Source organism: Falco peregrinus, chromosome 9 (assembly GCF_023634155.1).
Source record: "Falco peregrinus isolate bFalPer1 chromosome 9, bFalPer1.pri, whole genome shotgun sequence".
NCBI lineage: Eukaryota > Metazoa > Chordata > Aves > Falconiformes > Falconidae > Falco > Falco peregrinus.
The window spans coordinates 22,297,440-22,426,155 of NC_073729.1; the positions used below are offsets into that span (position 1 = coordinate 22,297,440).

The 128,716-nt window shown below is 61.6% G+C and overlaps 18 protein-coding genes across 29 annotated transcripts; 7 read left to right on the forward strand and 11 right to left on the reverse strand.

Moving 5' to 3' along the window:
- Positions 1-8,154: 8,154 nt before the first annotated feature.
- Positions 8,155-9,553, reverse strand: LOC114012839 (uncharacterized). Its single transcript, XM_055814039.1, has 3 exons — positions 9,264-9,553; positions 8,498-8,691; positions 8,155-8,362 (listed from the first exon to the last, which is right to left on the reverse strand). Exons 1-3 carry the CDS (start codon positions 9,551-9,553, stop codon positions 8,226-8,228), a joined length of 621 nt encoding a protein of 206 aa, XP_055670014.1. The 3' UTR covers positions 8,155-8,225.
- A 1,565-nt stretch (positions 9,554-11,118) lies between these two features.
- ZNF335 (zinc finger protein 335) lies at positions 11,119-22,146 on the forward strand. Of its 6 annotated transcripts, none has more exons than XM_055814033.1 (28): positions 11,119-11,228; positions 11,610-11,841; positions 12,222-12,495; positions 12,925-13,002; positions 13,252-13,581; positions 13,729-13,863; positions 13,949-14,107; positions 14,225-14,483; positions 14,590-14,767; positions 14,851-14,963; positions 15,167-15,185; positions 15,397-15,513; positions 15,602-15,678; positions 15,797-15,957; positions 16,093-16,322; positions 16,400-16,508; positions 16,593-16,687; positions 16,826-17,112; positions 17,222-17,363; positions 17,436-17,825; positions 17,913-18,055; positions 19,011-19,150; positions 19,664-19,767; positions 19,901-19,978; positions 20,165-20,248; positions 20,427-20,492; positions 20,679-20,760; positions 21,339-22,146. In XM_055814033.1, the coding sequence occupies exons 2-28, from the start codon at positions 11,641-11,643 to the stop codon at positions 21,452-21,454; spliced, it is 4,167 nt and encodes a 1,388-aa protein (XP_055670008.1). In that variant the 5' UTR covers positions 11,119-11,228; positions 11,610-11,640; the 3' UTR covers positions 21,455-22,146. The 6 variants fall into 6 exon arrangements, 5 of the variants coding, with proteins under 5 accessions (XP_055670008.1, XP_055670009.1, XP_055670012.1 ...); XM_055814034.1 differs by having other exon boundaries at positions 17,225-17,363; XM_055814037.1 differs by having other exon boundaries at positions 14,225-14,468.
- A 111-nt stretch (positions 22,147-22,257) lies between these two features.
- On the forward strand, positions 22,258-25,672 carry LOC129785140 (iroquois-class homeodomain protein IRX-6-like). The gene is made up of 2 exons (XM_055814038.1): positions 22,258-24,686; positions 25,005-25,672. Exons 1-2 carry the CDS (start codon positions 24,510-24,512, stop codon positions 25,485-25,487), a joined length of 660 nt encoding a protein of 219 aa, XP_055670013.1. The 5' UTR covers positions 22,258-24,509; the 3' UTR covers positions 25,488-25,672.
- A 767-nt stretch (positions 25,673-26,439) lies between these two features.
- On the reverse strand, positions 26,440-28,625 carry LOC101912635 (E3 ubiquitin-protein ligase RNF182-like). Its single transcript, XM_027790215.2, has 2 exons — positions 28,477-28,625; positions 26,440-28,030 (listed from the first exon to the last, which is right to left on the reverse strand). The coding sequence occupies exon 2, from the start codon at positions 27,996-27,998 to the stop codon at positions 27,273-27,275; it is 726 nt and encodes a 241-aa protein (XP_027646016.1). The 5' UTR covers positions 27,999-28,030; positions 28,477-28,625; the 3' UTR covers positions 26,440-27,272.
- A 3,278-nt stretch (positions 28,626-31,903) lies between these two features.
- Positions 31,904-44,844, reverse strand: PCIF1 (phosphorylated CTD interacting factor 1). The gene is made up of 17 exons (XM_055813764.1): positions 44,688-44,844; positions 44,333-44,441; positions 41,331-41,469; positions 41,010-41,134; positions 40,427-40,564; positions 39,876-40,006; positions 39,487-39,641; positions 39,107-39,254; positions 38,811-38,894; positions 37,931-38,030; positions 37,557-37,719; positions 36,153-36,325; positions 35,570-35,656; positions 34,874-35,058; positions 34,265-34,358; positions 33,859-34,034; positions 31,904-33,028 (listed from the first exon to the last, which is right to left on the reverse strand). The coding sequence occupies exons 3-17, from the start codon at positions 41,452-41,454 to the stop codon at positions 32,758-32,760; spliced, it is 2,154 nt and encodes a 717-aa protein (XP_055669739.1). The 5' UTR covers positions 41,455-41,469; positions 44,333-44,441; positions 44,688-44,844; the 3' UTR covers positions 31,904-32,757.
- On the forward strand, positions 44,189-51,593 carry PLTP (phospholipid transfer protein). 2 transcript variants are annotated; one of them, XM_055813768.1, is made up of 16 exons: positions 44,189-44,320; positions 47,947-48,065; positions 48,273-48,372; positions 48,453-48,581; positions 48,733-48,888; positions 49,082-49,145; positions 49,280-49,343; positions 49,454-49,545; positions 49,681-49,857; positions 50,017-50,076; positions 50,178-50,339; positions 50,559-50,626; positions 50,709-50,751; positions 50,939-51,002; positions 51,083-51,159; positions 51,248-51,593. In XM_055813768.1, the coding sequence occupies exons 2-16, from the start codon at positions 47,954-47,956 to the stop codon at positions 51,386-51,388; spliced, it is 1,509 nt and encodes a 502-aa protein (XP_055669743.1). In that variant the 5' UTR covers positions 44,189-44,320; positions 47,947-47,953; the 3' UTR covers positions 51,389-51,593. The 2 variants fall into 2 exon arrangements, with proteins under 2 accessions (XP_055669743.1, XP_005239971.1); XM_005239914.4 differs by lacking the exon at positions 44,189-44,320 and adding an exon at positions 45,350-47,218.
- A 315-nt stretch (positions 51,594-51,908) lies between these two features.
- On the reverse strand, positions 51,909-59,451 carry CTSA (cathepsin A). 3 transcript variants are annotated; one of them, XM_055813765.1, is made up of 18 exons: positions 59,297-59,451; positions 58,820-59,015; positions 57,339-57,530; positions 57,152-57,227; positions 55,988-56,154; positions 55,781-55,892; positions 55,615-55,665; positions 55,257-55,343; positions 55,000-55,155; positions 54,560-54,651; positions 54,164-54,248; positions 53,934-54,025; positions 53,655-53,733; positions 53,361-53,509; positions 53,213-53,288; positions 53,014-53,103; positions 52,764-52,865; positions 51,909-52,610 (listed from the first exon to the last, which is right to left on the reverse strand). In XM_055813765.1, exons 3-18 carry the CDS (start codon positions 57,395-57,397, stop codon positions 52,527-52,529), a joined length of 1,557 nt encoding a protein of 518 aa, XP_055669740.1. In that variant the 5' UTR covers positions 57,398-57,530; positions 58,820-59,015; positions 59,297-59,451; the 3' UTR covers positions 51,909-52,526. The 3 variants fall into 3 exon arrangements, with proteins under 3 accessions (XP_055669740.1, XP_055669742.1, XP_055669741.1); XM_055813767.1 differs by lacking the exons at positions 57,152-57,227; positions 57,339-57,530; XM_055813766.1 differs by lacking the exons at positions 57,152-57,227; positions 57,339-57,530; positions 58,820-59,015; positions 59,297-59,451 and adding an exon at positions 56,243-56,391.
- Positions 59,452-62,334: 2,883 nt separating this feature from the next.
- ZSWIM1 (zinc finger SWIM-type containing 1) lies at positions 62,335-64,462 on the reverse strand. The gene has a single exon (XM_013301174.3). It carries the CDS (start codon positions 64,454-64,456, stop codon positions 62,771-62,773), a length of 1,686 nt encoding a protein of 561 aa, XP_013156628.2. The 5' UTR covers positions 64,457-64,462; the 3' UTR covers positions 62,335-62,770.
- Positions 64,463-64,752: 290 nt separating this feature from the next.
- On the reverse strand, positions 64,753-68,098 carry ZSWIM3 (zinc finger SWIM-type containing 3). Its single transcript, XM_055814194.1, has 2 exons — positions 67,878-68,098; positions 64,753-66,634 (listed from the first exon to the last, which is right to left on the reverse strand). Exons 1-2 carry the CDS (start codon positions 68,030-68,032, stop codon positions 64,753-64,755), a joined length of 2,037 nt encoding a protein of 678 aa, XP_055670169.1. The 5' UTR covers positions 68,033-68,098.
- A 170-nt stretch (positions 68,099-68,268) lies between these two features.
- Positions 68,269-70,893, forward strand: ACOT8 (acyl-CoA thioesterase 8). The gene is made up of 6 exons (XM_055814195.1): positions 68,269-68,442; positions 68,538-68,674; positions 69,147-69,372; positions 69,642-69,799; positions 70,176-70,367; positions 70,467-70,893. Exons 1-6 carry the CDS (start codon positions 68,312-68,314, stop codon positions 70,583-70,585), a joined length of 963 nt encoding a protein of 320 aa, XP_055670170.1. The 5' UTR covers positions 68,269-68,311; the 3' UTR covers positions 70,586-70,893.
- Positions 70,894-71,228: 335 nt separating this feature from the next.
- SNX21 (sorting nexin family member 21) lies at positions 71,229-73,772 on the reverse strand. Its single transcript, XM_027790216.2, has 3 exons — positions 72,922-73,772; positions 72,612-72,766; positions 71,229-72,307 (listed from the first exon to the last, which is right to left on the reverse strand). Exons 1-3 carry the CDS (start codon positions 73,187-73,189, stop codon positions 71,636-71,638), a joined length of 1,095 nt encoding a protein of 364 aa, XP_027646017.2. The 5' UTR covers positions 73,190-73,772; the 3' UTR covers positions 71,229-71,635.
- Positions 73,773-74,908: 1,136 nt separating this feature from the next.
- TNNC2 (troponin C2, fast skeletal type) lies at positions 74,909-76,756 on the forward strand. Its single transcript, XM_005239993.3, has 6 exons — positions 74,909-75,019; positions 75,723-75,774; positions 75,879-76,022; positions 76,100-76,214; positions 76,295-76,431; positions 76,511-76,756. The coding sequence occupies exons 1-6, from the start codon at positions 75,008-75,010 to the stop codon at positions 76,540-76,542; spliced, it is 492 nt and encodes a 163-aa protein (XP_005240050.1). The 5' UTR covers positions 74,909-75,007; the 3' UTR covers positions 76,543-76,756.
- A 632-nt stretch (positions 76,757-77,388) lies between these two features.
- On the forward strand, positions 77,389-78,529 carry LOC114012847 (regulator of G-protein signaling 9-binding protein-like). The gene is given in 2 exon segments (XM_055814456.1): positions 77,389-77,722; positions 77,835-78,529. Coding segments are annotated over 2 exon segments (888 nt in total). The 5' UTR covers positions 77,389-77,529.
- A 53-nt stretch (positions 78,530-78,582) lies between these two features.
- On the reverse strand, positions 78,583-80,088 carry UBE2C (ubiquitin conjugating enzyme E2 C). The gene is made up of 6 exons (XM_055814455.1): positions 79,715-80,088; positions 79,614-79,641; positions 79,447-79,533; positions 79,123-79,327; positions 78,932-78,991; positions 78,583-78,797 (listed from the first exon to the last, which is right to left on the reverse strand). Exons 1-6 carry the CDS (start codon positions 79,813-79,815, stop codon positions 78,739-78,741), a joined length of 540 nt encoding a protein of 179 aa, XP_055670430.1. The 5' UTR covers positions 79,816-80,088; the 3' UTR covers positions 78,583-78,738.
- A 257-nt stretch (positions 80,089-80,345) lies between these two features.
- On the reverse strand, positions 80,346-85,053 carry DNTTIP1 (deoxynucleotidyltransferase terminal interacting protein 1). Of its 4 annotated transcripts, none has more exons than XM_055814452.1 (13): positions 84,896-85,053; positions 84,739-84,809; positions 84,480-84,576; positions 84,182-84,280; positions 83,623-83,691; positions 83,227-83,283; positions 82,931-82,992; positions 82,448-82,493; positions 81,954-82,012; positions 81,709-81,769; positions 81,230-81,301; positions 80,833-80,888; positions 80,346-80,540 (listed from the first exon to the last, which is right to left on the reverse strand). In XM_055814452.1, the coding sequence occupies exons 1-13, from the start codon at positions 84,971-84,973 to the stop codon at positions 80,390-80,392; spliced, it is 978 nt and encodes a 325-aa protein (XP_055670427.1). In that variant the 5' UTR covers positions 84,974-85,053; the 3' UTR covers positions 80,346-80,389. The 4 variants fall into 4 exon arrangements, with proteins under 4 accessions (XP_055670427.1, XP_055670425.1, XP_055670429.1 ...); XM_055814450.1 differs by having other exon boundaries at positions 84,887-85,044; XM_055814454.1 differs by having other exon boundaries at positions 84,882-85,009.
- A 24,951-nt stretch (positions 85,054-110,004) lies between these two features.
- LOC101911230 (WAP four-disulfide core domain protein 3-like) lies at positions 110,005-111,538 on the reverse strand. The gene is made up of 5 exons (XM_055814205.1): positions 111,451-111,538; positions 111,157-111,300; positions 110,599-110,765; positions 110,196-110,382; positions 110,005-110,015 (listed from the first exon to the last, which is right to left on the reverse strand). Exons 1-5 carry the CDS (start codon positions 111,536-111,538, stop codon positions 110,005-110,007), a joined length of 597 nt encoding a protein of 198 aa, XP_055670180.1.
- Positions 111,539-113,315: 1,777 nt separating this feature from the next.
- LOC101911060 (WAP four-disulfide core domain protein 2-like) lies at positions 113,316-115,416 on the reverse strand. The gene is made up of 4 exons (XM_005239989.3): positions 115,225-115,416; positions 114,848-114,985; positions 113,621-113,773; positions 113,316-113,524 (listed from the first exon to the last, which is right to left on the reverse strand). Exons 1-3 carry the CDS (start codon positions 115,310-115,312, stop codon positions 113,622-113,624), a joined length of 378 nt encoding a protein of 125 aa, XP_005240046.1. The 5' UTR covers positions 115,313-115,416; the 3' UTR covers positions 113,316-113,524; position 113,621.
- Positions 115,417-121,485: 6,069 nt separating this feature from the next.
- LOC114012855 (papilin-like) lies at positions 121,486-123,877 on the forward strand. The gene is made up of 5 exons (XM_055814206.1): positions 121,486-121,656; positions 121,789-121,930; positions 122,264-122,404; positions 122,490-122,894; positions 123,757-123,877. Exons 1-5 carry the CDS (start codon positions 121,486-121,488, stop codon positions 123,771-123,773), a joined length of 876 nt encoding a protein of 291 aa, XP_055670181.1. The 3' UTR covers positions 123,774-123,877.
- Positions 123,878-128,716: the final 4,839 nt, after the last annotated feature.

Sequence of the window (128,716 nt, forward strand, 5' to 3'; positions counted from 1 at the left end):
CCAGGCCCAGACCTGTGGGGGCCTGGGTGGGTATTGGGGCTGGGTGGGCAGAGCTGGCAGGAGAGCCCCTGCCCAGAGCTGCAGTGCCTGCTCGGGAGCCAGACATCAGAGCTCAGACCCCCACTGGGACACAGCATCCATCCCCATGTACCCCACTGTGGCTACATCACCCTGGTGGAGCATAGCATTCCTGGCATAGGATTCTCTGTGACTCATCACACCATGGGTGCCTCTAAGCCCACTTGCCATCAGCCACCAGGCAGAGCCCATGGAACTGGGGCGGCACCTGACTGGGAGCAGCTCCATGCCTGGGGATGCTCCAGCCGGTGCCATGGGACACTGAGGTGCCCCATCCATACTGCTGGCTGTTCTGCAGGGCACTGCTGACTCAGGTTCCCACCCAGCACAGCACAAACCTCACCATGGGATGGTGTTTTCCTGATTCTCCCAAAGTGCCGACGGTTGTGGGAACAGGAGTGGTGAAGGGGAAAGCAAACAGGGATGAAGAGTGAGGGGAAAACAAATGGCTGAGCAGAGAGAAACACGCAGCGTCAGCAACGGTGGCGGGAGGGCCAGTGCAGCGCAATGATGCTGCCTGAGACACAGGTCCCAGGACAGGTCCCCCTTCCCCAGCTCTTGCTAATCCCGGGCTCACAGTGCCCTGCTGAGCCTCAGCCAGCTTCAGGAGGACGATCTTCCCAGGCCACCCCGTCCCTGTTGCTCCTGGCTCTCAAAGGCCCCAGTTGTGCCCCTGCAGCCACCCCTTCCCTGCATCACCCCAGCTCTGGCTGAGCTGAACACACAGCTCCCAGCCCAGGGGATGAACAGGTTATACTGGTGTCCCACAAGGCTCGGGGTGGTGAGAGGGGCCATACTTGAAGGAGTCCCATGCTTGAAGGAGGGCTCATCCCTGGCGGAGCATCACTCATGTGGGGCAGATGGGCTCACTGAGGGGGCTCACCCCAGGCACAGGCTCTGCCCCGGACCCCCTCCCTGCTCAGCCAGGGTCCCACAGCCCCACTCTGAATCTAGCCACGTGCAGAGAAGCCGCTGAGTGGCAGGGGCCCGGTGCCAGCAGGATGCAGCACCAGGGCTGTGGTCGGGGAGCTCACAGGCAGCACAAGCCCCACCGGGAGGAAGCGGCGCTGAGAAATCGCAGGGTTGCCTCACTGCCCGCCACAGCCCTGCAAGAGCAGCCCTGGTTCCCAGGCGGAGGAAGTTGCCCCACATGCAGCTGCTGTCCTGCGCTCCGGTGTGACAAACACATCCAGCTTGTGGTGCCTGTACCGAGCCCCCTCCCTGCCAGACGCAGGCCAGGGACCCCAACAGCCGGGTCACCCCCATCACCTCCCCACCTCGCAGGGTTCAGCCTGCTGCCACTCACCCCTGTACCTGGCCTAGCTCCTTGCAAGGCAGGAGGCAGCAGCTCCCCATGCTCCCTGCCTGGCTGGCAGCCGGGGCGAGGCCTGGGCAAGGCTGAGTTGCCCCGAGGCCCCCACCGCAGCTGGCGGCTCCTGGGGCATGCAGGGAGCAGGCACCGCTCCTCATCCTCTGCTTACCTGGGCACCAGGACCTCAGCCTGCAGCACAGAGCTGGTGCAGGAGCTGGATGCAAAAGCTCGCCTGGGAGGATGCACCCCCAGGAGAGCCCGGGCAAGGCGATGCCTGACACTGGCTCTGGGGTGCAGCCGGGAGGGCCAGATCTGGCTCTGGCCTCCCTGGCACTGTGGCAGAACCCTGGCCCTTTCCCATGCTATTCCTGCCCCTTTTTTATGCCTCATGCAGGAGCTGCAGCTCCCACAGCCTGGGCATGCCGCCACGGCACCGGCCGCACCGCACTGCACGGCCTGCACTGCACTGCACTACCGGCGAGACCCCTGAGGGCAAAGCCACAGCCCCGAGGAGCAGAGCAGTGCTGGCAGGGACCGGGCTTAGAAAGCGGGGCCTCGAAGCAAGCAATGGCAGGAGCTGAGAGCCAGGGCCCACATGCTGCACAGCCTGTCCCAGCAAGCCCATACTTGCCCGGTGCCATCCAGCTCTGGGGTGCGCCAGTGCTGGGGTGCTCAGGCCAGTGGCCCCGAACATCCTCAAGCTGGGCAGCTAGAGCCTCAGACGGGGGCTGCTGGCCACAGCTCTGCCCCCCAGCCTGGCCTCTCCCACTGACTCACGGCCCTGCTTGCCAGCTTCCTCCTGGCACCGGCCCGGGGGATTTTCTGGTGACTCTCTGGAGGCTCCACAGGGAGCAGCAGCAGGGCTGGGGCGGCAGGGAAACCCCCATGTCTGGCAGCACCCAAAGCCTCAGAGCTGGGCAGGGGAAGTCCGCAGGGATGGGCTCAACACCGCTGGCATGAGCCCCGTGGGCAGCCCTGGCCCCGTGCAGGGCAGCTGTGGCCAGCTCAGGTACCCCGGCAGGCTGGGCAGCTGGGGCAAGGCACGGGTCCCCGGCACAGGCACGTGCAGAGGGATGCTTGGGGCAGCTGCTGCTGCTGCTGGGAGAGGAGGGCAGTGGCACAGCAGGCAGGAGAGGGCTTTTAGCTGCCAGGGATCCCGAGAGCATCAGGGTGCTATGCCAGCCCTGCGCCCCCCGAGCACCACCGTTTACAACCAGAAGCCCTGTAAACACAAATGATATGGAAAAACCAACGCAGACATCCCCCATCCCAGCCGGCTGCCCGAGCCACGAGGCTGCCTGTCACCACCACCACTGCCAAAAGGGGAAGGAACAGCCACCACAGCCCATTCCCACGCCCTTACTCACGGCCACCTTCACACAAGCAGGCACCACGAGGAGGTGGGAAACCGGTTCAGGACCCCATCTGGAGCCGGAGGCCTGCCTGAATCCCTGTTGCCAGGTCCTGCCCAGGGCAGAGACTGACAGGACATGGCAGCACCCCTGCGAGGCTGCAGGTTTCCAGCCAGAAGGTGCTGGCCAGACCAGCAGTGAGGTGTGGGTGGACTGGATGAAGACAGGGACTCCCAGAGCTGGGCCCAGACCCTTCGCAGCTCCATTGCCCCAGTGCAGGCGAGCAGGTTGGGGGCCAGCCAGGGACGGAGCGCAGCACCAGCCAGCCAGGGGAGAGGTCTGACAGCTGCAGCCATGGGGTGCATCCGTGTGGCAAAGGTGGCAGGAGAGCTGAGGAGCAGGGGGGCAAGGGGACAACAGCGCCACAGCTGCTGCCTCACACCTGGGTGTCCAAAGCGCTAGGCAGGGACAGGGGGGATGCGGGCATGAAGGGCAGGCCCAGGAGTGTGGACAGCATCAGGCGCCCTCCTAGCACAAGGGGCCAGGCAGGAGCGTGGTAGCAAGGGGAAGCGGGGCGGGAGGGAGTCAGCATCTTGTGCGGGTGAGACAGCGCCGGGTGGAGGAGAGCACAGCCACACGGAAGCAGCAGTGCCACAGCCACCACAGCAGAGCCAGACTGTCTGGTGGGAAGGGCACTGGCACATGCCCCCAGCCAAGCCAGGCAGTCGCAGCTGCCGGCCCCACTGCCCCACGCCACAGTGCCCCAAGCCCAGCTCTGCTCCCATCCCATGGGCTCTGCAGCACCCTGTGCCCAGGGAGCAGAGCTGCCACCAATGTGCCAGCTGCCCTGGCCAGCACCAGCCTACTGTTTGGCACCGTGTCCCAGGCACGGGGATGCTTGGCACAGGAGCAGGATCAAAGGCACGGGGAACAGCTCTGCGTCAGAGGCTTGGAAGCCCCATCGCTCCTGCTCAAGGGCTCCAGACAGAAACAACATTCCTGCACATGCTTCCTGTATCTGCTGCCCCAACACCGGGCCCTGCGTGGGCTGGGATCACGTCCTCCAGCTGGGCCCAGGACCCTTCTTGGCAAACTGCACCACATACCACAGCCCCACAGCCTCCCGGCACTGCCGGACCCTGGTCCCTCATTCCCTTCCCTGCCTGCCTGAAGCTCTGCAGATGCACCTGCTCATCTCCCTGCCTGTCCCTGCCAGACCCTGCCCATCCCTTGCCTCACCTGGGGAACTCCCCACCCTCTCAACACCAGCTTCTTGTGAATCCTTCATCCCTCTTTGCCCAGGCAGGAGGTTGTGTCCTGCCTCCCAGCCCCGCTACCCCCCAGCCCCAGTGATGCTGCTCTCTGCCACCTGGGCAAGGATGATGAGGATGACGCAGCTGGTGTCAGCCAGGCGAATCACCTCCACCCTGCAGGCACTGAAACCATACTGCAGTTTCATCACTCAGCAGCACCGATCCCAACTGCAAACCATGCATGACGGATCCCTCCGTCTGCCACACCAGCTCCAGGCACACAGGTGGGTGGCACAGTCACCTCCCCACATCAGGCTGGGACAGCCCCTCTCTATGCCTTCCCTGGCCCCTTCACACCCCAGGAACTCCCTGTCTGTTCAGGTCCCACAGGAATGATGGAGCAGGAATCTCCCACCCAGTGCTCTGCTCTTCAGGACACCAGAGCCAGTGGCAGGCACAGTGGCACTGCCTGTGCTGAGGCAGCCAGACACAGCCGTGCCGATGCTGGGAGGGGACCCAGCGCCTTGCAGACCTCTGCACAGAGCCCTTGCCGCACAGTGCAACCCCTGCGCTCAATGGGATGAAAAGGAAACCACGCTTCCATCTGCTGGGAAGCTCTTGAGGTGGGAAACCCAGGAAGGGTTCACAGAATGGTCAGGGTTGGGAAGGGACCTCTGGGGATCATCTAGTCCAACCCCAAGAAGAAGGTTTGAAGCAGGGGTCCTCAAACTTTTTAACCAGGGGGCCGGCGCGCAGATGAAGTGGCAGGCAGTCATCTGCGGCTGCTTGGTTTCCCCCCCCCGCAACCCCCAGCAGGAGGGGGCGGGGGCGGTCTGTAAGTACCGGGGGCCGGATTGAGGACCCTGGGGGGCCGTATCCAGCCCGTGGGCCGTAGTTTGAGGACCCCTGGTTTGAAGAAACAAGTCAGCCTCTGGCAGAGGCATACAAAATCACCTTTGTATTCAACTGGAGGGAAAACAGCCCAGACTGTCCCATCTGCTGGAGAATAGGGGAAGAGCCCGGCAGCCCTGGGGCCATAGGAAATGGGTGCGAGAGCTCCAAGCGCCGCCGTTGTGTTTAGTGACTTGATTTGCCATAAACTCATTCCTATCCCTTGCGCCTTGTCACATCCCAGCTTTTGCCTCCAGCTCTGACCAACTTTTGTTCCACTAAACTTCCCACACCTTGCTGGAGCAGGAGCGCGGTACATTCAGGCACATGAGAGGGGTGCAGGGCCTGGGTCTGCCCTGGCTTCTGCAGGCTGCGCGAGGCAGCGCTGGGACTTTGTCACCTGCGGTGCCTTTGGGAAGGGGTGTCCACAGGCAGCCCCGCTGCTGTCATCCCCTCAGCCACCTGGGGCCATCCCCTCTGGGGTGAGCTGCTGGGTTCAGGCCCTTGGAGGCCGGTGCAGGGGAGTGGGGCAGGACAGGGCTGGGCAGCCGCAGGCTCCTGGGGGCACAGCTGCTGCTCTGGACTGTCAGCCAGCATGGCACGGCACGGGTGGGCAGTGCTTTGTTCCCTGGTGGTGAGACAGGCACGGCAGCTGCCTGCTAAAACGGGAAGAGCAGCAATTGTGACGATGACGGTGAACTTGCCTGTGCGGCACGCGAGGGGACAACACGGCGCCAGGAGCCCACCCCCTGTCAGCAACAAAGCCGCCCAGCAATAAGAAGCAGGACTTTGTAGAAGGTGAAATATGGGCAAAACTAGTTGTATTTAATTGTAAACTACAAGAAGCAGAAGGAAGAGTGGTAGATGCAACATGCTCGGATTTCAGTAAAACATTTGACAACTGTTCTAACACTTGCTGCCAAATTAATTCAGAGCAGCTCAGTTGTCAACACAGGCATATGGACAAAACCCAGGCAGCCCGGGAATGGCAAACGGCCTGGCCGCCAGCCGGGGAGCTGCTGGGGCTGCACGACCCTTGGGGCCTTTTAAAACCTTTTCTGCAGGCACCGCGGGAGGGGAGGAAGGCAGCAACCGGGCTGTGGGAGCACTGGGGATGGAGTGAGCTGCCGTGCTGCCAGGGGAGGAGAAGGGCTGGAGACCACCCAGGCGAGAGCCCTTTGGGAGCTGCTGTGTGCCATGCCGCATGCAGAGAGCAGCCCTGGAGCCTGCCCACTCAGCCCTGGGGTTCAGTGACACCCCCCGCACAGGGCAGGGGGTACCGGCCAGACTGACACCGCACCCCAGCTGCCACCCAGTGGGGCTCAGGGCCACCACCACGCGAGAACCACAGGGCCCCTCTGTCCCGCCTTGGGACCGACCATGGGCAGGGCTGTGGGGCTGGCACAGGCTGGAAGCTCCTGCAGTGGTGCCAGGGACTGAGCCCCCCAGATCCACAGCTGCTCAGCGTGGCAGAGCCCTGCGCCAGCGATGAGCACACAGGATGGCAGCAGCCCGACACAACATTGCATGCAAGGCCTCTGAGGCCCCGCTACACAGCCAGTTCTCCTGCCCACTTGTTTATTTTACTTATATTTCAGTAATTTGCTGATTACTCTTTTTTTAACCAACCAGCAGTGATGAATCAGCAGCACAGGAGAGGGTGGAAGCCGGTGGCCTTGGACCGTGGCTCCGAGGTCTCAGGTTCTGGGAAGGAAGCCACAGGATCCCTCCAGAAGGGAAAAACAACCAGCAGCAGCAGCACTTCTGGCAGGCGAGGAGGGGCCAGGCAGGGCCACAGCTGTGGCTGTTTGTGTTCAGCAGCTCCAAACACATCCTGGAAAGGCCACCGATGGTCCTGAAGCCCTGCAGAAATGGCAGCCATGGCTCTGACCGGGGCACAAGATGAGACACGCAGACAGGCAGCATGTGGGATGGCTCTGACTGCCATCACTCCACCCCATGTACAGGGTGGCAGGTGCCAACGGCAGCAGGACACAGGGAGGGCACTGTGGCCCCTCCGGCAGGCAGGAGCACACTGCACAGCAGTAGCGGGGACGCTGGCAGGGAGCTGGGCTGCATGCTCCATGTGGAGCTGGGCCAGCCGTGCAGCACTGCCTCGCCCCGGGGAGAGCCCCTCGGTGCCCACGGTGCAGCCTTTGGCAGCACCTCCCAGCCCAGCTGGGCTGGGCAGAGCAGAGGCCAGCGAGCCACCAGCGAGGATGTAAGTGGCCTTGCCATGGGCTTTTGTCGGCCTCTCTGAGCCCTTGGGGAGCAGCTGGGAGCGGCTCCTGCCTGTCTCAGGAACACCCTGCCTGATCCCAAGGGTGGCATTACAGCTGAGGCCATGGGTTCAACCACAGCCTCAGCAGCCACAAAAAACAGGCATTAGCCCACAGCACTCCCACTTGTGCCCTGGAAAGTGGAGATCCCAGCACTAACAGCCAGCCCTGGAGGAAGGCTGCTCCCCGGAGAAGCGCCGGTGGCCCAGCAAGCCCTAAGCATGAGGCAGAGCGGCCGAAGTGGTGCCCGACGGGAAGCTGTCCCGGCTCACTGCCATCCCAGCACGGAGCAATCCCCCGAGAGAGCCACAGGCGCCTTCTTCAGGAGCCGCTGTTGCTGGGAAGGAGCTGAGTGGTGAAGCAATCTGGTGTGAAGAAAAAACCATTTCCTGCAGCAAGGGCTGTTTTGCTCAACGTTTTACAAAATGTGCTGATGCAACTGTCCTTCCCAGGTGGGATGTAAGTACGAGCCTGGTTGATGTGGATTAATGCCCTGCAGCTACACAAACATTGCCAGCAGTGTTTTCTTTAAAAAGAAAAAAAGGCAACAAGGAGGAACAAACAGCATGTATGACAAAATCACTGACTGTGGAAGTCTGGGGGCTTGGGTTGCAGGGAGGCTGGAGGAGTGCTGCCCTCGGCACCGTGCTCAGCGCAGGCCACCACCTATTCTGCGACACTGATGGAAGCCATCAGCTCATGAAGAAGCTATTGTGGGAGCAGAACAAGCCCACAAGGCAGGTCAGCACGGCAAACAAACTGCTGCTGGGGACTGGGCAAAGCAGCGTGGCTGAGGGGCACCAGTGACAGCAGGACCCTGACCAGAGTTGCTCCGTCGGTATGCTCTCTCCCTGCCCTGAGCAGCAGCTTGTCTGGCTGTAGCTCCTTCCAAGCACCATATCCAGGCTGGAAAGCATGGAGCTGGGAAACCTTCCATCTCTTGGGACAGCTGATCAACCAGCCTGTTAAAAATCAGCTTTGTATCCCACTCAAGTCTTATAACTTTATTCTCCAGGCACAAGCATTTGTGTTGTCTTCTTAGCCCATTCCCAAAAGGCCTTTAACCTGGTGCTCCCCCTGCTAAGGTATTTGGACTCACATCCAATGCATGCCACATCCATTTTTGGATTCTCTTAAGCCTCTTGCTGAGATTCTTCTGTGTTTTCTTTGGCCCTGAAATGATTTCAGGCACAGGAGCTGCAATGGCAGAGCATTATCAGAGAGGAGCTGTGCCTTCAGAGCAGAGCACGGGAGCTGTGCTTTGCCAGGCTTGGAAATTCCTCACTCACCCCCGCTCGGGGGCATGCGGGATATTTAAAAATAGCAGGTTACCCATCTCAGCAAAGCTCCCGCTGGTACAATCCTTTGAGCAGAGGACATGGGGTATCTCTGCAGGGTAACTGGGAAGCTTTAAGCAACTTTCCATCAGTCGAGCCAGCATCAGGAGGCTCCCAGAGGTCAGGCTGCTTTGCCCTGGAACCATCATCCACCAGGAAAATCCTTCACTTGTCTCACACAGCAGCTGACTGAAGGCAAAAAGAGGGAAACCTGCTAGTCCAACACAAATCCATCCTGTTTCCTCTACCTGGGAGGCAGCTTTTGCCAGGGGTTTCTCTGACCCACCCTGCCCGACACAAACATGGAGCTTCCCCTAAGCCCACAGGCAGAGCCAACCCCATGGCCAGTCACAGACAGCATCACACTCCTCCAGTGTGAGCTACAGTAATATGGAGAGAGGCTATTGGAGAGGGGACATCAGCCACAGGAGCTCCACGCATCCTACCGGGCTCCACTTCCCCTGCAGCAACTGCAGAGTCACACAGGATTGCTTTAAACAGGAGTAACGGGGAAAAAAAAAAACCCAATGCCTTGGTGTCTCTTGGCTTCTGGTGTGATGGTGATCGCAGCAGCAGCCGGCTGCACACAGGGACTCGGCATCCAAGTCACTGGCAGGCAGCGCTGCTGCAGCACTCCCTTCTCAGCTCACGCCAGCCTGGGGATGGGTCTCACTGATGCTGTCTTCCTGTGATGGATGAGGGCATAAACCTTTCAAGGATGTATTTAATTAGCCTGATGAAGAGCCGGAAGGTGCACTCACATAGGCTGATGGTTCAGCAGCAGCTCTGCTGCCTCCTCTGTGCATGCGGCGCCACTGGGAAGTCTCACTGGGGCCAGGACGCGCACGAGGGACCTGCAGAACCCCACAGATGAGCCCTGGGCTGAGGGAGGCTGAATGCAGCCACTGCCCACCTTGCTCTGGACCAGAAGCACCACCACCAAATGACGCACAGAGCTGATCCAGCCCACCCAGTTTGTCCTACGCCTGCCTCCTCGCATTTCTGGCAGGCTAACTCTGCACTCACAGATCATGCCAGATGAGACATTCATTGTCTGTCCTTCCGCACCTGGCACCACGTCAGCACCAGCTCTGGCCCAGCCATTCTGGTCAGTGAGACAATGCAACTGCCCACCCAGACCTGCTCTGGACAGAGCCGCACTGCGGGCTGGCTCAGTTCTAGTGGCCTCGGGACCTGGGCAAGATGTGGAGCCTTAGCGCTGCCTCACTCAGTGAGCACGTCCCTCCCATGGGGACCAAGCAGCCAGGTTCAGCCCAAACATGTCTCAGCCTCAGAAGAACATGGGCACAACACAGCTGCCTTTTTTCCAGAGAAAACCTGGATAGAGACATCCTCAGTAGAGCACCGCAACATGAGAAAACATCAGTGAAAGCATGGAGCCACTAAAGCCAGGGGTTCATTACAGACAGCACGGAGCAGGGGCCAGGGGCCTTGGCCATAAGTGACCAAGCCCAGGCTCTCCCTCTACAGCTGAACTCAGCTGGAGGGAGACGGCACTGCTGCACCCGATGGTGCTGCTGGAGAGCTGGGGCAGCAAACGTACTGCAGCACCGCCATGGTGTCGTGAGGTGCCAGCAAAGCCCCACTGCTTTCGGCGTGCTGGGAGCCCCCAGCCAGCCCAGAGCCACTCCCAGCTTGGGCGTCTAAAGCACAGGCACTGGAGGTGCAGCCAGCACAGCCGGCCCAGGCCTGCCAAAACAGGCACCTGCTGCCATCTGCAATGGGGTGCAAACCCACCCGGACAACAGATCTTGGTTAGCAAGAGAACAGGGGAAGCCAGCTATTGCTCAGCTGCAGAACTGCCATCAAAAGAGGCAGGTTTGCCTTCTGTAAGGCAAAGCAAACCTACAGCAGGCGCCATTTCCACGCTGCAGAACGAGGGGGGAAAGTACTTGACAGTCTGAAACCACGCGGCCACCCGAGCTGAACACCGTAAGGCCCCGGGCCCGCGCGGCGAAAAGCACGGTAGAAGCCCCCGCGGCTCGGGCAGGGCCGCCCGAGGACGGGCAGCCCCAGCCGGGTCCGCGGAAACACCCAAGAACCGCGCCGGGCTCCACGCCCGGCTCCGTGCCCACCGCGGGCTACAGAACGGCAGCCAGAGCGCCGGGGCTGCACGGCACCGCTCGAGGTGCGGCCGGCCGGGGGGCAGCGCCGTAGGGCCAGGACCGGGCCGGGCGCGGACTGCCGTGCTGGTCGGTACCGCACAGCCCCCGCTCCGCCCACGGCGGGACGAGACCGCGTCCGCGGGCTGGCGGGCAGAGCCGGAGCGGCCAGTCCAGGAGCCCAGCCCCAGGCCGTGCCGCCGCTGCCGCTGCCGCTTCCGCCTCCTCATCACGTGACGGGCGCAACCCGGCGCGACGCCGACGCTCAGGGCCCGGGCGCCGCTTCGTGACGCCATGACGTACGGTTACGGTGTCTTTCCGTAATCCCTCCGCGGAGAAAGTAGTCCCTGGCGGCGCGCCGAGGCCTCCGCCAGCCCGCGGGCGGCGGGCAGCGCCGCCCGGTCCCGGGAGGCGGCGGCGGCGGCCGGAGCGAGGGGCGCGTCCCCGCGGTGGCGAGCGCCCTGGGCGGGGCGGGGGCCGGGGTAAGTAGTCCCGGCGAGGGGCCCGCGCGGCCGTACCGCTGCGCGGCGCGAGGGCGGGGGGGCATGGCGGCCGCCGTGATGCCGGCTCCGGCAGAGGCGCGGCGGGGCCGCGGCAGGCCGGGTGAGGGCGCGGGCCGGCGGGCGGGCGGTGGCGGCGGCGGGCCCCCTCGCCTCGCCGCGGCGGCGGCTCCCCCCACCCCGGCGCACCGGGGCCGCCCCGCCGTGTGCGCGCGCGCGGAGGCGGCGGGGGGGACCCCGCGGCAAGATGGCGGCCGGAGGCCGGGCAGGGCCGCGGGGCATGCCGGGACCGGGGGCGCCGGGAGGCGCCGGGCCCTCCCGGGAGGGCGGCCGGGAGCGGCGGGCATGGGGCCGCAGCGGCGCCGGCCCCTCCGCGGGCGCCCCGAGGGGCGTCCCGGGCCCCCGCGCCGGGCCAGGCGGGTTGCGCGGGGCCGGGGCGCGGGCGGCGGGCAGCGGCCCTGACGGCGGCGGTCTCCTCTCCCAGGTGGAGTCTAGGTGGCCCCGGCGGGACGGGCATGGAGGAGAATGCGGTGGAGAGCAGCAGCGACGCGGCTCCGCAGGCAGCGCGGGAGGAGCCCTCCGAGAGCGGCCTGGGCGTCGGGACCTCGGAGGCCGTGTCGGCAGACAGCAGCGACGCCGCCTCGGGCCCCGGCCCGCTTTCCGGGGTGGATGACTCGGGCGTGGGCCAGAGCTCCGACAGCAGCGGGGTCTCCCTGGTAGGCGTGAGTGGGGAAAATGGGGCGGCGGGCAGCGCGGGGAAGGGAGGGCGGCTGTGTTTCTGCTTCCTGTGGGTTTCTCTAGACGCTTGTGGCAAACTGAGCTTTGGGAGCCAGCTCAGCAGACTTGAGGGGTGCCGTTAGGCTGCCGGTCGGGTGTCTGCTTGCTGGTCAGAGGAGGGGAGCTCTGTTCAGTAGCCAGAGCAGCCAGGGCCCTTGGCAATACCAAAGGATTTGCTCTGATACCTTTTCTTGTGGTTCTGCCGTGATATACTGGTATTGTTTGCATACGCTGGCTCCCCAGGGGCCTGGCCTGGCAGAGGTTTCTCAGCTGAGCTCTCTTGGCCTTTCTTTTTTTTTTTTTTTCTTTTCCCTGCCAGGAAGAGGTGTCGGAGAGTAGCTCAAGCACAGATGCCATTCCCCGGATTTACCTGCCAGATTCATCTTCTGTTGCCCAGTCCACCTTGGTCTCCAGTGTCTCCACTGTGAGCCAGTCCATCATGGTGTCAGAGTCCCCACAAGTCCTGGTTCACTCCAGCGTCATCACTGATGGAGCCACAATTGTGTCGGACTCCACTGCGTCCACTTCCTCGGACCTAGGTTCTGCCATTGACAAAATCATTGAGTCCACAATTGGACCTGACATCATCCAGAGTGAGTGTGTGCTCCCAGCTGCTTGTGCATGTGGCAGACCTGCCTGCTGTCCCCCTAGTGGCCTGTGTGCAGATGGCTCAGGGGACTGGGGAAGGGAGCTGCTGCTGTGCCAGACCTTGGACGGTGAGAGGGAAATAAGTATGTGCATACATATGCACCGTGGTCAGCAGGGGTTTCTCTTGCCTCGCTACAGTAGCTGGAGGGTTTGGTGAGGAGCTTATGGCTGCTGTGGCTGCCGGACAGCCCTCCCTCTGCCCAGCTGTTCCTTCAGCCACGGTGCCAGCAGCCCAGGGCAGGCTCTGGCTGTGGAGCCAGACCTTCCTCAGCCCTTCCTGCTTGTGTTTGAACCTGGGAGAGCCCTAGTTAGCCCCAGTGCCTCTACAGCCCCTGTGCCTGGCAGTTATCACTCTGCTTTCCTCTTCCTCCTAGGCTGCATCGCTGTGACCAGTGCAGAGGATGGCGGGGCAGAGACTACGCAGTACCTCATTCTACAAGGCCCGGATGATGGTAAGGGCACACCCTGAGGCATCCGGCAGTGACTGTGTCTCTGCCTCTGAGCCTGTTCCACCAGAGCGGAGCCTGGGGTGGGTATCCCGGCTACATTGGCAGCAGTGCCTGCGCCAGAGTCCTTGTGTCACTGCTGACTGTCGGGACCTTGTTACTGAGCTCGTGTTCAGGCCTGTGCCCTAGGTGTGAGTGTAGCCTTGGATGCAGGTGAGGGTCTGCTCCTTGGCTGAGCTGGTTTTGGTGTTTCAGGTGCTCCCATGGTGTCCCAGATGGCCACTTCTGCTTTGGCCAATAGCTTGATGATAGAAGCTGTTGCTGATGGACCTACCTCCACGTGCCTTGACCAGCCCGGACCTTCAGACCCTTCTGAGCAGTTGGAAGTGCTGGAGCTACCCACACGGCCAGATCAGGCCCGAGAGGTGGATGGTGGGGAGGAGCTGGACCAGCCAGACATGGAAACCCTGGAAGAGATGATGGAGGTGGTTGTGGTGCAGCAGTTCAAGTGCAAGATGTGTCAGTACAAGAATGTCTCCAAGAAGACGCTAATTAACCACATGAAAGAGCGGCACTTCCAACCAGGTGTGCGCTAAGGGCTGAGGAAGAATTATCTTATTGCAGACGGGCTCTACTCTCTCCGGGGTAGAAACAAGGGGAGAAGTACAAGTGTAAGGACCTGTTCTGCCATGCAGTCTGGTAAAGAGTTTTTTGTTCTGTTCTCTGTGGCAGTGGGTTCAGCTCTGGCTTTGAAGAAAGGACGTCCACGGAAGGGGGGATCCGCTCCAAAGACTGCGGAGGAGGAGGTCCCAGAAGAAGAAGAAGATGACGATATCATGGATGCTGGTGCTATTGATGACCCTGAAGGTAGGTAGAACTCATCTTCACCGCATCTTGCATAGCTTAGTTTTTCCGCAGTCTCTGTCTGACGTTTTGGGCCACTTACCTTCAGAGGACAGTGACTATAACCCAGCTGAGGATGAGCCTCGTGGGCGACAGCCCAAGTACAGCCGCACTGTCCCCACATCCAGTGAGGAGAGGCCACGTCGACGCCCAGGGAGACCCCGCAAGTTTCCTCGTCTGGAGGACATGCCCCAGGATGTGCCTGAAGGTGGGGGAAGCGAGGGGCAGCAGGCCTGTGCTGGGCCAGAGCAGGGAGCAGTACACAAGCTCTCAGCAGCCTGCAGGGAGGGTGTGTGATGGAGGTGTGCTGCTTTCTGTTGAGCAGGAGGGGAGGTGGAGCCCTTAGTGACATCCCAAAGCACACCGAGCCGTGAGCTGCAGAACTCTGAAGCAGCCAGTTCCTCGTGCCTGGAGAACGGGACCAGTGAGAGCCTGGCAGAGCCCAGCATCAGCCAGTCTGACTCCAAGAACAAGGACTCTTCCTCTAACACCGGCCCCGAGGAGGCAGATGTCATCCCCAGGAGGCGAGGGCGGCCCTCCCGCCGCTTCCTGGGCAAGAAATACCGCAAGTACATGGGGCGCAGGTGAGGGGTGTGTGCTGAGCCGGTGCTGGGCCCTCTGGCCTGTGCCCAGGGCCGGTCCAGCCCCTGTTTGCCACCACAGCTCTGAGCCCTAGTCCCATTTCCACAGGTACTACTACAAGTCACCCAAGCCCCTGATGAGGCCCTACCTGTGTCGGATTTGTGGCTCACGTTTCCTCACGCATGATGATCTGCGTTTCCATGTCAACTCACACGAAGCCAATGACCCGCAGCTCTTCAAGTGTCTCCAGTGCAACTACCGCTCCCGGCGCTGGTCCTCCCTCAAGGTGAGCGCCGTCTGTCCTGCTCCTGTACACGTGAGCGTGGCTGGTAGGCCCAGGTCTCACGGCCCCTGCTCTCCTTCTTGCAGGAACATATGTTCAACCATGTGGGCAGCAAGCCCTACAAGTGTGAGGAGTGTAATTACACCAGTGTGTACAAGAAGGATGTCATCCGGCACTCCACAGTGCACAGCCGGGACAGGTGAGGGAAGTGCAGTCCTAGAGACTGTCCTGCAGCCTGACTGGATGGCACCAACACTGTTCCTCCTGCCCTGGGAGGGCAGCCATGGCTGCTTTTCCCCTGACCTCTGGCCCTTTCCAAAGTGGCTAGTTTTGGTGTCTTGGGTACAAGGGAGCTTGGACTTGGGATGTGGGTAACACAAGGGGGTTTTCTTTCTTTTTCAGGAAAAAGAGAGCTGATCCGGTGAGTTTATGTACCCTGTTGGCTTATCTCTCAGCACTGTTGTATGGGAAGAGGCATGTCTGGGTCTTCCACAAATTCTTGGTGCCTCGTTGAAGGCAGTGTTTCTGGATCCCCTGAGGAAAGTCAGCCCAGGTCCTGCAATGGGGAGAGGGTAAGGAAACTGGTGAGCCCCTCCCAGGTGAGCTTATCTTTGTGCGTGCTCTTCCTCCAGCCCCCAAAGCTGAACTCCTTCCCATGCCCTGTATGCAACCGTATCTACCCCATGCAGAAGAGGCTTACCCAGCACATGAAGACACACAGCACAGAGAAACCACACATGTGTGATAAGGTGAGGGTGGGGTACAGCCTGGGGAAGCGGCTGGCAGCGAGTGAGGCTGGATGGGAGGTAAGTGCTGCTTTACTTGGTTTTGCTGCAGTGTGGAAAGTCCTTTAAGAAGCGCTACACCTTCAAGATGCACCTGCTGACACACATCCAGGCCATTGCCAACCGCAGGTAGGAGCCTGGCAACAGCCTGCAGCATGCCCTGGTAGAGCCTGTGTCCCGGCTCCCCCTTAGAGGGGAGGACAGAAGGTCCCTGCTGCCCGTGTGACAGGTGGTTTTGTCCTGGCAGGTTCAAGTGCGAGTTCTGTGACTACATCTGTGAGGACAAGAAGGTCCTGCTGAACCACCAGCTGTCACACATGAACGACAAGCCCTACAAGTGTAGCTTCTGCAAGTACTCCACCTTCCGGGAGGACTTCCTGGTCTCACACATGGCTGTCAAGCACACGGGTGAGGGGAGCTGGCTGCCTGCCTTGCCCCATGCCCCAACATCCTACAGCCCCGTTTCTCCAGGAGGTGGTCAGAGCCTGTCTGCTCTCCCTGCCGTCCCTTGGGTGCCTCCTGCTTGACTCCTGTGTCCCGCAGGAGGGAAGCCATTTGCTTGTGAGTTCTGTCACTTCACCACCAAGCACAAGAAGAACCTGCGCCTCCACGTGCACTGCCGCCATGCCGACTCCTTTGAGGAGTGGGCACAGAGGCACCCTGAGGAGCCACCCTGCCGCCGCCGCCCCTTCTTCACACTGCAGCAGATTGAGGAGCTGAAGCAGCAGCACAGCCAGGTGCAGGCCTCGGCTGAGCCAGAGGCCACCCCACCGGTGAGTGCTGTAGCCCCTGCCCCAGCTCCTGGCACTTGATGGCCCCAGCCGTGCTGTCAGCTCTCTCTCTCACACAGGGGCATCTTGGCACTGTCACCTACCATGCGGTCCAGGCCGTCCTGGACACGGAGCCCCCCATCCTCTCGCAGGATTCCCTGGGAGGAGCCACCGTCATTTATGAACGAGGTGAGTGAGCTCCCAAGGAAAGATGTGGGGATGTGGAGGAGGTGGGTGAGTGCATGCCTGACCTTCCCCTTCTGACCCTGACAGGTGTGGCTGGATCAGCAGAACTGGCCACGCAGACTGCCCTGGATCTCCTGCTGAACATGAGCACTCAGAGAGAGCTGGCCGCAGGCTCACTGCAGGTGAGGAGGGTTGAGGGGCTGGCAGTGCCTGGCAGGGGGAGGCTGCCCAGCCCTCCACAGTGCCCAGCCCTGTTCCGCTTCAGGCGGAGTCTTGCAGAGCCTTGCCTTCCTCTGGCTGAGCCACTGTCCCTGCTGCAGGTGGCAGTGGTGAAGCCAGATGATTCAGGAGAGGTTCGGGGCACCTGTGAGCCGCAGGCACAGGAGGAGGGGGCAGAGATGGACTCTAAGGAGCAGCAGCAGCAGCAGAAATTGGTGACGCTGCACATGGCAGAGCCTGGGGAGACGCTGGTGCAGGAGGCTTACGAGGAGGCAACCCTGGGTGGCTCGGAGTTGCAGCAGATCACTATCCCCTTTGGCGGGACAACAGAGTACAGTATCATCACACCCATCAGTGAGGAGATTCAGGCTCCAGGCACGCTGTACAGGTCAGCCATGTGGAAGGAGTGGGGAGACGGAGGCACTTCCGATCTCAAATGAGGAGTCTTTAGTGATGAGGAGGACAAGACAGATCCTCTCTGATCCTGTCCTCTCCAGCAGTGAGGAGGAGAGTCCTGCGGAGGCTTCCCACACGGTTGTGCTGAATGAAGCTGTGATGACAGAAGTTGCTCCGAAAGACCAAAACAATCACTATGTCATGTCATCTGGCATTCCGGGGAGCCAGTTCCATCACATTGAGGTAAGGAGCTGAACTTTTTCCCCCGTCTCGGGCAGCAGTGTGAGCAGGTGTGACTGGGTGTTTCTCTCTCAGCCCCTCAGCGGGGATGCTGCCTTTCCCTTGCCTGCGGAAGGCCAGGAGGCACAGCCCACCGGCATCAAATGGCCCCTGGTGCAGTGTGTCACCAGGCAGCTCCAGAAGGACTCATCTTTATCCCCAGCCTCCGAGGGGCAGGAAATCTCATCCCCAAAGGTCAAGTGGCCTGTGCTCCAAGGCATGGCCAAGAAGCTCTCATGCAAGGTTTCCACAGCCAAGAAGCTCTCGTGCAAGATTTCCACAGCCAAAAAGTTTTCATGCAAGATTTGCACAGCCCTGTTCACAGGGAGAGCAGAAATGGAGCGTCACAAGAGAGCCCACATTGGGCCCAGCACCTTCAAGTGTCCCGACTGTCCATTCACTGCAGCCCTCTGGCCAGAGGTTCGGGTAGGTTTCCTGGCACAGAGAAGCCCGGGAAACGAGGTTTGGGGAAGTGGGGGCTTTTTGACCCTGTGCTTGTCCTTCTGTCCCCAGAGCCACATGGTCCAACATGCCAGCCTTCGGCCACACAAGTGCGCCCACTGCAGCTTTGCCTCCAAGAACAAGAAGGACTTGCGCAGGCACATGCTGACACACACCAATGAGAAGCCCTTTTCCTGCCCCATCTGTGGGCAGAGGTGAGTGAAGTCTGCTAGGTTGCTGCTGCTTTGAGAGATCCTGTAGAGGTCTCTGTCATGGTTTAGCCCCAGCCAGTAACTAAGTACCATGCAGCCACTTGCTCACTCCCCCCTCACCCAGACAGATGGGGAGGAGAATCAGAAAGGAATGTAAAACTTGAGGGTTGAGATAAGAACAATTTAATAATTGAAATAAAACAAAAAGAAAAATTAAAATAACTGTTATAATGAAAAGGAGGGAGAAGGGGAGAGGAGTGAAATCCAAAGGGAAGGGAGAAAAGAAAACCAGCAACGCACAATACAACTGCTCACCACCCACTGACCGATGCCCAGCCAGTCCCTGAGCAGTGACTGGCAGCCCCGTCCAACCATCCCACCCCCCGCGTTTATATACCGAGCGTGGCATCCCATGGTGCAGAATACCTCTGGCTAGTTCAGGTCAGCTGTCCTGGCTGTGTCCCCTCCCAATTTCTTGTGCCCTCCCCCAGCCCTCCCGCTGGGAGGGAAACTAAAAAGCCCTTGACTTAGTATAAACACTACCCAGCAACAATGAAAAACACCAGTGTGCTGTCAGCTTTTTTCTCACACCAAATCCAAAACACAGCACTGCACCGGCTACTAAGAAGAAAATTAACTGTCCCAGTGGAAACCAGGACACTCTCCAAGGCTCAAGAGGAGATAGGATACTGGCAAAGAGCTGGCTGCCCCAACCCTGCCCCTGGGAGTGGCCCTCTGTTAGAGGGAACCCTGCCCTTGAGAATGGTTCGTGCTGCAGGTGGACCCAGCTTTGTCCCCAGGGAACTTCTGCAGGAGGAGGTTCAGTACTTCGGTGCTGATGGAGACATCCTGGGAGCTGGGATAGGCTGTGCTGTAGGATGTATCTGTGGCATGGGTCTCTGCACAGAGACCCTCTGCTGCCCGCAGCAAACTACACCTCTTGCCCTTCCTCCCATAGGTTCAACCGTAATGGGCACCTCAAGTTCCACATGCAGCGTTTGCACAGCTCAGAGGGGAAGAGGCCAGGGGTGCCCGCGGCTGCTGCCCAGCAGACCATCATACTGAACAGCGACGAGGACACACTGGCCACCCTGCAGAGTAAGTTGTGTACCTGCGAGCAGGGCTGACCTGCAGGTTTTTTGTGGCCAGAGCCCCATGCAGGGTTTCACCCAGCCTGCGGGCCACGCAGGACTGAGAAGGGTCAAGGCCAGGAGGTTCCTGGTTAGGATTGCCAGCAGCAGCAGAGCTTGGTGGGTGCAGAGACAAGGGGGCTGGGCAAAAGAAGCATTCCTGGTGAGGCACTGACTTGTGGTTCTGTGCAGAACTAGGGAGCGGTCCCATGTTTCCACCAAGTAGCTCTCAATAGATCAGTGCATTGTGGGAGCAGTGGTGCTGTGAGCAGCTCATGGCTGAAACGGGAAGTGGAGTTCATGGTCTGATGTGGAGGTTGTGTTTTGCCTGCAGTGACCTCTAGTTTCCTTCATGTTGGGGGAGTTTGGTTTGGCTTCTGACCTTCTGTGAGCAGAGCTGAGACTGACCGGTGCTCCTCACTGTGGCAGGGGCTGGCCAGCAGCCCCAGCAGTGTCTGCACTGGCTTTTTCTGCATTCCAGCGGCTTTGCAGTCTGGCCAGGCGGTGCTGGCTCCCGAGCGGCTGCAGCAGGCTCTAGGGCAGGAACACATCATTGTCGCACAGGAGCAGAGCATCACGAGTCAGGTGAGTCAGGCCCATCGGTGTCATCCTCCCGCCCTGTGCGGCTGCTCCCCGTGAGCTATGTCGGTTCCCTCCTCGGAGGGCTTGCAGACAGGCATACCCCTGCTGATGGTTCTGGGCTTTTGCTGACCCGCAGGAAGAGGCTGCATACATCCAGGAGATCACAACTGCTGACGGACAGACAGTACAGCACTTGGTGACCTCTGACAACCAGGTGAGTGGGGGCACATCCCAGGAACTGAAAGATCCTGTGCAGCTGGAGCAGGGAGAGCTAGGAGCAGTGGGGAGGAACGCGGTGGAAACAGACACAGGAGACAGACAAGAACGAGCCCTGTTGTGATGTTGGAGGGCAGGGTGGGCAGTGGTAGCCTTTTTGGGGTCTGAATCCCTGTGTTTGCAGGTTCAGTACATTATTGCCCAGGATGGCGTGCAGCACTTGCTTCCCCACGAGTATGTTGTTGTCCCAGAGGGACATCACATCCAGGTGAGCTGCAGTCTGTCTGCCCCCCCTTTGCATGGTGGACGGGGCTCAGGAGGGTGCCGTGTGTGGAGCTGGGCCACATCCTGCTCCCTGTGGCTTACTGGGCTTGAGTCATAGCTTGCTTTGGGGACAGGGATGCCTGCTAGCCCTAACAGAGCCCCACTGTGGTTCTTGTCCCCAGGTACAGGATGGTCAGATCACGCACATCCAGTATGAGCAGGGCAGCCAGTTCCTCCAGGAACCGCAGGTAAGGGGGCAGGCAGGCATGGTGGTTGGAGCTGAGGGGTCTGCTCAGAGCCCGTATCGGAGCCAGAGAGGGAGGGATGTGAAATAGAAGGTGCCTCAGTGACTCGGTGCAGCAGCTGTGGCTGGAGCAGCGCTGCAGGAAGGGACCCTGCCCCTCCTGGACTCTCCTGTTCTCTCCCCCCTGCAGTTCCAGTACATGCCTGTCTCACCTGAGCAGCAGCTTGTCACCCAGGCGCAGCTGGAAGCAGCTGCACACTCGGCTGTCTCAGGTAGGACCAGTGTCCCGGGGCCGAGCGCTGGCGTAGCTCTGGCAGTCCCGTCTCCCTCGGGTGCTGGGTGCCGGTCCTGCCGGGCAGTTTGTGGTGCCTGTTGGCAGCCGCTGGACGCCGTGGTCTCGGCCCCGCTCTGCCTGCAGACGCTGATGGTTTGCTGCAGCTGGCTGAGGAGGGCAGGGAAGGCTGGAGGGGATGAGGCTGGATCGCTGCTTTGCTGCCTGCATCCCTGTAATTCTGGGAAGCAGCCTGCCGTGGTGGCCGAGGGGAGACCTTTACTAGTCCCAGTGTGTCAGTTCTGGAACAGCACCAGTTCCCTTCCCTTGGAGAGGAGGTGCTGTGCTGGGAGAACAGCAGCTTCCACAGGGTGGAGACACCCTGCTGCATGTTTGCAGAGCTAACCAGAGCCTGGCTCCCTGCTGGAGCCCTGCCTGAGTGTAGTGGCCCTTCACTCACCTTGCATGCTTGCCCCTTCCCTGGAGGCAGGTGGTGAATGCAGAGGGGGGGCCCTGGGCCACCACCGGCTGTCCCCTGCCCTTGGACAGGGGGAGGCACTGACCCCCTCTCCTCTGCAGCGGTGGCTGATGCTGCGATGGCCCAGGCGCAGGGTGTGTTCACCGCTGAGGCAACAGCTGAGATCGAGGAGCTGCAGGAGGGGATCCACTACGATGTCATCACGCTGACGGACTAGCACTGGGGCCAGGCCCGGCTAGCGCTGGGACACCCATGCTGAGCAGGACAGCTGCACCAGGCGGGAGCTTCCTCAGCCAGCAGTTGCCTTATTGCTTCACGGCGACAGGGGATGTGCCTGAGCATGCCGCGGCAGGGGCACACTGCTGCTCGCCCTGCGCTGCAGGGGTTCTGCACATCCTTCCCAGTACAGGCAGCTGTCTCCAGCGGAGACTGCTCTGCAGCCGAGGCAGGCTGCGCAGTGTCAGCGCTCTCGTGTGGACGCTATCTTTGCCTGTTGCACTTGATGATGGTCTAAAATCCCTTTTCCTGAATCATGTCTGTGTGGGCCAAACTCGGCTCGGTGTCTGCCTGGCACATGTGGATCCTGGGAGAGAGCCATGGGGCTGAGCCCAGCTGCGTGGTACGGTGTGAGGTGAGGTGTTTGCAGCTGCAGCTGCATGCTCGCTGCTCGGCAGGTGTGGGGAGTGAGGGCAGCGATCCCTCCCGTGGCTTCTTCAGCCTGCGGGCAGGCAGCACTAGGGCTTTGGACTGGAGAAACCCAGAGTAGGAAGAGGCACAGGTGGAAGATGCTCTATTTTTCTTCTGAAGAGGGATGGACTCTGGAGTTTGTTCGTAGGTGGTTGCGGGAGGGGTTCAATTCTGACATTCTCAAGCTTTGACTATGCTTATGAATAAAAAGGGATTGAAACCCGCGTGTGTGCCTGCCTGGAGGGTCGGGGGTCACCTGGCCTGTGGGGACAGTCAGGCCTGCCTTCCTCCTGCCGCCTCTGGCTTGTTCCTCCAGGGCTGGGGTGTGTGCATCCCCAAGCCTGGTGCTGGTGGCAGCTGCCCTGCACTATCCGCTTCTTCCTGCCCGAGTGACCTTGAGTCCTGGGAAGTGAGCTGGGCATCTGGTATAGCAGTGGGTTGGGCACGAAATTAATCGAGTGGTAAACAGCCTAAATCCCATGTAACTCTGTCCCAAACTACACACACTGCCCCTCCCTGAGCGGATTGTCTGGAAGTATTTACATGTGATTAGCTGTTATAATCTCAGAGTTTTAGTTCTATGCTTTTGCATTAAACTGATTATCTGCGGAGGGGAAAAAGGGCTGGAACCACCCAACCTGAGCAAGAGCTTCTGTGAGGTCAGAGCTCCGTGGCTGCAGGACTGCTGCGGTGTGATCACTGGGCGCTCGGCCGGGCTCGTGCAGGGGCCAGGGACGGTGCGGGGGCTTGCGCTGTGAGCGCAGAGCGGGTGCTATGAACACAAAGTGGGTGCTCTGCCCAAAGTGCTGGCGGCCCCCTCCTGCCACAGCTGCTGGGGGTGCCCGCGGCCCCTCCCCTGCCCCAGGGCAGCACCCTGCCTGCACGTTGGGCACCCAGGCTGGTGTGGGCTGGACCCTGTGCCCATCCTGCCCAGCCAGGGACGTAGCGTGCGGGTGGCCCTGCATTCCCCTGGGGGAGCAGCCACAGTTGATTGTGGCTCTGCCCTGGCTGTGGCTGTGTCCCATGGTCTTCACATCTGCCTGCTGCCTGGTCTGTGCTTAGCTGTGCCACTGTGTGGCTGTGCCTGTCTGGCCGTGGCTCGGTTGGTGTCCAGCTGTGTCCATCCGCGGTGCTGGTGGCTGGCTGTGGTCCTCCCTCTCCAGCTGTGCCGCGCAGGGTTAAGGTACACCACAGCAATCCGCAGGCGCTTTCCTAGATTACAGCTCCATTATCTAATAAAGCGGATCCTCGTTGGCAGCACCGATTAGGGCTGGAGGAGTCCTGTGGGGACAAGGTTACGGGGCTGCTGTGAGGCTGTGGCCAGGGCTGGTCCCAGCTGTCTGGCCCAGCCAGTGGCACAGGCATCCTGGTTGCCCTGTGAGTTCCATACCTGGGGCTGCCACGCGCACCATGTTCCACAGCACAGGACTGGAGCTCCTGTCTGCTGCATATGGGGAGCTCCAGGTGCTGCTGGGGCTCTGGCCATGGGGCACAGCAGGTCTCAGGTTCCCTCAGTACTGGCATCTGGTCCCTGGGTCTTTCTGCTGTTACCGGGGGCCTGCGGGGAGCCCAGGGATGCAGCAAGGGCTCATTAGCACCAGTGACCTTCTCCTTCCCGTCCCCGGCCAGCGCTAAGCGGGTTTGTTACATATTTAATATCCTGAGAGCGTTATTAGTCGGTATTTAATGACGGATACAACCTGTGGGATAATCCCAGTCTTAGTGGGGAGGCGCAGAGGCAGGAGCTGGCCGGCTTGGGGGGTCGCAGGCTCTTGGGGCCCCTTGTGCAACTGCCCACCGCTGCCCTGCTGGCCCACTGTCCCTGCTCCGTCAGCAGGCAGAACGCCCCAGTGCCTGCGGGGCTGAGTCCTCAGCCAGGCAAAGGGTTCTCGCCCATCCCTGGGGCTGTGGGGCCCCTTCCCCTGCGCCCCTCTGCAGACAGGACCCCAGCTGCAGGCATGGCAGCGCTGGGGCCAGGACCTGGCCAAGCTGGAGGAGGAGTGGGCTCCGGAGCAGCACCTTGCACCTCCCACGTCCTGCCAGGCCGTGCACAAGTTCTCCTGCAAGCCCCTGACCCTCCAGCCCACCCCACCACAGTGTGGGAGGCTCTGCCGACCCCTGGCCCTGAGCCAGGTCAGGGCTGGGGTCAAGGATGGGGACCGATGGCTCTTGGCACTGCAGTAAAGCCCTGGGTATGCTATGTCCCATGTGCATCCCTGTGTGGGCTGCATCCCTGGGGCTGTGGGCCTCCCCGTGGGCCCCATGCACCAGCCCCTGGTGCCACTGCACCCCATCACTGGGGGCTGCGCAGGCTGTGCTGGGGCCATGCAGGGTCGGGGGACTGGGGGGTGCCGGGGTCCTGGCGTGGGTCCTGGCCACGTCCCGGCTGGTGGTGGGCAGGCGGGAAGGATGCTCCCTGCCAGTCCCTGCCTGGCAATAGCCAGGAGAGGGGGAGGCAGCGGCTGCCCCAGATCCCTGCTGCCGCTTTCGTGGGTGCTAATACCCCCTAATCAGCTGTCAGTCACTGCGGACCCCGGCAGCTATAAAACGCCCGGGAGCAGCTCCCCAGCTCCTCTCCCTGCAGCATGGCAGCTCCTTGGGGTGAGGGGAGCCCAGGCCGAGAGCCAGGGGGCTGCGGGGGGCCGTGGGGAGCCCTGCGGGGACCCCCCCAAGCCTTACTGCCCTGGCCCTGCCCCTGCCCCTGCCCAGTGCTGGCTGGCTACAGCCTGCTGCCGCCCCCTCTAAGCCTCCTGGCGCCCTTGGTAAGTGCTGCGCTGCAACTCCTGGGGGATCGGGATGTGGGACCCCTCGCAGGACTGGGACAGGGCTGCGTGGGGTGATTGGGGTTGGGGAGCTACTGTCCCGGGTCCCCTGCGCCCCCCCCCCCCCCGTGTCCCCCCCCATCCCCCTGGCACTTTGGGGCGTGTGGTGCTGGGCATGGGAGAGGGAGAGGAGGGGCAGGACCCATTTCTGCCCCCTCCCATGAGCAAAGGGCCGAGCCCCCACATCCCCCAGACCCCTTTCTCCAGCCGCAGGTACCCCTGCCCTGTCCTGCCTTGACAGCTCTCTGCCCATTCCAGGTCGCGCCCGCCTACGAGGTGCCACTGGGGCTGCCCGTTGAGCCAGGGCGGGCGAAGGTGGCAGCGGCGCGGGAGAGCACCGGGGCGCTGAAGGCCTGGCTGGCACGGCACCCCCGGAACCCCTACCCCAGCAAGGGGGAGAAGGTGATGCTGGCTGTGGTCAGCCGGATGAGCCTCACCCAGGTCTCCACATGGTTCGCCAATGCCCGCCGGCGCCTCAAGAAGGAGAACAAGACGGGCTGGGCTCCACGCGACACCTCAGACTGCGAGGACAGCGAGGGCGAGGGGGCCCTATTGGGTGTTGCCCCCAGCGCCAGCCCTGTGCAGGATGGGTGTGGGAGCAGCTCCGAGGTGGGACCAGGCCCTGGGCAGGGCAAGCAGCCCCAGAAACCCAAGATCTGGAGCGTGGCGGCTATTTTGGCATCTCCCCACGGCGAAAGCGGGTGCCCCCCAGGGGTGCTGGCGGTGCTGGAGCAGGGCTAGGGCTGGGGCGGCCGTGCCCTTTACCCGAGGGCAGGTGGGGGCCAGGGCTGTGGCTGTGGGGAAGGGACAGCCCTGCGGCTGGGCAGGGAAGGACAGATGGCCATGGGACCAGGCAGCTGCCTGGCTGAGGAGAGTGGGCAGTATGGGCAGGGAGGGACACGAAGCGCTAATAAATGTCACTTTGTCTTGGGCCTTTGTCTGGTTTTGCCTGTCTGCAGTGGGCATGTTGCTGGGGATGCCAGCGGGGGTACGGGGGTGCCAGAAGGGATGCAGGAGTGCCACTGGGGATGCTGACAGGGATGCGGGGATGCCAGCGGGCTGCAGGCATTTCCACTGCCAGTGCTGCCCGCAGGAGCAGGGCAGGTCCTACCCCAAGCCCCTTGGGCTGCCCCTTGCCCACCCCCTCTGTCTGATGCCATATCCCCACACTGCCAAAAGTGGGACCCTCCTGGGCACCTGGTCAGGCTGCAGGGTGTTTTCCAGCCCCACCACTGGCTGGGGCTCCCAGCGGGGGCTCCCCCTGTTCAGCAGAGGATAAGCCACAGCGTTTCCAGGCAATTCCAGGCCTTCCTGATGCCTCCTCCCTCTCCCCCTCCCTGGAGGTCTGGGGTCACCTGTGGGGCACACACATGCATGGGGCGCAGGGCTGGGGTGGCCATCACAGCTGTCACAGCGCTGTGTCACATGGCAGCACAGGAAGGGACGTGCAGGGACATGGACATGCATGAAGCACCGCACATGGGGGACACAGGGGAGCGGCACTGCCCATCCACTCGCTGAGTGTGACACTGACTGCCAGGACCAGGCTCAGACCCACCGAGCCCCCCTGAACCCGGGGCTGGGCTCACAGCAGACAGCTCTATGCAACTCCAGGGGGACAAGCGGGGCCAGGGAAGCTGGCCAGGGAGGGTGGAGGGGACCAGGAGCCCTGGGAAGGCACGGACACGGGGCAGAGCTGTATGGCAGCTTTTAATGTTCCTAAGAACTAGGAAACAGAGATCAAAAAGAGACTTTGCTCTTCTTGATAAAAGTAATAAAATGGTTAGCGGTGTTAAATTAATCCTTACAAAACAAAACCCAAGGAGGTTAAATAAAGCCCAGAGGCTCCGCATAAAAACCACAACGACTACAAAACAGCTGCAAAGACGTCTTTACACACCAAAGAAACTCCTCTTCTCCGCTCCTCCCCTAAACGGTACACAGCGTCGGCAAACACGGGACTCACACATGTGGGAAAGGAACACGGATGCAATGGGAGCAGCCCTGCGGGGAGCACGGGCGCCACGGACAGAACTATTTACACTATGGACACGGAGCTGTGCTGGTGCCAGTCCGGCCGCAGGAGCCCCCGGGCTCTGCCCGTCCTTCTCCTGCCGGCGCCAGGCTATGGCCAGCTGCTGGGGCCCCTCCAGCTGCGGCGCTGGGTGCTGAGCACTCGCGCTTCCTTAGCTGGGATTAGTCTCCCAGTTCCTGCTTTGCTCTCGACCCAGCTCCCGCTCTTTGCTGTGGAGGAGGAAGATGAGGAAGATGAGGAGCTGAGGGTCCGGCTTGAATGCTTGAAGGCTGCAATGAGCTCCTGTAGCCGCTCCGGTGTGGTCTCCCGTTTGGCAAAGCCCGCACTGTTCTGCAAGGGAAGGCAACAGCTGCTGAGCATCTCCCCGTGGTCCAAGTAGACCTCCATGCTGTGGGTCAGCCATGGGTCAGGGTACACCCGTACCCCAAAGGACAACGCTCCAAGGCACCCAGAGCCTTCCCAGGGTGGGCATGGCGTTCAGCTGTGCAGGATCAGGAGTGGGGGAACCCAAAGACCTCCCGGCACAGACACTGGCAGAGGCTGTAGACGATGCAGAGGAGGAGGGTGGAGGGCACGAGGCTGACCAGAACGATGCCCAGGCTGTGGTGCTCGATGAGCAGGAGGTAGATGCCGAAGGGCAGGGAGCTGAAGTAGAGGAGGCAGAGGACACCCAGGATGAAGCGAGGGACGGCTCGCCATCCCCAGGAGTGGCACTTCTGCCCGGGGCCGTGGCAGGGCAGTGTGCCCAGGCTGGCAGGGCGGTACAGCCGCACCACCTCAAGCCTGCCCAGGCCCTCCGGCGGGGCCACATCCTCCGGCACCTCCAGGATGGTGACCACCAGGCAGTCAGGGCCGGGTGAGGGCTCTAGCACACTGGGGCAGAGGAGGACTTCAGGGGATCGGGTGGGACCCCGCTTCTTGGTCTTCTCATGGCCTGTCAGCAATGCCAGTGCCTCGCCGTCGTCCTGCAGCTGCTGCACGTCCCCACCGGGCACTGGGCTGTGCTGGCGGCAGAAGGGGCAGCGGAGCTGGCAGGGCGACGCATCCCCCAGTGGCACCATCTTGCAGAGGCACTTGGCACAGAGGCGGTGGCCGCAGTGGAGCAGTTTGGGTCGGTGGGCACGGGCATCGTAGCGGCTGTAGCAGATCTTGCACTCCAGTTCGGGGGCCACGAGAGCCATTGTCTGAGGCCCCTGCTTGCTGTCCTGCTGGGCCATGCTCCTGGAGGGCTGGCTGGTGGCTGTCCAGGCTGGGGGAGAGGGAAGCTGCCGTGAGCGAGGGCTTGGGGGCAGGTTCCTGGGCCCTGCTGCACCCCACGGGCAGAGTCCTGGCCAGCCCCGGGGGCTGGGTGGCAGAGCGGGGCCAGGGGAGCAGGAAACAGGCGGCAGCCCCCTCCCAGGGCCGGCACAGCCTGGCTGCGACCACCAGCTGGTGCCGCCACGCTGGGACTCGGCCCCATCGCGGCCGCCGTGTCCGGGTGGGAGGGAGACATCTTTCCCAGGGGATGGGCTGCGGGGTGGGGGCCCGTGTCCCGGGTGCAGCGTGTCCCTCCCCGTGCGGGCAGCTTCCCCAGGGCAGTGCCGGCTCTGGGCACCGGGCTCTGCTGGCTGCAGGGACCCTCTGCCCTGCAGCCCCCCGCCCCCCTTCCACCCACAGCAGCAGGGCGAGCAGCATCCTAGGCCGTGGCCCTGGTACCTGCAGTCCACGCCGGGGCTCCTGGGTGGGACGCAGCCGTGGGTCGGTCCCCAGCCTTGCAGCCCCGGTGGGCCGGGCTGCGGCCCTGTCCGTGAAGGCAGGCAGGGTGCCGGCGGCGGCTTGTGCCCCATGGAGAGGCGTGGGGCGCGCTGCCCGCCACGCTGCGGAGGCAGCCTTGGCGCAGGGGCTGCCAGCATCCTCCGCGGCGTTGGCCTGGCAACGCGGAGTGGGAGGCGGATGCTCAGCCAGCCGGTGCCGGTGCTGTGCAGAGCCCTGCTATGGCAGGTCAGGGTTCCCAGGGCTGCTGCCAAGCTGCAGCAGGTCGCTTCGGCTCCCTGCAGCCCCTTTGCTCACAGGCAGTCCTGAGGATGCTCTTTCCCTGCCCTGGGGGCTGCAGGCAGCGGCCCCTGGGGCCCTGCAGCCCCCAGCCTGGGGAAGAGCACGGCCGCAGAGCAGGGTCCTGGGGGGCCCATAGCACTTGGCAGACCCTCTGCCGTAGGAATGGGTGGCTTCTGCTCAGCCCTAGGGAGAGAAGATGCTCCAGGCATGAAATGCCTCACAGGGAGGGCCCTGCAACCTGTCCCGGAGCCCAGCACATCACCCACAGCATGGGGGATCAAGGGGCGCAGAGACGTGCTCGGCACCACCAGCATGTGCCCGGATACCTCGCCCCATTCCGGCACCCCAGGGAGCCAGGGCCAAGGGCACTTGGGGGCCGCAGCTCTTGGCAGATCCCAGCTGGGTGATGCCAAGCCCTCGGCACATCCCTCTCCACAGGTTGCACCTCCCCAGCCCATGCCAAATCCCCCACCCAGGCTGCAGCCCTCGCAGGGGTGTTTCCAGCAGCCCTGAGGGGCAGCAGCCAGCAGAGACACCACCACCACCCCCCCCCCCAGAGCTGCAGGCAGGTTGGCAGTGCTGATTCCTCCCCAGCACTGACAGGGTAAACCTCCCACCTGCTGCCAGGCAGGAGAGCAGCAGCCAGCCACCACAGGAGGCAGCACTTGTGGGGGCAACTGCAGGGACCCCAAGCATCAATGGCCGACCTGGGGACACACCTAAGTTCAGGCGCTGCCAGGGGTTTCCAGCCCCTCATCAGTGATGGGGTCACACCTTGCTGCCCTCAGTCCCTTTGGGGTGCAGGACAGGGTGTCTGCGCTGGTTAACAAGAAAATGATGTTGGGTTTTATTTTTCTCCACGCAGGACTTGCTGAGCTCCGTGAACTGCCCTGGTAATTATTGTCCGCACCCTGAGCGCGCAGTGCTGGGCAGCGGCCCCAGCCCGTGCTGCAGCAGCCACTTGTGCTGGAGCTGCCCAGAGCAGCGCTAGCGAGGGGCCTTTCAGTTCAAATTGTCAAGGTTTGGCAGAGTCTGAAAGAGCTTTTATTCTAGGGGACCAGGCAACATCTGGCTACCAGTGGGACCGCTGACCTCATCCCCCAGTCCTGCTCGTACCCCCGCCTCTTCCCCACTGCCTCCACCACTGCAGCCCCTCACAGAGCTTGACCCAGCCTTGGTCACTGCCCTTGGCTGCACCCTTGGTACAGCTTGGCTGGACAGCAAGCAGCCCCAGGCGCTGTGGGATGGCTGCCACAGCATCTCGGTGGGAAGCATCATGTCCCATCTCAGCACCAGGCTGACAGGGGTGGCTGTGCTGGCCCGTCTCGCTGCCTCTGCGATCTGGCAGCTCAGCCCTGTGAGCAGAACCTGCTCCTTGCCCCAGCCATGTGCCCCCATCCCCTCCAGCCTCACCGGGACCCTTCACCACCTGCCACTTTGTCCCTGAGCTCTTCTGGAGCTGAGCCCATGAACTGCTGCCGCCAGGGCTCAGCTCCCAGCTGTGGTCCTGGTGTCCTCCTCCTCAGGACCCATCCCCTTCACTTGTTCAAGAGAAGTGCTGGGGACAGGAGCACCCATGAAAGCCGCAGTGACCATCCTGATGCTCCCCTTCTATCCTCTCTTGCTTTGTCTGGATAAATGAGATGTTCTAGAGAGGAAGCCACACCACGGGGCTTCATGGCCACTGAGGTCATTTGCATCTCCACTGTAGCAATTAAATACTTCACAAGGTAATTGGTCATCACCTGAGGGAGCAAGGCAAAGTACTCAGTGAGGGCAGACTGACCAAAGACTTGTTGACACTTCCCAACATCAGTGTGTCTTTGGTCACTGGCACTTCAGGAGGTGTCTGCCTTGGCTCAAGACGTTAAGTAAAAGGCAAAAAAGGCTTTATAAAAACTGCTGCTCATTGCCAGAGTTCCCAGCTGTCCCAAGCGTCATTCAAAGGACATCAATGATCTCCTCGTCTCTGTTGCTGAAAGCATTCCTGGAGAGCTGCGGAGGTACCCGAAGCAGGCAGCCTGTGGGGCTGAGCTGATCCTGCCCAGCACAGAGCAGGACCGGCACTGCTGCAGCACAGATGCTGCCAGCTGCAGAGCAGCACGTGCACAACACGGACCCAGGGCTCGCAGCACTTTCTCATCTCCCGGCTTTTAATAAACCTCACAGCCCATTTTATCTGTGCCTGAAAATGCAGTCTTGCAAGGCTTCCAAGCAATGCTAACCTGCCCCAGAGCCATTTTCCTTTGGGACACTGGCTTCCATGCTGTCTGCCAGCCTGTCCGGAGGCAGAGGGGGTAAAGCTGGGAAATTCCCAAACTCCAGAAATGCGGGGTCAGAGAACTACCACGACTTTTAACCCCCAGAGCCATCCTCACCTCGTTAGGCCAGAGGAGACAGGTGGTATTGAATGATTCAATCCAGCAGCCAGGGACAGGGTGAGATCAACAGCGGGAAGTGGAAGCAAGACCAGACCAGCCGGGGAAGGTCTGTACTTCAAGCACACGGTGCATCAACCCCCAGGAAATCTGCCCCCTCACCACGGATATCCCCTCGGGCAGCGCTGTGGACTGACTGCAGGGAAGCCCAGCAAGCTCTCCCAGCAGTGCAGCAGTTGCTGCTCTACACTGAAGAGGCTGGGCCTGTAACACAGCTTGTCCTGCGCCTCCCCGATGCAGGAATGAGGGGCTACTGAAGGGCTACCGAAATGCTGAGAGCCCTGGAGCAGAGACCTCGCAAGAAGCAGCTCACTTGCCCTGCCCTCGAGAGGCTCTGGGCGAGGACAGCTGCCTGCACTTCTTGGAAGGCTGGTACAAGGAAGAGAAAGCCAAACTCTTCACTGCAGCTGCAGTCAACAAGCCATGAGGACTGTGGTCAGGTTGCTTTAGGGGGTCCAAGCTGGTCATTAAGAAAAAAAATTCACCAGCAGGGCACTGCAGCACAGAAAGGGTCAGATGCCAGAGGGTTCTGGCGAAAAAAAACCCAGCAAAAGAAAGAACGAGTATTTTTCTACCTTTCAGCCGGAGGCGAGAGCAGGCTGTGACCACAGGCCCCTAGCCAACAGAGAAGGAAAGGCACAGACACGGGGCAGAGCTGTATGCTGGTTTTTAATGTTCCTAAGAACTAGGAAACAGAAATCAAAAATAGACTTTGCTCTTCTTGATAAAAGTAATAAAATGGTTAGCGGTGTTAAATTAATCCTTACAAAACAAAACCCAAGGAGGTTAAATAAAGCCCAGAGGCTCCGCATAAAAACCACAACGACTACAAAACAGCTGCAAAGACGTCTTTACACACCAAAGAAACTCCTCTTCTCCGCTCCTCCCCTAAACGGTACACAGCGTCGGCAAACACGGGACTCACACATGTGGGAAAGGAACACGGATGCAATGGGAGCAGCCCTGCGGGGAGCACGGGCGCCACGGACAGAACTATTTACACTATGGACACGGAGCTGTGCTGGTGCCAGTCCGGCCGCAGGAGCCCCCGGGCTCTGCCCGTCCTTCTCCTGCCGGCGCCAGGCTGTGGCCAGCTGCTGGGGCCCCTCCAGCTGTGGCGCTGCGCGCCGAGCACTTGCACTTGCCATCCGTCCCTCCATCTGTCCTGCCGTCCTTTCGCCCATGCATGCATCCCAGCTCTGGCTGCCCCTTCCCTTGGCGCTCTGGCATCGAAGGGGCTGCCTGCTCCTCCTGCTGTACCACGCTGCGTTCCCTTGCCCTCCGGCGGGGGCCGCAGCTCAGCCTCCTCTCCCCACCGGCGGCCGGGTGCTCCCCAGCACTCCTGGGCCGGGGCAGTGTGCAGTTCACAGAGGAAAGCAGGTGCCGTGGAGCTGCTGTGCAAGAGTCCCCCAGGCCGGTGCTGCACAGCCAGCAGTCTCTCCACCGCCCCAGCAAGCCTCCTCAGGCCGCTGGCACCTCCCCTGCTGCCTCGCACCTCTGCACCTTAGTTGGGATTAGTCTCCCGGCTGCTGCTTTGCTCCCGGCCCAGCTCCCGCTCTTTGTCTGCTGTGGAGGAGGAGGAGGAAGAGGAGGAGGAGGAGGACGACGACGAGGAGGACGACGAGGAGGAGGAGCTGAGGGTCCGGCCTGAATGCTTGTAGGCTGCAACAAGCTCCTGCAGCCGCTCCGGCGTGGGCTCCCATTTGGCAAAGCCCGCACTGTTCTGCAGGAAGAGGACGGCTGTGTTGTGCACGGCCTTGTAGTACATCTCCTCTCTGCAAGGGAAGAGAACAGGCACTCAGCACCCACCCAGGAGTCACAGAACTGCCACCCAGACCCGATTCCTAGCACCCACCCCTCCTCTCAACTGCGTGTCATGTTTAGGACAAGCATTCATCTCCGTCCTTTTCTCTCATTCTGAGGAAAAAAGCAGGCAGAGTGCAGCATCAGGCATTTCTGAGTAAAGGCAAAGGCTTGTGAACTTTCAGAGAAGCACTGATGCTGCATAGCCACGTAGCGCTCTACAAGCATGTATGTGCACCGCGTCACCACTGTCCCAGAAGGAGACTCATCACAGCAAGGCATCAGTCTTAATCAGGTACAGAGAACTTAAGTGTTTAAGCACTGGCTGCTCAAACAAGTTGTTGCTTGAACTTGTTGCTTAAACAGCAAACCAATGGCCAGCTTGCTCTGCTGAGGACCAGGATCCTGCCTGACCCTTGTTTCTGCTTCCCCCCAAGTGACACCGAATTGCTGTGGCGTTTGGCAGCCCCAGAAGCACTGCTCAGCTGGATCACCAGATCAGAGGGCTGGCAGAGGAGCACAGATGATCACCGCAGCACCACATGTATGACCTATTCACACTGGACTTTACCCAAGGAATACGCCACTCACAAGCTTTTTGTTAGTGAAATAACCTGGTAGTCATTGGATGGCCATGAGATTCCCAACACTCTGTATGACTATCTTAAAAACCCAGAGCGATTATGCACTGCATTTGTCCTTGCCTGCTCCCTACTTCCTACTGATTTCAGCTCGGGACAGGATATTTCTGTCATACAGCTTCAGAAACGCATTCCCAGAAGGACCCGAGAAAAAGGCCTACTTTTTGCAGACATGCTGAGACCCGCTGCGGTATTCGTGATCAAAGGCTGGAAGGATGAGCTGGTGCCGCTTGAACTTGCTCTGCTCCATACGGGTCAGGGCTGGTGTAGGAGGGTCCCGCCACTCGGGGATGAAGACAATAAAGGAGAGAGGCTCACTGGAGTTCTCCAGCAGTTTCTAGTTCAACAAGAACATGAACAATCTCAGTGCCGGCTGAGCAATGACATGTCTAGTATGGACATTTCCATATTCCATGGAAACACTTCTGCTTCTAGAGTGGTGCCGCAGCAGTCGCCGTCCTCTGCCTTCTGCATTATAGCCCTGCTGTGAGGGTGCAGGAGCAGTGGGGAGGAGAGGACTGACTGCACAGCTCCATTCAGAAGAACCCCACTGGTGAGCGAACGTACCTCGAAGTGAGAGACCATGGCATCCATCAGCTCCTCACAGAATGGAGGATTTGCCTCAAAAGAGCCACTTACAGGAAAGAAATCCAGGCACGGGCTGGAAGAAAAAGGCAAAGATCCCTATCAGAGAGGCTAGCATTCTAACTCTCACACCTTAAAAAGCATCCATTTGCTAACAAGAAGCAGTCATACTCTCAGAAAGCCTGAATCCCCAGCGTGCAGGGCCTGCTGCATCCAACAGTGGGACCAGTCACTGGGGACACGCTCCACCTGTAGCCACTGAAGGTGACTGCTGATTCAAGCTGGCTGCTTGAGGGCCCAAGTCTCCCATTCTCCAGAACAAGAGGAAGCACTGGCAGACCTATAAACTGCATTACTTCAGGGACCAGAGCCCCACTACTGGACTAACGGCACAGCCCTGACAGTTTCACAGCCAGTCTGTGTCCACTCATTGCATTTAGGCAGGCCTGAAGTACACACCCTTCTGAGCAGACATCACACAACCAACCGGCCGCTGCCCTGAAGACACAGACACGTCAGCCTGTCTTGAGGCACTGCACATACATGCACCCACACAGATACACGGCAAGGGCACCGGAACGTAAGACTCACCCCCTGGATCCGAAATACCCGTCTGTATCCAAGAAGGCCGAACAGTACTGTTTAAAATAGCAATTCAGGGGCGAGGCAAAGCATTCAAAACTCACTCCAAAGAGCTTGTGGAGGGCTTCGAAGATGTGCACAGGAAGTGCCCCCTGCAGACCAGTTCCTTCGTACAGACCCACACCGAACATCATCTGAGGAGAGCAAACCCCGGTGAGCCGTGCCTGCACTTGCTGTTCCTGCTGCTCCCTCCACTGACCACGGACCCAGGGCCACACGTCCATGCACCTACTCCTCTAGGTATGCAGGGCCCCCTCGTCCTTTCTCAAATTCATGTAGGTCCCCTGCATGTACCCAAGAATGCTCTTTAGATATTTCATCCAACTCAGGCCCCACAAACCAACTGTCAATTTTCACATATAGCCCCCATGAACCTTCAGCTGGCCCTCACGGTCAAGAACTACTGAAGGTTTCTTTCATAAAAATTTATCTTTATCCCCACTGAGGTCTCCAGTCAAGATCACAACTGCTCCCCAGACCACAGCCCTATCTCAAAACACTGGGAGCAGACAACGGACCCAGTTTAAACCCTATTTTGCATCAGACTCCCAGAGCTGCGGACACCCCCCAGAGCAAAGACAAGTACTTCAGGTCCCCACTATTACTAAGGCTTTCTGATGTACAACAACTGTGATGAGACAGTACCTGATATCGACGGAGAAGGCACCAAACCCTGGGCAGAAATTTTTCAAAACCAGAGTCATCAATGCAACTGTACCGATAGAGAAGCCACTGGAAGAGAAAGCCCAGCCATTAACCACAAACAGATTCAACAAAGTTAAGACAGTACGCAGACATACCATGACGTGGAGAGGAACACTGAACAATGGGAGCAGGTGGGGCTCTGCATGGAGGCTTGTCAGCACATCTGCTTTTACCATGCGAGTGAACTGCAAGCTCTTTACCGGCGTGAATGAACGTACCACACCAGCAAGTGTCTCTCAGCAAGGGCTGCCTTGCTGGGAGTACAACTGTTCTTGCAGCACAGTACACATCCAAAGCACACGTGCAACACCTTGTAAATATTTTCAGCTGAAGCTTGACCCTGACTAAGGTGAAAGTAGCTGTCCTCACTTCTGCTGCTACTCGGGCAATGTTTGACAGCCTCTGCCTGGTCAGCACTCCCTGCCTCTGCACAGTCCCTCTTCTTGGAGGGCAAGAAAAAAGGAATCCTCCCACTAAAGAGCAGTCTGTGACCAGTCACACAGGACTGGCAGTCAGCCCTTACCAGCTTGCTGAAGTAGTTGCGGCTCACTTTCACCATCTCCCCCTTGTACCGCACACATGCCACATTGTTTTCCATGTGCATTTCCACGCTGGGGAGTGGTGGGGAGGGGATGGCCAGTCTCACTGGGTAACAGTATACGAGCCTGTCCTGGACTTCAGGAGCTTCTATCTCAGCTACAGAAAATAAAGAGAAAGGCAGCCCATTAGAATCCAAGGACACCTGGGACAGATCTTTCTTCCACCTCAAAACACGCAGCGATAGGAACAGGGCTAAAGGGCAGAGTGAAGCCCCCCAAAACACTGTGATAGTCCTTCACAGATCTCATAGGCAGCTCCCTAGGTTCAGAGCTGATTCCCCAAATTAATTCCATCACCCTCTGCCAAAGCATAGAGAGGGCTCACTTCACAGTGCTTCCCCACCTCTTAACACAGCAGACTCAAGAGACCGCACACAACCATCCCACATCTTCAGGCACATTCCAGGCAAGTAGAACACTCCCCTTGTTGCTACTGTTATTATTTCAGTTTGCCCCAAACTCATCCAAAGCACAATAAATATTCCCAGGCTGCCAACTGCAGGAGGCAAAGGAATCTTCCTGCCACCTTGTAGTTACCCACTGCGGGCAGCAGCTTAGCCTCAGCTTCAGTGGGAAAAAAGAGAGCTCACAGGGAAGATCAGTCAGAAGGAATCACGGATTAAATCCAGTGGGAAGACAAGCAGCAAAAACAAGCAGCAAAAGGCAGGCGCTGGGACCTGATGGGAGTCTGAGGAAAGCTAGGACCCGAAAAGGACTACAAAACGGTGTGATGAAGGAAGCAGGGACCATGGAAGAAGGAAAATTTGACTGGAGGCAGTACAGATACAAACTAGGAAGAAAGAACAGAGAAAAGATCAATGAACATGAACCCTCTGCCAGGAAAGGAAGAAGGGTGCATAGTGACGCGCTGGGAGGCAGAGGGGTGAAGAAGGTGCTCAGAACCCAAGAAACGTGGCAGAGGAGAAGGAGGAGAGGGCGCCAGGCATTAGGAAGGGGACTGCCAGCTGTCCTCAGGAATTCACGAAGAAGCAGAGCAAAAAAGCATGGTCCAGGGAAATGAACTAACATCCTGTTCAGTGTGGTCAGCTCCTAACAGGCTACTTAATCCTGACAAATCATATTTTTAGGATATTTTATATTACACCCAGTAACAGTACTGGAAAATACCTTCCCACTGCATAGGCGCTGTGTGACTGTCAGCTAAAACGTATACTGGGCTGGCTATTTCTGACTCTATTAAATTCAACTCCCCGGACTCAGAACAGCCCTCCCAACAAACAATGCTACTGGAATGGGGACAGGCCAGAGTGTGTTGCTTTTATGCTGCAGTGCTGTAGCCCTACAGCTCTTCAGAGCTGACTGCATACCAGATATATTGTTCTCTTTGAGTATGGCAAGATGCTTCTCCCGGATCCGCTTGACGTATTCAAGGGATATGTAGTAAATCTTACTGCAGATGCCTTCAACGGAGTCCTTTGCTGCAGCAGACACATGGGGCCCACACTGTTTGCGTAAGTGCTCCAGGCGGTCCTGCAGAACCAGAGAACCAGAGTTCCTCACACAACCTGCCACTGGACTCCCCAGAGGTGTGCAGAGTCTCCACGCCACTGTCACTCCCATTTCACAAAGCAAAGGAAAGCAATCGCAGCCTTCTCCAGAAGGACCTTTATCTGGCCCCAGCACTCCTTCCATCCTTGCCCAGGCTCCCTGCGCTCAGCTGCACAAGCAGAGGGATACTGACCATGTAGTCCTCCTTCGAGGCCGAATGGTCCCGTCGCAGCCAGCTGAAGGTGTCCTCCACATTCCACTTCACCACCTTCCTGCTGTCTGGTGAAGCACTCCTGCACAACACAGAGAAGCAAAATTTAAGCCACGGCTGCACAGCAACGTATTCCATCCCAGCACAAGGGTTTTGTCAGAGGGGGAACACAGCTGCTGACACTTCCTCAAGGCCCTACCCTGTCACTCCCCTCCTGGCCTTCTCCGGAAGGTGCTTCCAAATATTTCTATGACTAGGGACTGCCATACTCGCTCCAAAACACACTCTAGCTGTCTGCTGTCCGCTCTGCAATAGGAGAGGCAGATAAAGAATTTATCTACTACGGAAATGGTCCGTTTTGATCTTGCCTCTCACTTCCAAATACAGCCACTGCTAGGAGCTTGTGACTCTGAGAAAACTACCCTGTTAACAAGCTTTTTATTTTCCCCACAAGGCTATCTTCCTCAGTTCTGTCCTGTGGCAGAACTTGTCAGAAAAAATCATACATGGTATAATAAAACACCACGCTAAGCTTGTTGCTCTGTAAGAGCAGTGGGTGCCGAAACACTCATTCTCTTCTCAGGGATAAATGACAGAAGTCATTTCCATGTCCAGTATTTCACAGATTCTCACTTGTCTCTGCATACATTCAGCTTCTCAACAATAGATTTTACTGTAACATTACTATCAAAAGACATCTCTGGCACTATATTGTTTTTCTTCTGTATGTTCCTACCCCTGATTTTTCTCAGTAAGATTATGACCAATGCTGAATAAGGTGTGATGCAGCAGTCCCCTCTGAAAATCCTTATGACCTTTTCCTCTTTTCTGAACGTGACAGCACTGGAAGAGGAACTCCCACCTGGATTCTATCAGCCGTTTCGCAGCCTCAGCGTACTTGAAGAGTAGTCTCTTGGCTTCCTCCCGGAACTTGATTCTGGATAACCTGAAGTAAGTTCAAATTCACATGCATCAGTTCCACATCTGCCACGAAGGCAGGCACGGAGGCCAGATCCAGTTCCTGAGCTTTAGATCACCAGCACCCTATCACTTCATCAGTAAAAGTATAACACAAAAGCACAGAACCACAGCAGCTAAATCACTGGACCAGACCAATACAAAAACATCCCAGCAAGGTGCCCTGTCTTTGAACAGTACCTGATGGGAATGTCATTCATGATCTCTCTGAACATGGAAGGAGACACTACTGGCTCACAGTCACTCGGCAAAAGAGGATCTGTCCCTTTATCGACCACTTTCCTCTCCAACATCCAGCGATTAAAGGACTCCCTCGGGGGGTCAATCCCTGGAGAAGCACAGAAGAAGGGTCTAATCAATACCATAAAGAGATGCCCAGAAGCTCTGATAAGGATCACTACGTGGGAATTCTGCCTAATGAGTTCACAACCAACAATGTGACCGAGTACAGCTGTCACAAAAAGAGACCACACGGACAAGGCAGACATAAACCAAAAGGAAGAACACCACAGTACTGCGGGATTAAAAACGTGAATAAGGGGAGCGCAATAGAAACGCACCTTCTCGCTGCTGGCAGAGCTCTCGATAATGTTGCCGCAGCTTGAGAATGAGCTGGGATCGAAGCAGCTCCACCTCAGGGTGTGGAGAAAGCACTTCAGATGGTGCTCTCTGCTTAATCACTGCATTTGTCTGAATATCCAGGTCCCAATATACTCTATGGCAGAAACAAATGTCATCAGGATGGCCAGATCATTGGCTAATTATCAAATATTACTTCTAAAGATGCTTCCTTGGGCTCTTTCACCAGCCAGGAAATGGAACTATCTAGACTCCTTGCAAAGATATAGGGGAGTGTTACGTCCCCGAGATTCTTCAAAGACACCTGGAAAACCAGGTGTCTCTAATATACCACCGAGAAAAGAACTAAAGACAACCGGAGGCAACTCACTCAGTTGGTCGTAGAAGAGCTGCCTGCTGTTTATCTTCAGGTGAAACACACCATGCCTTCAAAACAGAGGTTCCTGGAATACTGGGAGAGCTGGGGACTGGCTGAGCAGCTGGGTTCCCTGGGACATCCGCCTAGGTGTGTAAAAGATTAATTACTGCTCCACAGAGACAGGTAAAGGGGAAGCAGTCCCATATATCTAACAATCCTGCACCTGCACACTATTCAGGATGTGCTCGAGCAATTGCTGGGGGTATCTGGCCTGCTGTTGGCATAAGTTAACACAGACATGCAAGCTACCACATTTCTGAGTCATCAACTGTTATCTCCCAACTCCCAAACTCCACCTCAGGCTGTAAGAGAGAAACGGCAACTTGGCAGGACCCGAGTCTGCTTCCACTTTTGTACTTTCGGAGTGTCAGTTGTCACAGCTTGAGTTATACTAGGGTGACTTGACCTTGCACAGTTAAAAAAAATAGGTCCAAGCTCCCAAGCCCCCCTAGGTTTCAGTGTGAACATCCTTAAGCCCTTTTGTTTCACAGCACCAGACCCACCTTGGGCTTTTTCACACTGTTGCCGCTCAGTGGAACCTCCTCAGAGAATCTCCTCTTCCTTTGCTTGCTCTCCACAGAGGTATCTATAATCCCACCTTCCAGTGGCATCGGAGCTGCATTCAATCCCAGAGGGTCTGACTATGAGTGTCCAAACAACAGCACACGTTAATTCATCAGCTGCTACCGCAGAGGCCCAAACAAAGGCAATAAGCCCTCTTCGCTCCCAAACAGATGGAAATAAGGACACCAATACTCACACCTGCAGAAAGCTAAAAAATTCTCTTCTAGACCTGTGTCTGTATGCTTTTTTTTTTTTTTTTAAGACTTAGATGAGAAAAATGCAGCACAGCTCCCCCAGGCTGAGTGTTCTTTGAGCAGTGTGCTACACCTGAAACAGCACTACCTGAGTGTGCACCTGAAGGAGGAACATTTCATCGGAACCAAGCCAGATGATGGACTTAGCAAGGAGTTGTGAAGGTAGAAAGACCCTCCCACATGTGCAATCTGAAGTCCACAAGACCACAGCACCACAGCATCTGCCCCTGCATATTGGCACAGCCCCTTGAGAAGAGTGCTTACTTACAATGACATCATGCTGTCCCAGAACTGGCATTTCCCACAAAGACTGGTTAGTGAAGCGATTGAAGTAGTAGGGGCGATTCTCCCGCTTGCTCCAGCACTTCTCCCAGCCAGCCTGCACCAGCTCATCTGAGAAGACAGTGAGAGAGTCAAAGAGCAGTCCTGAACAACAGCCCTGCCCTTCAGGTCCCCATTACTGTCACAGCGCATTCTGAAACCTGCATTGTTCCTAGCCTTCCTTAGTGGCCTCGCTTCACCTTCTCTCCCCTGCTAGCAGGGCCCTGCGGAACCCTGTGCTGGGCCTTCCCAAAAGCAGAGTCGGTACCTGGCAGGTCCTGTACCAGTCGCATAGGTTTGGGGGAGCTGGGCTGGTTCTGGTTGGAGGTGCCAGGTGAGTGACTCATGAGAGAGGCTTCCTCTGCAGGGCTTCTGTGATTCTCATTGGCCATTTCTCAGCAACCGCACTAGAAAACAAGAGAGCCATAAAATCCGTGTTAAGGCAGGAAAGATCCCAGATCCACTTGGCCCACTCAGCCGTAGCACTACAAGTTCATTCTGACAATAAAACAGGGTTTGAACCAGCACAAAACACACAAAACAGCTTCTAAACCCTGAAAAATACCTGTTACCCCAGATACAACTAGCTATGAGGAATGCTGAGCTTTAAATGGTGTCGCCAAAGAGTTCTTAAGGCCAGCATTCAAAATAATCACTTCTCAGCTAGATCTCTCCTAAAAGTACAGCATCTGGTCGCATACATCAGGACTGAGAACATAAAAAAATAAAATAACACTCTTCTGTGAACACGTACCACCTTCTGCTACACTAACACTAGTCGTATCTGATCTGCTATCCTCTGACACAGTTTACATCAACATTTACACACACATAACTACACACAATTTAAACAAAAAGACCTTTATTTAAAGACTTCTACGTAAACCAGCCCTACTGCTTCACTAGTAACAAATTCAGTGGTTCAGAGGACCACAGGCTAGGAGTTAGGAACTCCTGAACTACCTTCCTCAGTACATCCCAGGCCCAGACTAGCCGTAAGGCCTCAGCCAGGCTGCTTTAGCCTTTGGTACTTTTTCATTTGCATAATAACAGTTATGCAAAAGAAGGTCTGTTGAAACAATAACGCTACTCTTAATCATAATTTAATGTGGCCAGCTGGACAGAAACAGCCAGGCTTTTCCTCTCTTAGTCACCATTCTTTCCCCCTGGGGAAGTTTCTGAAACAGCACTGCAGATTGCTCCTCTCTGGCAGCCTTAAATACAAGGGCCATGAACTGGCAGGGAAACAAGGCATTTTAAATAACTACCGTCTACCTCAGTTATTTAACTCTAATCAGGCCTTCAGAGACGCCTTACACACCACCAAAATTAGGGCTGCACTAGCACAATCTTGTATACCAAAGTGTGTTTTTTAACTGAACGCTATGGTAGCCTCAGCAGTAGGCTCCCTTGTCTATCATCATCTCTTAAATAAAAAACTCTGGCTTGGTTTGCAGGCTAAGTAATTTGGATTTATTCACCTTTGTTCCCTTTCCTGTCCACTAAAAGTCTTGCTGACTATTTCAGAAGAGCAGAACAGCAGGAGAAAACGACAAAGAATTAGCAGGCACTAGCTCAGTTGTCTATATTATGGGTTGTGGAATCAGTGTGATGCATTGAGGAACTCGACCGTTTCAGCACCTTGGAAGATGCTTCCATCCTTCCAGTCGGGGCAAGCAAGGAAAAGTATGGGACACCGCAAAAGCCTGGAGTTTCAGTCTCGGCTCAGAACTAGGCAGACAATAACCAAGCCCACAGGCAAAAGTGTCTGCTACAGAGTGTACCAACGCAATCATGAATATTTAATTGCCTCAGCAGGTCAGCATTGTGCAATATTTGTTTATTCACGCGCTTCCTCCTGAACTCCAACCCCGCCGTGCCCTCTACAATCACTTCACTTCAGCTAGCTGCCAGAAAGGCAGTGAGGTTAGCCCAGCCAGCGGCAGCAGCTCAGCCTCGTGTTGGGGTTTCTCAGTGCAGGGAAGCACGCCGGAGCCCAAGGGGCCCCCAGGGCTGCAGGGCAGGAGCCCCATCGGGCAGCACTGCAGGTGCAGCAGCTTTTGACGGACATGCTTGGCCCCTCCTCCTTAGACCAACAACATATTTGCACATGCAGTTGCTGATGTGTCCTGCACATTACACAGACAACACACTGGTAATGAACGGATATGTACTGACAGGACCAGACCTCTCAAAGTGAGCCAAGGATGTATTTCAAGAAGTTAGGGAGAGCACTGGGTACTGCGATCTTCCTAGACTGGATAGCACACACCGGCTGCAGCGACTTGCCAGTGTTTTTCACCACCGACCGCTCAAAACAGCCGTCAAATACAGTTCACTGTTTTTGCCTTCTCTCATTTACGGATAAACTAGAACAGTGGAAGTAGACAAGAAGCTTTTTCACTTGATCAGTCTTGACAAGCATTAAATCCAAGTACCCTGAAAGTCTGGGAAAAGGAAAAAAGCAAACTAAAAGGAATCCTGACAGAAGCAACTCTACTTGTATGTAACTAGTATTGGGACTTACGACAGTGAAAGGGATCCAGAGTAAGCATTTTATGGTGATTACGGTATTGTTTTTATACACCGTGGCAATGCATACAGTACTTCACAGACATAGTAGAACGCTGTCCCTGCCCAGAGAGCTTACAACCTAGGAGCAGCAGCACAACCAGAGAGTCCACAGCAAGGTGGAAGAAGACACAAAGTAAAGAGGTACAGCAAACAGGATCATTATTCGTTTCCATTTCAGCAAGGCAACGATTTTATACAAGACAACAGCAAATGCGAACAAAGGAGAGCAGCGACAGACCCCTGGGACACAGCAAGGTTCTCCCTCATCCCAGAGCCACGGCTGCTTCAGGAGGCTGGAAACCAGGCCACCGCCTCCTTCCAGCGGTACTTCTGCCTGTCCCCAGAGCCAGCCCTTGCGCCCGGCCCGGTGGGACGGGGCCGAGGAGTGCACGGAGCTCCCGAGGCGGCACGCACAGGCGGCCAGCACGCTGGGGACCGAGGGGCCGTGTCTGCCGAGGGGACGCGTGCTGCCGGGCAGCGGGGCGACAACTCCCGGGGCTGCCCTCCCGGAGGCGCTGACGGGACGGAGCTCCTCGGCGCGGCGGGCCGGGACCGGCGGGCAGCCACGGGCCCAGCGAGTGCGGAGCGGAGGCGGCGGCGGCGGCAACTCTGCAGGCTGGACGGGAGGAGTCCGGGGCCGCGGTCTAAGCGGGGCGGAGGCCGGGCGGCCCCGCGCCCGGGCAGGCGAGTACTTACGGTGGCGGGCTGCCTGGCGGGACGCGTGGCCGTCGCTCCGTGCTCGCCGCTGGCGCGCAGGGGCCGCATCCTCATAGCGGGACGTCCCGCGCCTGGCCCGCGGGGGCCGCTGCGGAGACAGGAGGCCGTTACGGCGCGCCGCGGGGGAGGAGCCGCCGGGACGCGCGCAGGCGCGGCGCCGGGAGCGCGGCGCCCAGCGCAGCCCAGCCGGGGCAGGCGCAGCGGCGGCGGCGGCCGCGCTCTAAGATGGCGGCCGCGAGCCTGCGCCGCCTCCCCTCCGCCGGCCGCCCGCCCGCCGCCGCCGCACCCCTTCCCACGCCAGGGGAGGTCCCGGCCGCGCGGGTGCGCCGCTTACCTGGGCGTGAGGTCGGGGGCTGTAGGCACCGGGCACCGCTGCGTCTCCCGCCGCCGCCCCACCTCCGCCTCGCCCGCCCCACCGCCGCCATCTTGCGCCGGGACCGCGGGCCGCCGGTGCGCAGGCGCGGGGCCGCCCCGCCCTCTGCAGTGCGCAGGCGCCGCCGCCCGGCCCCGGGACCGCGCATGCGCGTTGTGCCCGCACCCCGGCCCGCCGACAGGGCGCCTGCGCGGAGCTCGGCCCGCGCTCGGGCGGGCGCATGCGCGGAGGGCGGCCCGCGGTCCCGCCCGCCATCTTTGTTGAGGCGCGGCCCGCCCAGCTGTGGGCACAGGCTGCCCGGCCGCCTGCGCTATTTCGGGCCGCGCAGCCTGTTATTGCGGCCCGCGGCGGCCGCTGCGGCGCGGCCCTGCCCCCCGCCGCGGGCGGTTCCTGCCAGAGGCTGGGCGCGGCCGCGACGCGGTCGCCACTAAAGGGCCTTTGAAGCGCGGCGGCGCCGGGGTGGGGCAGGCAGCTGGGCCCCGATGTGCGGCCGCGGCGGGCACCCGCAGTGGGGCCTCGAGTCGGGGCGGCCCTGGCAGCCGGTGCTTGCTGACGGGAATGCCCCGGGGGCGCCCCCCCGCCCCCTCCCCCCCTGCTCGCTAACGTTAACTTGGTCTGCGAGGTTCGGTTCTCAAACGGTGGCAGAGGCCGGCGGTGGCAGTGTGTGGCGGGTGACCCTGCGCACGTGTGCCTGGCCGTACCCTGCCCAGTGGAGCCGGGGCATGCAGCCAGGCGGCCGCGCTGCTCCTGGGGATCGCTCCCCTGCTCTGAGACCGGCAGGAGCTGCGGCGCGGCCGCCTCCCTCCATGGCCCGCGTGCCCAGCTGCGCTGCCCAGCGTGGCTGGGGCTCCGCCAGGTGAGCAGCGGGGCCCTTTGTGCCCAGCGGTTGTGTCCTGGAGCCCAGGCTGTGCGCTCGCTGGGGCACGTGTGTCACTGCTGCCCACAGCGCAGGAGCCCGGCCCCTGCCGGAGTGCGGTACTCGCAGCGTGACGGCAGCAGCCCGCATCCAGTGCGACGTGCTGGAGGACAACACAGGATGGGGAAGGGGGGCATGGCCCTTACTGAGTCCCATCGCCACCATGGGCACTGGCCATGGGGCCATCACCCCCAGCTGTGGGGCCCTTTCCTGCCCTTTGCCTCTGGAGTGTGTCCCCCTACCCAGCTTTCCAAGTGGCTTTCTGTCATGCTGGGAAGTGGTCTGACCTGCTCGCTCTTCCAGAAGTCCTGCCCTCTGCTCCGAGAGCACCGGGGTCAGTTTAATGAGTTAATGCTGGCAAAGCAGCTCTGGAGGGATAAGTGCTGTGTAAGCACCAAGTCTCCCTGCACTGGAGGTGTGAGCCCCTGCAGCCTGGCTCTGTTGCCCTACAGCACAGATAATTGCCCAGAGCGCAAAGTGCTGGCTCAGACCAAGCCCTTGTTGCAGTTGCACGGCCTGGGGGGGTAGAAGACTATGGAGGGACAGCATGAAACCTCGATCCTTGGAGTGAGGAGGGTCAAGCAGCCTCAAATGGGGGTGAGGGCAGGGGCAGCCCCTTGGCTGCACCCCTGCAGTCCGCTCAGGCAGGGGCCTTGGAGGGAAGCTGTAGCCTGGGGAGCTGCTCATCCCCTCATGACAGACGCTTACAGGGGCGGGATGAGCAGCATGGCAGTGCAGGCATTGCTGGGGCCGCTTTAGCAGCACCCCTTATGGTGCTGGACTGTTTTGGCAGCACCCGTCATGGTGCTATGTACCCCAGTGCCTGCCAGGCTGCTGGCAGCAAGCTGGGCAACTGCAGTCAGAGGGGCATGTCCCGCAGGCCCTGAGCTGCCCGGCTGCCCGTGGCAGGGGCCTGGGCAGCGCAGCGGGAGCAGTGCTGAGGATCTAGCAGCCTCAGCAGCTTCTCTGCCTGGGGCTCACATCACAGGTGGGCATGAACCAGCCCCCATCAGCACCCCTGGCCTGGTGCCACAGGTTCTACATTGGGCTCCAGCCCTGGTGCAGACCCTGCCAGGCAGGGCTGGAGCTGGCAGAGGGCAGCTGGGGTCTTGGCACCAGCAGAGGCTTTGTAAGGCAGACTAGTGGGGGCTGACATGACACGATGGACCCCTTGGACCTCATTTGTACATGTGTCCCTCGCAGGCTGAGCACTGCCTGGGTGCCGGGGAGGCCCAGGGACGTGGTGTGTGGCTGTGCGTGTGGGACATGTGGGGAGCAGCAGGGGAGGAAGGCTGTGTGCTCAGCCTGGAGCCTGGGTGTCTGAGCAACCCGCTGTCTTTCTGCCTGTGCTGGCAGGCAGCCGGGGCTCAGCATGCTAGAGACCTGCATCCTCCCAGTCCCGCTGTCTCCTCCCAGCTGTGGGCTCGCAAGGAGTGGCAGCTGGTGGGATATATAAAGGCAAGGGAACCTCAGCCAGCTCAAAAGAAACTCCTGGAGCTACTGGTGTTCTCCTTCCCTCCCTCCCTTCGCGTGATTCAGCTTCCCCACACCAGGGGAGCCGAGGACAAGCCTTACTGTAAGTACCCGAACCCAGCCAGCATTGTGTAGGCAAACCCCTGGGTCCATGCACGGCCCTGGGGAAGGATGGCGGCTCTGGGCCCTGGGCAGGAGGGTCCCTGTCCTCTCCCTTGCAGAGAACTGGGGGAAAATGCTGGTGGGGAGAAGCTCTGGACCATCCCCACAGTCTTGCAGGGAGCTCTGCCTGTTGCTGCTGGATGGACAGGCTCCAGCACACATCTCAGCCCAGCATGCAGGCAGGCAGCACATCTCCGGGGCGGGGGGGTGCTGTGCAGCTGTGGGTAGCCCCACAGGAGAGGGTTCCCTTCTCTGTGGGGTGCTGGGGTTCACCACAGCAGCACGTGCTGGACTCATGCCTCACTATGCAGTTTTGGGAGCTGGGTGTGTTCAGGGTGGGGGTGGGACGCTGCCGTTGTTGGCAGGAGCTGAGGGCAGCGAGTGTTCCCAGGGGACCTGAGACCCTGCAGGCCCCCCAGGGTCTGTGCTGGGGGCTTCAGCGCAGCACCCTGGGGTGGGAGCTGTGCCACTCATGGGCTGCTGGTCCATGGGAGTTCAGGTGATGGGGACCTCGGCAGCACTGAGGAGTTTTGGGGGGGCCAGCGGAGCCGCCCCCTGCCCCAGGGCTGTGCGCAGGTCAGGCAGCAGCCGCCTTTCTCCCAGGGTGGCCAGGTGTCCCCCATGTGCTGCTCCAGACCAGCCTATGCTGACCCTGCTCTCTGCCTCCAGGTGCGAGATGGCTGCCGGCAGCTGCCTCCTCCTCCTCCTCCTCCTGCCCTGGCTGGTCACAGCCTCACACAGCCCACCTGGCTGCAAGATCCGGATTACCTCCAAGGGGCTGGACCTGGGTAAGGGGCCAGCCAGGATCCTGATCCCAGGGCCTGGGTAGGAGGGAGGTTGGGATGCTGCTCCTGGGGTCTGCACCTGGGTAAGGCTCTGCCCACAGTGCCCACACATGCGGGTGAAGAGGAGCAGGGGGATGGGCTGGGGGGTGATGCTGCTGGGAGGGCAGCACAGCCTGGCTATGGCCAGCCCAGGCTTGCTTTGCTTTGTAGTGAAGGAGGAAGGGCTGCGTTTCGTGGAGCAGGAGCTGCAGAACATCACAATGTCAGACCTGCATGGGAAGGAGGGGCAGTTCCATTACAACATCAGCCAGTGAGTGCCACCCGCTTCCCGTGCATGTGGCTCCCCGCACCTATCTGTCCATCCGACCGTCTTTGTCCCCTCCCTTGCAGGGTCAAGGTGATGGACCTGCAGCTGGCACTTTCTGACCTGCACTTCCAGCCTCAGCAGTACCTTGTCTTCAGCATCAACAATGCCTCCATCAGCCTGCGCTTCCGGAGACAGCTGCTCTACTGGTTCTTGTGAGCTCCCTCCCCACCCTACAGCCTACCCTACAGGGAACTGCTTGGCTACTACTCGGCCATGCCTGCTGGATGCTGTGGCTGCCTTGCATCCCTGCCCTGCAGCTGGTAGGAGCCATGTGCTCCTCTCATCTGCTTTCCTGATTTCTAGCTATGATATTGGGTCCATCAATGCCTCTGCGGATGGCGTCAACATCCACACAGTGCTGCAGCTGGCCAAGGACAAGGCTGGGCGCCTGAAGATCTCTAACATCACCTGCAACGCCTCCATTGCCAGAATGCACGCAGGCTTCTCCGGCACACTCAGGTATGCCTGACCCCACTGCGGTGGGCCTGTCCCTTGGCCAGACCAGCTCTGCCTGTGCCCAGCTCCCCGACCCCGCTTTCTGCACCCTTGGGACTTCCCCACCCCTATCTGTGTGCCCACGTGGGGACGAAGGGACAGGGCTGGAGCCACAGGGGAAGGCAAGCAGCTGCAGAGCTGCTCTTGTGTCCTGCAGGAAGGTCTACGAGTTCCTGAGCACTTTCATTGTGACAGGGATGCGCTTCCTCCTCAGCCAGCAGGTACGGCTGAGCGCAGGCAGGCAGCGGAGCCTGGGGGAGCCTGGTTTTTCCAGGCCCCGCAGCAGGAGGAGGGTCCAGGTCCTCATCTGGACCTGGGAGTGATTCCCCTCTTAGCTCAGCCCCTTGCCTTTCAGATCTGCCCATCCCTGGAGCATGCCAGCCTGGTGCTGCTGAACTCCGTGCTGGACACAGTGCCAGGTGAGTGCTGCCCTGTGGTAAGGGCCCAGACCCTGCTCACTGTGGGGAGGACAAAGCAGGCCATGGGGCTGCCCATGGGCTTGGTCACAACGGCACATCTTCCCTGGCAGTGAGGAACTACGTGGATGAGCACATTGGGATTGACTACTCCCTCCTGCGGGATCCGGTTGTCTCCACAGACAGCCTGGACCTAGACTTCAAGGTGAATGCTGACCATGCCCTGCTGTCCCTCGCAGTCCCCGTGGGAGTGGCTGTGCCAGCATGCACACCGGGAATCACTGAGTGAGCATGGTGGGCTGTGCTATGACTGCAGAAATGTCTCCTGTTCTCGGCCCAGGGCATGTTCTTCCCCCGTGCAAGGGAGAATCAGGAGCTGGAGAACCACGCAGTGGAGCCAGTGATCAAGGAGACTGAGCGCATGGTCTACGTTGCCTTCTCCGAGTACTTTTTTGACTCAGCCATGCACGCATACTTCCAGGCGGGTGTCCTGGCCATAGAGCTCCAGGGGGAGAAGGTAAGCAGTGCTGGGACACCCAGCTCCATGCAGGCAGGGGCCTGCTGCCAGGCGGGAGGGAGGGCTGGGCTCGGCCTGCAGGGTGCTATCCAGGGAGCAGCTCTGCTGGGATCAACAGCAACTGCTTGCTTACCTGCCAGTGGTTTATCCTCCCTGCAGGTGCCCAAGGACCTGGAGGTTTTGCTGAGAGCCACCTTCTTTGGGACCATCTTCATGCTGGTGAGGGGAGCACCCGGCTGGGGTGGGAGGCACGGGGGAGCCCCTGGGGCAGAGCACAGCCCTGCCCAGCTCTGTGCCTCCAGCTCACCTGCTCTCCTCAGAGCCCCGCTGTGGATGCTCCCCTGCGGCTGGTGCTGCAGGTGTCAGCTCCCCCCCGCTGCGTCATCAAACCCTCCGGCACCTCGGTCTCAGTCTCTGCCTTCCTCAACATCTCGCTGGTGCCCCAGGGCCGCCCTGCTGTCCAACTCTCCAGCATGGCCATGGTGAGTAGGGGGCTGGCTGGGAGCAGTGTGCGTGGCTGGGGGTCCCTGTGCCCCCACATCAGCACACACAGGAAGAATGTTTCCCAGCCCACATAGGAAAGCTCTGGTGTCCCAAAGCAGGACAACTGGGCTCACAGAGGAGGAAGAGGAGCCAGCCTGACCAGCTGCCTGCCTGCACTGGGCACAGCAGGGCTGCGACTCAGCCTTCTCTCTCCCTAGGAAACAAAGCTGAGCGCCAAGGTGTTTCTGCAAGGGAAGGCGCTGCGCGTGCAGCTGGACCTGCGACGGTATGGCCCATGCTGGGGTCCCGTGGAGGTTGCGGGAAGGGTTCCCTTCATGCCCCGCTCATGGCTGCTTTCTCCCCTGCAGGTTTCGCATCTACTCCAAGCAGTCTGCGCTGGAGTCGCTAGCGGTGAGCAGACCTGTGCCAGCCCAGGGGTCTGGCCTCCCTTGCTAGCCCCCAGTCACAGCCTGGGGAAGGGCTGGGGCTGCACGTCAGAGGGCACCTCTTATGGCCCATCAGTGCTAAGGGCAGGCATGCCCTGCACCAGCAGGCAGGTCTGCTGCTGCTGCACTCACCCATGCTCCTCTCTCCCTAGCTGTTCTCACTGCAGGCACCACTGAAGACCCTGCTGCAGCTGACGATCATGCCCATCATTAACGGTAGGCACCACGGCTGCCGCGCACAGCTGGGCTGGGGGCACAGTGGTACTTGACTTCACTGCATCTCTCCCTCCCTGTAGAGAGGACTAAAAAGGGAGTGCAGATCCCACTGCCGGAAGGCATGGACTTCACCAAAGAGGTGGTCACCAACCACGCGGTATGTGGTGGGATGGGGACAGCCTGGGCCCTGCTGGGGCAGGGTGCAGTCACACGCAGCCTCATGCTAATGCTCTTCCCCTTTGCAGGGATTCCTCACAGTGGGAGCTGATCTCCACTTCTCCAAGGGGCTGCGGGAGGTGATTGAGAAATACCACCCAGCGCCTACCACCCCTGCCTACCCAAGCTCATGGCCCGCAGAGCCCAGCATGGACCCCCACCAGCTCTAGCTCTTCCCACTTGGTCCAGGGTGAAGGAGCAAGGGCAGATCCCGGGCTGGACCCGTAGACTGTAGGTAGGAAGCAGCTTCCCTGGTACCACTGGCACATCCTGCAGGGTGCCCGTGCCCCTGTGGGCAGCAGCAGGGTGGAGACAGCTGCTCTGGGAACCCCTGCTGCACCCCTTCTCTTTACACTAATAAACCACTCAACTCCAGCCTGTGCAGCCTCATTGCTTAGACCACACAGCCACCCAGCACATGGAGAGAGACAGGGGGAGGGGCAGACACAGCTTAGAACAGTGGCAGAGGGAACTCAGAGCAACTGCACTTGCCCTACTTCTGCAGGTGGCTTGTTTCCAGGCCTTGGTGACCCCCGGCAGAGCAGGGGGCACAGACCACAGGCCCTGGCTCCCCAGCACAGCGCATCAGCTGGATCCTCAGCACGTAGTGGTACTCCTCAGAGGGCAAAGGAAAGCAAAGCAGCGGGTAGCAGAATGGTGTGAGGAGCTGGGCAATGAGGAGCAGAACCACCTTGTTCGGAGAGTTTATTGCAAGTTCCCAGAAGCACTGCATACCCCAGGCAGTGAGCAGGTGGTGGGATTGTCTTCACAGTAAAGCCTCCTTCAGCAGGACGAGATGTGGGAACAGTTTGGAAGGGAGGAGAAGGCCCCAGCAGGAGCAGTGCCCAGCTGCCCCCAGCCACCATGTGAACTGTGCTTTCCTAGCAAGGGGCAGCTGGCTCAGAGCCTGCCCAGGGCTGTGTGCGTGCGGGGGCTGCGGGGTAGAGGGGAAGTGGTCCCTTCCCAGGAGGGAAGCAGCTGCATCTCCAGACAGGGAGGAGGCGAGACAGGAAGCCACAAGCAAGGAGGCGGCTGCAGCAGGGGCATAACTTCTCACCCAGCAAAGATAGCTTCTTCACCCCAACCCTGGGCCCCCCACACCCACTTGCAGGCAGCCCCATCATCCACCCTGTCCAGCTGGGCACCATCCTGCAGGGCTTGGGGCCGGGGGAGCCCCACCAGCTGCAGGAGTGAGTGGTTTCATGGTGCAGGGAGCCCAGGCACAGCGGAGCAGTAGTAAGGACGGGCTGTGCAGGAGCTGCCGGGTGGTGAGGGCAGCTGGGATGCCAGGCACTGCCTCCACAGCTCCTAGTAAGGCTCGTTCTTAATGAAGCGGCTGAACATGGTGAAGGCAGAGAGGGGCCGGTCTGTGGGCACCATGTGGCCAGCTCCCTGTGGGGAAACAGGCAGCAGCAGGTCAGTGCCAGCCGTGGAGCTGCTGCAGCCCTGCAAACACCTGCAGCACAGCCGACACCACCCAGTCTGACGGCAGCACTGGTGCGCCCAGGCGTGCCTACCTCTCTCCGCAGAGCCCCTCAGCCCTACCTTCACAGTGAGGAAGGCGATGTTGGTGAATTCCTTCACGAAGCCCCCAATCTGGTTCTCGCCTCCTTCAGTGTAGAGCCAGGGCCGGCGAGCCACCTGCACCTGGGACCAGTGGCAGCACCCTCAGTGCCTCGGCTACCCGTGGCAGGCAGGCACTGCTGCCCACCCCCTCACCAGCTGCAGCACACAGCCGGCTGCACAGTCCAGAGCTGGGGACCGGCCTGACCCCGGCCCTGCCCTGCCCATTTACCTTCTGGCACAGGGAGTCCACAAACCACTCATCCCCAAGGAAGTTGCAGGCCATATCGACATCCCCATTGTACACCAGGATCCGGTATTTCTGCAGAGCAGAAAGAGGGTGAGCATCTCACAGGGATGCAGCCCCAGCCAGGCACGAGGCCGGTTTGGCACAGCCAGTCCCAGGGTCCGGTAGGCTCCCCAGCACGCACCGTGGCTCCAAGCAGCTTCAGGTACTGGTCGTTCATCTGCATGTACAGGCGCTTGTAGCTGCGGTTCACCTCAAAGCTGTGGAGGCGTTGGCATCAGGTGGCTGCTCACACTCACAGCAGCCCCTCCCTACACCCAGAGCTTGCTCACCTGCACACCTGCCACTCCGGAGCATCGGGGGAGATGTGGAGAGCCTTCCTCACCTCTGGGGAGTTCAGATATGTGCTGAGGGCTGTGGAGTTGGTGCAGGGCGGGTCCATCCGGACCTTCTTTCGGGCTACTGGCATCCGGAACAGGTTCTGGGAAAGAGTTGAGAGTCCCTGCCACAGCAGCACCTGGTGCTGCCCCACAGGACCATCCGCTCTGTCCCCTCCTGCCCACAAGCACCACTGCCAGCTGGGCAGAAAACACTCACAGCCCAGTGGCACAGGTGCCCAGGCTCACCTGCCGCCAGGAGAACCTCATCGGCATCCGGATGAAGGAGTTGCCCAGGTCATGTGTGATGAGATAGCCACCCTCATACCTGCAGCCAGGACGAACACAGGGACAGGCTAGGAACAAGGGCTCACGGCCCTCCCTGAGTGAGCCCTCGATGGCAGCCAGACACAGTCCGCCTGTCCCCAGTGCCCAGCCCACTGCGTCCCTCTGCCAGCCGGGACCCACAAGCTGCAAACCAAAGCGAGCCAGTGCCCAGAGACCTGCCCTCCCTGGGGCCACCCTCACCTCATGCTCCCAGGGACACCGCCATCACACGGGGCGTAGAGGTTGTAGATGTTGAGGCCTGACTCCTCTACAATATGAATCATCTCCTCCATCTGCAACAAGCCGCAAGGAGAGTTTGGGGCTCAGCAGGACACTCAAGGGACTGTGGGCATATCCAGCGCCAGGTGGGTGGGTGCTGGGTCACAGACACTGGCACTGGGCATGTGCCTGGGGGCTCCAGTTCCCCTCACCTTGAGTGTGCAGTTCAAGTTGGAGTTGTCGTGGAAGTTGCACTTCCCTTGGGAGCAGCAGAAGGCCTGCAACTCTCTCCACAGCCTGTAGGCAGAGAGCAGGGGACTTGGACTGCACTGCCCACATAGCAACACTGACACAAAGCCAGCAGCCGTGGCTGCAGCTGCATGGCACACAGCTCTGCCCAGTGTCCTGTGCATCCCACAAACCAACGTGCCCAGGGGAGCTGCCCAGGATGAGGGGCCACCTCCACAGCCCAGCTGCTGGCCCGCATCAGGTGAGGAGCTTCCCTTGTCCCACACACCACTGACCCAGCCAGCCCTGTCCCTGGCCACGCGCCCATCCTTCTCGCACAGAGACAGTGCGCCTAGCAGTAGCACTCCCCCTCCTCTTACTCAGTCCCCAGCAGACCATGGTAATAGGCAAAGTAAACCAGGGAGTTGTCGTTAATCTCATAGGATGAGAGGCCATTTCCCACAGCGATTCCCTGCAAGGCAAGAAGAAAACAACTCTGTTGTGTTCCAGCTCCCCACAGGGCAGCTGCAGCGACAGCAGCATCAGACAGGAAGCAGATGTGGCACTGTTTACTCCGCAGAGGGAACAGGAAGGGTCAGGGGTGCCTGAGAATACTCCCCTCACCCCACCCAGCAGAGACGGACACGTCCACCAGCAGCCACTGCCAGCACCCCAGGAGATGAAAGGCTGTGGGGCCAGACCTACCCTATGCTCCTGACTCAGTCCCCACCCCGGTACCACTCAAGAGCCACAGTGAGGCCATACCAAGCCTTCTGCTCCCCAGCTCAGGCTGGGCCAGCGGCAGAGCCCAGCCGCTCACCTTCAGGTTGAGGCTGGGGTCCTGCATCACCCACTCCGCTAGTGTGGGGATGTAGACCCCACCATAGCTCTCCCCCGTGAGGAAGAGATCATTCTTGGAGTACTCTGGGAAGAGCCGGAGGAAATCCTTCAGCGCCAGGTAGTTGTTGCGAGCAACCTGCAGGTAGGAGGAGTGGGGTCAGGCAGCAAGGCAGGACCCCCGCGCCACAGCTGGGGCAGGCAGGAGGCAGGTCCCTCCCAGCAGCATGGGTCACTCGCCTCAGTGTCGTTCGTGGCATACTTCTTGTCCTCGGCATACGAGAAGCCGACGCCGGGGGGGGACTCCAGGTAGAGCATATTGGCAATCTGCAGGGACAGCAGAGGAGCTGGAGATTCGGGGGGGTGGCCTCACCCCAGCTAGCGAGGCAGCGGGCTACCGGCCTTGCCAGTGGCAGCACCCACGGGTGCCCGGCCTGCACTGGCAGGGCTGCATTCCTGCCCTGCTCCACAGCAGCTTTAGAGAAGGGTGTGTTCGATGAGGGGGCCGTGGCTCAGCTCCATGGAGAGGGCAGGAGGAACTGGCTCGGAGCCACCCTCTCCCCACAGCCCTGGAGTACTGCAGCGCCTGTGCCCATACCTTGTTCCAGGCATAGTCGTTATACTTCAGCGTGACCCCGTCGGGCTGGATCTGGGGAAGCAGAAGGCGCTGACCGATGGGCACAACCGGGCTGGCCCCAGCGGGACAGCTCGTGCCACACAGCCTGACAGCCCCCGGTGGCCCTGGGCTGGCCGTGTTTACTGACCAGGAAGGGGCCGTGCTCCTTCAGGAAGCCCTCCATGGAGCTGCAGCCGGGACCCCCGTTCAGCCACAGCACCAGGGGGCTGCTCTGGGGGTTGCTCTGGGCCTCCACAAACCTGAGGACACATGGCCGTCAGCATCCGGCCAGGCCCCCGCCCCCGCCGCTCGGGGGGGGGCAGCCCGGCCCCGGTACCGGCGGGCCCCCACGTACCAGTAGTGCAGATGCTGGCCTGGCCCGGCGCAGAGGTAGCCCGAGAAGTGCCGGAAGGAGGGCTGCTTGGCCAGCCCCGGCAGGAACGTCACCTCGTGGCCCCGGGGGGCGGCCCGGCTCAGCCCCAGCCCCAGCAGCAGCAGCACGGACAGCGGCACCGGCCCCATCTGCGGAGCGGGAGGGGAGGTCGAGGCGCTGCTGACCGGGAATGGCCTGGCCGCCCCGCCCCGCCCCGTCCCGTCCCCCCCCGCTAACCCCGGCCGCTCCCGGCGCAGCTCCCGGCGCCGACGGTCCCGGTGGGCACATGACACCCGCCCATATGACCTCCGCTGCTCACGTGATCGGGGCGGGGCCTCGCGGCGGCCAATCAACACCCAAGAGGGCGGCGGGGCCGCGCGCGCACGTGAGAGCCGCCCTGCCCCGCCCCGCCCCCCTCGGGGTCCCGCGGGACCCCCCACGGCGGGACCCCCCACGGCGGGACCCCCCACGTGGGAGCCCTCGGCCCTCGGCCCCCCGCGAGCACGACGGTGGCAGCTGGCACCAGGGGTCCGGTGTCCCGGTGGGCACAGCTGGGTGCCACCGCCCATCACCGGGTGCCACCGCCCATCACCGGGCACTGCTGGGCATCACTGGGTACAGCTGGGTGCCACTGGGCATCACTAGGTACAGCCGGGTGCTACCGACTACCGCCAGGCACTGCCAGGCATCACCAGGTACAGCTGAGTGCCACCAAGCATCACCGGGCACCACCGGGCACTGCTGGGCATCACTGGGTACAGCCAGGTGCTACCGAGTACTGCTGGGCATCACCGTGTACAACTGAGTGCCACCAAGCGGGTACTGCCGGGCACTGCCAGGTGTCACTGGTTACAGCTGGGTGCCACCAGGTACTGCCTGGCACTGCCGGGCAGGCATCGTGTGGAGTGCCTGTGGCCCGGGAAGGCGGTAGGGCCCGGCTGTGGGTCCCCCCCACGCTCCCCTGCGGCACTAGGACCCCTCCACGCCAAGCCGGCTGTCACTGCGTTGAAGGTCCGTCACTGCCTCACAGCAGCTGTGACAGGGACAGATAAAAATAGCGGTGGCGGCGATGGCTGCCCAGTGCCGCCTCGCTGTGTGCTTCCACCACGTCCATGGCACCAACGTCCGCCTGAATGCCTCACGCACGCGGGCCACGCGGGTGGAGAGCTTCGCCAACGGGCTCTGCTTCAGCCAGGAGCCACTGGCACCCGGGCAGATCTTCCTGGTGGAGATTGAGGAGAAGGAGCTGGGCTGGTGCGGGCACCTGCGTGTGGGGCTGACGGCCCACGACCCCCAAAGCCTGGAGGTTGTGCCCGAGTACTCGCTGCCAGACCTGGTCAACATGGGGGACACCTGGGTGTTTGCCATCACCCGGAGCCACAACCGCGTCATGGTGGATGGGGAGGAGGTGCGGGCACGGGGTCCCCCCTGGGAGCCCTTTCTGCTGATCGAGCAGGTGAGGATCCCCCGCGACACGCTGGTGGGCCGCAGCAGGCCTGGGCGTTACAGCCACATCCTGGATGACCTGTACAAGACGAATGCGTTGCCTGCGACCGCCCGGCGCAGCCGGATTGGTGTGCTGTATGCTCCGCAGCCCGATGGCACCGCCGACATGCACATCGTCATCAATGGAGAGGACATGGGGCCGAGCGCCAGGCACCTGCCCACCAGCCGCCCACTCTACGCCGTGGTTGACGTCTTTGCCTCCACCAAGAGCGTCCGGGTCATCCCAGTGGAATATGGCTGTAGGTACCTGCCCCCTCCCTGGGGCATGTCCTGGAGCCGGCGCGGGCAGGGGCTCAGGTGGGGTCACCCCATAGTCCCCAACAGTGGGAGCATCAGAGCATGCCACAGGGTAGAGGGACATGGGGCAGAGGCCACAGGAGAGCCCCCAGGCCCTGCAGAGCATGGGCAAGACCCCACACAGTCACTGGCAGGCAGCATCTGCCAAAAGCTCTGCCGCCTGCTGCTGTGCCGGGGCTGGGGGAGAGCGCCCACCAGCCCCCAGCAGCGACAGTCCGGGCAGAGTCCAGCCCTTCCTGAGCAGAGTGATGGGGGTCAGTGCCCTGCGCTGCCCCGGACCGGAGGCTGCGGGACTGCAGAGCCGCACTCCTGCAGCCCCGCACTCATCCCCAGCCAGACGCCCCTCACCGAAGCCCAGCGCTGGCACTCATGGGGCTGCTTCTCGGGGGGCTGGTGAGCCCCCACCATGCCCAGCCTCACCCCACGGGCACACAGCCACCTGGAGCCCAGTGACGACCTGCCTTGGCATCAAAACATGCGGCTGTGCCCTGCTGCCCCCCCCAGCACACATGCCATGCCCCCACATGTGCCACGTGCCCCGGCTGCGGGGTGTCCTGGGCAGGCAAGCTGTGATGCCATCGGAGGTTGGGCAATATCTGGCATCCCTCGGCTGGCTGGGGAGGGGCCGGGAAAGCCTGTGCTGGTTGCTGGCTCTTGTGAGGAGTCAGGTCAGTAAGTGCTAATTAGCACCATAATGGAAAAATCAGCCGAGGATCCAGTGAGATGAGAGCCAGGAGAGCTAGTGCCTGGGTGCTGGCCACCCACATCCACAGCTTCTCTTACTGGTGCAAAGTTCAGCTGCTTCTGTCTCAAGGCTGAAATCTGGGATTCTTCCTGCCAGCTGTGAGCTGGATTACCCGAACAGCGATGTTACACATGCCCGCCTACCCGGTCTCCCTGCCCCAGCAGCGTGCCAAGGGCAACCGGCCAGAGCCTGCTGCAGGAGGCTGCTGAGCTGCCTTGGGGGGCCTGTCTTCACCACTCACCAGGGACTCGCGCTGGAACACGTACCTCTGGGAAAGCTGCTCCCTCCCACCGCGGCCACCGTGGCCACGGGTCCCGCAAGCACTGCAGCTGGCACAGGCACCGCTGCAGAGATGCAGTCTGGCTTCCTCCCCTCGGCTAAGATTGCAGGAGCTCTGGTTTCTGCAACACTTCCGTAGGGTTTAAAAATCAGTCTCAGTGCGGCTCTGTCCCTGGCTGGGGTCTGGATAGCAAAGTGAAAAACAGAAGTAGCAGCTGAGCTGCTGGTGACGGGCAGCGCAGCAAAGGGGGCAGCGTGCAGGAAAGGCAAAGGGCATCTGCTGCCTGTCACCCAGCACTCGGCACAATGCAGCCCTGCGCGGCTCAGGCAGATAAGCACTCCAGCCAGCCAAAACTAGCCCCAAGGTCGGAGCAGGCTAGGCACGGTGTGGTCAGGCTTGAAAGAGCTCTGCCCTGCCCAGTGCCAGTGAGAGCCCCTGGACGGGTGAAACAGCTGGGCCCCACCTGTGGCTCCACTCTGGCCCAGCACGATGCCCTAGGGTGTTCTCTGGTTTGGCTCTTGGACAGCGATTGAACCAAGGCCCAGAGGCTGCACCTGAGTCACCTCTCATTTAAAATCTGAGAAAAGAACCAGCCGCAGCTAATTGCACCCACGCTGCTGAGCTACCGAGGGTTCCGGAAAGAGGAGTCCCATGGGGGCATGTGTCATAGGAGCAGGAACTGGGTAGGGCCCATGCAGGTGGCCATGGGAACGGCTCAGAAGATGATTGTTTCAAAGGCATTGCAGGAGCCTGGCACTGGCACCAGTAGAAGCAGACCAAGGGAATGGGATGAAAGGAGAGCTCAGTGTGGGCACGTGGGACCCTGGGGAGTCGCTCAACAGCCCCCAGATGGAAAACAATGCAAACCAGCCATGTTAACGCATAGCTTGGTCACATAACTGTCCTCCCAACCTTCCTCTGAGTTAATGGGAAAAGCTTCACCACCCAGGGCCCTCAAGCTCCTGCCCCAGCCTGAGCAGCCTGGCACCGGCTCTTCTACACAGCCACCTTGAGCTCAGGGCAAAGAAAGCTCACACACTGGCTGCCCTAAAACATGGTGCCTCCAGGCCCATCTCCTCCACACCCCTCTGCTCTCAGCCTTGCTAGCAACTCGGCCAGCTCAGTGGCTTCTTTCTGTTTTCTTCCAGTTCCCTCCCTGCAGACCCTCTGCCGGCTGGTCATCCAGAAGCACATTGTCCACCGCCTGGCCATCGACGGCCTGGACCTGCCCCCACCACTGAAGAGCTTCTGCAAACACGAGTGAGGTGTTGAGGGTGCTGCCCCAGGCCACCCCCAATACCAACAGCCCCACTGGGCTTCCCCAGGCAGGATCCACACCCTCAGCTGTCCCCTTGACCCCAGCACGTGCTGCTGCAGGGCTGACGTGAGAGCATGGGCAGTGTGTTGGAGGAACTTTCCTCCGTGCAGATGGGTGCAGTAGGGCCAGCGTGCAGCGCAGGTCAGCATGAGCAATAAAGTACTTCCAGCCAGAAAGAGAACACGCTGTGGGGGGTGCTGGCACACGGAGCAACACAGGGGAGCAAGGATGGCTGGGCAACCCGCAATGCGCATGCTGCCATCAGGGCTGTGCTAACTCCTGGCACTGCCCACAGCAGGTGCCAGTGGAACCATGGGGCCCACAGAGCCCCCACAGCCAGGACACCCAGCCCCACTGGCAGGATTGGCACCCCGAAACACAAGGCTTCAATACAAGCCTAGCACCAGGCCTGTCCTCAATGGGGCAAGGCCTGAACAGCTCTGGGGGCTAGTGTGCTGCTTGGCTCCTGTCTGGGGAAAAAAAGGCATGGCTTTGTGTTTTTTTTAGTCTCCAGCCAAGGGAATTTTCTTCCCCTTCTGTGTCAAGGTATTTTGTCTGGCTGCAGGGGGTTCTTCAGCGGAGCTGCCTTCCAGTAAGGTGGGAAGAGTCTTCTCAAAGGAGGGCTCAGGGAGCCAAGGCCCCCTGTGCTTCAGCAGCCACTCATGGGAGTAGTTCCCCCTCCAGCAAGGGACAATGCTGGGCTCACGAGCCTGTAAGCATGGCCCTCAACCCTGCTGGGCTCAGGACCCGTCTGTAGCCTGACAGTGAAGCTGGGATCACCCGGGTGGAGCAGAGCAAAGGCCAGGTGGAGTGTGGGAGGGCCCAGCATGACATTCACACAGAGGGTAAATTATAGCCATATGCTTGTCCCAGCCTGGCAGTTTTGCTCTTGGGAAAGATGTTTACCCCAAGACCAGGGATGAGTTATTTCCTGTGTTCCTAGTGGGGAGGGGGATGGGGCAGACTCCGCAGGGAAATGTGCAGCACCCAAGGAGCTGCGCTGGCAGCAGCCACTGCTCAGGCACATGCCTGTGGCTATGGAGCCGGTCATGGTGAGCCAGCGCGGGATCCAGCTATCCCACCTTGCTGGCTGAGGAAGAGGGCCCAGCATTCCCTAGCTCCACGAGCCAGCACCAGACTTTCCTCCAGACCCCTCATCCTCTGGCTGGTGGGGATGGCAGCTGGCGTTCCCACAGTGCCTGTGCCAGGCTGGGAGGGAAGGCAGGGTCAGAGCTGCACAGAGCAAGAGGCAGAGAGAAAAGCCCTCTGAAAATGAGAGGGGTGCCACCGGTGCCAGAATGAAAGATGGCAAGGAGTCTGGCAGGCAGAGCCTTCCAGGCCTCTTTGACAGCACAGCTGAGGGGTGAAACAAGCAGCTCCAAGTTTACAGAAAGGAGAAGGGTGTTTTAGGAAACATGATGCTACATTTAGTTAGATTTGATAGTATCAGATAATGTAACAAAACCGTAGATCAAGAGGAAATCCCCCAACCTTGCAACAGTCCTCCTCCTGCAACGGGCTGACTCTACCGAAACCAAAAATGTTAAGGAAGGAAGCACTGATCAGAGAAAACAGAGAAAACAAACCATTTGTGACTGAACCACAGCGATAGAGGTTGGTCTCCGACATGCACCTGCCATGTCCGCAGCCTGCCGTGTCCCAACACAATGGGCACTGGCATTGCTTTTGCTTGTGAGGGGTGACAAGGGGCTGACCCATCAGAGAGCACCTGAGGGCCAGGGCTTGTTTGCTCTTCCCCACATTTTTCCTCCCCCACCCCATTTGTTTAAAGCCTTTGCTCCCCACCTCATCACAGCTTTATTTGGCACTACTGTGACCCGCAGCATCCCTCCAGCCTCCCCCAGCACACAAGCTGTTGACAAGGGAGGGCGGGTTCCCCTTTCTGAGGAATGGAGAGCAGCTGCCGTGACCAGACAAACAACTCTGCTTCAGAGCATGAGCTGCGCTGCTGGCAGCAGAGATTGCCACCCCCCCGGACCTGCTGCCTCCCAACAAGCAGGCTCACTCCACTACCTGGAGGGTGCTACAGTAAGAAAAGACCACCAAGAAGCCCTGTTCAAAGCCCTGTCCAAAGCACCGCCTGGTCTCACAGTGTGAGCGAGCCCCACCGTCCTGTCCGCAGGGAGGAGCGGCTGCAGCTGGCACAGAAACAGACACAGCTCCCAAGCAATACAAGGCCAATTTATTGGCTTTGTTGCACAACACATCACAGCTGGATGCTGGAAGGACCTGCAGGCACTGGCCACGCATCAAGTAATTTTGTCACATGTTATACCATCACCTCCCACGCTGCACCACCCCTGGTTGGCTCCCAGCCACACCTCCTATTAGCCAGGTCAGCAGCTGGTCACATCCAGCATGATCAGGAGTTTGCAATCTGGTTTCTCAGCTGTCCCATGCAAAAGGCAACACTCATTTGGCAGATAAAGGACCCAAGCTGCCCCTTCTATGCCAACCCTCAAGGGAGTGATAGGCTAAGGGGAATAAAGGTGGAAGCCAAGACACTGGTGGAGTGATGAACATGCCTCCTGCACATCTGCTGCCCAGCTGCTCCCAAGGATCCGCACACGAAGCAGCCCGCTTGGGTCCCACTTGGTGTTAGAGCTTCACCTCGATGTAGGGCCCAATCCAGCTGTCAGCCAGCTCCCGGAGGATCCTGTACCTGTGCTCAAACTCCTCCCCGCTGCAGTGGGCGAGAACCCGGCTGATCTCTGCCGTGAGGAATGACACCACCAGGGATTTATCCAAAGACTCATTCCAGGAGCTCTTCAGGACCTCCAAGAGGCCATCAGCACCATATTGCTCAGCCTGATGGGCGTCACATCCCTTCTGCCACTGTCTGTTGAGCATCTCCGGCTGCAGGGTCTTCCTGTCCGAATCCAGCATGGCCAAGATGTGCCGGCAGGGCAGCTGGAAGACCTGGTTGAAATGGCAAGTGCAGCTGCTCAGGCCTTTCAGGTCCACCCTGTGGGCATCCTCCAGGACCTGTACGCTGAGAGCATCCTCCCCAGTGCCTATCAGCTGCACGGACTTCTGAACCACTGCAAACTCGCTCAGGCACAGCCTGGCAGCGGGCTCCGTGCAAATATCCCTCAATGACTGCTCAATGTGTTCTTCAGTCCTTCGGTTAATCTCGTCCTTGCTGTCACCCTCTGGGTTTTCCATTGCCTCCAGTTTAGCCACAGGAGATGAAGGACCTAATGAGAACTGAGGGCTTGCAGGCTTACCTTGGAAGAAGAGAGCCTGGGGGGTTTCAGGCTGATGATGAAGAGCTGCTGGTGGACTGTGAACAATCACAGGACTCTTAGCTGCTGTGAGAGACTCTGGCACCGGCCACTGCTGCTGAGCTGTTGCTGTGGTGGCAGAAGCCTGGACAGAGCTCCGAGACTGCTTACGCTGGCATGCTGGAGGGGCAAGAGGCAAACTCCTGGCAGGCAAACTTTGGGGAGCTGCCTGAGCAGCACAGTGATCAGGATGGGGAGCAGAGCAAATCACAGCATTAGGAGCACTCTTAGAAACACACTTTTGGTAGTACTGGGCTAAGGAGGTGATGCAGCTCTCCAAAGAGAGCCCACTGCTGAAAATCTGGCTCAGTCCCTGGGCGACAATCTCCAGGTCCTTAAAGTAGTTACTGCTCTGCCCCCAAGTCCTCTCCTTGTGCGTGGCCCAGATCTCATCATTGAGAAGCCAGTGAACATGGAGCTGAGACAGCAAGTCTGGTGTCATGAGGTCTCTCAGAAGGGCGTGCATCTTTCTGCGGCTGCTCTCGGTGGCTGCATGCATGGTGTCACCCAGGGCAGCCAGGATCAGGTGCTCGGTGCAGCCCTCCAAGGCCAGCCGCTGGATCTGGTGCTGCAGGTCCTTGCAGAGGTGGAAGATGGAGAGCTGCACCTCTGCTGCTGGGAAGGCCTGGGCAAGCACAGACGGCTGGGGCAGCCCAGGGCCCATCAGGAGGAGCTGGGTTTCAGCCCAGGCTGGATTGAAGGCCCTGAACGCCCCGTACATGCGCGCCAGGCCTCCCACCGACTCGTTCTGCGGGACAGCAAGATGCACCACCCTGGCCATGCCGCCGTGCAGCTCCGGGGCCGGCCCGGCCACCAGGAAGACATAGAGCGCGCGGCCCGCCGGCCCACCGGCCCGGTGCACCAGCAGTACCCGGGGGAAGCGGGCGAAGACGCTAGCCATGGCAGCGCTCTGGAAGCTGACGGAGGCCATGCGGCCGCCCGCCCCTGGCTCGTAGGCCACCAAGGAGCCGCGGTCCGGGCCCGGCGGGGCCTGTGCCATCGCCTGCCCTGCCGGGGCCGCGAACGCTGCGCCACCGCTACCGGGAGGGGGGGATATCCCGGCATGCCCCGCTCCGCCGCCGCCTCCGGGGAGCGCATCCCGGCGTGCCCCGCTCCCTGCCAGCAGCGCCACCAATCACCGTGGGGCGCGCCATGACGTCAGGCAGCGCGCCAGGCCCCCTGCCGGCCGGGCGCGGCCCGTCGCTGCCGGGCGGCGGCACCGGCGGCCTCGGGCGCTGCCGGGAGCGGCCGCCGCGGGCTCCCCTCCACCACCTCGCATTTCCTGGGCGGCCTCCGTTACCCAGAGCAGTGCGGGGGCACCGGCTTCTTCCCGGCCGCCTCCCCCGGCTCCGGTGACCGAGCCCAGGCCGCCAGGATAGCTGCCAGCGCGGAGCTGCGCTCCTCCAGCTCCCGCCCCTCGCTCTGCAGCAGCAGGTTGGCCAGCTCCAGGCTGAGGAACCGGGCTCTCTCCTCTCTGCCCAGCGGCCGGCCGCCTGCCGAGCCCCCACCGAAGCCCGGGAGGCTGGCCCCGGGGGCCAGGAGGTGCTGGTACCTCCTCTGCCAGCGCCTGCACACCATGCCTTCCTCCACACGGCCCCTGTGCACCTGCAGCACGGCCAGGACGTGCCTGCAGGGCAGCCGGTAGCGGCGCTGGAAGCAGCAGCTACAGCTCCGGCAGTCCCAGCTCACCCGGTGCGCGTCTTCCAGCAGCCAAACGCTGAGGCTGCCCGAGGCAGGGCTGAGCAGCTGCGTGGACGTCTGCACCACCTCCCACTCCTTCAGGCACAGCCAGTAGCCTAGCTCCCCACAGCTCTCCCAGAGTGCAGCCAGCATGCACCCCGTCCCCACCGCAGCAGCCTGCGCAGTGGGCTCAGGGCAATCAGCAAGAGCCGGAGAGCCAAAAATGGGGCCTGGTTCTGCTGCAGCACCAGCACATGCATCAGGTTTCTCCTGGAGGCTGCTCCAGCCATCCTCCCTGGTGCTCAAGAAACCCTGGTTCAGGCTCTCCGAGCCTCTGGAATCAAGGCAGTCTGCACACTCCAGAAAAGAAAGAATGCTTGCCTCCAAGGATGGCTGTTGGCCAAGGAGACCAGCTATTCGGTGCGTGATGAGGTCCAGGCTGTCCATGTGTGTGCTGCAGGAGTGCAGCCCTTTCTTTCCATGCATGTACCAGAGCAGCTCACAGGAGAACCAGTTGGCTCGCAGATAGTTGTATAGCTCTGGGCTGACCACACACTTCACGAGCGGCAACAGGGCATCCAGACTTGCAGCTGAAGGGGAAAACACAGCCTTCTGCAAGGCCAGCATCAAGTTCTGCTTGAAGGAAGAGGAGATTTCCGCTTCTTCTGCATTCTTCTCAAGCAGTCGGACAGTGTGATAGACAGAAAGGAACACCTGGGCAGAGGGAAAGAGCTCATGGAGGACAGCTTTGTGAAAGAAGGACACGTCCACAAAAACAGCCTGGACCTTTTGCCACTCAGGATTGAACTCCTTGAAGATGGTCAGCATTTCCCTGACGTTGTGTCCTGTGTCATCCTTCAGCAGTGACAAGTGCACCACCTTCCCTACTTGCTCCTTGCTCTCTACAAGGAAAGCATAGAGAACATGTCCCGCCTCACTCAGCACTCTGTGCAGCAGGAGGCTCTCGGGGAACCGCACGAACCAGCTCTTCATCTGCCTGGTCTGGAAGCTGAGTCTGTCCAGGCCATGGTCCCTGTCTGTGCTAACTGAGGCCAGGGAGCCCTTGTTCTCTCTCAGAAAGGTTTTCATTACCTCGGCAACCCTGACTAGTGCCGAGGCCGAAGCATTTTCCTTTGCTGCCTCAGGGAGCGCAGGAGCCCCGTACGGAGCAGGCGCCCCATCTACCGGTTGTCCCATGACTGCGTAGGAGTCCTCTGCTGCTGCAGCACCACTCTCAGTCCCGCCCGCCTGCTGTTGCTTTAGCGGTTTTGTTGCGGGGCTGTCGCGTTCCGTAGTGCTTGCCATCAGGGCAGCGGCTCTGGTCAGGGAAAAAACCGGGCCTGCATGGACGTGGTTGCTGTTCAGATCGCTGATCACAAGCTGGTCTATGTCTTCTTTATATTGCAACACAAAATAAGCTGGACACAAGCTGGGCTGCTGCTTTCTCTTCTTGTTGTATTTTTGGGCCCGGGCACAACCAAACTTAACCTCCATGAACCTGCAAACGTTGAGAAGGCATTAATGGGGCAAGCAATGGTGGCATGGGCTGCCAGCATTTAGTTTTGACTTTTCTTGCATGCTGACACTATATTCAATTAGCGAGCACACAAAAAACACATACGCCAGTCAGACGAGCTGGCTTTCCGCTCAGCAAAGCCTGGGGTAAGAAAGCTCAAATACAGGAAAAACAAATGAACTAAGAGTCGTAACTGCCACAACCAGACACCATAAAGCAGCCCCTGCTCTTGATCCCAGCAATGCCTGTTTCTGCTCTCCAGAAACAGCAAAGCCGTTAACAAAAACTTGATACCTGGGTGCATGTGTGCCTAACTCCCTTAAAGCACATATCATTTCTGCAACTCCTCTGCATCTGGAGGAGCAGGCTAGAACACAGCAAGAAAGGCTTCAAGGCACACGATTAAATTATATTTTAAGGCAGCAAGGGGAGCAGTTGTGTGAGTGGAGAATGACCTTGTAGCCTTTGTGCACACAAGTGGATCCACCAACTTGCACAGAAATGAGGCAGTATCGCTAGACCTGCTCAGGTAAGTGAAGGCTGTGGAATCCAGCACTGAGAGGGAAACCCGACAGCACCTTGCCATTGCAATGAGGTGAAAGCAGCTGGGGAATGCCAGCAGCCAGTACTTAAGTGTCTTGCTACTTGAGAAGAAAAAGGCAGGAGCTGTAGTTAGCCAGCAGTGTCCCATGAGGGTGACTTCAAACGCGAAAGGTACAGGTTTTGCTGCAAGAGGCAGCAAGAATTGTTGAGCCAAAAGGCAGGGTTTGAACAGAGCCAAGCAGGACAGCAGAGCGCTAGCTGGAGCATGAGGGGGAGCAACAGGGCTGGGACACAGCAACGGGGGGTAAGCAACACAGGAACAGTCGAGACTATGAAAACAGCAAGCGCCTGACATAACCAACAGCACTCTCCTCTGCAGGCCTGTTAGGCTAGCAGGATGAACCCTTCCGCAACCGCGGGCAGCCCCGGTTACAGTAGCACTCGGCCAGGTGCTGGCAGGAGCTGACACCCCGTGGAAGGGGCTGGGCTGGGGGCCAGAGCTGCTGACGCCGCTCCCTGCGGGCAGGGCGCTCCCGCATGGGCTCACTCCCCGGACCCGCGCGGGGAGCACCGAACCCCCTGGAGCCCAGCGCGGGGCGCAGGCCCTGCCCGGGGGTGCCGGGGCCAGGCACCGAGCCGAGCCGGCCCGGCCGGGCAGGGCTGCGCACCGCGGTGGCCTTACATGACATCCTCGCGGACGGCGGTGCCGTGCTGCCGGTTGTGGCAGCGGACAGAGACGCAGCTCCGCAGAGCGTAGCGGCAGCCCTGCGCCCTCTTGTAGGCGCGGAAGCGCTCCCTGAAGGCCTCGTAGCTCCTGAAGCAAGAGCCCAGCTCCATGGCAGACCTGACACCTGCAGCCTCCTCTCCAGCAGGAAGAAGCCATATTAAACCAGCTGGGGCACCGCCCACACTATGAGTCTGGCCAATTACAGGCGTACTCTCCGGACGGGCAGGAGGCCAGCCAACCATCCCAGAGCTTTCTGCCACGGCCCGGGTGACTGACAGCTCAGAGACCAATCAGCTGGCTGTCTTTGCCTCGCGGGTGGGCGGTACTTGCTGCTGCGCCGCGCAGCGGCCGGGTGTTGCCGCTGTCAGGGCTGCTGGGCCGCCTCGGAGATGGCAGCTCCGGGCGACGCCGGGGGAGCGGGCGCGGGGCCGGGACCGGGGCGGCCGCCGGCCGGAGACCTGCGGAGCGTGCTGATCACGAGCGTGCTGAACCTGGAGCGGCTGGAGCTCGACCTCTTCAGGTGCGCGGGGCCGCCGGGGCGCCGGGATCGGGCCGCCCTCCGCGCCGCCGCCCTCCGCGCCGCCGCCCTCACCGCCGCCGCCCTCTCCCCCGCAGGGGCCGGCACCACTGGGTGCCCGCCACGCAGCGGCTCTTCGGCGGGCAGATCGTGGGGCAGGCCCTGGTGGCGGCCGCCCGCGCCGTTAGCCGCGACGAGCAGGTCCACTCGCTGCACTGCTACTTCGTGCGGGCAGGTGGGCCGGGGCCGGGCGCGGGGGGAGCCGCGCTGCGGGGAGCGGGGCCGGGCGGGGAGCCCCGCGGCTGGGGCGCCGGAGTGGGAAGGGCGGGGGTGGGCAGGTCTGGGCCCGGGGGCAGGCCGGGCTGCTGGCCGGGGGGTGCCCGGAGCTGAGGGAGAGAGCTCAGTGGGGCAGAGGGGTGATTGTGGAGGGGGAGGATGGGGTGCAGGGGGTCGGGGAGGCTGGGGCTTATGGCGGGACCGGGACCAGGCAGTGACTCCAGTGGTTGAGGGGCTGGGGAAGCCGCGGCTGAGGCCCACATGGCTGGGCAGATGCTGCCATCCTGGCTCCAGCACAGCAGAGAGAGGGTGTTGATGGTTCAGGGCACAGTGGGCTCAGCCCGCCTGGCCCCAGTGCTCAGCATCTGTAGGTCAGGTCCCCTCTGTGGTGCGTGGTGGTCCGACAGCAGAACGTCCCTTTTCTGTCCCAGGGGACCCCAAGGTGCCAGTGCTGTACGAGGTGGAACGGACCCGTACAGGGAAGAGCTTCTCTGTTCGTTCTGTAAAGGCCATCCAGCATGGAAAGCCGATCTTCACCTGCCAGGCCTCCTTCCAGCTCTCCCAGTGCAGCCCGGTGCAGCACCAGTTCACCATGCCTGCCGTGCCACCCCCTGAGAAGCTGCTGACGCAGGAGGAGCTCATCCAGAAGTTCCTGCAGTGAGTGGGGCAGACAGGGCATGCCAGAGATGCCCTTCTCTGCAGCTGCAGCTTACGGAGGTGCAGGGGCAAAAGCAGGTGGGAGAGAATTGAGGCAACAGCCTGAGGAGTTCCCAAATACACCTGGGGAGCAGAGAAGCAGACAGAGCAGGAGCTGTGCCCCTGTTGCCTTTCTGTGTGGCCCTGGGTCCCTGGTCTGAAGCTGCTGCCAGCAGGATGTGCCTCTGGCCTGCCTGGCATTAACCTCACTTCTCTGTGTTGGTCTACAGGAATCCTAACTTGGCGGAGAGATACAGAAAGCACCTTAACAAGATTCAGGCCGAAGACGTGCCAATTGATATCAAACCCGTGAACCCGCCAGATATATTCTGCTCCGAGCCGCAGGAGCCAAAGCAGCTCTTCTGGGTGCGAGCACGAGGCTACATAGGTGGGTCCTGCCAGGAGGGCAGTCCAGCTGCCCCACAAGCCAAGGGCTCAGGCTCCAGCTTGCGCTTTAGAGCACGCTCGCAACGGAGTGGGCGGAGAGGGTTGTGATTCAGAGGCTGACTGTGCCCCTAGCCTGTGGGGAAGCCTGGAGATTTCAAGGCTGAAATACAGGTGGGGGTGCTGGAGCGTGAAGCGATGGCCGTGTGCCATGCTCAGCCACGGCCGGCTTTCCTTGGGAGGCACAGCAAGGAGAGCAGGTCTGAAAGAGCATCACAGCACTGTTTGGCCAGCAGCTGACCCCCAGGGAAGCAGAGCTCCTGGGGGAGCTGGGCACGTAGAGTGCACGCTGGAGACAGGCAGTGCCGGTCGCTTTGCAGGAGAGACTGACATGAAGGTGCACTGCTGTGTGGCTGCCTACATCTCTGACTATGCCTTCCTGGGCACGGCCCTGCTCCCACACCGGCAGTACCATATCAAGTTCATGGTGTCCCTTGACCATTCTATGTGGTTCCACGCGCCCTTCCGAGCGGACCACTGGATGCTGTACGAGTGTGAGAGCCCCTGGGCTGGTGAGTCCCCGCTGCATTCCCCAGGGACCCACATGGCAAAGGCCAGCCCTGCCTGTTGCAGGGACTGACAGTCTGCAGTCTGACAGGCTCTCTCTTCAGGTGGGTGCCGGGGACTGGTGCAGGGACGGCTGTGGCGCAGGGATGGGGTCCTGGCTGTCACCTGTGCACAGGAAGGAGTCATCAGGGTGGAGCAAATGCCAAACCAGAGCAAGCTCTAGCTGCGAAACCCCTGCGGGCTGGGGCTTGGGCACGCCGAGGGACGGACCAGGAGAGATGTGGGCCAGGTGGGACCTGGGCAGCAGCAGAAATGAGCCTTGAAGGGAGACTGGGCTGGATCCAGCACCGTGGGGAGAGCTGGTGCCAGAGGCCCTCCACGACAGATGGGGACCTGCAGAGGCGTCTGCTGCAACTGACTGCTTGCTGCACAGCACATAACCGTACAGTATGATCAGCTGCCCTTCACCTGCCTTAAATAAAGATGTCAGGTGAATGGCTGGGCTCCATTCCCTGGACTTTGTCGCCTTGAGCCCCATGATTATGCTTGCCTGAGGGACCCTCTCCTGAAAGGGAGAAGGTCGGCAGCACCAGGGCTGCCTCTGCCCCCACAGCACGAGGGGGAAAGTGCTACTGTGGCACATGTGGGTGCCCCTTCTCACTTCTGTCTTCCTTGTGCCATGATGCATCAGTCGCTGCTTCTGCTCACCCTTGAGGCTTGCGCCCAGCCACTGGGAGCTGGAAAAGGGGAAGCTGGGAGCTGGGAAAAGGGACGAGGCAGCTCCCCACCTCAGTATGGGGGACACGAGGCTTCCTGCTGATGGTGCCCTGGGGGAAGTGAAGCTGAACATACAGCAGGCGCCTCGCTCTTCTTCCTACTGAGACTTTATTCAATAAAGTCCTTTTTATTACATAAGTTTTATGGGAAGCTTCTGGCAAGAGCCACAGACCCTGCCAGAAGCCTTCCCGTTTCCTTATGCAGTGCTAGTACATCCCAGCTAAACTCCGTCCCATCCACACTAGAACCCCCCCCGCAGAGGGAGAGCCAGCTCCTGGCAGTGGGTGACAAGCACCCACGAGTGCCCGGCCCCACAGGACAGACTAACCACAAAGAAAGTGCATTTTTGAGACAGCTCCTGGGCCTGGGCTGTGCCATCCATAGACACGCAGTGCTGCCTCTGTGCTCCATCCCAGCGATGGCATCACCCTTGCTGCTCTAGCCACCCTGGGCCCCTTGCCCTCCTGTCACCGTGGGGGCACCGGTGGTGGGATGCTTACTCCAGAGGCTCCTTGATCAGGCATTCCTTCAGGGTGGGCTGCTGCTGCAGGGGTGGCCCAGCCTCCCGCAGGTCCTGCAGCCGAGCCTCTGAACGCCGCTTGTCCTTGCCCACTTTCCAGGCCAGGTGGACGTGAGCTTGCAGGAAGGGCCCCAGCAATGGGTGGCTGCCTTGGGCCTCCAGCAGCTGCAGCGCCTGCTCGCAGCAGCCATGGGCCTCACCAAGCTCATCCAGCTCCTGGTGGCAGACGGCCAGCCCAGCCAGTGTCAGGAGGAAGCGGCCGGAGCCGCACACCCCCAGCCGGTCCTGCAGCCGGTAGGCATTGGCCCAGGTGGCCAGGGCCTCGCGGTACATGCCAGTGCAGGTCAGGCGCTGTGCGGCTTGCAGGTCCTGCAGGAAGAAGAACTCAAGGAACTCGGGGGAGCGGCGGATCTCGGCAATGGAGTGCAGGTGGGACAGGAACTGCTCAAAGGCTCGGCTCCGCTTGGCAATGGTCTCAGCGGTGAAGTTCCGGCGCAGCCTCTTCCTGGGGAAGGTGATGCCAGCCATGTCACAGCCGAAGCGGCAGCGCAGGCGGCGGTTCAGCTGCTCAAAGTCCGAGTAGCGCCGGGCGATGGCGGCAGGGGCCTTGTCAAACCGGCCGGAGCGGATCAAGTAGATGGTGTAGAGCTGTGGGGGGAGCCGGGTGTCAGGGCGGTGCCGTGGGCAAGCGCTCCCATGGGGCCAGGCAGAACCAGGTGTACAGCCAAAGACAGGCCACAGGGGGGTTTGCCTGGGCAGGAGGGAGCAGGCTGGGCTGCCACAGCACCTCTTGGCAATACTTACCTGAGGCTCATCTGAGCCGCCAGCATCATCCGAGCAGCACAGGGAAAGACAGAGAGAAATAAGCGCCAGCCCCATGGGACCCCTGCCCCAGGAGGGAGCAGGATCTGTGCCCGCCCTGCGCCTACCCAGCCCCACCGGGCTCACTCACCACGTACTTGGAGGAGCGCTCGCTGACCACGCTGGCGCTGGTGACCTCGAAGAGCAGCCGCTGCGGAGCCAGGCTGCCCCGCGACTTCCTCCACAGCTCCTGCAGCTGCCGGGTCAGCAGGCTGCCGCCAGCACGCTCGGCTGCAGGGCCCCACTCTGCACCGGGAGAGGGGCGTCAGCCCAACCCTGCGCAGACGGGGCTCTCCCAGCACCCCAGCATCTCCAGGCTGCTGGCCCCCACCATCGCTTGGGTCCCCTCCACAAGGGTGCTGCCGCCTCGGCCCCCCCAGCACACCGACCCCAGCACCTGCCTCCATCCTCCGCACCGGCTGCCGCCCCCATGGCCTGCGGCGGCTCTCCCAGCTCCTCTCCAGCGCCTTCCTCCTCCTCCTCCTCCTCTTCCTCGTGGCTGGTGAAGCTCAGGGTGCCACTGAGGCGCGTTGACAGCCCCTCCGTGTCGTCCTCCAGCTCTGAGCTCTCCGGGAAGTCCTCGGCCTCGCAGCCACCGCGCACCCGCTCCTCCCGGCCACCTTCCCCGGCCAGTGCGTGCCGCAGGCGGTGCAGGATGCGGGCGGCCATCCCGCCTGGGCCGGGCAGCGCGTCAGGCCCGGCCGCCCCAAGGCGGCGGGATGGGCTGGGGGCCAAGGGCTGCCGCCCACCACGGCCCGGCCGGCGCCGGCCCCGCGACACCCCCTGGCCCCGCTCCCACGCCCCCTGCCCGGTGCAGCCGCGTTGGGTGCGGGACCGGCCCGTACCGTGCTGCCCCGAGACAGGCGGTGCCGAGCGATGGCCGCTCCGCCGCGGCTCGGCCCGGGATCCTCCCTGCACGGCTCCGCCTCCGCCGGGAACCCGGATCGCTGCGGCGGGGCCGGCACGGCACGGCACGGCTCAGGGCGGCTCTGGCCGCGGTCCCTGGCCCCCGCCGGTCACTGCTCCCCTTGTCCCCTGCCTGGGCAGCGCCCCGCGGCCCCCTGCCCGCAGCCACAGCAGTCCCTCACCGCGGCGCCTGGCACTGCGGGGTCCCCGTACCCCGGCACGCCCATACCCTGCACCCTGCACACCGGGTCCCGACCCTGCTTGTGCCACTGCCCCTGCGGGACATCCCCTGGGCTGCCCCAGCACCCCCTCGCCCCGGCCAGCCTTATTTAGTGCCGTGCCCACTGCTGCCTCGCCACTTTCTTGGGAATGTCTATTAATACCGAGGAACCCGCCCAGCTGCTGCCATCGCTCTGCCCTGCACACCCGCTGCGCCCTGCTCCAGCACCTTGGGTGGGGATCCCTGCGCTCTCGTGGGCGCAGGGGGGTCTGGGGGGCTTCTGCACTGAGAGCCTGGGGACCCCGACGCCTTGCCCTGTCCCTCCCTTCCCGGCTGCCAGGCAGGGTGGGATGCATGGGGGCCTGGGCTGGTGCTGACCCCCAGTGACCTTGCGGGAGAGGGTCTGACCCCGCCGCAGCTCCAAGCCCCCCGTCCAACCCCCCTGGGGCACGGGCCACTTGGCCAGCGTGTCCCCACCACCGGCAGCCCCAGCCAGGCCATGGCAAAGGTGGGTGGCTTGGGCTGCGGTGTGTGAGAGCAGAGCCTTCAAGGAGGTGCCGGGCAGATTTCCCACTGCCCTGGCAGCACAGAAAGATGGGGCCTTTTCCAGAGCTGGAGTCTCGGTGCCAAAAGTGCCAGGAATCCTGTACCGCAGGGGGGGCACGCTCTGCCCCCCCCCAGGGGCATCATACCCCAGGCCCCCCGCCGGGGACCCCTTCCTCACCTGGGCTGGGGTGCCGCAACCGGCCCACCCAAGCAGAAAAAGGGAGTGGAGGGAGGGGGTTGGAGGTGGCACGGCAAGGCTGGAGGCCCCGGGGTCTTGTGGGGATGAGGGAGGTGACCCTGGACTGGGGGAGCCCAGTCCCATGCTGGGAGCCTGCCCCAGGCACGGCTTCAGGTCTGGGGTTCAGCAGGGGAGCAGGTAATGGTCAGGGTGCTGGGGTAGACAGCTTGGTGCAGGGGGAGGCCCTGGCCCCCTTGTCTGGGCTATTTTTAACCCCCTCCTTGCTGAGCCGCCCTGGGCTGGAGGGTGCTGGGAGGGGGAGGGGGCAGAAGAGCCACCCTCCAGCCAAGGCTCCAGTGTCCCTCCCCGGAGGGCTTGAATTTCTATCCCAGCTTCAGACCCACGGTTAATCCCCAGCTCTTGGCCAATAACGTTTTGGCTAAATTAGGTAAAATGCGCCTGTTGCCAATGAGCGGGGCCTGATTGCCACCGGGGACCTGATAGGCTGCCGGGGCCACAGCTGGGGGCACGCCACGTGGCAGGGACGCTACAAATTGGGGTGCCAGGAGCACCAGGGAGCTTCTAGGGACTACTGCTGCAGGAGGTGGTGACTCCCTAGGGGAGGAAAGCAGCAAAGATGCCTTCAATGGTAAGAGCCCCCATGCTGCCGTGTGCTGTATGCCATGCGCTGTGTGCTGGGGCGAGACCCAGCAGGGCAGGAGGCGTTGGGCACTGCATGCACCCGGGGGGGTTTGCTGCTGAGATGTCTCCATGGACAGCAGTGGGAGGGGGTCCCCGGGGCTGGGCTAGCCATGGCGTGTGAGGGCAGGGAGGCATCAGGGCAGCACAGTGTCTGTGTTCTGGGGGGGCTGCATGGCTGCCTGAAGGGTGCGGGTGCCCTGGGGACACTGGCTCAGTCCTGGCCGGAGCACAGGGCTGTGCAGAGGTGGCAGTGGCAGAGGGTGGCTGAAAGCTGAGTGCTGGGTCATGCGACACAGCATCGTAGCCGGCTCAACAGCCAGCCCACGCCTCCAGGAGAAACTTGATCAGGGCCAACAGGTGCCCGTGGCTGTGGCCCCACTGATCCCTATAAGGGGAGCTGAGGAGACCCCAAAAATAGCGCTGCATACCTGAGATGCCAAGGCGGCACACACAGACAGCAGCTCCCCCGCCCTCGCAAATGTCCAGGCAGCACCAGAGCTGTGGGGATGGCTGGGGGCCGCAGCTTGCCCCGGCATGGCGTCACACGCCAGCTGGGCAGGGGCTCACCCCACACCCCTCTGCCTCACTGTGCTGGGGGCTCCTGGGCACGCTGCGGACGGCCACAGTGACCCCGTTGCCTTGCTTTGCAGACGGACCAGCAGGCTGAAGCTCGCGCCTTCCTCAGCGAGGAGATGATCGCAGGTGAGTGCAGGAGCAGTGGGGAGAGGGGCCAGACCCGGCGGGCTCTGTCCCACTGCCGTGGCCCTGTCCTGTGCACTGCCCAGCCCTGACCCCCTTCCCCACAGAGTTCAAGGCCGCCTTTGACATGTTTGATGCGGATGGCGGCGGGGACATCAGCACCAAGGAGCTGGGGACGGTGATGAGGATGCTGGGCCAGAACCCCACCAAGGAAGAGCTGGATGCCATCATAGAGGAGGTGGATGAGGATGGTGAGCAGCCTTTGGGGGGTGGTGGGCGATGGGTGCCAGGCTGGCACCCTGACCTGTGCTCAGTTTCTTTCCCACAGGCAGCGGCACCATTGACTTTGAGGAATTCTTGGTGATGATGGTGCGCCAGATGAAAGAGGATGCCAAGGGCAAGTCTGAGGAGGAGCTGGCCAACTGCTTCCGCATCTTTGACCGGTGAGTGGGGGGAGAGGGATGCCAGCCTGTCCTGCCTGCAGGGGCAAGCATGGCCGCGTCCTGCCGTCACCCTCCTACAGGAATGCGGATGGGTTCATTGACATTGAGGAACTGGGCGAGATCCTGAGGGCCACCGGGGAGCACGTCACTGAAGAGGACATAGAGGACCTGATGAAGGACTCAGACAAGAACAATGATGGCCGCATCGACTTTGATGGTGAGTGGCAGCTCTGGCTGAGCGCCTGTGCCACACACCCCAGGCAGGACCGTGGGCTGAGGGTGCCACTCTCTTGCAGAGTTCCTGAAGATGATGGAGGGTGTGCAGTAAGGGACCAGTCATTCCTCGGGCCGGCTGCTGCACCCTGCCCCGCTCCACCACCCCCAAGGGAGCAGCAGTTGCACAGCACCCGGCTGCCCTCCCCAGCTGGGGCCCTGCCCTGGGCCGGGGCCTTGGTCTTGCCCCGCTGCTGGCGGCCCAGCTTCTCCTCCAGCCTCTTGCACGTGGTTTCAGTCTGAGCCTCAATAAAAGGGGAAAGGCTTGAGACGCCGGTGCGAAACTTCACCGGGTTTGCATGGGGAGGGGGCCATGGCACTGTGCCCCCGCACTGCTCCCCCAGGGGGGGATGTGCCTGGGCAGGTGCCGCATGCCAGTCAGGCTCACCCAGCGCGGCCGTGCTGGGGGGCACGGGGGCAGCCTAGGGCCACGGTTCCCACGGGCTGCTGGGCGGGCGCCAGCGCTGACCTCAGTTTCCATGCGGAGCGGCTGGCTCACACACCAGCAGGCGAGGGAGCACGGCCCCGAGGGGTCCCCGCAGAGCTCTGGGAGCTGGTGGCACAGGAGGGAGGAGCTGCTCCTACCCTCTCTGGGGCAGGGTGGTGGGAACCACAAGGGGATCTGGGGGCCACTACTGCCTGCCCCACACCAGGACCTCTGCATCCCACCCAGAACGGCACAGAGGACCTGGCAATAAGGTGGTGGTGGGGACAGCAGCAGCCCCCTCCCTGTGGAGTCAAGGCAACGCTGGAGCCTGTGGGCCTGGACAGTCTGTGCCAGCCTGTCATGCATCACTGCTCCCTGGGGACACCGGGCCCTTGCAGCAGCTCTGCCACCACTCCAGCCAGGGAGCACAGCAGGAGGGGACGAGGCAGGGATGCTTCCTGGACCAGGGAGCGCCTGACACACGTGGGGCCAGTGGGACCAGCACCAGGCAGCTGGCAGGACGCAGCTCAAAGCCTGTCACATCCCCATGTGCTGAGCCCTGTGGGGAGGCAGGGGTGGCCCCAGAAGGTCCTGACCCTGCCCTCACTGGGTACGATGGTATGGGGAGGATGGGCCACATGCCGTACAGCAGGGACGGCAGGGATGTGTGCAGCAGCCCAGGCAGCCCTCTGCAAGGCCACAGCCAGGCACCGGCAGCTGGTGCTGCAGCTCGGAGGCAGTGCCGACAGCCTTTGGCTGCGGGAATAGCGGTGCAGGAGGAGTTTGGAGGCCAGTGAGCTCAGAAATGGTAAGGAGGGAGCTGCTGCACCGGGCAGCAACTGCAGTGCCCCCCCAGCACCTGCACCAGGGTAGGTGAGGGGTTCTGGGGCCAGCCCGGCTCAGTATCCCTCATCCTGCAGGTCTGCAGTGTGTGTTGCTGGCAGGGCTGCGGCAGGCACCAGTGAGCCCCAAGGAGCGACAGGAGCTGGAGAGGTTGTGGGTGCTATTCCTCTCTGCCCTGGAGCTCTTCCTAGAGGACCCGTGCCAAGCCCACCACCTCTGCCAGCTCTTCTCTGTGCTGGGGGGTAGCACTGCTCCAATGCACACCAGACTGGAGGGCTGGGAGCTGCCTAGCCACAAGAGGAACCGGTGTGGGGGGGATCCCACACAGCCCCCATCCATCCCACGCCTGGAGGAGGAGATCGAGCAGGTGAGGGCCATGCTAGTGGAGATGGAGAGTAGAGCCAACATCCCGCTGTGGATGGTGGAGGCCACACAGCCGGTGGGGCCAGGTGGCACTGCAGCACCCATGGCTCGGGTGGGGGGGCTCATGCTGGGCACTGTTGCAGGGTGCTCTGACCAGGGGACAGGAGAGGAGGCGGCAGGGCTGGCACTCCCTTGCAGTCAGGCATCGCAGAGTAGGGGATGGGGCCCTAGGTACCACCGCAGACCCCGTTCCCCTACCCTGGCAGGTGATGCTGGGGGCTGCCCTCACCCTGCAGAGGGAATGGGACCAGCTCCAGGCACCCCAATCGTTAATGAAGCCCGTGTTACCCCAGGGGGATCGGTGTCCCTCCCTTCATGCCCATGCCTGCAGAGGGGCCGAGCTGACTGAGAGTAGGTGCCTCTGGGCACTGACAGGGTGCCAAGCTGCAACAATACCCCCGGAAGAGTTATAAATGTGCATTTATTTATACATTAACCGTGGCTGGGACTGCAAAATTAATTTAAGAACAGCCTATGATACAGAAAGCCGCAGAGAGCAGCTGGACAGGGAGCAGACAGAGGCCTGGGTACAACAGGGAGCAGTGGCAGCAGCATCAGTCAGGTTTCCTGGCTCTTGGCCTGCTTAGAGTATGTCTCCCGCACGTACTTCTTGTAGGCTAAGGAAAGAGGGGGGGGGACAGGGCTGAGGGTCCCAGGGCAGCTGCAGAGCCAGGCACACAGCAGGACTGGGAGGCTGTGCTGCTGCCCGCCCCAAAGGGAGGGAGGGGTGTTTCTGCCCCGGGGCACTCACCAGCTTGGTTCTTCCAGAGCTCAGCAGCATGTGTGTTCAGGGGGCTCTCGATGTTTGGCTCTGGGCATGGGAGCTGTGTCAGCAGGTGGGGCGGCCTGGAACCCCGAGTCCCACCGCCCAGTGCTGTGCTGGGGGACACACACCCTGCCACCAGCCCCAGCCCCCCACCATAACCTGGCCATGGGACTCACCTGCCAGCAGGCTCTGGATGGAGAGCAGGATGGTGCGGACATCATAGAGGGCTGACCACTTGTCCTTGAGGATGTCGAGGCAGATGTTGCCCTGAGTATCAATGTTGGGGTGGTAGCAGGGCGTCAGGAATCGCACTGTGGGCGCTGTGTAGGGGTACCCGCTGGGGAACTCCAGCGACAGCTTGTACCGCAGCTCCTCGTAGGCCTGGGGGCAGGAGTCAGGGGCTGGGGGCACAGCCCTGGGGGAAAGGGGAGCCCCGGGGGGCGCAGGGAGGAGTGGGACCACCCTCCTCGGCCGGGGGGAGCAGGGTCCCAGCTGCTCACCGTGCCGGCGGCGCCATCGATGGTCCCGATCCACTTGAAGAGGTTGTCGGACTCGGGGAAGGCAGAGATGCCTTTGTCACCAGACATCTGCGGGGACAGCCCGTCAGAGCGGCCCGGGACCCCCTGGGACCGGCCCCGGGGACCCCCTCCCCCGGGACCCTACTCACCATGAGCGCCATCAGCTCCTGCTGCAGCCTGCGGGGGAAGCACACGTTACCGGGCCGGGCCGGCGGGGCAGCCCCCAGCGCCCGCCCCGGGCCCAGCTCACCTCTTCCCCACCGAGCCGCGGGCCGCCGTGGCCCCTGCCTCAGCCGCCTTGCGGGCGGCCACGCTGGGCACCGCGGCGGGGTCGGCGTTCTGTGAGGCCATGGCAGCTCCCGGGAACCCGAGCGGCGCACCCGCCTCCGGCCGCCGCTGCCCGCCCGTTGGCGGGCGTTGGACGCAGCTACCGCTCCCGGGCGGCGCCGCACCGGGCCCTGCTCCCTCCTTCCTTCCCTCCCTCCGCCCGCGACTGCACTCGGCGCGGGTCCCGGGCCCTCCTGCGGCTCTCCCGGTGCCGAACAGCGGCGGCGGGGCTCTGCCGTGCCAAGATCTGTTGCCGGTGCCCGGCTCGTCTCGTGTCGGCTCGGCTCGGCTCGTCTCGTCTCGCCGCTCCGCTCCGGTCTCGTCCCGCCTGGCCCCACCCCACCTGGTCCCGCCCAGCTCCCGCGCCCCGTTTGAATATTTCCAACGTCCGGCCCGTCCGCCAATCAACGCACAGCCTCGTTCGAGCCGACCAATCGTCGCTCGTCCGAGATGCGGGTGCTACGGTAACGGCGAGCGGCCGTTCATTGGCGGAACCGTTGGTCCCGGCGGACCCTTAAAGGGCCAGACACACCCTTCCACAGGAGGCGGCAGAGGCGAGTGCGAAGCGGCTTTATTGGGGCCCTCTGGGGCCAGGGCCTCAGGGCTCGGGGGGACCCTCAGGGGGACCCTCGGGGGCCAGCGCGTCCCCCTCGCGGCGAAGCATCTCCATGTGCCTCTGCATCTTCTCAGTCATCCATGTCGGTGGGATGAAGGGCTTCAGCTCCTCCAGCCGCAGGTCAACAGAGTCCCTGGGGAGAGGTGGGGCAAGATGGGAGGACCCTGACACCCGCCGTGGACCTCAGCACCCACCACAGACAACCAGCAGTGAGCCCAAACCCCTGGCACCCACCGTGGACCCCCCCATGAGGGCCCCTGGCACCCACCATGGACCGCAGCACCCACCACAGACCCCTGGCACCAAGCCCCCAACCAGCACAGGGCCCTCCTCCAGTGGAGCAGCAAGGGTGGGTGCAGTGTGGGCCCCCAAAGCAGCAGCCCCAGGCATAGCAGCACCCACAGCACCTCTGCTTTGGTCCTCACCTGTAATCGTCGCTGGCAGCCAAATCCCGAATGTCCTCTTCGATGAGGAGGTAGGCCTGCAGCACAAGGTGGGGGGGACACCTCAGGGCTGCCATGCACCCACTCTGGTGCCTGCGAGGGGCAGCAAGGGCAGTGCCGCATCCCATCCCCATCCAGTGCAGAGCTGCTGCTCCCCACAGCAGCTGGCTGTGCCTCCCAGACCACGCTGCTCGCCCACATCCCGAGGAGCAGCAGCCGGACCTCTGCAGCACGATGGGGAGCACCTCTGCCTCCACATGCCCTCCTGCCTAGCCTCCTGCCAAAGCCGGCACGCTGCTCCTCGGCCCATTCTGGCCCTGCGGTGGGTCTCTGCACGGTTCCTGCCGGCTGCAGGAGCCGCGAGCCCGGCCGTACTCACCATCTTTCCCCCAGTGGCCCTCATGTGCTGCTGCTCTGCCAGCCAGTGCTTATCTTGCGGGTCGGCTGCGTACTGCAATAAAGCAGCAAGGACCTAGCTGAACACAGGCAACAGACCTCGCGCTCTGACCACCCTCCTGCTGGGATGCTGTGCCCCGCTCCAGCGCTCCCTTGAGCATGTTGCCCCCCACGGTGCTGCCCACCGGGGGCTGCTGGGGCCAGGGGGGCTCAGCTCTGCCTGCTGTTTCTCCAACCTCAAGCCCTGGCTCCAGGCCAACCCACCACCTTGGAGGCTGCGCTAAGCCATTAACTTATGTTCCAGTGTGCTAGCCAGACTGTGTGTGTACGTGCTCTAAGGTAACAAACAAAGGCGTGGGGGAGGAAGAAAACAAGCGAGCTGAAGCACACGCTCCCGATTCCCATCGGAAACCATTTCCGAGCAAACCCTGAAGGAGGAAGCATCCTGCTGCGGCATCTGACCTTAAAGAGGTGGGGATGCTTGATGTAGAGTCGCCCTCTTGTTCCTCCCATCCCGAGAGCTCTGAAAGAGGAAGACGAGGGGGTGTTACACCTGTGCAGAGGGTGGCTGCAGTGGTACAGGGACACCTCCTCTCCTCCCCAAGCCCTTCCTACTGCTTTCGAGGCAGAGAAGCGAAGTGACGGGAGGAGTCTTACGGGCTCCTGCCTTGGAGACACCACCCTCCAGCAACAGGGCCATTCCTTACTTGTTTGCTCGAGATCCCAGCACAAAGGTTGTGGTTTCAGTCAGTCGGGATGGATCCCACTACAGAGCAATTGGAAAAGGGGCAACATTAGAAATGAAGCTGGTGCCAGCCCATGCTCCATGAGCCTCAGTTCTCTGACCGGGAACCTCGGAACCGCCCCCAGCCTGGGAGGGAGGGAGCTGGCCACAGACCTCTAGACTTCCACAGAGGAGGGAAGTTGTTCCGTTTGGGCTGACCTAAGCAGTTTCCCTTGTGGGAAACATGCGTGGGATCCTTATGGCTACTACTGCTCTCCCCAGGTCTCCTAACAGCGGCACCACACCGCAGAGCTACAGGCTACAGTGCCTCCTCTTCTTGCTTCTCTCCTGCACTGCAGGGGCCTGGTGGGCCAGAGCACAGCTTGGCGCTGTCCTCCACTCCTGCAGCAGTAGGGCTCTGCTGGCAGAAGCAAAGGGGAGGAGAGGTTGAGCCCAGCAGTGTTGGCCAGCCAATACCTTTGGTCCATCCCTTCTCACAGGCTCAGAGACTTTGAGCTTCCACCTGAGGGGAAGGAAAATGCAGTAAGAACCAGTCCCTGTGGCATCAGCAGCAGGCATTGAGCCCCAGCTCTTCCTTTGTTCACACTCTCCATTTCCCTGCAGTGCCCAGCTCCAGACCCTCAGCTTTGCTGCACATTCTCCTCTCTCTGGCTGCCAAGACGCCCCCACCATCATGTTTCACGCTGCTCACTCTGAATGGCCCAGCTGGACCTTTTCACTCCTTCAGGCCTATTTAAAACCGCTTCCTCAAAGGTCTTTGCCTCTTTGGGGGAACACCTCAACCTAAACACTTCCTGCCAGCCCTCTGGTACTCCCCTGCACCTCTCCCTTCTGTAGAAGGGGAAGGAGATGCAGGGTTTCTGTGCTCCCCCATCTGGGCAACCTCATTTCCCCTCCACACTCCCAAAACAGGGGCTCTAGCTCAGGACTTGTACTCACGCAGCCATGCCTGAGACCCCACGATCATTTGACAGGCTCTGTCCTGGAGGTCGCCCCTTTCTCTGCATGGAAGAAATCCTTCAGTGACTCAGCTGTGCAGGCTGAGAGAACCCTCTTGGTTTACCCACCCCCTCCTAGGGAAGCTGCTCTTTTTGTCTTGAGAAGTGCTAGCTGGCACTTCCGAGGCATCACAAAAGCTGCCTGTGCACCTCCACACACGCATACTACAGGAACGGCCAGGAACAAGGAACAAACTTCCCAAAACATAAAATCCCTTGCATGGAAAACCCTCCTACCTTTTTGGGAATGGGACTCCCTCGACGATTCAGCTCGTCATCCATCTGTCGGGCACGCTGAAAGAGGAGTGGCAGTGGGATGAGCAGGGCCCTTCTCCTGCCTAGTTGTGCGGGGCCCCACAAATCCAGCCAGCCACTCTCTCCTCTGTGGGGCAACACTGACTGCACCCTACCTTGATGGGACACACTGAACTGCAACAAGCAGCAACTGCACCTGGGATTTTCCTCGCCCTGTAGGTACACCTCCCTCCTAGTCTAACATCCCCTAGCTCTGCCTCCTCACTATTGTGCTGGTGGACAAGAAAAAGGCAGAGGACAAAGCAATTCCAAACCTCCTTATCCTCCTCCCAGCTCTTACAAGTCACTTAAGCCTCTGGGAACAGTAACAACTTTTACCTTTGGTACTGCCTGCTCATGGGGCAACCTGGGAACAACCTTTTTGCCATCAGAGAACAGCAGTTTTGCCTGCAGGAAGAAGAAGGATTATGATTCTGGGTCCACAGAAGGCCCTACCAGAAGCCTCCACTTCCATGCATCTGCCTGAGAGTCCTGTAACAGCTCTGCTTTTGCAGTGCCACCATGCAGTGCTTTCACAGATGGTGAGATGCAAAAGCACAATCTGAGCACGAGAAAGTCTGGGCAGCTGGCAAAACAGCAAGACATGAAAGAAAAAACATTTGCTTTGCGCCCCCAGGACTCTCTGATGGTTGCCAGAGGGTCGGTCTCTGTGTAAGCTCCAACTGCATGACACATTCCGACAGCAGTACTGAAATGCAGCAGCATGAGCTGCCCAGCGCTGGCTGCTCGCCACTTGCCAGTGAAAAGGAAGCCAAGCAGAGGAACTGCACAAGGGCTGTGGATGTCCCCCTCCCAGCTAATGCCAAAGCCGTGAAGAGGGATGTGTCCTAGGCCAGGCTACTCCGTCGAGGGAGTGGAGTCCCTCACTGGCACTCACCTGCTCCAGGCAGCTCCGACACGTCTCCTGGATGAGCTGCTCAGGGTCCACCTCCTCCCCGACATTATCACGCACGTTGATTGCTGCTTTCTGGAAAAACTGGAGAGGAGGTGGCAGGAGAGGGTTAGAGCCTGAGCAGCCAGGCAGTGTCGGGGCAGGCATGTGGGCCCAAGTCCCGCGCACAGTGGTGGCCACGAGACAGGCATGACAGCCCTGCGCGGCAGCTGGCAGCTGAGCTCTCTCCACGCAGACTGCGATGGGAGGGGGCGGCGGGGCCTGTTCCTGCTGCAGCTCTCACCTTCATATACTTGTTGAAGACACCCCGGATTTCCTCGTTGATGCTGGGCTGCAGAACAGCTCGCAGCAGGTCCATGGACACGGCCGGGTCCGTGAAGCTGCAGGTGGAGGAATCAGGTGGGGGGGCGCAGGGCCCCCCCACCCCAGTCTGGTCGAACTCCGACCCTCCCCGCCGGCCTGATGCCCAGCCCCGCCGGTCCGGCCTCCCCCACTTCCAGCCCAGCTCGGTCCCTCCGGCGGTGGCCGCAGCCCGCCCCTACCTGGTGGTCATCTGGGAGCGCCGGCCGCGCCGCTGCACCTGCCGGTGCTTGATCATGATGTTCCAGGGGCTCTGCGGGACATACGCGTCAGCCGCCGCCCGGCCGGCCCCGGTCCCGGTCCCGGCCCCGGCCCCGGCTCCCACCTCACCGTGCTCACCAGCTGCTCCTCGCCATCGTCCGGGCCCTCCTCGCCCGGCGGCCCCGGCTGCTGCTCCGCATCGCGGGCGGCGCCCATGACGGCCCCGGCCCCGGCACGCACCACCGGAAGCGTCAGGTCCCACGCGTCGTCAGCTCGCGACGCCTGGGCCGCGCACCGGAAGCGACGGTTGCCATGGCGCCAGCGGCGGCGGCGGCCCGGCCCGGGCGGGAGCGGCGCGGCTCGGGGCAGGGCAGCGGGGGACGGACAAGCCCCGGCGGGCACGGGGCGGGCGTTTGGGCACGGGGCGGCTTCCCAAGAGGCGGCCGCGGGGCGGGCGGCCCCGTCCTGCCGGCTCAGCCGCGGCCTGGCCCGGGGGACGCAGCCCCCTGGTGCCCCCGCCGCGGCGGGGCAGAGCAGCGACCGAACGCAAACAGCCCCAGGGGCGAGGCAGGCTGGCAGCGCCGCTGCGGCCTTAGCACACCCACCGGTGCTTCCTGCTGCGCCTCGGCCGTGGTATTTTCCTCATTGCTTACTTTAACCTCACCTCTTGGTTTGTGTAGTCCCTCTTGTACATGCACAGGTGCGAGGTCATGGAAGAACACACAGCAATGAAGAAATCTTTAGCTCTAAAGACGTGTGGCTTCATGGATGAATGCAGTGATGGATGGTCAGCTCTAAAATAGTCATATATCCCAAAGCCTTAAAGCCGCAGTGTCCTGCCCTTTTCCGCCCAGGAACAGGACCTGGCTCAGATGAAACCAGTCCCACAATGGCCCTGCCCATGAGACCCAAGTAACTGCAGTGGCAGAAATGTATTTGTCCTTCCATGATCCATGCATTCCTTTGTTGCCTTATTTTCTACATCCAAAACAGAAAAACCTCATTGCTGTTCCAATTGTAGCAGCTCTGTATCTTTTTCCTCAAGTCTCTCATCCTTCTGGAATCTCACTGTTTATCTGAGGAAACACTCCAAACCTGTGTGTCCTCATCTTGTCTAATGTGCACAAGAGTCAAAACCACTTCTCCATCATTTTCGAGGTCATCTTACACTGTGCCAGGGTTAACAAGAAGCTTTTCTGTTGGGTCAGCTTGATAACAACTTAAAAAACATTTGCTGTCGTGCTGGTAGTGTTTTCCCTTGTTACTTCCAAGATGACTGTAACACAAACCAAACAAATGAGATTTCCCAAAGCACGCGGTGTTGAGGCCGCTCAGGCCTTGTGTCCAGCGTGGCCGGGCTGAGGATGGTGCAGGACAGGCATGCCTGAGCCGCCCTTGCCAGCTCGCTGTCGTCGCGTTCTGTGTGCAAGTGGGGAAGCACTTCACCGTGCCGCAGCGAGGGAAAGTGGGCTCTCCTTCCCCACTGGCTTTGCCAGACACTCCAGCCCGATGTCTGGTGTGTGCACAGCAGTGGTGCCTCCAGAGGACGGTCTCTCAGTGTCTCTCAGCATTGTGTCTGCAGCCAGCAGATGTGTGACCAGCGTGGTTCTTCTGCCGTAGCTGTTGGCCCAGCAGTAACTGTGCTCAGCACCCATGGGAGAGCGGAGCTGGCGGCAGGAGGAGAGGCTGGTGACTCAGGGGCTCACACACTTGAGGCTCCTGCCTTGTCATCCCCTTCCTGCTGCTTTGGCCAGGGCTGTGTCAGCCTGGGATGAGACCAGGCTGTTACACAAACCTGACTTGTGGATGTGTGACCAGCTGAGTCATCATCAATGTTGCTATAACTTCATTATCATCAGCACTGGGCTTTTTGTGTACTTATTTTGGTTGCTCCAAATTGTTAGCCACAGAAACTGGACATTGTCCAGAGAAGAGGAGAAATAACTATGGTGGTAGAAACTCATAGAGAAAGGTGAAAAGAATGGTTCTGTTTAACCTGTGAAAGCTCGATGGAGAGAGGGCTCTGCTCTGTACATATGCTTCAGAGGAGACAGCAATCGGTTGCTCTCTGTAACCCACTGTCAGCAGATGAGAAGTCCTTGTGTTGGTTTGAATCAAATGAGACTTGGAAAAGTGCAAAAAACTTTCTAATTACAAGAAAACTTAAATACTGGAACAAATTCTCATCAAAGGAGTCCCTGTCTTTGCAGGGACAGGGATGTCTTTAAGAGCACATCAGAACAATGTCTGTCAGGGATCACCTAAATGTAACTGATACTTGTTTGGATCTCCTCCAGTCCCCAGTTTTTAATGGTAATTTTTCCGTGGATCTGTGCAGTAGGTGCATGTGACAGAACACACTGGCATGTGAAAGCCTGCCAGACCCAAACAGTCGTTTAACAGCTGAGGTTATCCGAGTTCTTTTTTGATTCACAGAGAGACTCTGGACAAGTCCCACCTGTCCCTCGGTGTCCCCAGTGTGAGCAGGCCTGCAGGGCAGGCAGGCTTTTGGCAGCAGCAGACAGCCCGTTGAGCCCGATCCCACATCCTGGTCTGGCAGCCGAGACTTGTGCAGGCAAAGCTTCGTTATCTGGCTGGATCCTTATGAGGGGGCTGGGTCTGCCCTTGCAGGTCACCTTGCAGTAAACTTAACCTGTGTAACACTACTTCTTAGCATTAAATGCTGTAAATATATATCAGCCTTCACAGAAAGTCTGCTAGCTGGACATAGAAGAGCCTGTGTTTCAGTGGGTTGGGGTGGGTAGGAAGGGGAACGGGAGACAGAAGGAAACCGAGCGGCTTGAATGTCAAGAGCCCCTTTCCTACCCATGCCTGTTAGCCTCAGGACGTTCCAGCAGGGTCTGAGGCCAGCTGCTGCCTCCCGGTGGAAGCGGCATTCGTCGATGCTGCAAGCTCTCCGTCAGTTCAGCGACGACCTGCCTTAGCCCCAGCCCAGCCGTCCCAGGAGGGTTCGGGTGCAGGAGCAGTGCTGCTCATCACCACAGGCGTTTGCTCTTTCTTCTGGCTTCTTTTGCAAATGACCACAGTGTTTGCAAGATTTCAGTGAGGGGCTGTACACACCTGCTGCATCCTGCTGCAGTAGCAGATGTTATTTTTTGTTTTACTTTTCTGTCTCACTCTCTGACCTCCCATGAGACTGGTGCTGCACTGCAGGTAGTCAATGAGAGTCATGAAACAGCTGATGAAGAGAGGGGAAACATCCAAAAAGTGAGACCCAAATAATGTTCCTGGTGGGCACACTAGTCACCTCTGAGAGTGAGCCAGAGGGCTCTGGTGCACATCCCACTCTCCATTGACCTGCGCTGCCATGTGCAATGGGTGTAGGTATGATCCTGCTCTGCGGGATCCGAATCGTGGAGCTGGAACAGGACCTGCAGGGTTCATCTTTCCTGTTTATTTCAGTAGAGAAATGTGCTTGTCAGACGTCCTCCTTCATTAGTTCCCTAAATGTTAACCAAGATTATGGTCTTCTAAAAGAGAAACATGCCAAAATGATGGCATTGCTCCCAAGAGGAGGAGCCACCGGGCAAGTGTGGGGGCAGAGGCAGAGATCTTTGCCATGGCAGTCCCAGGGTTGGAAGGAGCATTACAGTCCCTCAAGTTGTTCCAGATGGTTTGTTGGGTGCGTGGAAGGGAGTCAACGCTGCTGGTACTGGCAGGATGGCACAGGTTGCTCCGTAGGGTGTCCTGCTCGATCGTGATTAACAGCGACAGCAACGTGCGATAAGCACCGGGCCATCAGGTTGAGCCACAGAGCTGCGAGGTGTGGAACACTGGATCTTCAACAGACATGGGTGGTTTGCCTAGAAATTACATCTGAATTGAGTCATGGCCACAAGGAGAAGACTAAACCTGTACTTACAGCATATTTCTTGCAATGAGCCCTCTTCCCACACAGGTTTGGCAGCAGGGAGCCATGCACCTTCCCACTGCTGAGTCATGTCTCTTGCACTGCCCCTGCATTGCTTCAACGTGACTTTGATGGAAAGCTCTTTGAGCAGGAACTTTGCCCTTTCAGTGTTCATGTCAAGTGGCATGCACTTGCTCAGAATTGTAAAAATAATGTTGAGTTCAAACCAATTAATTTCACTCACCCCACAACTGCAGACTTAAACTTTGTCTTTTAATCCAACCCATTCTTGCCTGGTGCTGGTGTGTCCTGACCAGACTAGTCCTTAAGTTCTCCTATAATATTGATTGCACTTTGGTTTGTGTATAATTCAGGAAGAAATAATTAAATCGGGAAGGAAAAAACTGCAAAATCAGATTCTGACTAGCACTCCTGTGTGATTTGAGAATAACAGTTTAAATGGGTTAGCCCTCACATAACCAAAGGCACTACTTTATCTGTTATCTCAGACACATTAAATAAGTCTTTACCCTGAAGTCAGATGGACAGAAAAGGGAAGGAAATGTGTCAGTGCATTTAAGTTTTCTTTTAATGGGGATCTCTGCTGAAGGCCATCAGTTTGAACCTGGGGTTTGAAGGCCCATGGTCTCCTTGCCTTGAGTGAGCTCTCATCTTTGGAATCCTGAGACTTTTCCCTCCGTAGACCTCTATTTCATTGGAGCAGAATCCTTCCGCTGGATTCGCAGCGGGGGAAGCGGCCTGAGCTCCCATCCTTGGCTGCCGGGGGAAACTGTTTCTCTGCTCACGGTTCCTCAGCGACTGTGGGCACTCAGCCCGTAAGGGGCTGCTCAGCCTTGTCCTTAGGCTGGGGAGTCTTGGTTGTGGGCAAAATAGTATTAACTCAATAAATTTTTAAATTAATTTAATCTACTGTCAGTTAACACAAACTTCTGCTCGCTGTTTAGAGATAACAGCTGTGCCCAGCAGGTGCAGCTCCAGGCAGCCCGTGGCCTCCTCCCGCACAGGCACTGCTGCTAAACTAGGCAATTTGTGCCCAAAACAGCCCTCAAGAGTGAACAGAGAGTGTGCTTGTGCATGCACTGCTGGGTGCTGATGCTGCCTGTGGACGCTATGTGCTCCCCTGGGTCCCTGTGCTGTGCTGTTTGGGTGCTCCCATAGGAGCTGATTTGGCATTTGTGTATGTGATAACTACATGCTCCTGCTTGAACTCCTTTGGTGCTCATGCATGCAATTATTGAATGGTCATGTGTAAATTAATTAAGCACTGATGTGTGGACACTAAACCCTGCAATTTATGCTCAAGTTCCCAGAAAGCTGCTCTGAGGGCACCTTGATGGAGTCTCTGGTTGGGCTGATGAAGGATTGCACTGAGCTCTGCCGGCTCCTGGTACATGCCCAGGTCCACACAGGGCTTCCCCACAAAGACAGGGGATTAGGGAGGCCATAAAGGAGAAGGACCCCATGGGGAAAGGGGACAGTGTTAATTTGCTGAGGAGACTTTGAGCTTGCTCATTTGGATGCCAAAACCTGGGAATTTACATTAGTTTGAAACAGCTAGAGCGTGCTGCTCGTGAACAGAACAAAATAATGAAATGTTTGATTTAGAGACAGGTATTCAGATGAAGCCTTGATTATTGGGCCTGAAAAAATCTGAAAATAGTGTCTCATATTTGGGAACAAAGGGTACTTGCATGTGGAAGGAGGAAGCTCTGCGGCACTGCTGCCTGGGTGGGCGCTCAGCCCCTGTGTCTGTTTGCACTGGTGCTGTGGGGCAGGGATGGGCTCCTGCCTCTGTACGGAGCCTGGCACTGGGGCAGAGCCCAGCACTGCAGCAGTGCAGTGGCCGCTGCTGTTGGTAAAGCTCACTCAGAGTTGCCCAGACATCTTTCTGAGCAGCGGCGTGGCTGCTGCTGTCTGCCAGGAGATGCTCCGTCTCAGTCAAGAGCTCTCATATTTAAAACTGCACCAGGATTTGTGTGTAGGGGCTTCCCACCATACTGTCCCTCATGGATTTAACACAGCAGTGACACGAAGAAAAGAAACCGGTGGTGCTGCAGTACGAGGTGTGTTCTGTCTGCCAGGAGACAGTTTATTCCTACTGGTTTTTAAATACAGCAGTTCACCAAAGTGACGGTACAAGACCTGTGCAGCGAATTCTGTGCTGCCATGCGATGGTGGCAGATGTGCTGTTCCGGACGGGGCTGCCTCTGGGCTGGCGCTTGCCTTCCCTGCAGCGAACTCAAACTGTCTTTGCAAATCCCATTTAATAAAGTGATGGTGCTGGAGGCCCATTCCTTCACACACCTCGCAGAACGCTCTCGGGAAGTGGAAGACGCCCTGGCAGAGGCAGCGCTGGTGGCAGGACCAGCACTGTCTGAAGGATCCCAGACGCCAGGGTGTGGACCTGCCCACAGGGTCCAGCAGGAATGGAGCCATTGGGAGCACGTGTGGGCAGCCTTGCCTTTTCCCACCTGGCATCGCAGGGAGGCACTGGCAACATCCTGCATGCTGGGGCTCGGAGGGTTGGGGGGGGATACTTTGTCCCTGGGCAGTGCTGAGTGACAGTGGTGGAGGGGTCAGCCACAGCCTTCCACAAGGCAGTGGGGATTCCTGTCAAGAGCAGCAGTGGAAAATCCACCTCTGTGCAGCCACGGTTTCCCCTTCCCTGCTCCCAGTCCCTGTGCTGTCCTCCCCGCAGCATGCGGCTGATTCTGGATCCTGCTCCTGCCTTGGTTGTGGGTGGAGAGAGGCAGCTGGAGTGGCTCTTTAGAAAACAGAATTACAGTAAAACGGGGAGGTTCCTCCAAGTCACCTGTGAGCTGCTTCCTCCCATTCCCAGACCTGGGCTGCCTGGGAGGAACTTTAAATCGCCTCCTGGCTCAGTCCTGGCCACTGGTTCCGGCAGCATGACGGCAAGAGGCATCTTCCTGCTGGGGCTCCTCACCCTGTGGGCAGAGCTGCAGGCAGCACCCACCACAGGCAAGTACGGGCGTGCTGGAAACAACTGGCCTCTCTAGATTTTAAGAATATTTTCCATACTTTCATAGAATCATAGCATGGTTTGGGCCAGAAGGGGCCTTTAAAGGTCATCTAGTCCAACCCCCCGGCAATGAGCAGGGACGCCTTCCACTATGTCAGTGTTGGTGATGATATTCAGTGATGTGTGTTTAAATGTCTGTTTTAATCCTATTTATGAAAGCTTTCTGGGAAGAGTTTTAACCCTTGTGAGGTTTAGCCCTTGCTTAAATTTTTTAATCTTTGAGTTTGGCAAAACCCCTGGTGGGGACTGAGATGGCAGTGGTGCCAGCACACAGGCATAGGGATGCTTGGGAGGAGGTTTGTCAGTCAAACCAGTGACCAGGGCAGGGACCAGTGGAAATGCCAGCCCGGGCAGAGCCCCAGGGTGCGGCGGATGGGACCGAGACGGGCTGGACCAGACCCGGACTGGGCTGCCTGGGGTAGTCCTTCCTGGCTGGGGAGACTAGCCTCCATCCATGGGGCTGGGACCCCCCTGGGGTGAGCGGGGACCCCCAACCCTCATAGCCCTGCTCGGGCCATCTCTAGCCAAAATGAGAAGGTGCAGGTAGTTACAGCTGTGCTTCAGCTCTGCTGCCCACCTGCCTGTGCCTGCCTCGGGCCAGAGTGCAGCACACTCCTCGCCTGGGCTGGCAGCTGCCCCTGCACTTTGCTTCGTGACAGTTTCAGGGCATCTCCCTGCCATGAACCCTCCAAAAGCACCAGCCCCACTGGGGAGGAGCTGCTCTGGGAGGAGGGAAATTCTCAAAGAAGTATGTTTTTCCTTCTCATATTTTTTTTCTTGGGAAAAATTGCCAGATTCCAAAGAAGTGCAAATGGCATTTCTTTTGAATGAGCCATGAAGTGATTCTGAGAGCAGTGTTTACAGTTTCGTGGAACCGCTTCTTTCGGAATGCTCCTGCACCTGTTGCCAGCTGGTCTGTTTTATTCTAAAGCTCAGACTCCGAGGCAGCAATAGCTCCTGTGCAGCGGGAGCCAGGTTTGCCGTTTCTCTGTAATAAGACACTGGGGCCATCGCATGCTGATGAAAATACATCAGCAGAAATGTCATTGCTTTCCAAATGCTTTTCTCTCGAAACTTGAGTTTCTTTCAGTCTCAGTTTACAGGCTGATTTTAAGCTTTAGAGTATAACCTGCCTTTTGCCAACAAGCCAGCAGTGCTGGTGCCTCCATTGCTAACGCGTTGGTCCCCTTCCCTGTCTCAGAGCAATGTCAAGGGGCCAGCACTGCCTGTGGGGAGCCTTGTGCTGTGCCACTCTGCTGCTGAGCAGGATCGTTGCTGCTGCTCAACAGGAGAGCGTGCAGACCAACTTCCTAAATGTGCTCAACAACATATTTATTCCCTCGTTAAATAGCGCATGCTGGATTTGTAATTGTTTTGTTAAGAATTTGCTGCAATCACACATGTAGACACATTTTCTTGCTTTTCCTCTCCAAGTTCTGCCCTGGCTCTCCAAGCATTGCACCTGCAATCAGCCCCGTAGCTGTCTGCTGGTGGGTGGGCTGTGGGGTGCTGCAGGAGCAGCCAGTGGGGAGGCCCGTGCTTTGGGGGTGCTGGCAGCTGCCGGTGTTGCCTGCAAGGGTCAGAGAAGCCATGGGGGGAGCAGGGTGGGGATGAGCCCTGGTGCTGCGGGACTTGCTGTGGGTGTTGGGGCAGGCTGTGGCATGGCACGGTGCCATCTCTCCCCGGAGCAGCTGGAGCCGCAGGTGGGTTCTGGCTCCAGTGTAGAGATGCCCAGGAGGGCCCGGGCAGGCAGGTATGCTGCAGCTCCTGCAGCAGCTCCTCTGCAGCCCTGTTGCTGTCAGTGGTGGGGGCCCCTTGGGCACCAGCCCCACCATGTGCCGGCAGGCAGTGGGGTAGCCCTGGAGGGCTGCATCACCCCAGTTGTGCAGGCAACAGTGGTCAAGCAGAGCCCTGAAAACCCACTGGGAAAAGCTGCAGGGAAGGCAGCTGTGCAGTGCCACAGCAAACGCAGCTGCTGCGAGCACAGGGAGCGTCGTGCCCTCGATGCCCCGGCTCAGCATCAGGGTGCCAGATCTGAGACCAGCCATCAAAGGGCAGATCCTTGTGGGCTTGGCCCAGCTGGGCACCCTGTGCAGTGACCCAGATGCTGGTGGGTGGGAGCTGTGGTGGTGGGAGCCACGGGTAGGAGGGCAGTGCGCGACTAGCACACTGGGGATGACAGTGCTGCTTTCTGCTCCCTTCCAGGGCTCCATGGAGCAACCCCTGCCAGGTGGCCACAGCCAGGACATCCCAGAATTGCTCCTCCAGGGAAGAGCCCTTTGCCTGAGGCAGAGCTCAGCATGGTGCCCAGCCCGCAGCCCTGCAGGGCCACCCAGGACAGGAAGCCGGAGTCAGGTGCAGAGCGGGTGGGTAAGGACCAGCGCCTGCCCACGTCTGAGCTGGTGACTGCTGCAACACCTGCATCGGGGAAGCAGCTGGTGACTGGGGGGAAGCCCACAGTGGGGAACAAGCCCACCCTGGCTGGGAAGCCGGACACTGGGAAGAAACCCAGTTCAGGGAAAAATCCAGCATGTGGAGGAAAGTCTGAGACTAGGGAAAAGCCAGAGGTTGTAGCAAAGCCAGAGACCGGAGTGAAGCTGGAGACTGGTGGGAAGCCAGGTATTGGAGGGAAACCGGAGGCAGGGGGGAAGCCGGAGGCTGGGGCAAAGCCAGTGGCAGGTGAAAAGCCGGAGGCTGGGGGAAAGCCGGAGGCTGGGGCAAAGCCAGTGGCAGGTGAAAAGCCGGAGGCTGGGGGAAAGCCGGAGGCTGGGGCAAAGCCAGTGGCAGGTGAAAAGCCGGAGGCTGGGGGAAAGCCGGAGGCTGGGGCAAAGCCAGTGGCAGGTGGAAAGCCGGAGGCTGGGGGGAAGCTGGAGGCTGGGGCAAAGCCAGTGGCAGGTGAAAAGCCGGAGGCTGGGGCAAAGCCGGAGGCTGGAGGGAAGCCGGAGGCTGGGGAGAAACCTGTGCTGGGGGAGAAGCCAGAGACCGGGGGGAAGCCGGAGAGTGAGGGGAAGCCTGAGGCAGGAGGGAAGCCTGAGTCTGACCAGGGTGACAGTGGGGAGGATGATGACAATGGCGACGATGATGATGACGACAATGATGATGATGATGATGACGATGAAAATGGGCATGGTGATGGCAATGACAATGGTGACGACAATGGTGCTGATGACAATGACGATGGTGACGACAATGGTGATGATGACAATGACGATGGTGTCGACAATGGTGATGATGACAACGACTATGATGATGATGACTATGGAGAGGATGATGGCAATGGTGATGATGATGGCGGTGATGATGATGGTGGTGGTGATGACGCTTGGTGACCAATGCCACAGGGTGTGCGAGGAGCATGTGGGGCAAGGAGAGCCCGCAGTGGGTGGGCACAGGGGCAGTTGCCCCTGGCTTCCTTCTTTGCCTCACTCTGCCAGGGCTGGTGCCAGGCACCAACGGTGTTTTGTGCAGGACCTTCACTTTCCTAATAAACAGCACATTGGGCCACCAGCTTGGTGTGACAACCTGTCCCTGGTCAGTGCCTGGCACAGCCAGGCCATTGTGGCTGCCCTAGCCTTGTCCATGGCATGGGGAGCTCCCGCACCTGCTCCTGCCCAGCATGGGCTTGGCAGGACCCTTTGCACAGTGATGTGACTCTGTCCCCTGTGGAAGAGCCACAGGGACAGTCCCAGCACCTGCACAGGACCAGCAGAGCATCACTGGGCCAGGAGAAACCTCCCTGTGGAGTCTGTCCCCCCCCAGCCTCGAGGTGAGCTGCTTCGTGGACAAAGCCTGCCCCCACCCCCACCCTGCCCCCGCCGGCATCCTCTGAAAACAGCTGCCATGGCAGGGCTCAGCCAGGAGCTACGCCGGCAAGGACACCGACAGGTCCTGGATTTGGCTTTGCACAGGCGGGGTGCTGGGGTGCTGGGAGCTTGTCAGCCCCTTGCAGCCTTGCCTGTGCCGCCATGCTGCCCCTTGCCATGCTGGCAGCAGGGCAGGAGCTGGGAAACTGCTGCCCATGTGGGGTGCGAGGGGCACCCGCAGCTGACCCCCAAGGGCACAGGGCAGCCCCAACACACGCTCACTGCAGAGCTGCACCAAGTTCGGTCTGGCTGTGCTGCTGTGGCCCTGCCGCAAGCCTGCATCCTTTCTGGGGGGCACGACGAGATCCTGCTCGCAGGAGGGTCTCCGAGAATAGGAACAAGCCTGGTCCCGGCAGGGATAGACAGACCCATGGGCAGGGCTTGTGTGTGGCTCCTCAGGGACCTGCCTGCTGCGGTGGCACAGCCCCTGCCTGGGACTCCATCCCTCCTGCAGGGGCTGAAGGTCCCACGGAGGCTGGCATGGGCTCACCAGGAGACTGACACAGCCGGAGCCAGCCAGTGTTCATTGCAGAGTGGGTTTACTGGGGGGAAGGGGGGGGCACAGAGACCCCCATGCTCAGCATGGAGCTGAGGGTGAGGGGGTGGAGGTGGAATTGAGAATATGGGTGCATATCCAGCAGCTCATGGATTCCTCCACAGACAGCTGTCCGGCTGTCTGGTGTGGGCTGGCTGCACATGCTGGGTCCTCAGTCCAGGTCCAGGATGGGGCTAGGTGAGCCCTGGGGAGAGATGGCAGTATCCATGTCACAGGCCCTCACTTTGGAGCATACCCGGGTGCAGCTGTCAGCTCTGCAGTGGGGGCGAGGGCTCCTAAGACCCCAGGCACCCCTCCCAGGGAAGCTGTTGGGCAGTTTGCCAGTCTCTTCTGCAATGTGCAAGGATGTGCAGGGAGACGACACTTCTGTGCGGGACACTGCACCCTGGCCATGGCCGCGCTCATCCCTTTCATGCAGCTATGCATCTCCCCGCAGTGCCAATCCCCTGGCTCCCCATGCCCACCCTGCACTCACCTGTGGACACCAGCCGGGCCCAGAGGCAGCAGAGCCCCAGGAGCAGAAGCAGTGACAGCATCCGCATGGTGCAGTGTGGGCAGCGTGGGTGCTGCCTGTTCAGCATGGGCAGGGGTTTAAATCCTCCCGGGGCTGGAGGTTGGTCCCAGTGACCTGGTCTGTGCCCCAGTGCCCAGAAGACTCCATCCAAGCGTGACCCCCGCCGCCATCCCCTCCCTCCTGCAGGCTGCTGCTACTGCATGAGCCATGCAGGGAGGCACGAAGGTGCTGCTGCTCAGTGCAGCCCTGAGAAAGCCATGCTGTGCCATGCCATGCCGTGCTGTGCCACAACACAGCTTCCTGGGGGACAGGGGCCAGCCAGGTGGCAGCCAGGAGCTGGGGGACCCCGGTGTGGGGCTGGCCCTGCCGAGGCAGCAGAATGTGTGGGTGTGGTGGTTCCCCAACCGGGTGCTGTGGCCCATGGTGCCCTGGCAGCTCTCCGGGCATTGTTCTGCCTCCAGGAACAATTGCTGGCTCCCGAGGGACGTCCTGTGACTGGACATGGTCCACAGCCCCGTGCTGCCACTGGCCCCTCAGCCCTGCACCTCCCGGAAAGCTGGTGCCCACCTGGCCCCATGCCTTGGGGCAGCAGTGGGGCACTGGTGCTGGGGGCAGGGAGCTACGTGGGGGCTCTGCCCGGGTGCTGGGACTGAGGGGCCATAGCATCAGAGTGGGCCAGAGCCAGAGTGGGTGCCTGGGTCCCCATCACATGGTGCTGGAGCTGCCTCTTGCCTCCTGCTCCCTTCCATGGGGTTGGTGGGACCGGCCACACTGGCCTCTGTGTCTGCCTGCTGCCAGGGCTCTGGGCACAGCCACAGATCTGCACCATCACCATCACTCAGAGGGACACAGCCCTCCTTGGGGTCTGGCCGTGTTTCCCACCCACAGCTCTGCCCTTGACTGGAGCCCCATGACAATCACTCAGGCCCTGGCTCTCCCAGGGCCCTGAAGCCTCTGCCAGCACCGTGCTGAGTGGGGTTATCTGCAAGCCTGCCACAGGCTGCACTGGCAGCAGGGGCTGTCCTGGGAGCTGCTACTTGTCCCTGGGGCTGCATCATGCCAGTGCCGCATGGGGCTGCAGGCAGGTCTGCTGGTGCAGCGTGTTGCAAGGATGGAGGCACTGGAGCTGCTGGGGCTTTCCCAGCTTGCTCCCTTCTGGGAGCTCCTGTCCCTGGGAGAGGCAGGAGGGCTCTGGCACGCATGGCTGGGCAGGCTGCCTGCACACGCATGTGTGTGTGCATGTGCAATCCAAGCCGGCCAGGTGTGGACACGTGCATGTGCAGTCCACACTCTGTGTGTATGTGCATGAGTGGGTGCGCATACAGTCCATGCTGCTTGCGCCATCTGAACTGTGAGTGCCTGTCTGTGCCCATCTGCTGTCCAGGCTGGCTGGGTGGCACCACGCGCTCACCAGCAGCTGGCTGCATGAGGACTTTCTCCCGTCCGTGTCCCCCTCTGTGTGGGATGGGGGTGACACACAGGTGGGATGACTCATTCTGGGAGAAACGGAGCTGCAAGAAGAGGAGCAGTGGGAAGCACTGGCTCTGCATGCTGGGACATCCCTGGTCCCCATAGGGGCTGTTCTTGTCTCTGTCTCTGGGTGGGCAAAGGGGACAGTGCCTGGCTTGTGTCAGCCCTAGAGAGCATCGGCCAGTGGCCTCTGTGTGGGGACAGCTGGGATGTGCCACAGGTGAGGGGACCCACTCTGCCCCTCGGCTCCCCCATCACCTCTCCTGCCATGCACCCTGGTCTGGGCAGGAGCATCATCCCAGTGGCACAGCACCATCCCTGTCCCCATCCCTGCTGGGTGGCTGCCTTGGGAGGTGCCACATTCCTGGGTGCTCCCTGGGCTGGGCTGCCCCAGTCGCTATTTCTGCCATGGTCTGGCTGGTGGCTCTGCCCAGCGTGGCTGTGCCCATTACTCACACTGCATGTCCCCATCGGGGTGAGCTGGACATGGCAGCAGGGCAGGGCAGGGGTGGCCAACACAAGTCCCTCACGGGGTGCTGTTTTCTGTTGCGTGCAACCCCCACATCTACCTGGAAGCAGCCCTTCCCCACTCCGCCATGGTGCTGTGAATCCCAGCACCCCTGGGACTGGCTCTGTGTCGACTGTGGTGTCTTCCCAGTTTGGCCATGGCACTACCACCAGTGCAGGGGCAGCAGGGGCTGCTCTGGAAGATGGTATCTGTCATTACAGTATCACCCCGGGGTGGCTGAGATACTGTGGCAAGATAGCGGAGAAAAAAAAAGCAGCCCTGGTGGATTTTGGTGCCGTGGCTCTGCCCTCCTGTGGGGTGCAGGACTGGGTGTCCTTGTGCCACTGGAAATGTCCCTGACAGCTCAAGGCTGAGGGAGATGTGCCAAGCACAGCTGCTGAGACACAGCCCCAGGACCACCATGGTCCCCACGCAGGGGTCCCTTTCCCGTCACCCACCCTGACTGCCGCTGGCATGTCCCTCCGGCTTTGCTCCTGCCCTGCTTGGGCTTTGCTGCGTCTCTGTCCCGTGCCGGGGATGCTGCCAGTGTCTCTGTCCTGGGGCTTCAGAGGAGAGGCAGGGAAAGCTGCGGTGGGGCGCAGGCAGGTCACGGCACCTCCCTCCAAACCCCACCCCGGGTCCAACTTTCCTGGCCTCTCCCCACTGAGCTTTCCTCACCCTCCACTTCCCCCTTGGGACAGTAATTACAGCAGTAATTAGGAAGACAATTATTCCTGCTGAATGGGAACAGCTTAATCTGTTTCTCCCTCCTTATGGCAGGTTTCACCCCACGCCCACCCACGGGTGCAGGCAGGATTCTGGGGATCCATCTGCCGCTGGGAGCCCTGCACTGCCGTGGGTCTGGGCTCCCAGCTGGAATCTGGGCAGGCTGCGAGCTGCGTCCTGTCCCCAGGGGATGCCCCTCACCAGCACGATGCAGCTGCTGGACCCTGACCCACTGCCAGGAGCAGGAGGCTGCGAGGGGGCACAGGGCTCAGCTCACACAGGCAGTCCTCCAGGAGAGGTGTGGATGAAGGGGACAGCCCGAAGCTGGGAGAGGGTGATGAAGTGGGTGGCAAAGGGCTGATGGTGCCTGCAGTGTGGGAACGGATGGGAGCATCACCATCCTGTGGGACCTCCCTTCCACAGTGGCAATGACTGGCAGGTGAGGTGGTACCCACGGGCTCAGTCCCGCGTGTGGGACCATCCCCTCCCAGGACGCTGTCTGTCAAGCAGGAGGGAGCATGGGAGAAAGGGGAGAAGGGGCACGTGCCCTGCACTGCTCTTGCACAGCCTTTCCCCAAGGACGTGCACTGCAGGGAGAGCAGTGCTGCGGCATGTGGTGCCCCAAACCCTTCCCTGGCTGATGGCTGTGCCACAGCCGATAGCTTTCCATGCCCTGGGATGGCACTGCGACGCTCACTGGCAGCGGAGGGGCCAGTGCCAACACCCCCCGCCTGTCTTCACTGACAGCTTGTCCCCAGTGGGCTGCTGACAGGTGCCGGTGGTGCCTCCAGCCCAGCTGGGGCATGCGGCTGCCACCCGGCTGGGGTCCCTGAGGGCTGTGCCGGGGCAGCTGTCCCGTCCTACCGGTCGCCCCAGCTCAAGGGCTGCGGCTGGGATGCTGCTGGGGAGGCCAGGCCCTGCCTGGGTGCGGCTCATTACCCACATGGCAGGAATTAGCCGAGCTGGGGCGCCAGCCCTGCTCCCTCCGCCCCGCCGGCACACCTTAAATCCCAGCCCGCCGCACCCAGGGCCCAAACTGGCCCAGGACACCATGGAGCTGCCACCCGGCCACCTCCTCCTCCTCCTCGCATCCCTGCTCCCCTTCGCTGCACGGTCTGGCCCGGCCTCGCACGCGGCTGGAAGAGAGGAGCTGGGGATGGGTGAGTGCACCCGTGGCACATCCCGGGGACAGGGATGCTCTGGGTGCTGCTGCTGCCCAGCACGCCCGCTGCCCCATGTGGTGCTGGCTGTCTGCGGGGGCGTGGGGCCACAGGCGATTGGGGTCCAGCCCTGGGGTGCTTGGGGGCTGCTCAGCCCCCCACTCTGTGGCCCTCCCCAGCATCCCAGCCACTGTGTCCCACAGTGAAGCCCGGGTACTGCTACCACATCCCAGAGGTGGAGGACCTGATGGACAAGGACTGCAGCGCCTGCCGCAGGGATGCCTCCTGCTCCCGCTGCACCAGCGATGCCGGCTGTCCCGCTGCCACCAAGTGCTGCCCCAGCAAGTGTGGCTACACGTGCCAGGAGCCAGTGCTGGGTGAGGGCTTGGTGCCATCGCAGTGGGGCTCTGGCATGGCAGCATGGCAAGCACTGGGGCGGTGACAGGAGGGGTGAGCCAAGCAAAACGGGAAGGGGGTTGCCCCCTTGCTCTTGCTGGGTCCTGCAGACGGTGGGGGGGTACGACACTGTGTGGTGGGGGCGCGTCCCAGCTGCTGGTGCGTGGGGCCACGGGGCAGGCAGGCGCAGAGCTGGCAGGAAGGGTTTGGCAGTAAGCAGGGACCAGAGCCATGCAGACTTTTCTGAGGGCCCCGGGAGCACCGAGCCAGGCAGCATCCCCATCCTGTCCCTGGCTCAGCCCATTTCCCTCGGACCACACAGACTTCTGCTACCTGCCCTCCGTCTGCGGGAGCTGCAAGGCGCTCTTCCGCCGCTTCTTCTTCAACGCCTCCAGCCAGCAGTGTGAGGAGTTCATCTACGGCGGCTGTGGTGGCAACAGGAACAACTTCAAGACCAAGGGCGAGTGTTTCCAGGCGTGCTCCCACATCGGTAACTAGCTGTGTGCTGTGCACCATGCACTGTGTGCGTCGTGTGCCATGCACCATGTGCTGTGCACTGTGGCCGGCGGCTGCTCCTGCCCCTGGCAATGCCCAGCCCAGCCCCATTCCTGACCCCTTGTCTCTCAGTTCCAGGTGCCCGATAGTGCCAGCCTTGGGAGCATGGTGGCCTCTGCATGGCCCCTGCCTGGGGCAGCTGCTGCTGGCAGCCATGTCCCCGTCCCCGCAGGGAGCCATTCCCCACGGGGCTGGCGGGGACCAGCGCTGCTGGCCAGGGCAGCTGTGCCAGAGGCTGTGGCTCACCTGGGGATGCTTGCTGGCCCAAGGGCAGGGATGTGCACCCGCAGTGGCACAGCTGCTCCCTCCTGTGCCATGGTGCCTGGCTGGAAGAGCCTGGCTCTCTCATGGGGCTGTGACACTTCAATACAAGGACAGGTCCTTGGATGAGCATGTCTGGGTCTTGTCCTTTCTGCCCATGGAGGCAGGAGCAGGTAGTGCCTGTCTGTCTGGGCTGCCCTCCCGTGCTGGGACTGGGCAATGGCTGCCTTCAGCAGTGTCGCATAACAGCCCCAGAGTTCACCCCAGCCACCACCCTGCAGCTCCTGCTGCCTCTGGATGGGCTCTCAGCCCCAGGTCTGCCCTCAAGCATGACCTGGATGGCAGCTGATGTGACCAAACAGATGAAGAACAGCCCCTGCCTCGATGGATGCCTGAGGTGGTGCCTGTCCCACAGCCTGCCCCAGATCAGGGTCTGTGTCTGCACAGCTTCACTGGCCCCACGGCACCGATCCCAGTGTGGGCTGAGCCCCCTGGCTCCAGCCCTAGTGGGACCATCCCTTCGCCAGTGAGCCCTGGGCAATGCTGGGGCTGCTGCAGGAGCATAAGGGGCTGTCCCAGTGCCTGGTGGGGCAGCCCAATGCTGCTGAGACTCAGGGGCAGCTGGATGCAGCCACATATGTGCTTTATTGCTGGAGGTGGTGGAGAGGGGGCAGGTCAGCGAGGGCTGGTGGCTGTCCTGTGTCCCCTAACAAAAGTGTCTTCCTGCCATGGAGGAGCTGCTTTCCTGTCATGCAGCATCTGAAAAGGAGGATGTGTTTTTAGGGAGCCCTGAATCTGTGGGGGCAAGGGACCAGCGGCCACAGTTGCAGCTGAGCATGGCCAGCTCTGGTGAGAGCTTCATCTCGCTGTGTCCCTTCGGGTCTCCTCACCCCAAAAGACCATTGCTGCTGTGAGCAAGGTGATGGGGCAGCAGCACGAACCAGCCCTGTGGTGATGCCGAGCTGTAAGCATGCTGAGGGCTGTGACCTTCATGCAGGTCTGGCTGGCACCCTGTGTGTCCTAGTGCCGCCCTGACTCGGTGGCCCTGGGCCCCCTTACCACTAGGCACTCGCATGCAGACATGGCCACAGCCATTGCTGCAGCACTTGTAGCCCCAGGGACGCTCCTTGTCGAGGCTGCAGATGTCCAGGCACATCCCACAGCCCTGAGGGACAGGGCACACTCCCCCTCTGGAGCACACCACCAAGGGGCACCTGGCTGGGAAGCACCCACGGCTCCCAGGGCAGTGCCTGGGTCTTGGTTAGCTGAGCTGCATCTCACCTACGTGGCTGTCCATGCAAATGTGGCCACAGCCAGTGTGGGTGCAACTCTGTCCCCGGGGACACTGCCAGTCAGCCTCGCACTCCTCCACACACCTGCTGCCAGCCCTGTCCTGGCTCTCTGCAGGGGCACGGTGACCCGCTGTTACCTGGCTTTTCTCAGGGGGCTGGTGGCCAGCTCCTCCCTAGACAGGCTGCTCCCACTGCCTCTGGGTATGGCCATGCACTCCCAAGTGCAGCCAGTGTTGCAGCACTTCTCCTCTTGCCGGCAGACACCGTCATCCAGACACTGGCTCCCATGCCTGCACCGGGGGTCCCAGCACGGCTCTGCCCGAGGGCACTCCCCAGGGTGATCTACAGGAGGAGGGGACCCAGGCAAGGGTGCAGGGTCCCAGCCCCACTCGCATGCTGCTGCCCCGTACTGGTGGCCAGGCTGCCCATGCTCACCTCGGGCAGGGCGGGTGCAGCGCTTGGCGCAGCCGGAGAAGCAGCACTTCTGCTGGGGACAGTCCCTGTCATGGGCACAGGAGTCCTCCTCCATGCATGGGTCTGACATCTGCTGTGGCCTCACCTTTGGGCACTCGCCGGGTTTGTCTGAGAGGGGCAGGAAGGGGCAGGTGGGGCAGGCACCCCCCCGCGCTGTGGGCACCCACCTTCCTGGAGCCTTGGGACACCCTGCTGGCTGCACCCCAGGGGGTCTGAGCACCTGCCCGGTGGCAGCACTGCTCTGCATCCTGCCCCACAGGAGGTGTGCCAGTGTGCCCAGCGGCATGCCGCACCACTGTCCTAGTGACTCTCCTCACCTCGTTCCGGGGCTGAGCACATGTAGCCACATCTGCTGCTGCAGCACTTCTCAGGCCCTGGGCACCGCCAGTCCCCGGCACAGGCACTGCCGCATGGGGCCGTGGTGGTCCGTGCCTCCTCGGGCAGGGGGCAGATGCCGGGTTTCTCTGGGGGGCAGGAGGCAGCAGGGTTGGGGGCATGGGGAGATGACTGGAACCAGGGGGGACCCCTGCCCACTGCTTCCCCGCCCAGTGCAGGGCCAAGCAGCTCATGCCTCGGGACGGGGGCAGGCAGGGGTAGTCGCAGCCACGCAGGCAGCACTTGTCCGTGCCGGTGCAGTCGGTGTTGTGCCGGCACCAGGCTCTGCAGTCATAACTGGGAAGCTGCCTGGCATGGGCTGGGCAGAAGCTGGCCTTCCCTGCAGGATACAGCACAGGGCGGCTGTGGTGCCCCTGGCACAGCTGCACAGACCCGCACCACAGCCCAGCCACCCCCGTGGGGGCCACTCGGCACCACAGTCCCCTCGGCACCGCGGCCCCTTGGCACTGCAGCCCCGGGGGATCAGGCACCACGGCGCGGCTCTGCCCCGCAGCAATGCTGCAGCATCTCCTCCCACAGGAGCTACGGGGCTGGCTCCAGACCCCTCTGCCGAGGGGCACGGGGACTGTGGAGAGGAGGCACCCTTTCCCCCGGGGCTCGCCAGTTTCAGCTGCCTGCCATGTCCCACCTTGGTGCTCAGCACTGCACAACCCCGCGCACGGGCCACAGCAAGCACGTCTCCCTGCCGCTGCAGTCTCTGTGCTTCTGGCATGCGCCCTCCTGCCAGGCTGGCGTGGATGTGGGGAGCCTTGTGAGGAAAATGGCTCAGGCTGCACATAGGGCCAGGGATGCCAGCAAGGACCAGGACACATCTGTCCCCTCCACCAGTCCCAGGCTCCCACCCAGCCCTGCTCCACGCCCTCCCACCCCAGCCCTCACTGGGACAGCAGCAGAGGAGGCAGTGTGGCATCCCAGCTCTGGCTGCGGCTGCGGCTGTGGCGCTCACCTGCTGCCTCGGTGTGGCACTCTGGGCTGCACTGGTGCTGGCAGCACGTCTCCAGGCGTGGACAGTCTCCATCTCTGCGGCAGCTCTTCCACTGGTGCCGCTCTGCAACACAGGCAGCAGTGGGGCTGGGGCAGTGTCTGCCTTGCATAGGCTGAGGGGTCCCAACAACGGTACGGGGCAGCTTGGTACTGGGGACCCCAAGGCGGCCAGGTTGCAAGTCCCTGCAGCCCTTCCCTTCTGCTTTGCCAGGGTCCCCATCCCCTCAGCTCCTGGCACCACTCAGAGGCACAGGTCCAGGGCAGGCAGAGCTGTTGAAGCTCTGGGGCGGCTCCCATCCCCCTCACCTTGGCTGCCATGCGTGGCACTCCCGGCTGCACTGCTGGTGACAGCACACCTCAGACAGGGGACAGTCCTGGTCCTGGTGGCACCTCTGCTGGTGGTGGGGCTGCGGGGTGGCTGGGGCAGGGCTGGCATCCTCTGCACCATGGAGCAGGGCCTGGCCAGCAGCGCTGGCAAGGAAGAGGTGAGGGCAGGATGGTGGCCTCGCTGGAGGGTGGCCTCGCTGGAGGGTGGCTTCACCATCCCCTTCCCACCCCAGTGCCTGCTTGGGAGTGGCACAGTGGGTCCCCACCCCAGCCGCTCTCTGCCTACTGCAGGTAACACCCTGGTGGCACCGCATCCCCTAGCTCTGTGTCCCCCTGTGCGCATCTGGGCAATGCTGGTGCATGGCCAAAGTGGCAGCCCTGCCGGCAGCGCTTGCCCCCCACAGCACCATGTTGACAGGAGGCCCCGGCATGGGGAGGGAGCTGGGCAGGGGTAGCACTGGCCCCTGGCACAGCCAGGCTCAGCATGCAGTGCAGCCAGGCAGGTGAGCCTGCAGGTGATGGGGCAGCACTTGGCGCTGCCGGGGCAGTCGGTGTCCTGGGTGCAAGGGTCCCGGCACGGTGGCTCAGTGTCCAGTGAGGGGCTGATGGGGCAGGTGCCAGGTTTCACTGGGGACAGCAGTGAGAAGTTGAGAACAGGCAGTGGCTCTCCTGCCAGCCCCACCAGTCCTGGCAAAGGCCACTGCGGTGAGCATGGGGCGAGGGGGCTCCCATCGTGCCTCAGGGTGGCTGCAGCCACGTGGCATCACCCCTGGTCCCCAAGCCACAGCCCTGCCTGCACTGCCCATCCCATCCTGTCTCGCCAGCTGGGGCTGTCAGCAGGCACTGGCTGCTGCCACAGCTGCTCTTGCAGCATTTCTGCTCGTTAAGGCAGTCGTTGTCGCCTCGGCACCACTCCCAGCACGGCCCCACCAGCCCTGGCTGCACTGTGGGGCACTCCTCAGGTTTGGGTTGGTCTGGCGGAGCAGAGGCGGTTGTGAGGCTTCAGCATCCCCAACCATCTGCCCTGCCCGTGCTTGGGGCTCCCTGGCCCCTTGCCATGGCCCACACACCCCCAGCACTCGGCAGCTATGTCCTGCCACTGGGTTCCCTTGCAGCTGCCAGGAGCTGCCGGTGCAGGGGAAGCAGCATGCGGCCACCCCAAGGGCCCGTGGTGGTGAGGAGATGGCAGACACCTACAGCACAGAGGGTCCCTGTGGCTGCCCCACAATGAGCTGGGGCTCTTCCGCTGCCGTGCTCCCAGCCGGATGCCACGAACGCCTTACCCTGCCCGGGCTCCAGGCAGGCAGGGCTGCAGCCCAGTGGGCAGCACTTCTGCGCTCCCAGGCAGTCCTTGTCCTCCAGGCAGGGGAAGGGGCAGGGGTAAAAAAGCCCCTCAGGGGCTGCTGCTGGGCAGGCACCAGGGTTCTCTGCAGTGCCAAATGGCACAGGGCCAAGAGGTGAGGCTGCACCGACCGTGTCCATGGGCAGCGACGGGAAACCTGCCCCTGCCCAGACCTCTCTGCCTGCCCCTGGCTGGACCCCTCCACATGCCCTGTGTCGGCCTTAGGAGCCGTGGGCAGGAGGCTGCCAGCAGTGCACAGAGAGCTGCTCTGTGTGATGGGAATGGCACAGGGATGGAGGCAGGGAGGGGGGAGAAGGATGCTGGCTGCCCTGGGCAGAGGAGGTGCCGGTAGCCGTGCTGTACCATACCTTCTGCTGGGGGGGTGCAGCGGAGCCGGCACTCCCAGGGGCAGCACTTGTGCCAGCTGGGGCAGCTGGAGTCATTGGTGCGGGGGGGGATCCAGGTGCAGGCAGCGCATGAAGTCCCGCGGGCACCTCCCCGGCTTCTGGGGCTCCCCTACAGTGGGACGGCAGCGTCAAGGCAGCACCAGGCAGCAGAGCTTTTTGCCCTCCACCCCCCAGGGCATGGGGCATGGGTCCCCCCTGGGGGGGACACAGGGGACTGGAGTGGGGAGCACAGTTGCGGGGACAGGGTCCTGGCAGGAGCTTAGCCTCTCAGGGCTCACAGTGACCACCCCTCTCTGGCACAGCAGTGACCAGCCGATGGCAATGCCCGGGGCTGCCTGGCACAGCCTGGAGTGCAGCAGCCTTGCTGCCATGGCAGGAGAGGGACTGGTTGGAGCGGGGCTGAAGAATCCCTTGCAGGACAGCCCCAGGGCTGCTGTACCCCCACACCAAGACCTGCACAGCACAGCATGGCACGGCACAGGGCCGTGTGTGCCCTCGCAAGGCAACAAGTGCCACAAGGAGTGTTGCCGGCCCTGCCAGTGGGAAGACAGCACCGAGACAGCACCAGCTGGAGGTCAGGATCCATCGCTGAGCATAATGTTGCCCCATGCATCCTCACTGCAAGCTGCTTCCTCCTCCTCTTCTTCCTTCCCCTCCTCTTCCTGGCACCCTGTGCTCACCTTGGCCATGCTGGGAAAATTGGGACAGCCCTGCCTTTGCCACAGGCGTGGGTGAGCTCCAGCTGGCGCCTGTGCCTAGGTCCTGCCTGCCATCCGGGAGATGTCACAGGAGCAGCAGTTTCTGCAAACACCCCTTGCTGGCTCTTGGCCGGGCTGTGCTGTTTGGGCTGCAAACAGAGACTCTGCCGGGAGGTTTCACTCCAAACAGCAGCTGTTTGGTTAAAACAAAGAAGGAACCCAGCCGTTGTGTTGGGGAGGGCAGAGCAGTGCTGCAGCTGGGCACAACCGCCCCCGGCATCACACCCACAGTGGGGGGCCCTGGCAGCGGGGGTCTGTGCCCAGGAAGCGGCACCCATGACCCAGGTCCCTTCGCCAGGGTTTGGGTCTGCACCAGTGGCTGGGGGCTGCATGCAGGGGTGGGGAAGGGATGAGAGGGGTGAAGGGTAGGGCCCGGATGCTGCAGGGCTGCAGATGTGGGGGTCTGTGCAGCCCCAGACCCTGCCTGCCCTTGCCAGCACCCCCCTCATGCCCACCTTTACCACGCAGCCCCAACTCTTCCCAGAGACCCCCTCCCTGGCACCAGGCTGGGCACTGGGCTCTGTGCGCACAGACCTCCCAGATCTAGGTCTCCCAGTGTCTGTGCGCGGCACCCAGGGAGGCCGGGAGATCCCCTGCCACACGTAGCACCCTGGGGTGCTGGCAGCTGCGTGTACAGGGTACTGGGCATGCGTGTGGGGTGCTGGGGGTGCACATGTGCCCGTGCAGCCTGGGGTAGGAGAGGGCTCCCTGGGGCAGTAGGGCTGTGCCACAGGCACTGCAGCTGGCCAGGACACGGTCCCCACCAGCATGTGCCAGGCAGTGCCAGTGTGTGCTGGGCAGGGGCACGGTGGGGCTGGAGTGCACGGAGCTGGCCCCAGGACACCTGTGCCTGGCAGCTGCCAGGTTTGCTTGCCGGTAGTCACCACCCTTCTCCTCTGGTGCAGTGCCCAGCTCTGCCCTGAGGACGAGGAGACCCAGGAGGAGGAAAGCCCCCTGGCCTCATGGTGCTGCCAGGGATGTCATGTGTGTCCAGAGCTGAGCTGGGGCTGGGTTTAAAGTCTCTGGCAGGGATGCCCGGGGTGCTGGGGCAGCTGAAGCTGGGCTGCCAGCCATGGCAGGCTGGCTGTGCTGTGGGCAGGAGGAGCAGGAGGAGGGGCAGTTCCCAGAACCCACCAGCGCCCCGCCAGCCATCCTTATCTCTGGCTGAGCCCCGCTTTCAGGGCAGGGTGACCTTTGGGGCTGTGGAGGGCAGGTGGGGTCAGGCAGCTTCTGTCCCCTGCCGCACACAGCCCCATCCCTGCTGCAGCCACTGCCACCCCCTACCTGGGATTCCCTCCAGCCCTGCTTGCCCCTTGCCTGCCCAGCCTGGGGGCCATGGATATGTCCCACAGCTTGGCCCGGGCACAGCAGCAGGAGCAGCCAGAGGGGGTCTGTTGAGCCGGCCACCATTGTGCCACCCCACAGCCATGGCACAGCTCAGGCAGGTGTTGAATGGGACCACTCAGGTCCTGCACCATGAGGTAGGAGAGATGTCCCGGGCCAGTTCAGTGTCCCAGCCCAGTGACAGGGCTGGGCTGGGAGTGGGGAGCGAGCAGGTCCTACTGGCCCCTGGCATGTGGGTGCTGCTCCCTTCCCCCTCCCCTGTCCAGGTGCTCTATCCACCCCGACCCATGACTGCTTTTCCAACCAGGTCTTCACACTTTGGGATGCAAATGAGCCCTTCCTTGGTGCAAGGAATCCAAGGGAACTGGTTTCTGCACTCTAGCATGACAGCTAAGGGGACATCATGCAGCCCCCCCGGGCCCGTGGGACAGTCACCATAGGGTGATGGTGGCTGGAGGGTACCCGCATGGAAACAGGAGCCTTTCCCTGCTCCAGGGCAGCACCTGCCTGCAGGGACAGCTGCCGCGTGCCTGCCTGCACCTCCCCGCCTGTGCATGGCCCCGGGCTGCCTGTGCCTCCTGGGGAGCTGCAGCAGAGCACAGGGATGGTGGCCCGGAGCAGAAAGCGGCCATGTGCTGGTTTATTCTGTTTCAGTGGTGAAGCAGCTGGGGCCAACAGGGATGCCAGGGTTCGCCTTTGTGCCCAGGCTGCCAGGAGCCTTGGCGTGGTGTGGGGTGGTGTGGGCAGCAGGCAGCCCTCGATGGCACAGCTGGGAGGGGCTGGGGGTGCTGGGGACCACGGACATCAGAGCAATGCTGGTGCCATCTTGCTGGTGGTGCAGAGTGTCTGGCACAGGGACGAGCATGGGGTCAGCCAGCCCTGCTGGCAGCAGCACCTCTGCTGGCTCACAGGGGTGTGATGGCAGCGGGGTGGGGAGCGGCACCGAAACGGCAGCTCCTGGTGCAGCCCTTCCCAGCCAGGGTTAGGCTGTGCCTGGAAGAGATGGGTGAGGCAGTCAGTGCAGGATGGGTGCTCCCACTCTGAGGGATGGGGGGACCCTGGGGTGCCCGGGCCCCCCTCAGTCCCCTCCAGGCTGGACCTACTGCAACACTGAGACCTGTGCGGTGGCCCGGGCTGCTGCGCGCAGGAGGTGGCAGGCTGTGGGGGTCTTACCCCACAGTGGAGGGACACATGCCCGGCCGCAGCCCTGCGGGCAGCACTTCTGGCCAGGGGGGCAATCCTTGTCCTGCAGGCACAGGAGGAGGCACTCAGCCACCTGGTCACCGTCAGCCATGGGGGGACAGAGCCCGGGCCGCACTGGCACATGCAGAGAGAGGGAGGAGTGAGGGGTGTGTGTGCCCTCCCACCAAGAGGTAAGCCCCTCACCCAGCTCCTACCCCACAGGGACAGCAGCTGGGCCCCCATTCTCCCATTCCCTCCCGGGAGGGTCATGGTGAGGGGCAGCCCCTGGGGATGGCGGGTGCAGCCAAGGGTGTGCCAGCCCTGGCTGGTGAGGCTCAGTCTGGAACAAGGCAGGGAGGGGACACGGGGGATCTCAGCCCCACAGGGTGTCAACAGCCTTACCTTTGGTGGGCAGTTTGCAGATGTGGCCACAGCCAGTGGTGCAGCACTTGGTGGCCCCAGGGCAGTTGCCATCAGCATCACACAGCTCCAGGCAGGGTCCCAGGGAGCCCCGCAGCACCACGGGGCACGCGCCGGCCTTCACTGTGGCATGGCGGCTCCCTGGTGACAACGGGGATGGTGGCTGCGCCGGGATCCTGTTTCCCCCAGCCCCACTCCTGGCATGGCCTCAGTCTTAATCCTGCCCCTTGTCCTGCTCACTTATGAGGGCTGGGGCTGTGCCCCAGGTGGGCGTGCAGCACTGGGAGCTGCAGCTGGCAGCACACGCTGCCCAGGGCCTTGGATGGCTCGGCCGGGCACGGCCGCTGAGACTTGTCTGGTGGCATAGCCAGGCACACGCTGGGGAGGGGTGTGGGCTGGACACAGGAGAGCCACGGGGCAGCTATGGGGCAGCCACAGGCAGTCATGGGCAGTGCCAGTGCCAGACACACTTGGGTGGGGGATGCAGGTTTGGTGAGTGCCGGCGCCGGGGGGAGGGATGGCAGGGCTGTACCTGTGTCCCGGAGGGTGCAGGCCAGCCCACAGCCAGAGAAGCAGCACTTGCGGTCCCCAGGACAGTCCCGGTCATCGGCACAGCGGTTGGGACAGGCAGTGGCTCTCCTCTGGACACGCTTCCACGGGCAGAAGCCAGGTTTGGCTGGAGGGGAGGGGAGGCTTGGGTCTCAGCGTGCAGCCAGCCTGTCCCTGCACCGCCTATGGGTCCCCCACAGAGTGATGGGGGACCACAGACCCATGGGGCTGTCCCATGGCAACCTCAGCCTGGCATGGGTACACCCAACCACCTTACCTGGCTCGGCACGCATGCAGCGGGCGCAGCAGCCGCGAATGCAGCACTTCTCCCCAGGGCTGCATGCGGTGTCATTGTGGCAGCTCATCCCACAGGTCACACCTCTGGTGCTGCTGGCATGGGGGCAGTAGCCTGGGCTCTCTGCAGAGGGAGATGCTCTGTGCGGCCACGTGCCCAGGGAGCGAGGCTTGCATTAGGGGCACCCAACAAGGGCACCAGCCTCTGCCCGCATCCCACCCACCACCCAGTCCCCACACTGGCACCTCTCGGTGGGAGTCAGCGGTACCTGCAGTGGGGAGGAGGCAGGTCCTGACCTGCCTGCTCTGGCAGCACTTCTCAGCACCGGGGCAGCTGTGGTCGGAGAAGCAGTATAGTCTGTGGGGGCGTGCGGCTCCACTCCCCCCCGCTGGACACCTGCCCACTTTGCCGGGGGCAGACAAGGCGGCGAGGGGCCAGCGTCCCTGCAGGGCCCAGCGCGGTGCTGGGGTGACCATAGGGGCAGTGCCCTGGTCCCCAGCATGGTGCTGCTGGGCCAGGGCAGGTAGCAGCTCCATGAACAGTGCCAAGAGCACCAGGAGGAGGGTGCGTTCACCCAGCATTGCGCTGCTGTCGGGGAGCTGTGCCGCCGAGCCCACTGGACAGGATTTAAACACTGCTGGGGTGGGGCTGGCCAAACTGAGCTGCTCCTTCCCATGGCATCACCGTGTCAGGACCGTGGGAGTGCCGGGCATGAACAATCCAGCTCAGGGGAGACTCCTGGGACAGCACTGGGCTTGCAGCCCATGGCTGGCGCATCCTCCGCAGCACACCTTTTCCAGATCACCAGTGACCCGTGAGCAGCTGAGCCAGGGGGACAGTCAGCGCTCCCAGAGCCCCGGTGCCTGCACTCCCTGATGGTGAGCAGTGATGGGGCAGAGGGGAGCAGCATCCTGCCCCTGGTCCCCAGTCCACCTGGTCTGGCCCAGGGAGCATTGCCTGTTGCCTCCCGGCACACACAGAGCAGGGAGAGCTGCTGCTGAGAGCAATGGTGCTGAGCTGGGGGGCACCAGCCTGCATCCACGCCGCAGGGAGATGAGGAACAAGCAATGGGCAACAGGCTGTGCTGGGCAGGGCGTGGGGCTCACTCTACCCTGGGGGACAGCTGTGCTCTGACCCCTGCCAAAGGCAGCGGGCTCTGGGGGTGCTGGCCTCTCAAAGGCGGGTGGAACTGCTTGCTCTGGTCCTGGGGGCTGGGAGCAGGGCAGGCATAGGAAGGCCGGGATGCCAGGAGCCCTGCAGGGAGCGGGAGTTGCCATGGAAAGTGGGGCAGGAGCAGGAGTGGGGCACAGCTCCGAGAAGGCAGGGGAGGGAGGCGGCAGGGGCAGGCATGGGGCAGAGGTGTGTGGGCTTCACTGCCCACGGCTCCTTCAGCCTTCTGTCATGGGCAACATGCCACTGCTGGGCTGGGTGCGTGTGGGGCAGGAGCAGATTGGGGTGATGCTCATGTAACAGCACATGCTGGCAGTCTCCCTGTCCCCTGGCCACTGCAGAGCAGAGAGCAGCTCCACTCTGATGGGATGTGGCCATGGCTGTACATTGACGGCCCCGCTCTGCACGTGTCTGCACAAAAGCAGAGGAGACAGTGCGCTGGGGCAGCCCGGGCCATGGGGCTGTGGGGCTGTGGGGCAGCCCCAGGCAGCGGCACAGGCTGGGGACCCTTGGAGACACAGTGCAGCCAGACAGCACTGACGCTTGTCATGTGGAGCCCTTCCAGTTGGTCCCAGCACCAGTGCCCAGCGTCAGCTGTGGTGGGCAGGATGCGGCTGGGAGCGGGCAGGGCGGCTGTCCAACCGGAGTGCAGCGGGACACAGAGGCGGCCACAGGAGTGGCAGGGAGAGGCTGCTTTATTGGTGACAGTGCCAGGGGCTGCGGCGCACCCCAAGCAGGGGACCCCGGGGAGGAAGCTGAGGCTGAAGGCTCCGAGCTGGGAGCGTGGCCAGACCGGGGAGGACGGTGCAGGGCCGGGGCCTGGGCGTGTGGGACTCGCATTGGGCAGCAGCTTCCCTGTGGCTGGGCTGGTAGGAGGCGGCCGTGCCTGCAAAAGGAGCAGAGGGCTGTGAGTGGGACGGGCATGTGGATGCTGTGCCATGGGTGCTGCAGGATCCCTGGGGTTGGTGGGTGCCCGACTGACCTCAGTGGAGTGGTGTCACGCAGGAGACCTTGCCGCAACCATTCCTGCAGCACTTCTGGCTCCCGGAGCAGTTGGAGTCCGTCTTGCACTGGTTTGTGCAAACGCCCAGCATGGGGATCCCTGGACTGACAGGTGGGCAGGTGCCAGGCTTCTCTGAAAAGGTGAAGGGACACGGCCTGAGACCTGCCAGCCTCGGCATGAGGGGCAGGGCTGACCCTGCAGTTCCCGGAGCCATAGGCATGGCCCTAGCCCCCGGCTGCCACGGGGGAAGGATCCCTGTGCCAGCCAGTGGCTCCCCCACCCTGCAGCACTGCTTGTTGGTGCTCCTGACCCGATGGGGACATGTCGAGGAGGCCATGTGGCATTGTGGCCCCCCGCAGTCCCTGTGTTCAGCCTCCTGCTCAGGAGTGCACGGTCAGCACAGGATGCGCAGCTGCAGCACACGGCCCCAACAGCAGCCTTGGCCCCACTTTCCCCCATTGCCACCGTGGACAGCCCCAGCTGTGTGCTCATGGCATGTGTGCTCAGCCCCACAGATGGCCTGTGCCCTAGCTGGATGGGGCCCCTGCCTCGCCATCCTGCTGCCTGCCACCAGCACTGGGCTCCCAGCTCTGTACCACACTGTCCCCCAGGTGCACAGCCAGGCCAGTTCTGTCCTTTCAGGCGGCCATGGAGGTTCACATCCATGCTTTTGCAGCTGAAGATCTCAACGCCTGCTCCCATCACCTGGGGCTGCTCTCCTGCAGGACCGCATGGCAAGCGTACTCAGCTGGGTGTCTGTGGGGCTGTGGCCAGCACAGGGCCAGGGATGACCCCGCTGGGAGACTCTTCCCAGGTGCGGGGTTGAGAGGCAGAACAGTGACCACGTCCTGGGCTGGTGGCCACCCACGAGGCTGAGTGGGGAACAAGGTCTGGGAGGGGGAGCGGCACAGGCCCCTGCCCTCAGCACTGGCCCCAGCATCATTTGGAGGCATCTACTCAACGCCTGTGTCTGTGGGAGGAGGAAGGGGTGAGCGTGGCCCAGCAGCAGCACACCCCAACCCTACTGGGCTCCCCACGCAGCCCCTGGTAACCGCGCTGCAGCCGGATGCGCAACCACAGCAGCCGCCCAGGCCTGCGGCTGCTCCCGCACCCTGGAGCCCCGGTGCTGCCGGCTGGGATCGGCTGTCGGCTCCGGCAGCGGCTCCGGCCCCAGGCAGCAGGGCCGGGAGCAGGAGGGAGCGTTACCGTCGGGCTTCTGGCAGGCCTTGCCGCAGGCCGCCGGGCAGCACTTGAGGGTGCTCTCGCAGTCGCCATCGGACTGGCACCCCACCGTGCAGTTCACCGCTTCCGTCGTCGCCGGGTCCGGGCACACGCCGGCTTTTGCTGCAAGGCAAAGGTGAGGGCGTGGGCAGGTGCCGGGGCTGCCGGGCCGTGGCAGGGTGAGGGCTGCCGGCCCGAGGCGGGAGATGCTGCTGCCGGCCCCAGGGCTGGGTCCAGGGATGCTGCTGAGCCCCGGCCCCCACCCCAGCAGGCCCCTGTGCTGGGAGTGATCCTGGCTGCTCGCCCGGGGCGTGCTGAGCCGTGCCGAGCCGAGCTGTGCCGAGCCGTGCGCTCATACTCACTGGTGACATTCTGGGCGGATGCTGGAGGCAGCTCTGCCCAGAGAGCCAGGAGCCCGGCCAGGACGAGCACGCTGCGGGCCTTGGGCATGGTGCGGGAGCCGGCGCTGCGCCTGCGGGGCCACCCGGCCGGCCTTTAAGCTCCTCTCCAGGTGGGGCCGGCGGGCGGGAGAGGGCTCAGCCTTCCGGGTGGCTCCAAGGGCCGGGCAGGGCCAGGCTCCCCCTTCGCGCTTGCACAACCCGAGTATCAGGTATCTGCCGCTGCTGGCTGCCGACCAGGGACCGGGCGGCCATGCTGAGAACTGGCTGGGCAGGAAGAGCAGCCAGACACCGGCACCAGCTGCGGCCCGGAGCGGCCGGGGCACGGGCACAGGGCTGTCATGGCCCCGCGGGGCTCGGCCGCCGCAGGTGCGGGAACGTGGCTGGCACTGCCAGCGGGGAGCGCGGCCGCTCCAGGGACGGGGAATCTGTCCCTGCTCCGACTCAGCCTGCCACTGCCCTGGCCATGGTCACGAGCTTCCACGGAGTCCCCAGCCTGGGCCACTGATGCCTGGAGGCCGGGATGAGCCGGCAGCATGGACGGGGCCTGTGGCTCCCCTGCCACTGCTGCTCGCCCAGCTCCTGCTCCAGCCACTTCTCCCCCGGCTTTTACTCCTCAACTGAAGAGCCCTCCATGCTGCCTGTGCCTCCGGCAGCCACTGGATCTCCTTCTGCCCAGCCGCAGCCTTGTCCCACGGCCCCCACTGTCCTTGCAGCCTCCAGCAGCCCTGGGGGATGGAGCCCGCACCACCTGGCAGTGCCAGCTGGGCAAGTGGCTGGCAGGGAGCGAGTGACTGGCACGTTCTGGCTGCACCCCTGGTGCCCCGGGGCATGGCAGTGCGGGGGGCTGTATGGACCCAGAGCCCCTCGGCATGGCAGCTCTCCGGGATACCCCTCCCACGGCACATGCGCTGCGCTCCGCCAGGCTGGGATGCTTCGTGGCACCTGGCAGCGTCAAGCCAGGACGTGTTTGGATAGGCCCAGCCAGCCAAGAGGCCCAGATCACCCGTGATGGCTGCCTGGCGCAGGCGCTGTCAGTGGTGGCTTTAATTCCTCCAGAGCTGCTGACAGAAGGGGAGCAGCTCAGCACTGCGACAGGGGGGCCAGGAGGAACCTGGCCCCTTTGCTTGCAGCTCCCAGTTTTGGCTCAATGCCTTAGGTTGCTGGGCTGCCATCATGAGGTGGGCCATTATGTATGGTGCCAGTGCTGCCTGGCTGGGGGGCATGAGCTGGACCCCTCTGCTGGGGGGCAATCCCAGAGCATCCCAGATCCCTGGGCCCCATCCTGGGCATGGTCGCAGGCTGAGCCTCTCCTGCATGGGGGGGAGGGTGAGACCTGCCCCATCCCCAGTGGCATGCCCTCATTGCTGGCAGAGGCTCCAGGGGCAGCCCTAGGTCTGGGCTGGAGCATCCCGCAGACCTGCATGGGCCAGAGGTACATGGGACCAGGGACACAGTCCCTGCCACAAGTCATGAGCTGGTGTCGGCTCTGCCGGCATCCGTCTCCAGGTAATTTAACCCCACAGTCAACAATGTGGCATGGAGCAGAGTGGCAGTAAATCAGTAAATGTTTGCCTTTGCCTCTGGTCCCCTCCCTGCAACAGGTGTTTATGCAGGAACAGGAGCTGGTGTGGACAGCCCTGCCGCCTGCCCAGCCGCCACTCCGCACTTTGCTGCCATCAGCTGTGTGAGATGATGTGTGGGGATGGGGGAAGGGCCTGGGGCAGCGGGGAGAGCAGCAGGGCAGTCCTTGTCCCTGTGCCCTCTGGGCTGGGTGCTGTGAAGCTGCCAGGGAGGCTGCCAGGACCTGGCCATGCTCAGGCTGGCCAGGATACTCCCACTATGCCCATGTGGCCAGGCCCCAATGGGGACAGCGCTTTGGGGAACTGGCCTGGGCTGGTGTTTCTAGCCCGGGGGCAACGTCAAGACTCCCTGTATAAAGACAGCTGTGTTGCAGCCCAGTAACCCCTGTGCCAGGGCCAGGGCACAGTGCTCCAGCAACCAGGGGTGGCAATGTGACTGCTGCAAGTGTGAGTGTCGTCTGCGTGGTGTGAGCACAGCTCTCCAGGATGTAGGCGAGGGACCAGTGCTGTCCCTGCCCGTGCTGCACAGGGACAGAGCCTGCCCAGACCCAGCGGCAGCTTTCTCGGAGCAGCAGCAGTGCTGCCAGTCTGACACTGCCCTCCCAGCAGCACCGTCCCCACTGCTAGAGCAGGGGCTGCCTTGATGTCCCACCATGACTGAGCACCGCTGCCAGCGGCACTTGACTTTTGAGGGTGATTGCCCTGGTCTGACCCTGTAATTGCTCTGCCCCAGCACGTGTGATGTCCTTGGTGCTGATGGTGAGCAGCCAGAGCTGGGAGGATGCAAGCAGAGATGCCAGCAGCTGGGCTGCACCAGCGCAGCTGGACAGGAGCAGATGGGAGCCCAGAAATGGACTTGTGGCAGAAGATGAGGGGGAAACCATGGAGGAAGGCGAGCTGTGGGGCACAGCATGGGCACTGGCGGGTTTTCCCAAGGTTGTGGCCCAGTGTGCCTGGCTGGCTGCTGAGTAGCCAATCCAGCTGGAGCTGCCCCCATCCGCCTGGAGCAGCTGCAGAGTGACTGAACGTGCTGGTGGCAGGGCCAGTGGCCCCAGCCCACACATTCAGTGTCACTTTCCGGGAGACAGAAATGCTTTGGCTCCTGTCCCCATTGCATGGCATTTGGGATGCTGCTGTCCTCACCCTGGCTCTGCCAGGTGCTTCCTCAACAGAGGCTGGGGGCAGCTGTGGGGGATGAGGCTCTGCCAGCAAGGCTGTGGGCAGCTGTCCTCGTGCCAAGGCAGGGAGCATCTGGCTGGGGACGTGGGATCAGCAGCCCCAAGCCTGACCCCGAAGGCTCTTCCCTGCAGCATCCCTGGGTGGCAGTGCCTGCCACCACTGAGCCCGGTCACGCTACCTGTGCCCAAGCCCTGCGGGTGAAGGTGCTGGAGTCACGTCTCCCCGCCTGCTGAGGAAGGGTGGTCAATGATTAAAAGGGGAGCATTGCTGGACCAGGCAAAGTGCCCCTGGGTGGCTAGCTGGCCTCCCACTGCCAGCACGGAGTGGGGAAAGCAGGGGACAGCAGTAGAGAGGAATGTCCCTTCCTCTGGGAGACTTCAGTCCCCGGCAGTCAGCAACTCGGGGTCCCCGCACTGTGCGCATGCTCTGACGCACGGGGAATTATCTGACCTCCTTGGGGTCCAGCCATGCACCCGCCTGGCAGCTGAAGGGCCAGTGCACCCCATGGGTGGGAGAGCTCCCACCGTACTGCCGCGTCCTGCTGCTGCTGCCAAGACCTCCTGCCTGCCCATGCTGCCCGCGCTGCCCACATGGCACAGGTCTCGGTGGTCCCTCTACGTGCTGCAGAGCAGGAGCCTCGTGGCTTGGTGGTGGTGCATGGGGTGCCCCGGAGCTCTGTGCTGGTGTGGTTGGTCTTACCTGCTCATCTCATGTGGTCCTGAGCATGGCCTGAGCCAGTCCCGCAGCACCCCGAGAGCCAGCAGGACGCAGATGCCCCATGCCCCCCAAGCACTCACCCATGCCCCCGGCAGCTGCAGTGGCCGGCTGCAGCTGGGCACACAGGGCAAGGATGCCCACGAGCAGAATGCCAGCAGACTTCATGGTGCTCCCCACGGGTGCTGGATGGCCAGTGCAGGTCAGTGGGGGTTTATATCCATGTGGGGCCGGGGAGGGGCTGCCGCACACATAACCTTTGGGTGCTGAAACTCTCACTGTGTTTCACAGTTGTGCCCGAGGCAGCAACAGCCCCACAATGTGTTATTGCCTGAGAAATCATTTACCACAGCTTCGCCCCAGCCCCAGCAGCCAGGCTGCAGCCAGGGTGGGGACATCAGCACCCAACAGCACCCTCCCCGGGGGAAAGGGAGACATGGCCATGGGCCAGGGCTGCCCCCACCACCATGGGGAGCCCAGAGGAAGAGGCTGAAACTCTCCGGCTTGGGAAAGAGGGGACAGGGGGAAGGCTGGTACGTCCTGAGTGGCCCAGAGGGTACAGATGGGACTTTCTTCCCATGGCTGCAGGAGCCGGGGGTGCTGGGGGAGGCTCACAAGCCAGGGGCAGAGGGCAACTAGTCTCACCGAGCTGCAGGACTCCATGCTGCAGATGTCAAGCACTGTCCTGGTGTGACAATTGAGTAGACAAGTTTATGGGACAGGAACCTTGGGGGACTGAGCCAGGAGGATGTTCCCCTGGGGTGGCAGGCAGCCTGGCAGTGTGCCCACATCCTGCTGCATCTGCCCGCGGAGCTGTGGGTGACAGCCAGCCGGTCCCCGCAGGCAAGTGTGACCTCGGGGGGAGCAGAGCGTGGGAAGCCTGTGCGACGTGCCAGGCTGGGCACACCCACTGCTGTGCGCCGTGCACTGAGCACCATTCCTCTGTGGGGACAGGCGGGTGTCTGGGTGCCATCACGTCGGCCGGCTGCAGACGTGTCCCAGCAGACGGGTGCTCTGCCGGGGTTAGCACCGGGGCTGCCTTTCACCTCACTGCACACCGGGACCGGCGGGAGGCAGCCCTGGACGGGGTAGGGGAGCCCAAGGTCAACAGTGCGGGGAGGTCACAGAGAGCCTGGTGCAGCCAAGCGTGCGAAGGGTGACCGTGACGCGGGTGAGGTGTACTCGGTGCCAGCAGAGACCCCTCGGTGCTCCCACTGCCACGCCCCGAAACTCTGCCAAGCAGGACCTTTGCTCCCTGCTCCCCATCCCACACAGTGCAGGGCACGGCCAGGCTGCGCACATCCCTGCCCGAGGGTCCATGCCGTGGCACCTCACGCTGCTGAATTGCAGCGGTGCTGGCACTGTGCCCCGCCAAATGGCAAAGGGCACAGGCAGGTGCTGCTGGTAGGTCGGGCAGTGGCAGCCTGGGGGGGGGGGGGGGGCTGGCAGTGCTGTAGCCAGGCATGGGGGGCAGCCCGTGGCCGCAGTGGGTGGAGAGGGGCAGGACCTGGTTTTTCAAGGGGCTAGTGGAAAGGGGCTCATCTGCTGCTGGAGCTGGAGCTGCAGAGAAAGGCCTAGGCCAGGGTCTGGGTGTATGGGGTGGGGTGAGGGGGGAGATGCTCCTCCGGGGGGGTTGTTGTGAGACCAGCCCAGCTGGGAGCAGGTGTGTTTGTGCTGAGGCAGACGTGACCTCTGCGGTCTCATACGGGGTTTTACAGCTCAACAATCGTTATTTCCCCACTTGGAAATTCTTGTTTGCGTCATCCCTGCTCCAAGTGGCCAAATGCACTTGTTGCTACAGAAACTCTTAGTCTGAAACAAAGGGAACCATTAGGAAGATAACCGGGGGCTGTGAAAGCAGTCCGTCACAGTTTATGTACCCAGGGGTCCCTCAGAGTGGCACCTTTGCCCCGACACCGCACATGCCACAGTACCGTGGTCGTGATGCAGGAAGTCATCAGCCTCTGCCGAGCCGCGCCTGGTTGCTTTGGTTGGTGCTGGCGGCTCCTCGGTCTGTAAGGCTTTGGCCTCGCACCTTTTCTTACCCAGCTGCTGCGTGCCTGCCCTGTGTTACGGTGCATACCTGTGTGCCATTAATGACAGTGTGTTCAAGTCCTGCCAGCACAGAGCAGCATGAAGCCTGGCGTGTCCTCCTGCTACTGTCCCCTGGCCCGTGTTTTGTACCTCCAAACCCCCAGCTCCCTCCCTGCCTGCAGCCCCCTCCCTGCCCGCTGCCTGCTTCCTGCCTGCAACCCACTCCCTGCCCACAGCCCCTTTCCCTCCCTTGCCCACAGCCCCCTCCCTGCCTGCTGCCCGCTCCCTGCCCACAGCCCCCTCCCTGCCTGCTGCCTGCTCCCTGCCCGTAGCCCCTTTCCTTCCTTGCCCACTGCCCACTCCCTGCCCGCTCCCTGCCAGCTGCCCGCTGCCCGCTCCGAGCCGTGCTGCGCTGGGGCTGAGGCTGGGGCTGGGGCTGCGCGGCCCCCCCTGTGCTCCCACCCGCCGTGTCTCGCCGCCCCGTGGCCTCCGAGGGCAGCGGGCCCGATCCCGGCGCGGCATTCCGGGGGGCGGCCGGCAGAGGAGGCTGTTGCTCCGCCGGAGCGGGCCGGGCCGGGGAGCGGGGCCGGGCTCCGGGAGCCCCGGGCCCGTGTCCGGGGGCGGGGACCGTCGCGGGGCGCTCTGCCGGGCCGGGGCCGGGGCCGGGGCTCCCGGGCCGTACTTAAGCGGCGGCGAGCGGCGCGGGGGCAGCGCCATGAAGTCGGGGCTGCTCCTGCTACTGCTGCTGCTGCCGCCCCCGGGCCCGCCCGGCCACTGCCGGCTGGCCTCGGGGCACAGCCTGCCAGGTGAGCCCCGGCCCCCCGGCCGGGGTGCGCTGGGTGGGCCACCTGCCGCAGAGCCCGCGGCCGAGCGGGCCTCCGGGGGGGTCGGGGAGGTGTCCCCCCGCGTCCCGCCTCTCCCGCCGGCACCGAGCCGTGCAAGGGGAGGGGAGTGGGGGGGCGCTGCCCAGGCTGGGGGGCTCTGCCTGCGTCCCGTAACCCCCTGCCCGCCCTCCCAGGGAAGTACGGCGAGTGCCCCCCCACCCAGCGGGACCCCCCTGAAGTCCTGCGACAGCTTCTGCTCCTCGGATGGCGACTGCCCGGGCAGCGAGCGCTGCTGCAGCACCGGCTGCGGGCGGGAGTGCCGGCTGCCCGCTGGAGGTGAGGGGGTATCCATTCCCCAGCAGCCCCCGACCAGCCCGTGCTCTGCCCTCGGGGGGGGGGGGCGGGCTGCAGCCCTGCCAGACCCGCGCCCCGCCTGGCCTGGCCTGGTGGCCTGGCCGGGCTCATGCGAGAGCCACTGCCTGGGCGCTGCGTCCCGCGCAGGGGCCGGCGGGGGTGGCTGCTCCCCCGGCTCCCACCCCCCTGGCGAAGGGCGGCAGGGGTGCCCGTCGCTCCCTGCCGGCAAGACCCGGAGGCGGGCACCCCGCGGCTGGCTGGGCGGTGGGAGTAGGCAGGGGCTGGTGGGGTCCTGACCCTACTGGCAACCCCCAGCCAAGAGGGGCTCCTGCCCGCGGCCCAAGCCCGGCCTGGTGACCATCTGCCTGGTGGAGTGTGGCAGCGACAGCGAGTGCAGAGGCAGCGGGAAGTGCTGCAGCATGGGCTGCCATGTCCGCTGCACGCAGCCGGTGCCAGGTAAGGGCAGCTGGGGGGCTTGGCGGGAGGGGGGCCACAGCCAGGACAGACCCCATGCATGAGCCGGTGTCCTTTCCACCCACAGCCAAACCGGGCGTCTGCCCCAAGAGGAGGGTGCTGCACACCTTCGCCCCCTGCAACAGCTCCTGCAGTGACGACACCGATTGTCCCCACCGTGAGAAGTGCTGCTTCACTGGCTGCGGCCGCGGCTGCCTTCCTCCGGACAAACGTATCACAGCCCGGCACCTGCCCGCTGGCTGGGACCACCTCCTGGGTCCTGCTGCCTCCAAAGGCCCTGTGTCCTCAGGTGACATCTGTCATCTCCCGCCTGTGCGTGGCCCATGCAGGGGACTCTTCCATCACTATGCCTACAACCCTGCCACAGGGACCTGCCAGCCATTCATCTACAGTGGCTGTGGGGGGAATGCCAACAACTTCAGGACGGTGGAGGAGTGCCAGCAAGTCTGCCAGCAAGTCTGCCAGCAACTGGGTGAGAGTAGGGGCTGGACTGGGCCATACTGGGCTGCCCCTGCCTGGGCAGAGGTGGGGGCTGGGCATGGGGTGGGAGCACAGAGCTGCACTGCTTGCAGCCAGGCAGCCGGACCTAGAGGGTCTGCTGGCCTCGCCACGGAGCGAGGGCAGCCTTGCCACAGCAGGGAAAGCAGCAGCATCCCCCATCACCCCGGCACACCGTATCCCTGGGCCCCAGTGCACAGCCTGGGGTCTCCAGGTGTTTATGCTGGGTGGTTTCAAGCAGCTCACAGCTCTGTCCTGGGAGCTGGCGTCATCTTTGGTCAGCCAGGCAATAATGTTAGTAATCATAATTTTGCAGCCTGATTATCAAAGTAGGAAACCTGACCACCAAGGTGCTCAGCCTGCATGGGTTGGGAGAAAAGCCTGCTCTTGCAGTTTGCCTTCCCACACCACTGCTGAATGTGTTTGGCACAGGGTGGGCATTTGGGAGAGCTGGCAGAGCCACGGTGGCCTGGGCAGGGGGGTGGCGCTGTGAGGGCACTTGTCTGATTGTGACATTGTTCCTGAGTGTTACCACTGGTGGTTGAGGCTGTTGGTGGTTTAACAGCCACTGTGGCTGCTTGGTTTCCCTGGCATGGTGGTTGTGTCTGCGCAACACTGGAACCACAAGAGCTGCTCCTGGCAGTGCCATGTCCCTGGGGGTGTGGGCCAGGGGCCAGCCTGTGCCTGGGGCTGGGGGGCAGATGCTGAGGGGTGAATGCACCAGGAGTGAGTGCAGCAGCAGGTCTAGGGCCAGCTGTGCTCCCCAGTACCAGCACCCTAGTGTCCCCCCTACCCTGCCTGCAACTCCCGCCTCACTGTCCCCTTTTGTCACCCAGGGAGAGCCAAAGAGTGACACCACGGAGGAGAAAGCAGTGGGGCTGGCAGCCCCGGGGGCCAGGGTCTGGAGTGCCACTCTGCTCCATACAATAAAGCTGCCAGGATGCCTGGCTTGCAGCAGCCCAGTCTCCACTGTCTCACCTGACCCACAGCTCCACATGCTCCCCAGTGCCTTCCTGCTTCCCTTCCCAGCCATGTCTACCTGTGCTGGTGCTGTAAGCCCAAACCCTGGCCTCAGCCTGGCCCCCACAGCAGGCACCTGGGGCAGTGACCCTAGTACCTCGTGTGGCTGGATGGAGCTGGGCAGTGCTGGCTCTGGTGTGAAACATCCCTCCTGGACATGGCCCCTTCCCGGGCCCTCAGTGGCCCCGCAGGGACAGCCCCCCCCCCCCCACTGCCCTGGCCAAGCACCTCCAGCTACTCAATGCCTGAGGAGAGCACGGCTGGGGGAGGCAGGTCACGCTGCGGTGCCGGGTGTGGGACAGGCCATGGGTACCTGTCCCCATGCCAGCCTGCTGCCAGCTGGGCTCTGGGCTGGGGACGAGGCCTCATGTCCTTCCCTGCTCATCCTGCAGTGCTGGCTGGTCCCAGTGCCTGTCCTGGGAGCTGCCATGTTCCTGCTGCTGCCTGGAGCTTGGCATGGGTGCAGGGTGCAGCCAGGGCTGGGGGAGACGCAGAAGCAGCTCCCATGGGGGTGGCACCATCCCTGCTGGGCACCACCACCTGCAAGCCAGGAACCTGCAGGTCTTCCCCAGAAACACCTCCTGTCAGCACTCACATTGTATTAATTTGCTAATTAACGAGAGCCCAGAGAGGGGAGGGGTCTGTGCCTGAGTGGGCTGCCTGCAGATGCTGGGGATGTTCCTGGGAAGGCTGGTAAGAGCACAGAGCACCTGGTGTGCCTCAGGACAGTAGCACCTCCATGGCCATCCCACAGTGGTGACACCCAGGCCTCTGCCTGCTGCACTGGGGAGCCTTGGGCTGGGCTCAGGGGTGGGCAAAGCAGGGGGGTGCACTGGGCCTGAGCTTGGCACTGCCTCCAGGCACGGGGGTGATGAATTGCAGGGCAGCTGCAGGAGAACCCTTGCTCTGGGCATCTACCGGGGAGCTGGTGCCAGACTGGTGGGTGATGCCCACCTGCTCTGGCAGTGCCTTGGTGCCCCTGACCTCCCGGGGCCAGGCTTAGGGGGTAGGAGTGCCTCAAGAGTGGCATTTACTCAAGCAGAGCAGGGTTTTGTGCCAAATCTGCAGCAACCAGATGGTGCCATGCATGCTGCTTCCCCTTGTGCCACTGGTGAGCTCTGCAGGCAGAGACGGTGAGGAACTTGAAACAGAAAAGATGAAAACCTCCTGAAAGTGCCCATTTATTATTTAGCTCCCTTCCCCCCTGCTCTGCTCAGCCTTGAGCTGGTTCTGTGGCTGCATAGATGAAAGTCCCCATGTGGGGCGGGCAGGGGGGGCATCATCTCATCCCCAGGGCCCTGTCCCTGGAGCCAGTGTGTGGTGTGACCACTGTGTGGGAGCTCAGGTGGGACCCCAGGGCTGCTCCCTGCTTGGTGTGAGGAGGGTGCCCAGCGCAGGCAGGCTGCCCCCCACTCAGCCCCCATCGGGCCGTCCTCCACAATCTGTCTCTTGGGGTTTAACAGCACTGGCTGCCTGAACGCTGCCACAGAGGCTGCTGCTCTGTAACAGCTTTAATAGCTCCTGTCTGTAACAGCCAGCTGCGGCGAGACGGGGATGGAGGTGCAGGGGGGCCTGGCAGGCGGTAGCCCCGGCCTCGTGGCACAGTGTGGATGGTGGCACAGCCACGCGTGGCGTGCCGGCTGGCGGCACGGGGAAGCGGCCTCCCAAAATGGGTTTTTTATTACAGCCATACATCACCACGGCGGCCTGATGCGGGCAGACGGTGGTGATTTTTCTTCATGGTTTACAGACAAATGAGGGGAAGGAAAATTGATGCGAACTTTGCTATAGCAAGAGGTTGGGTGCGGGCAGGGAGCTGGTTATGGATGAGCTGGGGGCCGCTGGGGCTGCCTGCCCCTGGACCCCTCCTGGCACCCTTCTCTGGGCTGGATAGAAGGGAACCCTGGCAGCAGCAGGAGTGGGAACATTCATTGTGGCTGGTGTGGGGACTGTGCTGCTGCTCTGAGGGGCTGGAGGAGGGGGGGGGCTCAAGCTCCCTTGGCCCCCCATCATCCACGGCAGAGCCCTGAGCAGGCGGCTACACCCATCCCTTGTCAGAGGGATGCTCAGAGGGATGCTTGGGGAGGAGGACCCCATGGGCAGGCTTATTAATTCCGGCAGATATTCATTAGCGCTGCAAACATGGTTTGGATGTGCGGTGGTGGGCAGGCTGCCGTCACCGGCTTCTGGCGAGATCTTGGCTGCTTTCACCACGATTAAAGTTGCCTCCAAACACCACGGTCCTGCCCAGTATAAGATAACAGTTAATACCCTCAAATAGGGACTATCAGCTTCTCCATAAGGCCCATAAATATTAATACAATTCTAATTAGTTCCTTTAAATACATTGCCTAAATTAAGCGTTTCCTCGGCAGTAAATCAGCGGTTTGGCACTCTGCTCATGCCCATTAAGCAGATCACGACACCTCCCTGCCCGCCCGGCGCCGTGCCGTGCCCCGGCTGCTGCTGCTCCCGCCTCGGGGGTCCAACCTTCGGGCTGGGAAGGGGCGGGCGGGTTCCGGGCTGGAGCAGCCGGGGCCGCCGGGGCGGGGGGCTGCTGTGCGGCGGCGCTGCCCGGACCCGGCCGCCCCTCCCCCCGCCCTCGGGGCTGCGCGGCGGCAGGACCCGCAGAGCTCCGCGCCGGGCCGCGGGCTGGGGGCGCCCGGCGGAGCCCCCCAGGCGCAGAACCAGCAATGAATCGGCCGCCAGATCCAGGAGAGGGAGGGGAGGCGAGGCCCGGCCTCACGGCACAAGCAAAGTGCCCCGCGACCGGGATCGGGGGTGGCGCTGTTCGCGCACTCCCCCGGGTGCGTCCCCGTTCGCATTCCCGGGCGCCTGCACAGGAACGGGCCCCGCGGCCCGGGCACCCCCCTGACGGCGCCGTGCTGCCCCCGGCCTGCGCCCCCGGCAGCCCCGCCCCCGTTCAGCCCCGGACCCCCAAGCGGCCCCGTCCCGCAGCCCCGGGCCTCCCCCCTCAGCCCCAGCCCCCCCGTAGCCCCGCAGCCCCGTCGCCCCGGGGGCTGCAGGGACCTGCCGGAGGGCGGGGGCAACCGGGGCCGGGGCAGGGCCCCGGCGCCCGGGGGACCCGCTGCCGCCGCCTCGCAGCCGGGCTGGGTGCTCCTGCCGCGCCAGCCTGCTCTGGCCTTCGTCCCCGGATCCGAGTCACCATCCTCCTCCTCCTGGGAGGCGGCAGCTGTGGCCGTCCTGCTCGGGCCTCTACCCTGGGATCCCTTCGGGGGGCTTGTGTGTGCCGAGCAGGAGGGTGAGCGTGTTGGAGAATGAGGGCGTGCAGCGGAGTGAGCGTGCAGCGGAGTGAGCGTGCAAGGGAGGGGTGAGTGTGTACAGGAGTGAGAGTGCACGCAGGGCCATGCATGGCAGTGAGCGTGCAAGGGGGTGAGCGTGTACAGGAGTGAGCGTGCACGTAGGGGCATGCATGGCGATGAGTGTGCAAGGGGATGAGCGTGCATGAGGGGCGTGCACAGGGTGAGCAAGCACAGGGCGAGGGAGCAGGGTGCAGGTCGGGGGGGGCGGATACGGCATGCATCGTCCCTGTGCGCTGGCATTGGTGGTACTGGAAAAGTGCAAATACCAAACTCATTTGCTTGAGGAGAAATTAATACAGTGTGAAGCCTGTAGTGGGTGATTTAAGAAGTGAATTTAAAATCTCAACACAAATAGATTTTTTTATAAGGTCAGAAGAAAGATTAAATGCTACAGACAAGCCCGGAACTTGCCATTTCCAGCATTGCTTTTACCATAAATATTTTGGGCTGGCACCATGTCCTGGCACTACCCACGTGGGTCAGAGCCTGCTTGTCGTGGCGGGGCGACATCGGCTCCAGGCGTGGTGCTGGGTGAGCAGGGGTGACCCCGGGGAGGGTGTGACATCTCACTGTCCCCTTCCTCATGCAGGCAGCCCAGATCACCGCAGGCCGACCAGGAGCAGCCAGCAATGCACTGTGGGCGGCGAGGGAGGAGAGGAGCTGCGTGGGGCCATGCTGTGGCAGCACTGGAGGGACCAGCTGTGGCCACCCTGGACTGGGCAGGATCCGGCCCCAGGCCCCTCCAGCACTGCTGCCAGCCGTGAAGGTGCCGGTGGTGCCAGGGAGAAATTGTGCAGCCCAAGTTGTGGTGCCCACCTGGTGGGACATGCGCCCGCTGCCAGCTCCCAGCTCCCCCTCCCGCTGCCTGGCAGGGACCAGGATTGATGGCAAGAGATTTGAAAGGCTCCAAATGTGGAGGTTATATTGCTGAGCCACCCCCATCCATCATGAGACGTTCATTATTAAGTAACACCCTGCACGCCGGGCTGATTTCACACCTTATCTGAACCCAGCAGCTGTGCCCTAAATCCTGAGCGCCGCAACTGTCTGGAGGAATTCGGCTGCCTGTGCTTAAAATTAGTGTTAGCATCTATCATTTCCCCACACCAAATGGCTTTTGTGTCGGCACTTGGCAGCACTCATCCGTCACTGGGGCTCTGGGCTGCCCAGCTCCGTACCCTCTTTGTCACTGTCACAGGACCCCTTGTTGGCAAAATGTCACCCAAAGGACAAGTGCAACAGCTTGGCCTCTTCCTTTCACCCAGGCTGGTGGCACTGCCAGCGGTGAGGGTGTCCTCTGTCCCCTTGGGCATTGCAGGCACCAGCCTTGCTCCCAGTGGGGCTGTCCCCATCCTTCCAGCCCCACCGCAGCCAGGCACGTAGCATGGGTACAGCCTGCCAACCCTCCCCTAGGCATAGCTGCCTCTCCCCTCCCGTGGCATGGTGGCTCGCT

Bases quoted from the DNA above. Each gene is read 5' to 3' on its own strand.
- LOC114012839 (XM_055814039.1), bottom strand. From the start codon at position 9,553: ATGAATGTCTCATCTGGCATGATCTGTGAGTGCAGAGTTAGCCTGCCA. The intron at 8,692-9,263 runs GTGAGTGCACCT...TTTTGCCTTCAG, and splicing joins CTGCTGAACCATCAGCCTAT to TCAGCTGCTGTGTGAGACAA. The intron at 8,363-8,497 runs GTAACCTGCTAT...CTGCCATTGCAG, and splicing joins CGGGAGCTTTGCTGAGATGG to CTCCTGTGCCTGAAATCATT.
- ZNF335 (XM_055814033.1), top strand. From the start codon at position 11,641: ATGGAGGAGAATGCGGTGGAGAGCAGCAGCGACGCGGCTCCGCAGGCA. The intron at 15,679-15,796 runs GTAGGAGCCTGG...TTGTCCTGGCAG, and splicing joins CAGGCCATTGCCAACCGCAG to GTTCAAGTGCGAGTTCTGTG. The intron at 19,979-20,164 runs GTGAGTGGGGGC...CTGTGTTTGCAG, and splicing joins TGGTGACCTCTGACAACCAG to GTTCAGTACATTATTGCCCA.
- LOC129785140 (XM_055814038.1), top strand. From the start codon at position 24,510: ATGGCAGCTCCTTGGGGTGAGGGGAGCCCAGGCCGAGAGCCAGGGGGC. The intron at 24,687-25,004 runs GTAAGTGCTGCG...TGCCCATTCCAG, and splicing joins TAAGCCTCCTGGCGCCCTTG to GTCGCGCCCGCCTACGAGGT.
- LOC101912635 (XM_027790215.2), bottom strand. From the start codon at position 27,998: ATGGCCCAGCAGGACAGCAAGCAGGGGCCTCAGACAATGGCTCTCGTG.
- PCIF1 (XM_055813764.1), bottom strand. From the start codon at position 41,454: ATGGCCAATGAGAATCACAGAAGCCCTGCAGAGGAAGCCTCTCTCATG. The intron at 40,007-40,426 runs GTGGGTCTGGTG...TTACACACCTAG, and splicing joins ACAGTGTGAAAAAGCCCAAG to GCGGATGTCCCAGGGAACCC. The intron at 37,720-37,930 runs GTCAGTATCCCT...CTGGTTCTGCAG, and splicing joins CCTCGAAGGAGGACTACATG to GACCGCCTGGAGCACTTACG.
- PLTP (XM_055813768.1), top strand. From the start codon at position 47,954: ATGGCTGCCGGCAGCTGCCTCCTCCTCCTCCTCCTCCTGCCCTGGCTG. The intron at 48,373-48,452 runs GTGAGTGCCACC...CCTCCCTTGCAG, and splicing joins TTCCATTACAACATCAGCCA to GGTCAAGGTGATGGACCTGC. The intron at 50,627-50,708 runs GTATGGCCCATG...TCTCCCCTGCAG, and splicing joins GTGCAGCTGGACCTGCGACG to GTTTCGCATCTACTCCAAGC.
- CTSA (XM_055813765.1), bottom strand. From the start codon at position 57,397: ATGACGCGGTTGTGGCTCCGGGTGATGGCAAACACCCAGGTGTCCCCC. The intron at 55,156-55,256 runs GCGAGTGACCCA...TCCTACCTGCAG, and splicing joins ATGCCACGAACGACACTGAG to GTTGCTCGCAACAACTACCT. The intron at 52,866-53,013 runs GTAAATGGGCAG...CACTGGTCCCAG, and splicing joins TGGACTCCCTGTGCCAGAAG to GTGCAGGTGGCTCGCCGGCC.
- ZSWIM1 (XM_013301174.3), bottom strand. From the start codon at position 64,456: ATGGCACAGGCCCCGCCGGGCCCGGACCGCGGCTCCTTGGTGGCCTAC.
- ZSWIM3 (XM_055814194.1), bottom strand. From the start codon at position 68,032: ATGGAGCTGGGCTCTTGCTTCAGGAGCTACGAGGCCTTCAGGGAGCGC. The intron at 66,635-67,877 runs GTAAGGCCACCG...CAACGTTTGCAG, and splicing joins GCCGTCCGCGAGGATGTCAT to GTTCATGGAGGTTAAGTTTG.
- ACOT8 (XM_055814195.1), top strand. From the start codon at position 68,312: ATGGCAGCTCCGGGCGACGCCGGGGGAGCGGGCGCGGGGCCGGGACCG. The intron at 68,675-69,146 runs GTGGGCCGGGGC...TTTCTGTCCCAG, and splicing joins CTGCTACTTCGTGCGGGCAG to GGGACCCCAAGGTGCCAGTG. The intron at 69,800-70,175 runs GTGGGTCCTGCC...GTCGCTTTGCAG, and splicing joins GCGAGCACGAGGCTACATAG to GAGAGACTGACATGAAGGTG.
- SNX21 (XM_027790216.2), bottom strand. From the start codon at position 73,189: ATGGCCGCCCGCATCCTGCACCGCCTGCGGCACGCACTGGCCGGGGAA. The intron at 72,767-72,921 runs GCAGGTGCTGGG...CTCCCGGTGCAG, and splicing joins AGCCGGTGCGGAGGATGGAG to AGTGGGGCCCTGCAGCCGAG. The intron at 72,308-72,611 runs GTGAGTGAGCCC...CTCCCCCCACAG, and splicing joins AGCGCTCCTCCAAGTACGTG to CTCTACACCATCTACTTGAT.
- TNNC2 (XM_005239993.3), top strand. The intron at 75,775-75,878 runs GTGAGTGCAGGA...CCTTCCCCACAG, and splicing joins CAGCGAGGAGATGATCGCAG to AGTTCAAGGCCGCCTTTGAC. The intron at 76,215-76,294 runs GTGAGTGGGGGG...ACCCTCCTACAG, and splicing joins TGCTTCCGCATCTTTGACCG to GAATGCGGATGGGTTCATTG.
- UBE2C (XM_055814455.1), bottom strand. From the start codon at position 79,815: ATGGCCTCACAGAACGCCGACCCCGCCGCGGTGCCCAGCGTGGCCGCC. The intron at 79,534-79,613 runs GTGAGTAGGGTC...CTGTCCCCGCAG, and splicing joins AGGAGCTGATGGCGCTCATG to ATGTCTGGTGACAAAGGCAT. The intron at 78,798-78,931 runs GTGAGTGCCCCG...CTCTTTCCTTAG, and splicing joins GCTCTGGAAGAACCAAGCTG to CCTACAAGAAGTACGTGCGG.
- DNTTIP1 (XM_055814450.1), bottom strand. From the start codon at position 84,973: ATGGGCGCCGCCCGCGATGCGGAGCAGCAGCCGGGGCCGCCGGGCGAG. The intron at 84,577-84,738 runs GTAGGGGCGGGC...CTCCACCTGCAG, and splicing joins CGCTCCCAGATGACCACCAG to CTTCACGGACCCGGCCGTGT. The intron at 82,013-82,447 runs GTATTGGCTGGC...ATTGCTCTGTAG, and splicing joins TGAGAAGGGATGGACCAAAG to TGGGATCCATCCCGACTGAC.
- LOC101911230 (XM_055814205.1), bottom strand. From the start codon at position 111,538: ATGAGCTGCCACAATGACACCGCATGCAGCCCTGGGGAGAAGTGCTGC. The intron at 111,301-111,450 runs GTAAGGTGGTTG...CCTCCCCTCCAG, and splicing joins CTGCATGCGTGCCGAGCCAG to CCAAACCTGGCTTCTGCCCG. The intron at 110,383-110,598 runs GTTGACACCCTG...TCTTGGTGGGAG, and splicing joins TGCCCACCAAAGGTAAGGCT to GGCACACACACCCCTCACTC.
- LOC101911060 (XM_005239989.3), bottom strand. From the start codon at position 115,312: ATGCCCAAGGCCCGCAGCGTGCTCGTCCTGGCCGGGCTCCTGGCTCTC. The intron at 114,986-115,224 runs GTGAGTATGAGC...TTTGCCTTGCAG, and splicing joins ATCCGCCCAGAATGTCACCA to CAAAAGCCGGCGTGTGCCCG. The intron at 113,774-114,847 runs GTAACGCTCCCT...TCACCTTTTCAG, and splicing joins GGCCTGCCAGAAGCCCGACG to AGAAGCCTGGCACCTGCCCA.
- LOC114012855 (XM_055814206.1), top strand. From the start codon at position 121,486: ATGAAGTCGGGGCTGCTCCTGCTACTGCTGCTGCTGCCGCCCCCGGGC. The intron at 121,657-121,788 runs GTCGGGGAGGTG...CCGCCCTCCCAG, and splicing joins CCGAGCGGGCCTCCGGGGGG to GGAAGTACGGCGAGTGCCCC. The intron at 121,931-122,263 runs GTGAGGGGGTAT...GGCAACCCCCAG, and splicing joins GTGCCGGCTGCCCGCTGGAG to CCAAGAGGGGCTCCTGCCCG.